The following is a 144,179-nucleotide window of genomic DNA, read 5'->3' on the forward strand; positions in this document are numbered from 1 at the left end:
CCTGACGTCATTAGCAAACCTTTTTTGCCTTGATAAATTGTTTAAATGGCATTTAATACTTATTTTGCAGTAGATTTGAAGATGCACTGCAGGATATAGTATTGCAAAAAGACGATTTTATTAGCCAGCAGCACCAAAGAACCTCTCCAGAAATTACATTAAAGCATCTGTCCTCATTGAGTCATCAGCATCATTGTCAACAGTACAGATGACATCAGGGACATTCCCAGTCAACACCGAGGTCCATTAGTCTTAAGCTCAGAGCTCCACCACTTTACGGGGCTTTTCACAGTAACCTGGTCTCATGGGCATCTGTCTAAAGTACACTTTAACGTCTAGACAGTGACCTCTATGTTGCTCTCATGTCCAAACAAGCAATTCCCCCCCATTGATCTTTTGGATGCTACAGTCTGAATTCTTTTCTAGAGGCTCGATACAAACCTTTTACTATTGTTGCCGTAAGTACTGGCTGACTGTTGCTTTACAGTGACATGTTGACTCCCCTGAGACTGCTGACAGATGGTTTTCCAGGTTATCCACGAGAAACACCTCAAATCAAGAATGTGTGTCCCAAACAGTGGCACACAGTTAATTAAATACATGGCAGGGAACTCTGTCTTTATTGTTCTCCCTCTGAAAACACAAGATGAAGCGGAAAACCTCCTGACTCTGTAGTATCTTGATTTAAGTTCCATACACTTTCTGTGACTGTACTGAAAATGTTCCTCTCTCTGGAAATGACATGAAAATGTATTAAAAGGCCAAGCAGTGAGTTGTGCTCACTCACTCACCACAAGAGCGCAACTAAAAAGAATAGAATAGGATAGAAGAGAAGAGAATCAACAGGAACTGAGCCATCATCTCTCTGTAGAAATAGTTTAAATGTGTTTCGGACAAGCCCATTTAGACCCAAAGAAAAAAAAAAAAAAAAAAAAAACCTAATCACTTCATTACACTCTGGTACTTTTGTTCTACTGTGTCATTGTCCTCTTGTTGGTGCATGCCTGCTCTCAGTTTCAGGGACAAAGGCTAGAGCCGAGGCTGTGCTGTGTTCCACAGCCAGCCTGATTAAATCTGGGTCCCTCGCTGGCTCTCTCCATGGTGCTGAAAGAGCCCTCTATCAGATTACAACCAGCCAGAATAGGACCTCAGCTAATCCATTACAATAATTGATTGACAATGCATTGAAGGTGGCCATGTAGTGAGCCCCAATTACAGTCATGTCCTCTTGCACTTTCAAATTGGCTTGGGTTGGCAAAGCAAATGGAGGCAATCATTCATCTGGGTAGTACAGGAGGTTTCTGTATATCTATGGCGAGATTGAGGGTAATCTAATTTTTGTGAAATAACCAAACTGCTCCACAGCTCCCAGGGTAACTCTGTTAATGTTTGACAGAAACAGCATGGTGAGATGCCTGCGATGAGATCTGAGTGCAATGCTTTGGATACTGGAGTAAACTTTTCTGTGTTCTCAGCAATAATTATTCCTCCTGTAGGTGGTGCAATGAAGTAAGAACTGACTCTGATGGCAGAACCTCAGAAACTGATGAGTCCTCTGGTTATACAGTTAATCAATGAACTATCAGGCCTACAACAGCTGAGGCATCTTTTTCAAAGTGACTTTTTGCAGAAAGCTGGACAAATGTAGGCCTGCTGTAAAGAAAATGATTTTACACCACATAAAAGCATTTAAAACATGACTTATTTATATTTTCTACTTTAATTGATCATATAATCTAACTAATTCGATTTACAGCATGGCCTACAGGCAGGAGGAACATGAGAGCAACATTTTAAATCCTACAGCATGCCATAAGGTTTAGAAGCTGAAGTTGAGCCTGCATTAAAGCAGCTGCAGCTGTATGCTAATTAGGCGCCTAGCTTCCCGTCTTCCAGGGCAGCACGCGCCACTGATCAAACACGCGCATGCGTCCTTATAGCCAAGACAAGCCCACGCGCCCCACAGAAATTATCACTGGGGAAAGAGGAACTCGTTAAAATGCCATCAAAGCGCGAGTCCCAACAAAGCACGACTAATAGATTTGCAGATTGAAAGAACAACAAGTAACAGAGCAGAGCGAGGCAAACACGAGACCCACTCAATAAAAAAAGTTTGGAACATATTTATATTTTAGAGCAAATATAAATGAGTATAGGCGAGTCGGAGAAGCCACGGGAAACTATAACAAGATAAAAACGTAGCAACAGTACACACGTACAGGAGAATATGATTTTAGTAGCCTGGTCGACACCAAGACCCTTGTCGGTTGTAACTGAGACTTGCAGAGAAAAGCTCAAATTTAGGAAGTTCGTCAGGGTTTTCCCAGGCTATGATTTTAGATGACTACTTCAAAAAATATGTTTAAACTTAGTCACTTAATTAAAACACTGAACCGTTTCTATCTAGTTATATATTTAGAACGATTTAAAACTTTAAACTTATTTTTTTAAACTTCAAAACATTTTTTTTTTTTTACAACTTCAACTTTTTTTTTACTTTAAACATCTTTTTTTTTAAAACTTTAAACATCTTTTTTGCTAGTTTTACCAAGCGTGTCATTTAACCCATGCAACCTAAATAACGGCGTGCTTTCGGGCAGGTGAGAAGGCACCGGCACACAGAGGCCTATTGAAAAAAAAAAGGCGCAGGCCTGCGGCTCAGCTCCGATTGTGTAATTATTTGACTTGGTCATACTGCAGCTTTATGCAAATGAAGGGAACAATGTACGACGATGGAGATTAATTCCTCCCTGGTCTGCCGACTGAAAGGAAAAATAATGTACTCTCTGCCAAGTGGCGCACTACAGCCTACATTTCGCTGTTGTAAAGTGAAAAAAAAGATAGATCCACAATATATGAGGTATGCACAGAAACCATAGGGGAGCTGATGAAGAAAATAAGGCACATGTATTTGTCGGGAAAAAAGTTGTCTTTGTTAGGGAGACAGGAGGCTGCACATAATAGGCCTACAACAGTGTTATTGTAACAGAGTGTTTTAAGAACCACGCATTATATTAACTTGTTTAACTATTGGATTCGATGCGAACTTAAATCTTGAACTTAAATCTTGAACTTTAGGATATACGCTTCTTTTAGCAGAATAAGCCAACCAATTAACAATTAACATTCTGAAAACACTTATTTGTACAAACAACAGTTCTCCACTGTATCCAGCAACAACAGCAGCTTCAGTTTAGCGTTTGGATATCTGTGCAGCATTTTGCAGCACAAGCCTCGACTGCGGCCTTCTTTTGTCAGGAGCACTGATTCCGCCCAGCACGCGTCTAGCTGTGGGCCAGATTGGTCATGAGTCCCGTTTCACAGTTAAGAGGTCAATTTGCCTTTCAAACGAAAAAAGAGAATAAAAAAAAAAACAGGGATATCCAAGCACGGGCAGACGTGGCTATTGTGCACAAAGACCAGAGGCTTACTTATTACTTATGTATGCAGCGAGATGTCTGATTTATATGTCGAGTTAAACTACCGAGACAGACACGTGCCCTAAAATAAAGAAACACTCCCTCTATAGTGCTTATTTAAGACATAATAAAATAAAGTCTATAAATTTGGGCTGCGTAATGTGCGCAAAGGTCTTGCGTAAAAGAGGAGCATGGATAGAGAAAATAAACAACTGTAAACCGTGTGGAGTAAAAACAACTGGTCTTACAATTGTGTCTATTATGTGAATTGCCTCTTTGAGCAACATCACAGCATAAATTGAAAGAAACACAGCTTTTGGTTTGTATTTAACCAAGTTTGTCTCATCCCCGTCTTAATTCTAAATTGCGATGATTGTGGCAGTGATGGACATTTCCTTTTGGCAGCTCCGGGGCCCCCAGAGGAGAGCCACAAAGCCGTGGCACGTGTGCATTTGTATAGGGGCCCATCAGACCGTAAAAAGAGGAGGGTCCTGGCGTGTGCCTCTGTCGGGGAGGGGCTGAGCGGACACATTAATGTAATAAACCGCCAGTACATCTGCTAAGCTATCTGCACATCCTCCAACGAAATCCACCAAACCCAGACTCTAAGCCCTCCCACAATCAAATCCACTGGGATCTTGGTTTCATCCGATTGGTCGGGGATGCTGCAACAGGGGGGGGCGAGAACAATAGCATCATTCCGGCATAAAAAGAGTGGAGCTATGCCTTGGAGACGAAAACATTTCAGCAACAGAAGAATCGATATACTGGGGAGATAAAGTCCCATAAGCTTCTAGAGTTGCCATATTTTTAACAAACCTGGATACTCGAGACTTCATCCGCCTCCCCAAAGTGCCTTTCCACTGTTACTCGCCAAGATGCCCAAAGGATTCCTGGTAAAAAGAAACAAGAAATCTGCACATGTTTCCTACAGGACTCGGTCAGACGAAGATGACCTCCAGGAGTCACACATCCCAGCTGCCTTGCCGAGTTATGTGGACCCCTCCCGGCCGATGTCCATGGCGTCCAGTCCGGACCGCGCCGCAGCATCGCCGGATTTCACAGCAGCTGACGCGCCGGTGCCAAGACTGGAGAAGCCGGTACAGTTCGGCAACCCAGAGGCGGTGTGCCAAGCCCTCTACAGCCCCACCCGGCCCATCAGCAAGGAGCACGACAGGAGATATTTTGAGCGAAGTTTCAATTTGGGCTCGCCTATTTCTGCCGAATCATTCCCGACACCTGCCTCCCTCTCCGGCCTGGACCACCTCCTCTACGCCCCGGTCGACCTGAAAATCGGCACCAGCAACAGCAGCCGCAGCGGCACCACCACCAGCAGCCTCCCGGGACCAAGCAACCGTGTCGCCACCAAAAGGCCCGCAGCTGACGGTACAGAGCGCAAATCTAAACCCGCCTCCAAGAAACCAAAAGCCATTAGAAAACTCAACTTTGAAGACGAGATGACGACTTCTCCCGTGCTTGGTCTCAAAATAAAAGAGGGGCCGGTGGAGATGAAGCCGAGGGCGCAGTCCTCCGGAGGAAACAAGCCTCTAGGGGAGTTTGTGTGTCAGCTGTGCAAGGAGGCGTATGCGGATCCCTTCTCTCTAGCTCAGCACAAGTGCTCCCGCATCGTCAGGGTCGAGTACCGGTGTCCTGAATGCGATAAGATGTTCAGCTGCCCAGCCAACCTCGCCTCTCATCGCCGCTGGCACAAACCCCGGACTACCGGGGCACCGGCGATGGCACAGGGCATCAAACCTGAAATGGCCAAAATGCCACCTCTAGGTGTCAAGTCCGTCTCCGACGAAGCCAAAGACATGAGTGACAGAGACACCCCGAGTCCAGGTCTGTCCGAGTCGGGCTCTGAAGATGGCTCATATGACTGCCAGTATTGTGGGAAGAGGTTTAAGCGACAGGCATACCTAAGAAAACACATCATGGCACACCAGGTCTTGCAAAAGAAAGTGCTTGAGGAGCAGGGGTTTCAAACCGGCGACCGCCCGGCAGAGCAGGCTCCGGTCTTACCCGCCTCCTCCTCATCAGCATCATCATCATCATCATCATCATCATCCTCATCCTCAGAGGAAGCCTCAAACCAAAGCCCTCTCAACCTGAGCCCGGTGGACTGCCTGCTGTGCCCGGTGTGCGGGGAGAGTTTCACCAGCAGGGCCGGCCAGGAGAGACACCTGCGCCTCATGCACTCCTCCCAGATTTACCCGTGCAAATACTGCCCCGCCACTCTCTACAGCTCGCCGGGGCTCACCAGGCACATAAACAAGTGCCACCCCTCGGAGAACAGGCAGGTGATCCTGCTCCAAATGCCGGTGCGCCCCGCCTGCTAAAGACAACACCTAACTCGTGCCTTTGGGGGGGTGGGGAGAAAAAAAATGAGAAACAAAAAAGTGGCTCTGGGGTTAAAAAAAGAAAAAGAAAAAAAGAAAGAGTTTGTGATGCTCGCTGCCATAACTTTAGGCCAATGAAAGGCAGGGCGGTTTGATGTTTAAGTGGTGTTTAATGAGGTGTCTTTTCCATGCCAATCAGTGATTGTTGAATGCTTCTCTCTATATTTGAATTACATATAGGCCTATTTTGAGTTTTTCTTTCTCAAATTAGTTTATCAAGAAAAAAAAGAATACAAAGCGTTAGTTTACTGTTAAAGGGTATTTTTCTAGGACAGCACATGTGTTCAATGATAGCTTCTAGACCTAAGAAATGTCTTAAAATTCTCAGAAATCCTTTTCCCCATCAAAGCCTTTTGACTTTTCACCGATCGTGATGGCTCCATCACTGTAGCTTTACGCTAGTTTGTGAATGACAGAACTGATCAACTTTGTATTGGTGGGAAAAAGAGAGTGACTGAAGCATTCCCTGTTTAGTAGAACCACAAATGCCTTTAGTATACAGATAAGCCTAGTCCGGCATACAGTAGCCTATACATACACATCCAAATCCCGCTGTATAACTGCCTTAAAAAAGTCAACATAGACTGTTTAATTTTGAATGCTGGCACATATTTTATTATTATTATTATTATTGAAGATTGTTGCAATATTTTTCATCATATGTTTATTTATTTATTTATTCTAATTATTTTATGTAAGTTATTGTTGTGTTTGTTGTGATTTCTCCTGTGAATCGTTCTGGCAGTTTACATGTCGTATAGCCAAAATGTTTTTGTTTTTTTCTTCTTTTGGGTCCAATTCACGAGTTGTGATCATTGTCATGGCTCGGGTTTTAATCTTTAATCTCCACAGCTCTTGTAAAAAGAAAAAAAAACGTAAAGCTCTTACCTTAGATGCAATCTTTTTTAAGAAGTTATTTTTCTTAAATGTTGGCTTTTATAGCGCTTTGATTGTATGTGTTTATCGTTGTTGTCTATCGAAATAAAAATATTTTCAAAAGGACAGCTACTCAAGGTGGTTATACTTGTTCAGATAGAGTGAAAAAAGTACACTACGGTAATTAACTTTATTCCTTAACGGAAATCCCCATATTTCTGGAATAAGTTTATACTGACATTAATGATTTTAGTGAACTTATTTGAGTGTTTCTTTATACACTCGTTAATCGTCACTGTCCATGATGTGTGTTTCTCTTCTGGGAAGTATTTGGCTGACAACAAATCATTTCCATTAGGCTTCATAAATGGCATACCAAGATGACATGGAAATTAATACATGTAGAAAAGATTTACTTAGGATATATATATCCTATATATATATATATATATATATATATATATATATATATATATATATATATATATGGCTCCTAAAAATAAGACAAAATAAAATAAATCAGAGGCGTTTCTCCAACATCTTAAGGTTTTTCATATCATATGAATAGGAGAAACGCCTCTGATTTTTGTAGTCTTATTTTTAGGACCCAAATTGAAACAATTCTCTATGCGTAAAACTGTGCGTAAATTTAATTTAATTACGTTTAACCCCCCCAAAAAAATCTTTACAATTCACTTATGAGTTTATTTTAAGTATTGTATGGATTATTAATTTCACATCAATTTATTTCATAAAAAATGTAGATATTTCTCTAACCCTGTCTGCAGCTCTTTCAAAAGAAAGGGAGGGGCAGTTATGATCCTGCTTCTGTGGCCGATCAGGTGGTTTAAAGTTGACACCCAAAGTGGGGTCCCCGAGCCCTGCCGAGGTCACCAAGCTAGATAAATAATAGTATAATTGACTTCCTAAAAGTTTTATTCAAAAGCCTTTAACTTCTCATTTCTCATCTGCTGCACCATGTCTCGGTCAGATCGGGTCACACTCCATAATGGTGCGAATCTGTTAAGTAGTCCTTAACAGGAAAAGAAACCTCAGGAGCCTCCCCCCTCGGCCAAACCTTTGCCTTCGATACCCCTTTATCAGACGGATTCGCAGTAAATCGTAGCTTTAGTGGCTCAATAGACGCCGTTTCGCTACCACAGAGAAGCACTTTGGGCCTAATCATAAATTCCCTTTCTTAATACCATGTCAGGACATGACAGGAGGACAAAGAGGTGGTGGATGAAACTCACCTCTGGAACAGTAAAACATCTGTCTGCTTTGGAAGACTCATGCAGCTCGATTTGTGCTGATTTAGGACACATGAGGGCTCAGTTGACTTCATATCCGACCTCCAGAACCTGTAAAGCATTAAGACAGTTGTAGGCTAATTTAGCAAGCAGTTTCCAACTGTGTCAGGATTAAAAAAAATCCCCCTTTTGATACTACAGAGTAAGTTGTTCTTGCTCATTTTACACCTGTCCAAGGCCAAAAAGAATTACGCAAACTTTAAATGAGTGTCAGTCCCTCTTAAGACATCAGCAACAATACATCAAGACAGAGATATTTGACGATAGACTCCAGGCAGCATGTGTTACATATTAATCAATACAATCTGGTAATCACAGAGAATATCAGACTGGGACACCTAGACCCTGCCTGTTCTGTTGTAAACTATCTCAGAGTCAATGATTGAGGCAAACTACTCTGAGCCGGGTGAAAATGAGGTAACATTATGCTTCTTTCTCACCCTCTCTCTCTCACACACAGTTTTAGGGCTCCAATTACAGTCAAGTGCTTTTCTTGCGTCTTTATGTGACCCAGGCAAGGCATGGCACCCGTAGTTGTTGCAACCATTGCACCTGTACCTCCTGGTGAGGTTCCATTGTGCTGGCCTCCTCTAAGCAAGGCTGAGCAGCAGGGGAGACAGATGGGAGGAGGGTCAGGTTACCCCTGCTGCTGCTGCTGCGAGCAAGGCTAGGCCAGGGTCAGAAAGCCCATGGTAACAGCACTATCATGTCAGCACACAAAGATAAAAACCCACACCCACTACTCCACAAAATCCAAGGTTACACAATTAGCTAATGTGTTGCCAAGAGGGAAAAAGGACAAAGATACTTAGAATTTCAAATTGATTTAATGAAATGTTTCAATTTTCACATTTCTAATAAAGATAGCAGGACTTCGGTCGTTAAAAACAGTTTGATATGTTGACAAGTAATGATGAAATCTTCAAGCTTTTTTTTTTTTTCTCTCTCTTATACAAAGATTATATTACAGGCATTAATATATTTATATTCAGAAGGCGCTCAAGCCCTCAAGTTTGACACAATGTACAAAGATTTCTAAAACAAGAAGAAAAGAAAAACATACTAGGTATAACCACTAGCTCATTTTCTTTACGTGTATAAGACACACAATCCTTTTCTTGGACCAAACTAACATCACCAAAGGGGGAGCACAGACCCCTTTCAATAGACATCATCTAAAGCCTACAATCTTTAAGATCAGCATCCTGGGCGGTTCCTTCAAGTGGCTTTGGGGGAAAAATAAAAACCATAGATGGTATCCAGGACTATATATAGATATACATTCTTCACACAAAAAAGGACACCAAAAATGGATGTTAATCCTTTTGCTGTTTGGATTGCCCATTTTCTGCACGGGGAATGAACAAACAAAAGGAGGAGACATGACAGTGGAGCATGGGGGAAAGTAAGGCATAGTAGTGCAACAGATGGGGATAGTGTTGCAGCTTGGGTGGAGCCCTCTGAGGGTGTGAGTATATAGTGTGTGTGTGTGGGGAACACCTGGCTACCATGACAACCTTGAGCGGGCAAGTTGGAGAAGTGAGAGCCTGGCTGTAGTTCAGCTCTGGCATGCCACCTAAACCCAGAACTACCCGCCCCCCTTCCTGTGGCCTCAGGAGGCGACATCGGGAAAGGATCATGGGAAATAGGAGGAGTTGGTGCCACTTGATTCCATTCCCAGATAAAGACAGAGCAGCAGACCACCTGTTATAAAGACTAAACGGAGAACCCCATAATTCCCAAATCCATCTGTTTTTGTGGAAAGCACAAGACACTGACCTTTAGAGACACACAGGAGGAAAAAACTTTGTTTTAGACAGCTAACAAGGGGATGTGATGCAGGGTGTCCATGGTTTGTCTCAGACTCTGAAGAGGAGAAACTAAAATCTGATTATCGGGAGTGGAGGTGGTGTTGGACAGCATCTTGGAGGATAGACATTACACAGGCACTGTCTGTGAGAAGCTCCCACGCACGCACGCCAGTGCATGTAGTTAAGATTCACCTGAGGCTCTGGCGGTACTTTTCCTCTAAACAGCACATGAATACATAACACAACAGCAAAATAACCCATCAAATAGTCCTTTCTATATACATCTAGGAAACAGACATATACAATTTAAAGCAATTTACATCCATGAACAAAGAGAAACATTCAATGCTAGTTAAATCAATGACAGTGAGTGCAAAAAGAAAATGTTGCTCGGGAACATTGGAATGTCAATGTCTTTAACTTCACAGCACAGGGAAACTGATAGCAGAGGAAAGAGACAGAAGGAACTTATTCAATTACTGGGACATGAGCCTATGTTAACGACATCAGAAAACAATTACAAACGCAGTCTTTCCTCATTCCAGCAGAGTTGCATAAATCAAATCATGACACAATCCATCGGAATTCATTTAAAAATGAAAAGTGATAAAGAAAACTCAAAACAAATTTCCATTCAGCTAAAGTTAGAAAGACGTCATTGATTGTCCACTCTGGGTTCAAAACAATTAAAAAGCCGCTGACTGCACATACTGCAGGGACTCTGTGCCCAGGAAGTCTGAGTAGTAGTGCATTAGTACAAATCATTCTGGGGAGGTATTCCCCATGAATCAGTCTCTTTTTCAGTGTAAGGGAGATGGTCCATGAACATGGTCCAAACTGGTGCTAACGAGCAGGACAATGACATCATCCTGTCACCAACTGAAGTGGTTATCTTTGACACGGAAAGGTTGTGGCAGGTGCAGGTGGAGGTAAAAAAGGCAGACACATTTATAAATGGATACCAATCTCTCGTGCAGTTTTAGCATGATGCCATTTACAGCTGTGTCATTCAGTGCTTTGTCACATTAAGTTTCGAAATAGATGATACAGAAACGGTGAAGCAGATCCATTCCGTACTATAGTAAGAAAGTTTTTTTTTTCTCTAGTGCATCGAGACTGCACTAGAAAATGAGAATAAAAATGACATTTTAATCACAGGTTGCATTAAGACTTCTGAGTCAAGTCTTCCTACACTTTGATTCTTAAGCTGAAACCACCAGGGTGAACATAAATAGCTCAGTCACAAGTCCATCTCGATTAGGCAGTTAAACACCACAACAAATGGAAATGTATCAATGAAATCAATGATTGCCACTTAAATAAAAAAATTGCAATATGCTCCAGTTGAATGTTTATATGACACAAAATAAAACACCAAAAAAAGAAATAAAGTCTTGCAGTCACAGCTGGGTGTGTGATGTTCTTCAAGAAAAGATTAAAGGCTGCACTTGGGGGTGTGTGTGTGTGTGTGTGTGTGTGTGTGTGGGGGGGGGGTTGAAGAGCTCAGTTGGAGGATTTGCTTATAGCGCTGGCTGATCGGCGGAGTTTTCCGGAAACTCGGTTCTTTGTGGCACGGGGCATTGTGGGAGAAACCTGGTCGACGTTGTCTGTCGTTCCTGCGGTGTTTCCGGCTTCGGTGCTCGCACTGCCGGTGAAGGAGCCTGGGAGAGAGATGGAGGGAGAGTTTGCAACAGAAAGAAAAAGAGACCGAGCCGGTTAGACATGGCAGTCAGGTTCATTGGGCTTTGTGTGATTGCGGTTTATTCCAGCATGCTTTGTCATGCACGTGGCTGCTCCCACAACCAAGATTACCCAGGATTTTCACCGACATTCACAACATTTACAATGCAAACTGTAAAAAAAGTGTTAAGATTTGAGTTTGTGCTACCCCTTAATCATTAGAATAAAGATGTGAAAAAGCAAATCAGATATTACATGCCTTTTTTCCCATGCTGTGGAAAAGCAAAAGGTTGTTTAAAGAGAAGCTGCCTTTCTTTCAAATAGTTTTTCCAGATGCTTATGAGATATAAAAATGACAAGTAACCTTTGGAGCTACGGGCAAAATAAAAAAACAGGTATTCAGTTCGCAGTGTGACAGCAGAATGCTTTGAATGAAAATAAAATTGCACATTATGGTTTTGTTGTGAACATGTGGAGCTTTGACATTTTCAAGTATTGTCCTTTTTCAAAAAAACTTCACATCCATGATTAGGGCATGGAAAACCGTAATAAGTCTTGAAGGTGGGAATGGAACAGTGTTGGGAACAATTACGTATTGTGAACGTCGCCCTGACTTCCTCAGAGTGCCCCTGACCAAACCCAGACTGCGGGCCCCCCACCCGCCTCAACACCATGCTTCGAGTTTAAACAACTTTTCTGCTTTGTCGAGATGGCATCTGGTTGCCTATTTTCTTTCCTATCCTTTTATTTCCTGCCATTTTTCGGAGGCATCTCAAGTTGCAGCGGCTAAAAGGAATGGCAGATGGCTGGAGTAACAGACACTCAGCAGCACAGTGGACACCCGCAGCATCCAGGGCCGTGGCTCACTGGGAGAGGAGGGCTGGGCTATGGATGAAACATTGGGTGTATTGAGAAGGGCTAGAGGGGAGGCCAGGGGGGTCCAAACTTGAATTCTCAAATCTGCATATCCATATTTAAAAAAAAAAAAAAAAAAAAAAGGGGATGGGCTTGGCTAAAAATGTGGGCTGGCCTGATGGACAGAACAAATCCTGCATTCCCGTATTCTTCTATTCATTCATCAAACACTTTGTTTTATAAACTAAACTCCAACTGCATGTGCTGTAAAGACATATGCTAGACAGGAGTAAGGCACACACCTATTACAGCTAATATACACAGACAATAGTTTGGTACAGTTCACCACCCACTCAACAGACTTCCCTTTTCGTTTAGCGGCCATTAAAACATGCTGCACTAAACAGTCATCACTCCCACTGTGGCACTTAATGACTGGGGTTGCATCAGTTTCTAAATGGCGTTCTTCTCTGTATGGCTTTATGCAAGAATTAATTTTCATAGCAAGTTACTAAGTGAAAAAATAACCCAGATCCAGAAGAGGCTAATGTATCATTATTATCGTCATTATAACCCCAGCATTTCCGCTCCTTACTCAGCCCAATCTGCCTTACGGTAAGGTTAATTTCAGATGGAAAGAAGAAGGGAGACGGAGAGAGAAAGAAAACAAAGAGGGTCTTTAAATGGCCCTGCTATCCCATTGGTCCCCTCTGCAGCAGTTCAAACAAGGCTTTAGTTGACAAAGACGTCTTCCAGTGCGGCAGGTGTTAGTCTCAGAGTCTGCCCCAGGCAAACAGGCACACTCCAACAGGAGGAAATGAGGGGGGTGGAGGGATTGGGGAGAAAAAAATAGAAAAAAAGAAAAGTGTTTGCTGGGGGAAGAGATAAAGGCGTGCCACATGCAGAAGCGAGGGCCAGAAGTGTAGCCGTATTGTTCATGCTGCTACTTAGTCAGGTGCTAATTGTACCCACTGTGCATCACTTTCAATTACCAGCCAGGCCTAAACAGTAGGACACCCCCAAATAAACAGCCTGGTTTCTCTGTCCATTTCCCTTTGTCAGAGCACTCAAAGCTTGGTTAGTGCTGAATGGAAAAAAAGGAGGAGTGGGAACAGCCAGGATGAGTGATTGAGCGAAGGGTAGGTAGGCCGCTGGACAGAAACAAGCTTCTGGTCTGACTCGGGGCTTACCTTCGCCATATACAGTATTTGGACCTTTAAGATATTTTTAATCTAAAAGGGAAAAACAGAGTAGAGTATCATGTGAGAGAGCAGTGGACACACACCATACCACACTGCAGCAGGACACAACACAACACTGCTGAAAAGTCGGTGATTCAGACAGCGTGTGGCGTTCGAGGTTAGTTGTCACTGAAAGGTTTAAAAGTCAGACAAGGTAAATTGATTTGGGTGATGAGTTAATAAACAACTGCCGGTTTTCTGAATATACCTTCAAGGCCATCATGTCTGATGGTACCTGATGCATCTGTCCAATTCACAAGTTTCAAAATCAAGACAATCTTGAAATACAAAGCATGAATGGTGGGCAGTTCACATGGCAACAACAGAAACATGTACCACCAGTGTTACTATTAGAGAGGGTTAGGATGAGGGGGAACCTAAGAGGGTCATGGAAGCTTTTAAGTTCTTTCATCCACTTCATGTGCAGTCATTCATTTAGAAAAGGTTAAGAGGATGAAAACACACAACATAACACAAAAAAAAACTGAGCAAAGCAGTGCAGGTGTAACACACAACAAGACCAGAGAACTGTGGATAAAGTCTGTATGACAGTTGAACTAGCTCATGCAGGAAGCCATGATGCTGGCCTGAAGTTGCTAAGTGAGAATGAGGTTGCATTCAGGATCATGGAGGACAAGGCTGTGGAGGATACTGACAAGCCAAACAGGTTGAAGAGATGATAGAAGAGGGCTGAGATTAAAAGCCTTACATGGGAACTGGTGAAACACTGCAGGAGTGCTTCATTTAGCAATTAACATGCAGAATCTGTACTTAAATTCGAGCCCTACTTTGGTTGTACAATAAGGGCTAAATCAAGCTAAATGAATGGATGGATGGATGTTGGTGGGCTGTGGCTGGGCGTCATGCCTAGTGTGGAGGAAGCAGGCAGTCTTACAGTCCAGTTTGGCCCAGGGGTACTCCATGTCCCAAACCATCCCCGGCCAACGCCTGCACGCTGTCATGAAGCATGGATGACATGTTAGTGGCAGCAATGGGAGCCAGAGCAGGATGGACAGACGCGCACGCACGCACGCACGCACGCACACACACACACACACACACACACACACACACACACACACACACACACACACACACACACACACACACACACACACACACACACACACACACACACACACACACACACACACACACACACACACACACACACACACACACACACACACACAAAGGAGGAGGGCGCAGCACATTTCAGAAGGGTGAGAATGAGGAGCAGTGTCAGCCAGCCATCACTGCTACATTGAAGTTATACGTTTGATGGGACACAGAGGCTCAGGACGATAGACTACAACAATAATGGATATGTATTTTTTATATGGTATGTGGCCTAAAGCATTAAATACATCATGCCTATGGTTTTGGAAAGCTACAGAGCAGCCTTCAGTTTATGAATACAGTTGATAAGAGTACATGAAAACACACACAAACAACTGTGATAGCTGGGAAGAGGGTGACCAGACGTCCCGAGAAATTAAGAGCAGTTGTCCCAAATCCTGTCTCATTTGTCCCGAAAATGAGACTAAACCAGAGTTTCATTGCTGCATTACTAGATCCAAACAAAGCGTTTTCCACAGCCTGCAGGAAATAATTTGGCAGATCGCAAGGAGGGGAAGCAGATGTCACACTTACATACAACATATTCATTGCCACAAGTGCTGCTAAGATATTTTATGCCTTGTTTATTGTGTTGTTGTTTTTTGTACCTCCAACTGCAAATCAAATTTCCCCTCGAGGGACAATAAAGAACTCTGAACTCTGTGTATCTTTTTCCTAATGACAGACAGTTGGCTTCATGTTCATGGACAAAAATAATAAACTTCTAGCCTGACAAGCCAGACCCACATCAAGATGTTGGGTCTGGGAACTCACCATTGACGGAGATCGATCCGAAGGGCGGGATAAACGGTTGTCTTTCAAATTCCCTCTGCACGTAATAGGATAGCGCTACAACCAGGCAGAGCAACAAAGAAGGTAGCGGAGCTAGTTGATAGATTAAACTTTTGCCGTATCCGGTTGGCAAAACTCCGAACACATCTTCACTTTTTAAGAATGATTTCTGTGCCGTTCTTTGTTCTTTTATCAAAGAAAAGCTTAACTCCAAGTCTTCCAGAAGTCCGCTGTTCCCGGCAGCAGCAGCCATAAGCCCCGCCCACCGACTCTATACACAATGTGATTGGCCTGACCAAAATTTGGTTTTTGCAGCTTGAAAGTCAACGGAGAGTGCCTAGACCCCCCCCTGGCTGCCAAATAAATTTACTGCTACTAGGGGGAGTCTAGATTTCTAGGCTAATAAACTTCAGTATTGAGTTATGATTTTCATGTGTTTAACAGTTACAGGTGCCACCATTTTGACAGTCAACTAATTGTGCTGGTTTTCTTAGTATTCTATGATTGTAAACTGAAAACCTTTGGGTTTTGGTCAGATTAATTGATAATATAAATAAATATTAGTTGCAGACTGGTATGCCTGTTTTCTTATAAACACCTTAGACTTACATTTTAGATTTTTCTGTTAACTTTCTTAAGGTTTCTTTAAGTTTAGAGAGAAAAACACTTCTTTTACATTATGCGACAGATTAACATACACAGGATATTATGTGCTTGTCCCAGCACTTCAGTAAAGCTATACGATGCTCATACTGAGCAGTGAAATAGTCATACCCAAGTTTCCCCCATTTTCATGGCTGCACCCTAACATAAAACAGATCTATTCTAGACGTATCTATTTTTGCTGAAATTCATTGTTAAAAATGTGTTAACTTTGGAAATTCCACTAGAACTGAAATACAGTTCTGTGGGTTTGAACAATTCTCATCCACATTTTATTAGGGTGGACTCACCAATGAACCTGGCAGTATTTAAAGGGGTGATAGAATGCAAAACCGATTTTACCTTGTCATAGTTGAATAATGACAGTTTAGTGGGTAACTAGGACATACATAGAACCTCAAAATTCCATTGACACTTCTTTCCTCTGCAAATCTCACAATTTGAAACTGCCTCTGAAAACGGGCAAATCTCAACGAGCCGCCTAGTTGACGTCAACTCAGCGGCTCCTCCTCATTTGGCTCTAGTCTCTCTCTTTGTCACGCCCCAACATTTGCATAGGCTACACAACTGACCTGAGATCAGGTAGTCTTCTGAACCTAGGTCGTGCAGATCTCAGAAATTGTATACATTGTTCATCTGCTATTTTACCATTAAATAAACTTCTGAGACTTTTTTATGCGAGAAATCAACTATGTAAAGGTCAAATATGGTCCGTTTTACGAAAATGTATGTCTAATTACAAATTTTGTCTGTGTCGGAGTTCAACGGCCGGTGCTGCCTGTGTTGCTGCCTCGCCGCCTGGCCTGCCTTCCTTCACATACCCCGGCCTTCTGTGAAGTAGATTGAGCTCCGTCACGGCTGGCAGCCCATGGCACTCAATTACCACGCAAAGTCACAGTTTTTTGGGTTAATGGACTACCAAACACCGCTGCTTGGACAGAGCTCCAGGGCCTGCAGCTCACATCTTCCTGCTAAATGGCTGATGTGTGTGAGTGAGAGCGCGGTCAGCGAGCTTGTTACCCCGGCAATCTCTTACCACAGGTTCCAGTTAATCTTACAATGTGTGTAATTATAATGTGTTGAGTTATTTAAACAAACGATCGGTGAAATAAATGCCTCTTGTCCACGAGTCTCATTGATAGAGCCTGCGTCTGGATGGAGCTCTATCAATGAGAGCTAGCTAGCCTCCTCTTAGAATTCCTCTGAAATTCACAAAAAATTATAAAATTGAAATCAGACACCATTGTTAGCTTTATAAGACCTTGGGGTAGAGGTTATATAAGTGGCGTGACAAATTCAAACTGTAGATATACTCTAATTACGCCGAAAATTAAGCTAACTAGCCGCAATCTGTACACATAGGATTGAAGGGACAGTCGCAGCTAACGAAACCCCTAGTGTTCACAAAAATTCATTAAATTTAAATCTGACACCATTGTTAGCTTTATAAGACCTTGGGGTCAGGCACGGCGTTATGGGTTATGGGGCCTAGGCCCACCCACTTTTCAACAGTCCCACCCAAAACATTTCCTCAAAAAACATTAATTAATTAATATATTATAATTTGGTGAAGAATTTGTGCTAAAATTGTCTAAATGTTTAGTTTTCAAAAACAATTTAAAAAAACTGGTCATGTCTATTTTTATGTTTCTGCACAAGTTCAGCAGACAGTGAGGTTCGGATCGGATGTAGCTTGTCTGTATGCTAGGCTAGCTCCCAGTGATCTGAGAGTGTGAAAATCATTTCCAGTAAAGGACAAGGTTGCAACAGCCGTTGTTTAGGTACCTTAAACGTGCACGAACGGTCTCAGAGTCATTGCTGCAACCAGGAGATGAAGGAGAGCTGAGATCCACAAAGCCTAGCACATCTTTGTCTCGGTCATCGCAGGATGGTAACGCGGCTAGCGGGGCTAGGGTGCTATAGCCTTTGCCTCTGCCTCGCGAGTGGATGATATAGCCCCTATGGATATAGCCCTGTGGATCGGTCTTCCGTGGATGAGCCCGCAACTCAACCAGTGCTAAAGTATCCGGTCACTTCTTCTGCTGAGTTTAATTGTGTAGGAGCGCCAGAGGATAACAGTAAGGTATGTGGCTAATCTGCCTACTGTATTATGTCGTTATATGAGATATATGGATTAAATTAATCAATAACCCGCTACAGAAGCTGCAGGCGCAGTTCTATTTCTATAACAGCTTGTTACTGTTGTCAAGTTGTTGTTCCCTCATGGTTTTCTCTCGTTATGGCCAATAATGCTTTAGGGCCATTAATGCGATTTATTTATTTTTGTTAAACATGTTTTTAACATGAATCATCACACTAAAGTAAGGAAATAACTTGAGTCTTGTTTTACATGACAGTTGACGTGTGTCAACGTGTTGTTGATCTGTATATTAAAACAGTTGAAAAGAATTGTGAAATATTCGGCCTCATGTTATACGAGCAGAACTAAACTATGTTTTGGGGAAATATTAGATTCCTGACCACTTTTACAGTCTATAGGCCTTAGGTTAGGAGAGATGCGCTATAGCACAGCCAGGTATGGTGCGTAATGGAGAGTCCAAAGCGCTCTTCTTTTGGGCAGAACCAAGGAGAGCGATCGCGGATAGGTCCGTCCTTTGCACCGAAACTTTTTACAATGCAACAACATATAAATAGCATCAAGCTATTACAATCTTTATTATGTAAGCACATATAATATATATAACAGTATATTAGCCAGTCATTTTTATTAGGTTAAACAGGGATTTGATAACGTTTTTAATTTAAGGCCCACCCACAATTGATCTGGCCCATCCAAAACTGGAATCCTGGCGCCGTGCCTGCTTGGGGTAGATGTTCTATAAGTGATGTGACAAAATTCAAACTGTAAATATACTATAGTTATGCCGAAAGTATAGCTAGCTAGCCGCGATAATTTTCCATTGTATTGAATGGGACACATAGCTAGCTAGCTGTTCCTCCTAACATGACCACTCACGTTCATAAAAATGCCTTAAATTCAAATCGGACGGTTAGCTTTTGTTAGCTTTGTAAGACCTTGGGGTAGCTGTGATATAAGTGTTGTGACGAAATTCAAACTGTAAATATATTATAGTTATGCCGGCAGCTGGCCGCGGAGCCCCGGTAGTGCAGTAATCCACAAAGGGTGACTTTGCCCTGGGTATGGAGCCCAGCAGGCTGCCGCTTTCTCGTCAGACTGTGTGGAGCTCCTAAAGTCCGACACGTCTTACCAAATTTGCAATTAGCCATCAATTTTTGTAAAACGGCCCATATTTGAGCTTTATATAGTTGATTTCTCGCATAAAAAAAGTCTCAGAAGTGAATTTGGTAACGAAACATTGCAGTGTCTGGAATATGAGATTCTGTTGCGTCTCTAATGTGTGTGTATGGGGATTTGCTCAACCAATCAGCACGCAGCTCATCTAAATATTCATGAGCATACCATATTTGGAAGAAAAACTCTTGTTACAAATAGGGCCAAAACACAGGGATGCATAAAAGGGCCAATAAAATATCAACCAGGCCATTTTCAGCCCAACCAATGTTACATACCCCATTAGGAGACCTTAAGGAACAGTGTGAAATACCCTATATAATCATTCTATCACCCCTTTAAAAAGGTCAAAAATCTGCAGCAAATTTGTGAAATCCCTCGACAGCCCTGTTATAATGGTTAACAAAAAAACAAAGTGAATGTGTTACAGTATTGTATAGAACAGGTGTGTCCTGGATAAAATATGAATGGACAGGCACATACACACTCTCACATTAATCTAGTAATCTATTTACACGCGTAGATTCCGAAGAAATACAAATTGCCACTCAGAACGAGTTTCCGCAGCAGCGAGGGTGACATAACAGCCTTACTGAACTCATTATGTTAAGGCCTCTCACATTAGCCACATCGTATGTCCCATCCTGTGAAAGATTATTCTCAAGCCTGGCTAACCTCTTTAACCTCTCTGACCAGCCACTCTTCCTCTCTCTTTTGAACTCACCAGTTCCTCCTCTATATTCCTCTGTATCTATTATTTCCCTCAGTCCTTCCCTTTAAGCTGGTTTTGTGGTGGGGATGGTCACGAGAGGTCAGTCTGGGGAGATTTTACACCTCGGTAGGAGAGATGGGAAAACAGTATGGTCATGTAGCTGACTACCTCTTGCCTGCCTTCAACAGCCTGAATATCACACCTGCCGTCTGAGAGTCACACACACACACACACACACACACACACACACACACACACACACACACACACACACACACACACACACACACACACACACACACACACACACACACACACACACACGAAAATCTTACATTTAATTCTCACATGCCAGCATACTGGCTAAAAATATTATATACACATTAAACGCCCCTCAAGCATATGAGCACCGACAGATTTGAAAATGACAAGGCATCTATGGTGTGGTATTGTGAAGTGCTTTCCTTGTCAAAACAGAACATGTGTCGGGATCCAATAGAGTGGAAAAGTGCAATCCCGTATTGATTTCAGTGCTGTTGCAGATCGATCAGAGCTGGTACAAGTAGGAAGAACAAGATAAGACACGTTTTTCCATTCTATTCATCATGGACTGATAAGAGTGCTGTGCTGACATCCGCGAGCTGCTGTTTGTCGGTTGGATCTCCTAAGTGTTGGGGAATGAGCTCATGAAGACACACACAAACACACACACACAAGGCTGCTTATATTCATAGGAAAGTAATTGCACAGAAAGATGCAGTTTGAAACAAGAAGAGATGAGCAAAGTAGCGTGAGTGGGGCTTGAGGAAGTGGAGAAAGCGGAGTGTTTGAAGTCAGTCGGATGGCGTGAAGAGCCGTTTGATATTCATCAGTGAGCGTAGGCGTGCAAGAAGAGTGGAGAGAATGAGGGCGGTGGAGGAGGCAACAGGGGAAAACAGGTGTGTTGTGGAGGAGGAGGAGAAACTAATACAGAAAAAGAGGCAAGAAAAGATATGACGAAGAAGGGAGGAAGAATGGAGCAATAGTGGGATGGAGAGACGGAAGGAAAGGGGCAAAGACATGGAATGGAAAGACAACATGGAGGACAGTGGTGCAGTGTGGTTTATTTCTCACCTGTCCCACTCATTGGATAGCCAGGAGAGGGGGAGAAGACCTGTGAGGCAAAGTCTTCGAAGCTCATGACCTCTCTGTGGTTCTGAACAATGGCCTCCAAGTAGAGAGCCCGCTCCTCATAGCTGGTTAGGTCTTGTTAAGGAACAAAACATAATGACATGATGGAGAAGAAAAGGGCAGCAAGGTATAGTTATCCTTTACCTGCCATTAAATCTAATACTCACAAAATAATCACATTTCAGACTGTCATCCATCAAAGCATCCATTTGTACATAACACCACTTGTAAGATAGAAATAAATCACAATGTTTCAGTGCTGCACTGCATATACATGTACTGTGAGGGTGAGAGGCAGGGCAGGGCAGCTCCACCATCAGCAACTCAGCCAGAAGCAAAGATGGAACAATCAGCCATGCCACACAGCCCCAAATGAGAAAGCAGTCTCCAAAATAATCATAAAAAAAGAAATAAAATAATACATCACTACTGGCGTGATGCTCCAAACCTCTTCTCTCCCCGCCTCTCGTCCCTCTCTTCTCTCTAATAGAACCCCTGCTGCAGACAGCACGTCTAGGACCACCCTCCCCGTTGTGCTGCCTGCCACTTCTCCGTGCCATCAGGGGGAAAATTGGAGCCATTTGAAATTCAGAGTGACAAGCAGTGACTGGAGCCTGGGCAGCCAGCATGCAGGATGGATGGCCGATTCGAAATGGGAAAGCTCAAATTAATAAATAAATAAGCCAGCAAAATGGCTGCCGGGTGAGCATGGAAAACATTCTGATGGCCATTATCATATCATTATCATAGATATATCGTGCTAAGTCTGTTGTGGAATGGAGGCAAGTGCTGGATAAAATATGGTGCAGGGAACTATTGGAGCAAAAAGGTCTATCTGATGGCATAATCATAGTAAGCACTTTTGAGATTTAACTGTGTGTGTGTGCGTGTTTGACAATGAATCTGATTATTCTCACGGCTGTCTGTTGTGGCCATGTTTCTTTGATAGCCGACACCTAACAAATTGCTCTACAAACATGCATTCTCACTCTCATACACACACACAAACAACTCTAGTCGCTCAGCACGGAGCCCCCCTCCCCCTCATCTCAATACGATTGCCAGGGTGGAGTGGCACTGGGCTATCGCTGACGCCAAAGCTGAACCAGGCTGAGCGGAGATAGGCTGGACTGGGCCGAGAGGCTCTGGTCTGGGTTGGGTAGATAGGATGAGACAGTGACTGGGCAGGGGGCCTGCTGTGGGCACATGCCGCCACAGCAGGGGCCAAGGCAGCCATGACCAATGGTTTTGAGAGAACCATGGCAAAGCGGGGGTGACGGGCACCTGAGCCGGGAGGTACCAGAGGGTACGATGGCCAAGCTGCTCACAGGGACAGAGACGGACAGAGGGCAGACTGAGACAAAGGATAAGGTAACAGAGGAAGATAGGGAGCAAGATGGGTTTGTATACTCATGTAAATGGTAGTGATGTTTGGTTCCAAACAACCTATGAACTAAATAATAAGTCTTGTAAGTCTAATTTACAGTCCATGTCTTTTAAACGGCAAAAAACATGAACAGCATTTTTTAACCATGGAAGGTAAAAATTAGAGACAAATACTAGTAAAGGTAGGTTAAAGAAATTACAGAAAAACTGACCTGCTCTATGTAAAAACATTGTTAAGTCTACTCTGTTCATTTTTGGGGCATTTTCTTGAAAAATTAGATTCTCAGATAAACATACAAGATTTGGATGGTTGTCGGAACAGAATGCCAAAAAAAGGCTCATATTTCCTACCTAATGTAGGAAAAAAAGAATGGAAGACAGGGCCAGAATTTTCATTTAAGAGATGCAGAGCAGCATGACTTTACGCATGTAAAAGCACTTCCCACTTAAGCTCTATATCTTTCCAGTCATAGTCAGACATGCAACGTCACCGTTTTCTGTCACTTGCTGGAAACAGTACTGGACAAAGAGTGTGCATCCCAGTCTCTGCTGCCATGGTAACTTGGGTCACAGCTCTGTGTGGTGGGTCATATCCAGGCTTTTATGGATGACAGACAGAGAGAAAGGATGTTTGTAAAAGAACAAAATGTGCCCAGATAGGTGATAAGTGGAAGACAAAATATAGTAGAAGGACAGACTTAATGAAAAGGAATGAGGGAAGTTAGAAGGAAGCTGACAAATGAAAGACAAGGGAGGTAGAAGAGAGAGAAAGAGAACCTTGGCACAGCGTGGGTCAACAGAGCCATATGGCTGTCCATTATCAGAGATGCAGATGACTGGAGGCCTGTTATTGAGATTCCTAAAGCAAATATTGACTCCAGCTGGAGCAGACGCTCTCTCTGACTCTGACACACACCTCTCCTCCACTACTTCCTTCCGCTGCCCTCTATCCAAGTTAGACAAATGAATTATAGTGGGTGAGAAAAAAAAAAAAAAAAAACTTCAAAAGAACATATTGAAGGGAGATAGTGTAAAATTATCAACAGACAAGAGAATATATATGACAGGCTGTCAGGGAGAGAGAGACTAATAAAAGGTATTTTGGAGATGAGTGAAAGCAAGAGCCATAATCAGCTCACTTAAGTAAATGTACAATGCTATCTGTGGGTAAAAAAATTGCTGCACAGAAATCAGACCTGATGCACAGTGAGGGGTAATCTTGCCTTCTCTCCCTCGCACTCCCTCACCTTTCCGATTGTCTCTAATTACTAAGCCATGGGCACAGCTTGTTCTCCTGCATATGCACAGATGAAGCTGCCTCCATGCAGTAACTTAATCAATGGACACGTCCGAACAGTGACGCAAAGACTATGTCCATGTCATGGACACCAAACCCGCTAACACGGACCTACTTTTGGGGAAAAATAAGCTGCGGCTACTGCTGATGATGAGAGCCTGGCTAAGCTTCATGTTTCTCTGAAAAGATGTATTACAAAATACAAAATGCTATACTTTATGAAGATGTTATGTATGTTATGAAAGCCTTTCTGGTTGACAATATTACTGTATCGCACAAACATCCACTTTATTCAGTACTGTAAAAAATTCTAATCAAGCTAGAGGATGAAATATATAAAGAGGAAAATGCAGACAGGTCTACATTTCCACAGATGGACTGCAACTCAAGTCACCCGTGACATAACTGTCATTTACAGCTGAATTGGGCGGGCAAGCAAGACAAGCCGATGTGAGGAAGGAGAGTGTTTTGCGCCACTTTGGGAATTTCCAAGGAACTCCTACGTTCCAAGCTGCTGCATTCTTATTAGGGAGAAGAGCAGGAAACCAATGTACGGTAATGCCTTTGGAGCGTGGCAACCATTGGGATAGTAACGACAAAAACGTTACTGGACAGATGTCTAGAGACGTGGAGGTTGTGGTTAGGGCGTTATGAGGGTGGGGAGGGAGTATTATAAATATAGTATAAAAGGAGTCTATTACCTATAACATTTCCACATTTGGGATAATATGTTTTAGTGGAGAATGGTCCTTTACCACCCTATCCCCTGCTTGCCCTCTCTTTCATGGTGACAAAGGCAGTGACATATGGTTGGCTGGTGGTGTCTAAGTGTACACAAAATGCATAGTACACAAACTTACAGGACAATTATACACAACCACGCAAAGCAGCTTACATGCAAAAAAAATAAATGGTGGTATGTGGTTTAACAAACACCACCAGAGACAGAATACAACAACATTAAACCTGGGAAAGCATTTTGTGCATGTGTATATGAGTCAGCCTGTGTGCACATGCATATGTATCTGTGGGTGTGTGCACATATGTATACATATGCATGCGTGCTGTCCAGATGGCAGGATGGTTCTTCTGGGGGGAATAGTGGGGGTCAAGTATCTTTGTGGATCAAAGCCAAGGTCAGGGCAGCTGTAGTGGCCCATGTTCAAGGTGAATGGAGGCCTCAGATGGCTCTTCATTAGCAGGCTGCTCCATCCCTGCTGGACCCCATCGGCCAACCGCCACTAACCTTCATCATCCTCTCTCTCCTTTTTTCTCTCTACGTCCACAGGGACCTGTCCTGAAAATGCCTGTCCACTGGGATCCATTTTGTGCTGTGTGTAACCCCACCCAGTGCATGCGGACACGTACACATGCTCACATATAGGCGTTTGTGCATAAGTAGGCACAACACACATTCATACCCTCTACCCACACACTGTTCCCCAAAAGAGCCTATGTTGACCTCTGAACTGGTGTCTCTCTCTCTCTCTCTCTCACAGACAGACAGACAGACAGACAGACAGACAGACAGACAGACAGAGAGAGAGAGAAGGATCCTGATCATCCACCACTCCGTCTTTGTGTTCCTCAGTCCCTCTGCTGACAAAAGGCCTCACGCCACCACTGGCCTCGGAAACACACTCAACATATTTTGAAAACACACAGCCAGCAGGGACATTCGCGGCTTCAGAAAGGACGCCTTAACCAAAAGGTACTCTGAATGTGCTTGTGGTAGCAGGGTATGAGATACAAAACAGAACAGCAAAACTCAATTCATATGGCAATAATGTTTTAAAGAAATACCTAATTTACTTATGTTTGCTAAAGGACTACATCATGATTCCTTCATTGTGAAATGCAATATGTTTCAAACCATCAAGATTCTTTCTAGAGCTGTGGCCAATCTCAGTAAATGCCATAAGAAGCTTGGTCAGGAGAAGACGAACCCAATGACTTCAATGATTCTGAGAGCATGATGGGACAACAAAATGATTTGGTCTGAATGCCAAGTGAACATCGGTGCTATTGTGTACTATCAGTGCTATAAAGATAAGGAATACCATCCCCACAGTGAATCGCATTGGTTGCAGCATCATGCTGTAGGCACGGCTGTCAGCAGCAGGGACTGGGAGACTGGTCAAGACTAGTGTGGGAGCAGGCCAAGTGTCCCTGAGTAGCGATGCCAAAATCCCAGTGTTGTGCTTTATTTGTACAAAACAATAAAAGATTGTGTGAAAAGATTTTTTGTTATAGTCTTAACTCTCATTTTGCAGTAATTGCACACATGAAGAGAATGAATGAGATAGACAGAGACTCTTTCACACACACAGTTAATCTGTTGATAAGACAGGGTAGGGGGTGAAGGTCCAGATTAGGCAAAGGAGCATTAGAAGGGGTCTTAAAACGCCACATACTGACATTTCACTACTTAAGCTCCATTTCTATCCACTTCTAAGTCGGGTGCATGCCCCCTCCCCTTTTGTCAAAGATACCCTTATCATGTTGAGTAACTAAGACTGAAAGCTCTTTGCTTCATGAGGAAGTTTTCATAGTCAAGTCAATTTTATTTATACAGCCCCATATTCCAAATCACAAATTTGACTTAAGGAGATTTACAATCTGTACAGCATACAACAATTTAAGGTTATGCAATTAAGCTCACTTTAATCTTGATTTCGATTTTGGCTCCTAACAATCCCACAAACAATGTAATTAAGAAAAAAAGATTATTTTGCATCAAATTTTAAACTAGTATAAAAAGTATTTAGGCAAATTTCACAGTTCAAAGCGTTTTCACTGTTGATCTGTTTAACTGTTCCACTATTTTTTAAATTCAATAAACGCAACATCCTTCCAAAAGTCAATAAGTAATCGTGTTAAATAATCGTCATTTCAATATTGACCAAAATAATTGTGATTATGATTTTTTTCCATAATCGAGCAGCCCTACGACACCCTAAAAAGCTCAACAGGGAAGAAAAATGTAAGAAAGAGACAAAATTATAGAAAGATTGTAAACATATATGAAGAATATGGATGTGGGAAAGAGAGAGAGAGGTCCCAGGATGGCCGATGGTCCAGCACAGAGAAGCATGAGTAAAAAGAGAGGACAGGGAGGATAAACTAGGTAAGATCCATCCATCCATCTTCGTCCGCTTATCCGGTGTCGGGTCGCGGGGGGAGCAGCTCCAGCAGGGGACCCCAAACTTCCCTTTCCCGAGCAACATTAACCAGCTCCGACTGGGGGATCCCGAGGCGTTCCCAGGCCAGGTTGGAGATATAATCCCTCCACCTAGTCCTGGGTCTTCCCCGAGGCCTCCTCCCAGCTGGACGTGCCTGGAACACCTCCCTAGGGAGGCGCCCAGGGGGCATCCTTACCAGATGCCCGAACCACCTCAACTGGCTCCTTTCGACGCAAAGGAGCAGCGGCTCTACTCTGAGCTCCTCACGGATGACTGAGCTTCTCACCCTATCTCTAAGAGAGACGCCAGCCACCCTCCTGAGGAAACCCATTTCAGCCGCTTGTACCCTGGATCTCGTTCTTTCGGTCATGACCCAGCCTTCATGACCATAGGTGAGGGTAGGAACAAAAACTGACCCGGTAGATCGAGAGCTTTGCCTTCTGGCTAAGCTCTCTTTTCGTCAACGGTGCGATAGATTGAATGCAATACCGCACCCGCTGCACCGATTCTCCGACCAATCTCCCGCTCCATTGTCCCCTCACTCGCGAACACAACCCCAAGGTACTTGAACTCCTTCACTTGGGGTAAGGACTCATTCCCTACCTGGAGAAGGCATTCCATCGGTTTCCTGCTGAGAACCATGGCCTCAGATTTAGAGGTGCTGATCCTCATCCCAACCGCTTCACACTCGGTTGCGAACCGATCCAGTGAGTGCTGAAGGTCGCAGGCCGATGATGCCATCAGGACCACATCATCTGCAAAGAGCAGCGATGAGATCCCCAGCCCACCCAACTGCAACCCCTCCCCACCCTGACTACGCCTCGATATCCTGTCCATAAATACTACAAACAGGATTGGTGACAAAGCGCAGCCCTGGCGGAGGCCAACCCTCACCTGAAACGAGTCCGACTTACTACCGAGAACCCGGACACAGCTCTCGCTTTGGTTGTACAGAGATTGGATGGCCCTGAGAAGAGACCCCCTCACCCCATACTCCCAAGCAGCACCTCCCACAGTATCTCCCGGGGACCCCGGTCATACGCCTTCTCCAAATCCAAAAACACATGTAGACCCGGTTGGGCATACTCCCAGGCTCCCTCCAGGATCCTTGCGAGCGAGTGAAGAGCTGGTCCGTTGTTCCACGACCAGGACGGAATCCGCATTGTTCCTCCTCAACCCGAGGTTCGACTATTGGCGAACCCTCCTTTCCAGCACCTTGGAGTAGACTTTACCAGGGAGGCTGAGAAGTGTGATACCCCTATAATTGGCACACACCCTCTGGTCCCCCTTTTTAAAAAGGGGAACCACCACCCCAGTCTGCCACTCCTTTGGCACCGTCCCAGACTTCCACGCAATGTTGAAAAGGCGTGTCAACCAGGACAGCCCCTCCACACCCAGAGCCTTGAGCATTTCTGGACGGATCTCATCAATCCCGGGGCTTTGCCACTGTGTAGTTGTTTGACTACATCAGTGACTTCCGCCTGGGAAATCGACGACAATCCCCCATTATCCTCCAGCTCTGCCTCTAACATAGAGGGCGTATTAGTCGGATTCAGGAGTTCCTCAAAGTGCTCCTTCCACCGCCCTATTACCTCCTCAGTTGAGGTCAACAGTGTCCCATCCTTACTGTACACAGCTTGGATGGTTCCCCGCTTCCCCCTCCTGAGGTGGCGAACAGTTTTCCAGAAGCACTTTGGTGCCGACCGAAAGTCCTTCTCCATGTCTTCTCCAAACTTCTCCCACACCCGCTGCTTTGCCTCTTTCACGGCAGAGGCTGCAGCCCTTCGGGCCCTTCGGTACCCTGCAACTGCCTCCGGAGTCCTCCGGGATAACATATCCCGGAAAGACTCCTTCTTCAGTCGGACGGCTTCCCTGACCACCGGTGTCCACCACGGTGTTCGTGGGTTACCGCCCCTTGAGGCACCTAAGACCCTAAGACCACAGCTCCTCGCCGCAGCTTCAGCAATGGAAACTTTGAACATTGTCCACTCGGGTTCAATGCCCCCAGCCTCCACAGGGATGCACGAAAAGCTCTAAAAAAAACTAGGTAAGATGTTCTTGATTAAATTTGGCTTGAGTGTCAAAGAGAAATCTAGGATAGTATATATTGTTACTGATTAAACAAGAGAAAAATGCTGCTTAAGCAGTGGATAGAGCATGTTTGTAATGCAATACACACTTGTGCCATGAGAGGTAGAACACTTTTCGTGTTCCAATCGCCTGCACTTCTGCTTAAGAGCAAGTCTTTCTATAATAAACCAGTGTTCACCTCTTTGACCACCTTATTTTGATAGGAAGAGGTGCAACTGAATCCAACATATAAAGACTATTAAGGGCTGTGTTTAAGTCACTGGTACAATTTTCAACAGGGCCTGTCACTGCAGTGAAAGGAGCCAAGACCACAGGCAATCGCTTACCAAGTGCAATTAAAGTTGACCAATGTGTCCATCAACTTTCACTGCACTTGAAATAAAGAGATGGAAGAAATACGGGTTCAGATCAATTGTAATTTGAAGATATTACTATAAACATGGCAAGTGAGAGAACTGCAGAACAGTTCAGAAGTCCTTTTCTGAGAATTATATCTTATCTCTGTTTGAAACATTGTCTGTGAGGTAATGTTAACGAACGCATAGTCAAACTTAACGGATGTTTATTGCTGGGATAAAGCCTGACCTGTTCCTCCCCTCTCGCTACCTCCGCTATCGAGGCCTAGCGCCTTAGATTGTGATTGGTTTGAAGAAAGACAGACAAGCCAGAGCACTGTGGTGATAGATCTGGCAATGCAAGACTAACTAAAGTATAACACAGACTTTCATTAAGCTAAAATAAAAAAACACCCTTTGCCATGCAAGGGGAGCAAACACTCCTACGCTCCTCGGGACTCCACGGCAGCAGCCAAGGTTAATCCTGTTTGTAGAAGCGCTGGTGGGAAAAGGGCCTCTTGTAGTGAAGAGGGACAGTTTTGAGATGAGGTGGAGGGTGCCTCTAGGTGCTTGACCCCCTCCTCTCTTAGCCCCACATCTGCCCATTAACCTGGGCCAATCAGCTTGACCTTGGTGAGGAGAGGAGCTCAGGAGTAGCTCACAGCGCCATTGACTCCCAGCAGTCACATAATTGGCCTGTTAAGAGGAAGGGATGGGGAGGGGGGGCTTGGTTGTGCTGGGGTGCCAGTACGAGCAGAGTAAAAAAGCAGATGTGGTCATTATTTGTTAGTTTTGTTGACAGGCATAGTGCCTCATGTCCTCATGCACACTCATAGCAGTATTGCTTGATATCACACACACATACTGTCCATCAAAATGAATACAATAAGGGTTTAAGTCTCCTGCTTAGGTCTTGAACTAAAAAAAAAAAAAAAAAAAAAAAGATTTGAAAAATGATTGGTGACAAAGACAGGCTAGACACACCTTTAAACAACGGGCATACGGGATCTTGTTGCCAGTCATTTACACTGGCTACCAAGGAAGGTAATGAAAGCAGAGTGGTGTCAGAAGAAGCTGTTTAAATCAACAGGGCATCACAGTGCCATCTCCAGGAGGAGAAATGGACTGGACTGCATATGGATGAACTCTTACTCTTTATAGAAAACCAGATATGAGGCAGAAAAATGGCAGAGGCTGGAGATGTTTCACCGGGAAAAGGATTGGTGGAGACACTAAAACAAGGGATAGAACTATGGAGAAAGAAGGTGGAGATGGAGAGGAGGGTGGGGTAACATGAAAAAGAAGAAGGCAAGAAAGAGGGATAAAGCAGAGCAGGTGTTGATTGGAGAGAGGCCAGGCGGAGGGTGCCAGTGGTACCTGTTGTCAAAGAGATGGCTGAGGTGTGAAGCTCGTCTCAGCAGAGGCCCTCAGAGGTGTGAGGTGATTATGGGAAAACGGGAAAGAAGACAGAGACATTTAGCCAGAGAGAAAGAAAGATCAGGACAGAGTGAGTGAATGTGGCAATAAAGCTGGCTGCTGGAATAATGGCAGAGTGGGAAGGAACAACAGATTGAGAGGGGTAGTGAAAACGTGTATGACAGAAACTAGCCAGTAGGGTGATTGTATAGTGTGTGTGTGTGTGGGTTTGTGTGTGTGTGTCCCAATCCCATTTTATATGGCAGCTACTCAAACCTTGGTTAAACGGGATATAAACCCCAGTCTCCTGGGTGAAAGTCATGTGTTTGTTTTACTCATTCACCACCCAAACCTTCAACTTTCTGGATTTTAAGTTATCAGAAAGACTGCATTAGCCCTAGCCAAGCAGAGCTAAACACTGCTAAGCTAGTGCTACATCCATGGATACATCCACACCTCCTAATGAGTCCCCATTCCCCCGCAAAATAACATTGCTGTTCAGGAATGCCAATACAGAAATTGCTGACCTTAGGGAAGATGTTTGTCGGATGTCTGAGGAATTAAAGACTAAAGACGCCCTGCTAACCGCCTGCTTGGATGTGGCCCATGATCAGTCCCGGCGGATTTCAACTCCCTATGCGGCTCTCCAGGATACGGCGCCCTGGGATCGGTCCACCTGCCCACGTCAGTCCTCCTAATCAACGCCAAGCCACCGTTCGTCCTGGACAGAGGAGGTGCCTTGTCGGAGCTGGGTGTGAACTCGTCTGACAGTCCTGGCTCACGATCGACATAATCTCCGTTGCCTTGACTGTTCAAATGATCGAATAGGATCAGCGCGGGCTGTGGATACAATCCCTATCAAATTTGCATTGTTGAATGTGCGATCACTTTCGAACAAAACATTCATTTTAAATTACTTCTTTCTATCACGTGATCTAGACTTTTTATTTGTCACGGAAACTTGGCTGCATGTTTGTGATCTAAGCCCTTTACTGATTTCTCCCCTGGTGATTGCGACTTTTTTAGTTCTCCCATATCCACTGGCAGGGGTGGGGGTTTAGCAACAAAATCGCTATAAATGCCATCAATTGCCAGTTGATAAGTACACTAGTTTTGAGGTGCAAGCATTTAAGGTTGATTTGTCCTGCCCACTGATTTGTGCACTGGTGTATAGACCCCCAAAGTACAATAAGTGAATCAGTGAATTTTCTGAGTTTCTATCCTTGATTGTGCCCAACTCGGATAACATTTTAATCCTTGGTGATTTTAATATCCATGTCTGTTGTCCATCAAAGTCTTTAGTTAGCCAGTTTCTACAACTTGTGGACTCATTCAGTCTGACTCAGTCTGTAACTGGTCCCACACACAAACCTGGTCATACACTGGATCTTGTTTTATCATTAAGTTTTCATGTTTTAAATATTAAGCTGGATGTTGCTAGTCTATCTGACCATAAACCTGTGACTTTTGCATTTATGCATCACTTTCTAATCCATTACCTAAACTTTGCTTGCCAGATCGCTACATCTGAGCACTAAACCTGTCCCGTTAGGAAGTTTTCTGATGTTTTCATAGATAGAGATAACCTCCACCTCTCTGTCTAAAGATGAGCTAGTTACTCGGTTTAATACCACTGTCACAGATGTTCTTGATATTGTTGCCCCTTTTAAACTGAAGCGACCCAAAGTCAAAGCCCAATCTTGGCTTAACAGTGAGACTCTTGCCCTTAGACAAAAGTGTAGAAAAGCAGAGAGGAAATGTAAAAAAGATAAACTGCAAGTGTCCTATGAGATACTGAGAGATCACAAGGTATCCTACCAACCCCCTGTCAAAGTATCTAAAGCAAAGCATTTTTCTGATATCATAGCTAAAAATGCACATAGCCCTACAATTTTGTTTAGTGCAATAAATAATGCACTAAATCATGCTATTGCACTCCCTGATGCTATGTTTGAAATCACAGAACAATTTTTGAGCTTTTTTATGAACAAGGTTGACATTATCAGATCTTGTATTTCACCTACTGATCATGACCCTTGTAAATCAATGCCCTGCTTCCCTGAATTGTTTTGTGCCTGTGGCCCTTTCAGCATTGATGGATATTCTATCACACATGAAACCTACCTATTAATCTTCAGATATTGTCCCCTTTCGTCTTTTGAAAGAGGTATTTGATACTATTGGTCCCAGCCTCTTGTCTGTAATAAATAGCTCTCTTATGAATGGCACAGTCCCATCTAGCTTTAAACATGCTGTGGTTCAGCCTCTAATTAAAAAACCCAACCTTGACCCTACTGATTGTAACAGCTTTAGGCCTATTTCTAAATTATCGTTTATATGTCAAAGATTTTGGAGAAGGTTGTTCTTGCTCAGCTCTCTTTATTTTTAAGTGAAAATAATGTCTTGGACAATTTTCAGTTTGGTTTCAGAGTACACCATAGCACAGAAACTGCACTTCTTAAAGTGCTAAACGATTGTTGCTGTTCGGTGACGGAGGAAATTGTGCTATCTTACTCTTGCTGGACCTTAGTGCTGCATTTGACACGGTTGATCATGCCATCTTGTTGGATCACCTTCAGCATAAGGCAGGCTATTGCTCTACAGTGGTTCAATTCTTATTTAAAAAATATAACCTTTTCTGTTGGAAATATCTCCTCTTCGGCAGTGATTACATGCAGTGTACCTCAAGGTTCAATTTTAGGGCCAATTTTATTCTCTTTGTACATGCTCCCATTGGGCTCCATTCATATCTTATCACTGTTTTGCTGATGACACACAGCTGTACCTGGCTCTAAAAACAGGTGATAGCAACTCTTTAAAGTCCCCTTTTCACTGCCTGCAAGACATTAAGTGCTGGATGGCTAACAACTTTCTCCAATTTAATGAGAGTAAGACGGAAGTCATGTTGTTTGGCCCCCCAAATTCAGTTGATGAACTTTAAAAAAATTTGGGGACTTTAGCCTCAAGTGTGAGCCCTTTTGCCAGAAATCTAGGTTTCATTTTTGACCCAGCATAAAAATTTGACAAACAAATTAGTTTTGTTGTCAAATGTAGCTTTTTTCATCTCAGGACTATTGCTAAAGTAAAATCCTAGTCGTAAGGACTTGGAGACGGTTATTCATGCTCTTATTTCGTCTCGTATTGACTACTGCAATTCCTTGTATTCTGGGATTTGCCAATTATCTTTATCACGCCTGCAGCTTGTCCAGAATGCGGCTGCTAGATAGTTGACTGGTACCAGAAGGAGGGATCACATCTCCCCGATATTAGCTTCTCTTCACTGGTTACCGGTCAAATATAGAATCGATTTTAAGGTAATGTTACTTGTTTTTAAGGCATTACATTTACATTTTACCCCTTTATATATTGCTGATCTCCTTACCCTACATCACTCCTCCAGGAACCTTGGATCGTCTAATCAGTTCCTTTTAGCTATTCCACAGTCTTGGACGAAAACAAAGGGTGGTCGTGCCTTCTCCGTTGTGGCCCTGAGACTCTGGAACAAACTTCCCATTCATATTAGGGCCTCCTCTACTGCCGAGATCTTTAAGTCTCGTCTTAAAACACATTTTTATTCTTTGGCGTATGATTTAGTTTAGGGACATTTGTATAGAAGTGTGTTGTTTGTATGATGCTCATTGTGTCTTCCTTTGTTTTTATAACATAATATAACTTTGTACAGCACTTTGTTCATCCTAGGTTGGTTTTAAATGTGCTCTATTAATAAATTGACTTGACTTGGTGTCTCATTAAACAGCTTTTTGCTGTAGACACAGCAGCAGGACAAAAAATGTCTGAATGTGTCACAGATGCATTATGATGAGTGGAGGTGTTATTGTGTCCATTTTCTGGGTGCGCGTAGACATACACAAGATCAGATCCTCTAGAGGAATAGCTGGTTTCAGAGAGTTTTAACAAGTAGCCTAATTAGGAGCAGATCCAGGAAACTGGAGCTCTTAAGCCCCAAAGGAGTTGGGTCAAACAATAAGCCCAGGTTAATGACACCTCCTGAGAGGTAAGTTTCCCACAGCAAGATCTTTCTAAGCTCCAACCTCCACACCTCTCTACCGTCCATCTGGCATTCTGACAGCGGGGTGGGAAGTTATGGCTGTGACATCACTCCTAACCTGTGACATCATCACTGCCCATCAGTGATTTCACACAGGTTTGCCACAGCTGCAGACAAAATCTGATGTCTGCTAGCTGGCATGACCAGGTTATTTATGTGCTGACTGGAGGAAGTAGTCACCCATTTTCTCAAGTCTCTAGCAGCCCACTATTCCTCTGGGGGACACTAAAAATCGATTTCTGCTCCACAACAAATCATAACACCAGCACCTAAACCAAAGTCAATGTTGACCCCTACACTATGTTAGGACAGATTGTTGGGTGGGTCACATAATATTAATGATAAAGCAACAAGTCACCCTCACACCACAGAAAAACAGGACAGACGCAAGATACCTGGTGACATCATAATTTGTTGTAGCGTGGTTTGTTCAACACAACATGACTGCCATCAAAGCCTACCGGGCTTGTGTATTCAGATGAGCTGAGCCTGTAACCAATCTCCTTTTCAAAGGACTCTGGTCTCCATTGATGAGTCCTAACGCAGCAGCCTCAGATGTGAAACACAATGGATCGACATGATTAATCAAACACAGGCCCATTATAGCCAGACAGTCACACAGGCCTCCAATGTGCATTAACAGAAAGTCATAATAAGATGAGCAAAGGCTCATAGGGATGAAGATTAACAGATACAGTTCTGTGACTGGCTGGGTGAGAGTTCTCTCTGAAGGTTTCCTTTGTCAGTGACGATGGCCAGAGTGACATGAATGCCTTCTGGAAACATTATTAGGTCAGGACAAAGGTGTGCATCTTATGAGTTATTTGAGTTGAAGATGCATGTTTTTTTCTTCAGTTCCTGATATTTGAATTGTTCAGAATCGAGACAGGGGACAACATCATCTATCTGATCTCAATTTGAACTTTTAATAAAAAGTCAAGGATGAAACAGGGTAGGGCACAGTGAACTGAGACTTTGATTGAAATCCATCAGATTACTTATGGGGCATTTCACCTCTTCTTTCTTCAACTTTCATGATGAAATTTATAGTGTGATAATCATCATCAGGCTACAGACTCAAACTCTGCCCACTTGTACCCACTGCAAAGCATGGCAGCAATCAAAGTAAGCTGATGTTCTATAATCTATTTGACACAGCTAGAAAACCAGCCTGACACTTAAATTGCACAAGGAGTGTGCCAACTCGGGTCCTGCCAAATGACTCTGATTTTAACCCTATAACACACTGTTCAGAAAAGCACTGATGAAATATTAAAAACAAAATCAACAGGCTTTTGCAATTTTAATGATGCTTGTGGCATGTGCAGCAGAATGACTATGATGCCTCAACACCAAGCATCTCTGTCTGCTTCCCCACGAAGATGTGCTGAAAATGAAGTTACTTCTTCCTCCATTGCCCCCTCTATGAAAGGTTCATCGGGCCAATTAGGCTGCTTGGCCTTATGCAAAATGCCAGGCATTTAGCGGGAATGATAATGATTAGCGCTGGATTACATTTGATCACAGCTGTGGTGAATGCACATAGCAGAGAGGGTTACTGGGGGCAAGAGTAATTTCATTTGTCTTCCATTTGTTGGAAATATTTCAATCAACTCTATTGTGATTACAATGAGATATGAACTCCTATCTAAAATATCATATGAAGACACCGGTCAGGACAGGCTCTTCATATCATTTTTGTCAAAATGATGTTGATAATGATGGATGAATATTTTGTTGTTGAGGAGCCAAGGATATATGATACAAATATTGTTGCAGCGAGGCAGTTCTGTTTTGTGTCAGTATATGCAGCTTGAAAAGCTGAACAATCTGAAAGCAACTTTGTAGGGGTGTACGTCTAAAATTAATGTGCTGTTTGGGTAAGAAGCTGGGTGACAGCCAAGAAAAGTGACCCAGCCTTCTACCTGCTATAATTGTAATGGATGAGGAGGATGGCAAAGGGAGATGTATACACACATACACATGCACACAGAGAGAAACCCACACACAAAACCTTGGGCAAAAAGAAAATGGACTTCTGTGTTGGCAACAGCTTTTTCCTAATCCTCGCCCCTGGGCTATATTGTGCAGTCAAGCAGGCTATTACATGGCAACAATTAGGGGGGCTGGAGCCCAACACCTGGTCGTCTCCTATTCTGGCCCTTCAGTGGCAGCTGACTGTACAGTCTCACAGCCAGGTGGCCCTCCTTCAATGACATTAGCTAGTCACTCCAGGGTTAATCAGGAGTCTGCCATCATCCAGTGGGCACGCATAGAGCCCCATTCAGACTGGAAGCTTTATAGGGGGAAAGGGATGATGGAGACAACGTTGTTATAAAAACTTGTTCAACTAAAGATCTTGGAAAGCCCAGATAATCAAAATGAACTTGGGGGAGGGGTTAGGGCCTCTTGGATTTGTGGCCTAAGTTCAGTGCACTGCCTTGCTTGGCTCAAGCGGAGCTCGCGGCACGTCAACTGTGCATCCTGCAGATTATAATGGACCTTTTCATGGTTGGACAAAAACAGATGGAGGAGCGGGAAGTGCTATACATCCATGCAGACGGGTGATGATGTGGGGGGAGGGAAACTGGATTTTGTCAAAGTCGGCAGATACAAAAACAAGTGGGTGTAGCAAGAGCGGCCCAAGCTATATCTGCCTGCACAAAGCCCCATTCCGAAGCCCCCTGGCTTGGAGATCTGAGGGTAAATAACACTCATTAGAATAACAAAAGCTATAGATTTGTACCCAAATCAGCTAGAGTCTCATCAATAGTAATTAGAGGCTATACATAACTAATGAAGATGTGTACACTACATTAAACAAAGGTACTGAGAGATGTTGTGTATCTAAACAGAGTGTGTTGGATAAGTGGATGTCTGCAGCACAAAGCTTGTCTTACATTTCATTACCATTATAATCATGTGTGGTATTATTCCTAATTCTAATGTTATAATGTATGACAAAGATGCATTTAGTTGTTAAGATAAGGCAATCTCAAGATTAGCAAGTGTTGTGCTTGCATCTGCAACCTACAATACCTTCTCTTTGTTTAACATAAAACTCAACTATTATCACAGCCTGTTGCAGTGGAGAGACACAGGAAGATCTGGGCAATATTTCTCAATGCTTCTCTATCAGCCACATCCACTACTTGACAACAAAACGCAGACTATCAGTATTAACACATCAAAGGCTGCTTTCTGTAAGAAGAGGCAGACAATGCACAGCGATGCATACTTAAGTATTTTGTTTTTGTTATTGCTTTGTTTGCCGTGCCTTGTCTGTCAATGCATAAAATTCCATTTAGTGCAAAAATGCAAATGCTGTGAGGCACAAGGACATCCTCTAAAAGAGAACAATGGCCACAGGCCAGCAGAGGAGCAGATACTGCCTTTGAACCATTTAAAGAGGCATTAATGTGCAACTTATAAATAATCAACTAATTCCTTCTTAAAACAGCCAATTAAGTCTGTGACAATAAAAGCAACACAGCCTTATGTAAAAAGAAAAGTGCAATCCAAGTCTCTGAACCTAAAAAAAGAATGTAAAAAATGTAATGGCCATTTAGGGACAAAGAAACCCAATAATGTCACAAGCTGTTCTCACAGGAGTCCCTAAAATCCCAGGTCCACATCAGAGACCAAGAGATTCCAGCGGAGAACGGTGAGTGACATTTCACTGACATTTCCCAGCAGCATTCAATGCAGGGCTGTCTCGAGACAGCTTCAGAAATATCTATGGATATGCTTGCATGTGACACACGCGTTAAGGGATGCAGGTTCTTTCAGGGGACGCCTCAGCTCTGGGGCCGGTGATGAGGAGCCTGGACCCTGGGAGATTGAATGGTAATCACTGGAGCACAGATAATGGATGATTGAAGGCTCTTTCTACGCCGCTGTTGGATTTCAATATCAGAGAGGCCCTAGAATTGGGATTCTTATCAGGGGCGGTGTGTCAAACAAAGGAGAGCTGAGCGTGAAATATGGGGTCCAACTCAGGCACACGACCATGGCGATTAGCACAAGGATAAAAAAGGCCGCACAAACAAAAGAGGGCAGCTTTAGCTGGACAAAGGGCTGTCCACTGCCTTATAACAAGAGACACGGAAGGAAGAAGGGACATAAAGGATGGGAGAGAGTACTTTGTGGTAAAAGGAGGACAGGACAAGAGTTGTGCTGAGGTGGCTGAAAGATAAATAGTGACAGACCCAACTGTAAAAGAGTGTTCCAGATTCCCTGCTTCTCAACAGGAATAATGGACCAGCGGGGATGAAATGCAATATACCCCGCCTCAAAGCCATTCATACACATTCAAACAAACACACATTATCATTCACGTTCACACTCATACACACAAACACACACAGTGGCACGAGGCTTCACATCTCTGCCAAGCTCATCACAAAAAACAAAACACAAAAACAACAAAATGATTCCCATTTATCCCCGGATTCCAAGTGCTACAGCTTGCCAAAAAAGCTCATTAACCCTCCCTTCAAGAACCCTGAGACAAAAGAGGGGAAAACAAAACATAACTAATCAATGAGAAGGCACCCATTGAGGAGGGGGGGACAAGAACACGCATCCATTTGGATAACCTGAGAGGGCTAACAGCTTTTGCTTTAGTTTTGCGCTGGCTGGCAACGGGGCGGAGAAAGAAAATTCATTAATTAAACAGGGCTAGGGGGAACAGATGGAATGGCTAACTGGATGCTTATCACTTAAAGCAGACAGACAGGTTTTTACACCAGTGCTAGAAGCAGCACCACCACACAGCATTCACAATGAACATCTTTTATTCTTAACGGCAATGCAGTCTGTACTAGTCCAGTGGTGACACTAGGGTCAGGGTAGGCTGGCTGATGGACAGAGACCACTGACCCATTAGCAGGAAAGTCATTATAGCAATTTCAATTGTTGATATTTTGCGAGGACATTTGTATTTTTTTTGGACGGGCTTTTCTTTCCAAGGGTATGGTCTTGAGGAGTGTTAACACCGAACCAACACAGCCAGTCATTCCTTTACATATTTGTAGCCAATTTGGGATGATTACTCACTGTTAGGCATACATGTTCAAGTGTATTAGTCTATGCATAATATAATAAATGCAATGAAAGTCTTGCTATCCTTTTTGCCTGTTCAATCCCTGGGGGTTTACTCTAAACTCTTAAATTAGGAGAACTAGGAGACTTTTCTTCAGCGGCAGCATGGCCAATTTGACAATTAGCACAAATAGGTTATAATATATTTAAATACAGAAAATACTGATGTCCCCTAAAATTGATAATGGCCAAGCAGCCGTCAAAAATACATTAAAACATTGACACAATTGTGATGGTCTTGTTTATGTTATTTTACCTGATACTCCAAAGCCTGAGTTGGGGATGGGGCAGAGAAGACGACCTGACACAAAACTGGCAGTCTTGCTGGCTTTCACTTTGCCGCTTACAAACACACAGATGTCACACATGAATGCATAACAGACGGAGAGAGAAGGGGAGGGGGGCGTGAAGGTGGGGGTTCAAGTTTAAAAATACACAGAGCATGACATTTTTGGGGTTACACTAGGCTATGCAGTTTCTATCAGTGTTAGTTAAAACTATTATCCATTGAAAACTGTGTTATTTTGGCAGCAGAAAGCTCCCTGACACCATAAAATGGTTCATTAATAGTACATAATCAAGTTATTGATAGAAAAATCTAACAAAATATGGAAAAAGTTGAATTAAACGGGTTGGACTCAAATTACACTTGAAAGGAGCACTTCTGTTATTTTGGCAAACAAATTATTATTTGTCAGAAATGTAGAAGTTAGACACACACAGAACACATGGTGCTCACAAATGTATTAACATACAAAGCATGATGGATGTATAATACCAGAGGCACTACAAAATAAAGGCAGATTCCGTATACATACACACACAAACACAAATGCACTAACAGGCACAACAGTTTGACACCAGCAATGTGTGTACGCTACCCCAGGCGGGGCTCTGGGTCCCTGCTGTTGGCCGTCTGGTTCCACGCCTGTTCTACCTGTGTTTAAAAGGGGCGGCCCCCATGAAGCTCAGACCTTAGAGTGCAGGCTAGGCTGGGCCCCCAGGGCTTTCAGGGTGTGGGTGCCATGCTGCGGACGCCTTTTGTTACAGGCTGGGTGGCAAGAGGAGGAGGAACTAATGTGGGTGGGTGGGTGGGGGGGACGGAAGAAAAAAAATGAGTAATGCTATGAGTCATTCTGCATTAGCAGCAGGGGAGGGAGACGGGGAGGGGTGAGGGGGGAGAATACTTTTGCATGTTGTATGAAGCTAGACGCCATATGCCATCCGAGCTGGACTGCCTCCTGAGTCAGGGCTCTTGGTTTGACAGGCTTGTGCTTGCCCCCTCCTCACACCCAAAGCTACCCCCATCTCCCCTAACTACCACCCTCCTCCCTGTAGGCCTGCCTAGGCTTCAGCAATGGGCTGGGCAATTGCTTTGCTTGTGCATGGACTCTATGTATTTGTGTGTGTTGGGGGGGGGGGGTACTCAGTGATCTGAACACATCGGACATTGTCGTGAGTCCCGGCAGGAACAGCTGGTCAGCTTGAGAGAAGGGTGGGAGGGGTAGGGATAAGGAGGGGGAAAGAGATGGGAGGCAGTGCGCTACACTGATAATGGGATTAGGTTAAAACATTCAGTGGGGGAGAGACCCCTCCTATCGGTGTAGCCCCCCAAATACTGCGTAAACTCTCAACCGCTATCAAAGCCAATGCCAGCCTCCACCAAAACCACCCTAGCCAACTCCAAGCAGGGGCATTTCAACTCAGGGATGGCCCCTAACCCAACCACCTACCCACATGACAGCAGCCAACTGCCTCCAACTAAAAGGCTTGTATCCTGATCGAGATCCTGATACACTACTAGATACTTAACATGTACATTGCACGACAGGTGAAGGTGATTTCTTAAGCTTCCCTTTAAGAATTTATCTGTATATTACAACTTACCTGTAACATTTTTATAAGACCTTTTGTCTTGAGAGTCTGAGAGTTGGCCAGTCCTGTTTTCCATAAACAGGAAGTTGGCTAGTTATATTTATAAAAGCTCAGACCATTACATGAAACCAACATAAAGTGACTAGCTTGGCGTCTCACTGTGCCCAGTCAAGCACTGTGTTCCACAGTGATATAGACTGCTGAGCATTATCTATGAGACTGCAGACAGTTATGGCACAACAGCTGGCAAATTAGACCTATCAACGATGCTAAATAATTCATGTGAGACAACACTAACATGGCAGACCCTATTCATGACATCCTATCATGCATACAGGCGCACTTTCATCTCCGCTAGGTGAGGAATCTTACCGTATACAAAAGAACCAACTGCTGTTAGACAAAGACAGTGAGAGTGGGACAATAACTTGCTCAGAAGGGGTGTGAGAATATGTCATTGCCAATGCAGTGACTGTAATAATTATGATGGCGCCTAAGGGGGTGACAGCAACAGCACACAAAGGAGTTCATAGAGGATATCAAATATATTATGTTTTCAGTATACATCCATTGAAATTATGTACATCTCGTTTTGGCATTCAGGGGAGCTGGGGGAGTGTAGATATGCTCACGCGAGCCTGTAAAGGAACAGGACAGACTTCAGCAAATTTTCTGGGTTCCACTGAAAGGATCAAGTCTCCCTCTCTTCTTTCTACTACCACACACACACACACACACACACACACACACACACACACACACACACACACACACACACACACACACACACACACACACACACACACACACACACACACACACACACACACACACACACACACACACACACACACACACACACCTAAAAGCCTGTCTCGCATGACTGGTGATGGGCAGAAACAGATTATGGTTATTGATCGCTGCCTGGAGATAGATGGATGTGTGTGTGTGTGTGTGTTTTATGTGTCAGAGCAGATGATGGGGACTAAAGGCAGTGTGCAAAAACTATCGATTCTGTCCAGTAGAAAGGCTATGTCTCTGAATCAGGGTCAGTTTTGCACTGTCTCACCTATTAGAAACTTGCCGTCTCCACAACACACACACGCAGACAGTTTTTACCCTTAACAATACCCCCATCACAAAGAGTGATGGACGGCAAATCAAACTCAAGTGCTTATTGAAGAGAGAAATTAATCCCTGCTTCTGGATGAAGAAATTATTCTACAGTGACAGTATGAAGGATCTACTTCATACAGTAAATGGCAGCAGACAGCAAAGCCATTCAGTAACAGGCTAAATTCAGGTGACACAAATAAACTCATTGTGTCTTCCAAAGCAATATGTCACACACTGTGTGCATGCAGCACGTGTCATTAATAGAGGAACATTTACTTATTTCTGTTTTGTTGCTGATGAATATATAAAAAAAAAAAGGAATGGTGGTTTTATAAAAACTTAAGTTGAGATATTGTTCTCAATTCTTCAAAAATGCCGCTGTGAAGGGTGGACTAGTTGCAGACAATACACTTAGACCACACAAAGCCAGACCAGCTGCATTTTCCATCACACATATAAATAATAGATGATACATTAGGAGTTGTCTGTGAGAGGATAGGATGTCTATGAGCCCATGGTGGTGTCTTGACAGAAGAAATTGACACAAATTCTAACTGACAACTAGAGCTGGACCCTGAACAGGAAAACAACTACACAGATTTCACAAATCCTTATAGTTCAGAGATGGAGAAAAAGGAGAGAGGAGGAGACAGAGGATGTGATGAGGAGAAAAATAAAGACAGCAAGGGGGGGTTATCTGAAAATGTTGCTGGTGGTAATTTTTCAATATCAAATCCTATTAGCCTGAGAGATCCTGTGAGCATTGCAGCAGACTGCTGGAGTCCTCTCGAGCCTTGTGACAGAGCGAGAGAGGGGGCCGCAGCGCCATACTGGCCTTTTATCTGGACACACAGGGGTCATATAGCTTCTCTTTGAAGAAATATTCAACTAATTACCTTGGAGAGTGGCCTCACAGGCAGTGAGCAGACTGTGGATTGTTAAAGCATTGTGAAGGGGTAAACTAAGGATGAGGATTTTCCATCTTGCACAAAAATAAAATACACATCCCCCAAAAAAAAAAAAAGTTGGGTCATTGTTCCAACCTGTGAAAGATAAAGAGCCGCATAACCTAAGAAGATGGAAGAATGATGACTGGAGAGGGAAAAGTGCAAAAGGTTGATATAATACAACAGCAAATCCAATGATGAAAGCATATAAAAGAGTAACTCCACTGGCCACTCAAGACTTTCATTTATGGTCTATGCCAGTGGTGGACGCTGTGTCACTTTTGTTAACATTGTGAGATATGGCATTTGTGCGGCATTCTTGTGGTGACGAAATTATCGTGAAAATGAGTTCCCGACTGGGAAAGTTCACACTGCATTAACATTGTATGCCTCGGCGGAGATCTGCACTGTCCGAGTGCCCTTCTAGTTAGTTCATACATTACCTCTGTCCTCACAAGCTCTCAAGCTAGCCAGACAAACAGCAGAAAAAAACAGACATGCAGACACTCATGCTGGCAGTGTGCTTTGCCTGGCACATTCATTCATCTCCTCTCTTGGAGTGTGTGAGGCCTGGCAGCCTATCAATGCCATAACTCCAGAGGCAGCGCTTATCTCCTCTCATAGATCATGCCTTTGTGCTGTCTGCTCCTCTGCTAAGGAATGCCAGGTAAGGCTTTTGTGGCCCGGCACAGGCCCAGTACTGTCCCACCCACCCCCTGAGGCTCACTGGCACTATGAGAGTCACACTGGGCTAATTCACTTGGCGTCGGGTAACAGACATCTGTCACTCAGGATTCCCCCGGGGACACACAGACAAGGCCTGATATAGGGGTGGGGGGCCAGTGGATGTGATGCACTGTGAAACGCATACGTACAGGCAGACACATACTTACACACACCCAACTGTAAACAACATACACAGGGCGTGTTGTAAGGTGATTACCGACCAAAATCCTTTTCTTGTAAATGTCTATGATACAAGGACTTCATAATTAATCAAAAATAACCCATCCATCCATCCATCCATCCATCCATCCAGGTTTCTATAGCAACCGCCGGAGGGGCAGCGTGGTTCTGGTGAGGCGGTGCTGTACATGCTGTCTGAGGAGGAGCGTTAAGGGAGATCAGGTTTCCCCCTCCAGGGGCCATCCCGACTCTGCCCCCCATCTCACCCCCCAACTCTATGCTGCTGGCATTCACATGCTAATTCATCTCCATTGGTGATTACACTCACTTTAAACCAACTGACAACTACAGCTGGAGTCAGGCTCTTAACGGCACACTGTTGGATGGATGGGTGGAGGGATGAGAGCAAGTATGTGCATGTGTACGCTTGTGTCTGTATGCCCTCGTATGCATTTGTTGAGGGTGCTCTTATTTTGCCTCTCCTTGTGCTCCATAAAACGATAGTGATGGATGATGACACTTATCTGTGCTACTACCCAAAACATCCCCACACAACCTCCCATGCTGCTCCAGGCTGTGAAACAGCCCCAGCCTAATAGCTGTATGTAAATCAGCCAGCCCATAAAGATCAGTGTCAGCATTCAGCTGTGTACGTTGGCTGACGTGACAAGCACGCCACATGTCTCAATGAATTTACCCAAATGGGCCACTGGTGGTGCTGAAAATGTAAGCTCACTGGTGTTATATATGTAATGAAATCATCATAAAAATGTATGCTCATGACCTTAATGGTCTCTCAGCTGGATGGGTAGTCAAAGGTTGATTTAAAAAAAAAAAAAAAAAAATTGCATTCCGCTGATGAGTCATGGCCGTATGGGATAGTGAACAGTAAATGAAGCAGAAGGCATGAGGAGTAAAGGATACAAGCTCTGGTAGAGAGTCAGCCGGGACTTAACAGCTCTGCTGGCGTTGATACAGGTGGCCCGCACCAAGCTTGGCAGCAGCATCCCAGTGATGATAGCGCCATTAAACAGAGGCCCGAAGAAAGGAACCTGGAGAAGTTAAGACAAAAAAAAAAAAAAAAAAAAAAAGAATAAGAAAAAAGGACAAAGAACATGAGGCATCAAAATTTCCACATTGATCCAAAGTTAATTTTGTCAGTCTCTTGTCATTGTATATGTCTCAAAAAAATTAAAAAGAGTTGATTAAAATTTTTTTAAAACAGTTTCACCATCTGTTTAGGGCAAGGGTTCAAGTTGAAATTGGATTTTTATCTAACTTTGCATGACAACCACACATATCTAATGTGAATCAATGTTAGGCAAACGCAATTAAAATGACAATCAATGCTAAACAATGCCCTCATATTGAGCTACTGAACAAATACAAAAGGAGCAATATGCATTTAAGCGGCAGCGTGTGAGTGTGTGTGGGTACACGCGTCTGTCCATGCATATTGGAAGGGGGCCCTTAATCACTGAGGCTCAATGGTCGTTGACCTGGAAGTTGACGTGAATGTCAAAGTCTCCAAAAGGTCCTGCTGTCTTCAACTTGGTAGTTCAGCTCATATAATAACCAGTCAAATTATACAATACATGGATTTAAACCAGAAATAAAACAGACCAATTATTCACATGCTAGAGAACTGGTGTGACACTGTGTAAACTAACATAAACCTAAGTAGATAGATGTACAGGTTGTTGGAGGTGGAGGCATTTAAAGCTGCAGAACTTTGAAAAAAAAAAAAGAAATTGCAGGCTTGCATGGGGTGGGGTTGGGGGACAGAACAACGGCAGCCTCTGCCATTCTCCCAACTGGGCTTAGGCTATTGAGACCCTCTTCTGGGTTGAGGCATACTACAATGTGCTGCAGTGACAAGTAGCTCAAGCTAATGCTTGGTAGCTAAACCGTACCATAACGTTATAAGGAGATAGGATATATAAAATAATTTTTTATCTGCAATGGTGGTTGTTTAACAATGAAGACAATAACTCCCATGATCCAATGCAACTTCACGAGAGACCCCTATGGAGACCCAGAGCGGCAGAAAATTACATATTGTACATTTAAAGGTACAATATGTCACTTTTCTGCATTAAAATGTCTAAAAACGACCATACCTATGTCATATATTTTTTTGGAGTTGTGTAGTTACACTATCCCAAATGTTTCCATCAAATGGTAAACCCAGAGAAATCTTTTATTTTATTTTGAGACAGCCCGTCAGTGGCGTCATATAACCTTTCACCATCTAGTTACTCGTAACTTCCGTCAAAAATATGGGCACCCAGATGCTACGTTCGAGAGTAATTGTAAATCATACAATGTCACAGAATAAAATATTGGTAACACTGCTTTTTCTGCCAAAAGGCATCATTTTGTGATTAATTACATGCCACTTTGCAACACAGTAATACAGCAGAAACCTTATTTATTGATACATATCAATATTAATCCAGCTTAATGTTACTACAATGTATGTGCTGGTTGACAAGTAGCTAATGTTAATGCTAGCTAATGCTTGGTGGATAACATTATAGGGTTACAACATTGTTCAACACGCTCATAAAGTTATTAGTAGTAGGATTGTTTTGACCATGGATAAAAGCAGCACTGCGCTAACCCACGAAAAAGTTCACTAGTAACGTTAATGTTAGCTGTATAGATAGACGATTAATCTAATGCTAATTTAGCCAACTAGCACACGCCGGTCTGCCTGCCTCACTCCCCCGGCACAAAGAGACTTCAATCGGGATGAAAGCTGACAACACATCCGGGACATGTAGCAATAGCTAGTTACCGTTAGCCCCTGCTGGTGCCGGGTGCTTATGACGCTAAAGGCATTTTAATAAAGCGTCAGGAAACAGAGAATATCAGACCCAGGTATCCTTGTCACAACATCAGCCATCCATAATGTTAGCTAGCTACGTCGCCGTTAGCGCTACCGGTGTTTGTACCGAAAATCTCCTCCCTGCCGAATTTCTCCCCCCTTCGCTTAGCTGTCTTTACGGTTAACCTGACAAAAAGTGGGTTAAGCACCAAAACGAATAGTTAGCTAAGATTACAGAAAAGTGAGGGGGAAATCGGGCAGCTGGGAGATGTTCTCCTGCTGCTGACAACGGCTATCGAATATCCTTGCCGTCCTGGAGATTCCCCCTGCAATCCCCACCCACACCCGTCTCTCAGCCTCGTTGAGTAGCTAGCTAGCTAGCGTTACAACAAACCCCGTCCGCCTGGTAAACAGCTAGCTACCAATACAGATTGAATCAAGAAAAACGTTATTATGTTGGGTAAACTGCAGCTATTTTATTAGCATACCAGAATAAACGTAACTTGAATAAACTTGAATGGGTAAACTCGTCCGTGAACAGATGCATTCTAATCAATAATAGTGTTTAGCAATAAAAACTCCCATAATTCCACGCAAATTCCCAACGTCATCAAACGTCTGTGTTTACAATCCATTGTTTTGGTTAAGAGACCCCTAGTGGCAGAAAGTTACATTTTGTACATTTAACAGTGAGGAATAAAAAAAACATTATATTATGGAGAAATAGTTTTTAGCTGAATAATGTTCATATAAAAATATATTGTGGCTATATCTGAACATCTGAATGCAGCCATTTTTAGAAATTTCACTATCCTCAGGAAGGCCACACATCTGAGTGCAGTTCTACAGAGTAGCAATGATGAAAGCTAGCCAGGAAAGTATAGTAACCATCTCTGGGGGCACAAACCCACAGTGTGGGTAATGCACAGCTGGAGTAGGGGAAACTGAGAGCCTTTAGACAGAAACCAGAACAGGAGAAAGGACCTATAAAACTCATGGCAAAAGTCTAAATAAGAAGCGAATACAAAGGACTGCTTTAACACGTGAACAAAGACTTGAAATTAGTTCAGTGCTGAAAATAGCCTGAGTGGTTTTCTTGCTTATTGTGCCTGGAAACGTTCACACTGCAAGTCTTAATGCATAATTCAGATTTTTTGCTCAGATCCAATTTTTTGTTTGGCTGTTCACATTACCTTTTAAAATGTGGCCTATATCAGATTCCAGTGTGAACTGTTTGTGGTTTCGAACTGACCCGCATGCGCAAAAGAACAATAACAATGACATCAGACGCAGCATGCTGTTGTACTAAAGTTAGGAAGGTTATGGAAGCATTTTTGCTTTTATTTCAAAATGTTTGTGTAATAGCAGCGTAACATTAATGACAAGGTGTTGAGGAGGAGAAGAATGAAGAGAAAGAGAGCCAAATTGGCTATTTTGGCCTTTTGCGGGGTTATGGCTGCAAATTCACTACAGAGCGATTTGCACGTCAGGACCGCTACGGGCCTTCACCAGAGTTTCCTGGCTTCACCCTGCCCAGGCATAGTTCACCATCTTTCGGGTCCTACTGCACGCGCTCACGCTCCACCTTCCCGATGGCGCGGGCGAGATGGGCCGGTGGTGCGCCCGACCCCGAGGGGCCGGGATCCCACCTCAGCCGGTGCACGCTGGCCCTCACTTTCACTGCGACACGGGGCGACACTGACTCGTGCGCAAGTTTTAGACTCCTTGGTCCGTGTTTCAAGACGGCCAGGTGGGTTGCCGACATCGCTGCCGAGCCCTGATGCCTTTTACGTGAGCCAATCCCCACCCTGGTGATGCGACGCGGTTGGGACGCACTGAGGACAGTCCGCCCCGGTTAGGGTTAGGGTTACCTGTGGTTTCTTCATGATCTGGATGAAATACATGTGGTTCTTCATTGGGTAGATGATAATCAGCACGTCTCCAAAGTCTGTTGGGATGATGCCACGTCTGTAGTCCCTGGTGTGCTCTGACCACACTATGTGCACCTCATCATTTCCCAGGTGACGCAACTGCCAAACAAACAAAATCAGTTTAATCAAGTGCCTGGTGAGTGCAGGTAATTTTCATCCCTATGGTGATGTTGACAAGAACACATATTTAGTGAAATAGGGCATGCCACTGGGTTTATCCAGCTAGTACCTTTGGCCCACACCTCTTGAAGGCTAAGGAGTGAACGGAGGTGTAAGAGGTATGTAGAAGGGGATAATACAACATCATTTACTGCTGACAGATCAGTGGAGGTTCCATAAATAAAGTGCCGTAACTGGCTTTTTCACTGCATACAGCAATATTTTATTTAATGTTTTATTCTGTTATAAGCATTGTTGTTGTATCGTTAAGATAAAACTTGCAGCAGGTGCAAGAGCATCGTAACTGCTTCTAACTAAATCACAAACATTTAAAACAAACAAACAATGGGCTCTGGTTTTGACTCTTTTTATAGCCTTTTCATTACAAATTCAAATTGCAAACACAAAATGAACTAAATTGAGCATTTCAAAACCAAATAATTCAAATCCAATTGACTTTTCCCATCAGAGATTAAATTGCTTCCCATTTCCACTCTATTCACGTACCCAAATTAAACTGGGCAGGACAAGAAGGTACGGTATACTTAAATGACAGGAAATTGGCTGATGCTAGTTTGAAATAGGTAAACAGCGTTCCTCCTTCCCAAAGTAAAAAAATAAAGGGACACAGCCCCATTATATTCCACAGTATAAATCACTTATTAGCTGGTAGCCCTGTGTTGTTTTCTGGGGTATCATGGACAATGAAAAGTGAGCCTCTACTCAGAAGAAAACATCTGCCAGTGTACTGTGGGCCTAATGAGCCATTAAGAAACATGCCCTCGCCACCAAAAATGCAAATAGCACATTCTATTATAAGCCCTTAATTATGGTAATACGGTAATCTTAAACAAATCCACGGCATGCTGATTACTGGAGCCTGCCAGTTCAGTCTGTCTGTCCAAGGATCAGCAGGTACCAACCAGGTCAGTCACTGGGACAATTTCAGAAAGAAATGTTGAATATGCATTTGCGGGAGACAATCAACACTCGGATGTTAATTTGGGTTAAGATATTAGCATTTGGATGAGCTTAATCACAAGTTTAATGAGTATGCTTATGCTCTAGTCAATCATCTTTTGCACCAATCTATTTACGCCCTTGTTAATCACATCCAAATGTTTGAGACTTCTTTTATGAAATGTGATTCAAGTCAAAGGCTCTTGTCCAATTAGCCCTTGTTGACTGCCCACAAAGCCTAGATGGAGATAGCAGACCAGAGGAACCCAGAACACAAGAGGCTTCTTATAAAACCAACCTGCAGCAGCAGCAGCACAGTTAAGCAGTGGACGGACACACACACACAGACAGACACACACACAGACACACACGGTCTACATGGCCTGACCCCAACCCTGCAGGTTGCTTCTATAACCACATTACTGAAGCAGCTGCTACTGCAGCAGCATGCACTGCCCTAAAAACCACAATTGGATTGAAGAATTCATGGTTTTCCCTCTTTTCTTTTTGGTTTAGTGGTTTGTTTTTTTCCCTCCATCGTCTTCAAACAGGCAATCTGCCCAGTGAGAGCTCCCCTATCCGTCGCTCCCCTACAGTATGCCTCTATGGCTACAGCCAGTAAAGTGGGTGACTGCTGGACTAAACGTGTTATTTTTAAATTGACAGGGAATGTCCTAGTTGGACACAGACGAAGCCCGTTTCTCAATCCAATTCTTCATACCACTTTCTCTCTGCCCTGCCATCATTTTCTGACGCATCTATGCATGCAGCCAGCCAGCCAGCCAATTTCTGTACAGCCTGTGGCTTGTGTGGAGGTCTGTGCAAGATGAGCATGAGCACTTACAGAAGTTTCCAATAAAATGGTAGGAAGAAGAGTGGCAGCACACTCCACTCTGGGTATAGCCACCCCTCCAGCGCCTCACTCTGGCCAACCAAAGTCAAAATCTTTACTCAGGCTAACTAATTTTTGCGGTCACTAAGCAGGTTCAGGATGGGTTTGGAATGAGTAGGGGGTTATTTGTGAGAGGGGGAAGGTCTGTGGAGGACTGGAGGGGGGTTGGATATGAGGAGAGCCTGATGAATTTCCCTTCTCAGCAGGGTACCGTATGAGAAGATTGGCAGCACGGGCAGGGGCCTTGTGGCTCATTTCTTCGTGCTAACTGCTACTGGTGCACTACAGCTCAGAATCCCACTGCAGAACACAATCGATCGCTCCTGTGGCGGCAGCAGGAATTGGATAAAAGGATCCTGCCGGCATCCGGCCGGCGCCTGCCCTAGCAGGGAGAGCTAATGGCTGAATCCAGGCCCTGGTCACAGCACACAGGGAGGGGGGCAGGGGCTAGCAGAATCATAGTCATTACTGCAGCGGCACATGCCCTCTCTTCACTCACACGCCTGCAACTCTCTACTCCTCAGGCCTGCCTGGCCAGGGTCACTAATCAATGCCCGCACTCTGGAGTCACACCTCCTGATCACAGCTTAACACAGAGCTGAAGGCTACAACAACATTATGCTATGGGCAGGAAGGAATGTATAGCCATTTCACGCATCAAACAGGAAAAGCAGTATTTTCTCCTTATTCCAGGCATACTTTGGATTTAAGCTGTGCAATTTATACATGTTACGATAATCCAAAAGTCACGGACAGGCAGGAACTGTCAAAAGTTATAACAGGCTAAAAACAGATACAGGACCTTTTTACCTTTTTGGTGAGGCAGTCATCAGAATCAGATGGCATACGAGTGGAGACGTGGAAGATGGCTTCCACGGTGGAGGTAGCATAGTAAGGAGCCGTTAGACCTGTGCTGCCATTCCTCTGGAGGCCACCCATAAAGCCGCAGTGTGTAGCCAGATCCACCTGAGGGATACATGGACAATTTTAGCGTGCATTGTGCAATGTGTGCATATTTCTGCTCTATCTGTGGACACAGAGGGTGTGTTGCTTTGAGGGTGTGGTTTTGGTACCTCCCATCCCAGTCCAGAAACAAAGTCTTCATAGGCCTGGCTGCCTGCGCTGTTCGACAAAATGGAGCACTTGTCCTCTTGGCCCTCTCCAATGTAGAACACAGCAATCTTGTGTGTCTCTCGACTACAGAACAAAACATATAGTAGCAATATTAAAAAGAACAACAACACAGCAGCCAATTTTATAAACGCAATGGAACTTGAAAAGCTTCTCACTATTCTACCCACTTCAGATGAAAATGCTTTGAAACGCGAATCCAATGAGTCAAAAACACTACAGTACACCTTTCTTATCAAGGTTAATTGTGTGTGTAAGTCTAATTAGGGTGTCAAATAACATCAGGAGATCAGAATGTGAAAAAAACACATTTGTCTGCAATTTCTTTCAAAACTCTCCAGCTCTAACATGATTTAAAAAAAGAATGGCAGCAAAGGCCCCCATCTACTTCCCTGTTGCCATGGCAGTAAATCATGCTGGGGTAGATTTAGGGCACTTTGCATGCTTGAGCACAGGTTGTTATTGCCCAACCAAGTCTGGCCATCTGGGAGAATGAAGTCCAGTCCTAAGGGAAATCTTTAATAAGCTCCTGTCATTAGCAATGTGTGATGTACTTATTGATTGGACTAAGAGAGACATGGTAAGAGAAAGACAGCAAGAGCGATAGTGGGAGACTTCCATGGCTGTGATCAACAGGAGATGGTACAAATTAGAAAGATCATTGGGAAGGGAGGGAGGGGGCAATATAATCTGTTTGGAGTAACTGTATGATTTATAACCAGTGCTAATTTCACTTATGTGGAAACAAGAAGCTGCAGTGACAGTTTGATGATTAGATATTTATACAATTCCACATGGAATTTATAAAGGTATTACCACTTCCTGGAATCCAAGTTCTTCAGTTCCCTTAAGAGTTTGAAGTTTTTCTTCAACAAATGGAAACTTTTCCTGTTTGACAAAAACAGTGTTGATTAAACGTCATACTTTCAACTCTGTATATAAAACACAATTCAGGAAACTGCCATGCTTTTGAAAAAGTGGTATAATCTACTAGCCAATTTTCAAAGAAAAACCTGTTTTTAACCAAAGTTTTGTTTTGAAGACAAGATTAACAACAGCAAAAAGGCACAGGTGCAAACAGCAATCTCCTAGCTGTGTGCACGTTGTACCATCACCATTAAGAGGTGTAAGCTTTTAATTTACGGGGTAGCACGACAAAGATATAGCTCTGCAAGGTAGACCTTAGTGAAAACAGCTGGGCACTCTTATCCTGTGGAGAGGAGATTAAGACCCTAGACTCCACAGTGCTTTTAACTTTGCTCTTTCTCTCTTTGAGTAACAAGCAAACATCAGTTACTTTGAGGATGAAGGAAGTAACTTGGGTTCAAAAATGGTATTAGACTGCAGAGGTTATTTTGTCCGTCATACTGGTTACATGTAAGATGTAGGTGTGCAGACTAAACGATAAAAGAAATACATTGAGAGACAAATAAGCAACAGATCCCTATATGACTTCTTACAACCCCACTTTCCTCTGTTTTTCTCTTTCTTCTTCTAGAACAGTGCAAACCTGACCAGTGATTGTAGCCAATTTCAGTTGGTAGAGTACCTGCGGTCCCAAGAGTTCATGCCAAGGTCATTAAGCAGCAGCCGGCAGAAGTAGAAAGGAGCTTTTGGTTCCTGGTGGGAAGGTTCCTTCTGGCAGGCTGCCCGAAAGCTTACATCAGCATCCCACCTCCTTACTTGCTCTTCCTCCTGCTGAGTCTGACGCAGAATGGCCTCCAGGATGGCGCTCTCTTGCTCTAGGTTCATGCCATGGGGTGAGGGGGCTGGCTGGTTGAGCCTGAGTTGTGGCTGGGGCAGGCATTCTGGGCTGCTTTGACCTAGGTCCTCCAAAAGTGTATTCAGAATATCTATCTCTTCCTCCTCACAGCAGTCAGAGAGGGAGTCCAAGACGGAGCAGTGATTTTTGTACGGTCCCTTTGTTGGAGAGTTGGGCTGGTTTCTGCTGTGAGCAACAGTAGTAGAAGTAGTAGAAAGAGGGCGATCAACTCCATTAAAAACTCCTGGATCAAGAGAGTCTTCCTGGGTTGTGCAATAGAGGATTGCGCCATCCCACGAGTATTTGCCCGAGATGTCCCGGACGATTACACGCACTTGGGAGGAAGGTTTGGGGGGCTGTCCGACAGTGGGGGTCTCTGCCGGGATCTGCAGATAGGACACTAGCGTGCTGTCATTGAAGACAAACAGCTGCAGGTTGGGGCTTTTGAAGACCTCGGAGGACAGCTCGGATGACTCCACATATGGGTTGTCGTGGTTCTCGCTCACAAGGCTATGCAGAAGGGCTGGGCCACCGCTCAGCGGATGATGGCCCAGATGGTTCACCAGGTGTGTCATGATCATTCGTGCTGTCAGGGGAATCAGCTCCATGTTCCGGCGTCGCTTTTCTGGTGGAAGCAAGAGGGCAGAGAGATAAAAATAATGAGACATCTCTGATGGAAAACACATTAGTAATTGTAAAACGTGCTCAATGGTTAAAGTTACCGATGGGTTTAGAATAAGCTGCACATGGGTCTATCTTTTATAATACATTCAATGCACACTTTGCTAACCATATTTCAAAACCCCCCACATTTGTGTTAGCTCTTTTTTATACAAAGCCAAATCTCATTTATGAATAATAATAGGGGTACTTTATTCATTTCTCACAATAGCTTGGCCAGCACACCTAAGTAGGTAGCATCTAGTCATGAGAGACAACTTTGAAAAGCCCATTGAGTCTTCTTACAATGGACATGTGTTGAGACTGGCTGAGTGCTAATGAGAACCACCATCTTTACAGGCTGCTTAATAGGACTCTACTTAGTGAATTGCATTTATGTAAATTCACAGGTTTGTACTCCCAAGTGAAAGGCATGCCATGCTTTATTCTGCAGTGATGTAGGAAAAACAAGAAGATGCACTCTTGCATTGTGACAGTACTATCAATACCATCACCCCCCATCAAAGTGGAGAAAGCTCTTTAGAAAGCAGGCCAAGCTGCATTAGAGATGCACTAGCCCTTTGATGTAACTTGATCAATATGAGGTGGGGACATGAATATAACTAGGTCGGCACTCTTTGGTTTGCCCTTTTGATAGTGTTTTGTTATTTCTAGTAAGAATCTGTGCAGCTGTGCCCCAGAAAGCAGAGGTGTGGTGAAATGTTTCCAGGCAAAAGCTACTGTTAAAGTTTCTTACATTGTTTCAGTAGACTGCACTTTGTATTTAGGCTCTAAGGACTTTTCAGAAGTTGAGGACATGAGAGAGAGAGAGAGAGAGAGAGAGAGAGAGAGAGAGAGAGAGAGAGAGAGAGAGAGAGAGAGAGAGAGAGAGAGAGAGAGAGAGAGAGAAATACATTGCCTAATGGAATCACAAGGTCACAAAAAAGAAGAAAGAAAAAAAAATAAATCACATTTTTATTCGAACCCCATAATGGGTCTTCTCTCTAGGGCTAAGTACTAATGCGAACATTCCATTCCCTGTGCTGGTTGATTTCCTTTTCATACTTTTAATAAGATGTTGACATTTAATGGAGAGGCTCCAAATGGATAGGCTACTCAGTTTGCTTTTCCCTGTAATCCTTTTTTGGATTTTTTTTTTTGGTGGGGGGGGGGGGGAATATGTGTCCCTGTGGTCTGTCAGAAGCACAGTAGGAGCTGAAATGAAGTAGTGTGTGAAAAAAGTGATCAGAGATAGTCATCTAGCGATAAGATATGATGCGACAGCTGACAGCCAACTGAGTTTTCACTCTCCCACACATAATGACATACACACATACTATGCATCCCATCATCGTCATTTTTTCTGCCAGCCCAGTGCAATCTTTCACACAGTGGACGGTAAAAAGGGTCATCAGGAAGGCTCAATGTCCTTACCCTCAGCTACAGTGAGCAGGTTGCCGAAGTCGTTGGTGGTTGTCTGGGAGTGTAGTGGCTCGAAGCTCTTAACCTGACCCAACATGAGGTCATAGTCAGTGGACAAGTCTGACAGGCTGAGGAGGTAGTGGCTCTGTTGGGTGTGCAGGTTGGAGCCGGACACACAGCAGTGCAGCACCTGAGGAACAGTAGAGAAAAGGTAGTACTTGGTGATTCAGATTTAGTGTGCCTAGGTAGTTTTTGTACAGAATGACAGTTACAGGCACTTTGATGTGTAAAGTCAACATCCTGTTACATATGGTGGTGTCTGGTGAGACAATGCACAGTGACACTCCTGCAGGCCTGCTCTAGCTTTACATTATCCAGAAGCATATGAAAAGAGGAATATATAGTCCATTTACATCATAAGGCCATGGAAGAATAGAGGGAGAGGAGCAAAAAGAGGGTCTTTATTGCCACTAATCCATTTCTCCTGTGATGTGTGAGTGTATCGATCTACATAACAGATGGCAGAGCCTCCGTTGGCAGGGCTAGATAAGGCGCGCTGGGGGCAGTTGATCACAACCATGGACAGGTTTACACGGTTTGATTTAATTAAGACTTTATTCTTATGCTCAGCTCCTACCACAAACATGCACACATAGCCACACACACAAACACACCTGCATACTGTATAATCTGAGTGGATGTAAGGTGCTGCATGTGAGCGTGCAAAACATATGTCTAATGTATGTATATGAGGGGGCCTCTCATTCAGAGTAGAGCAACTTGGGTAAAGCCATGCAAAGGCTAATCCCATTCAGTGCACACATACGCTCAAACTTGGCTGAGAGATGCTCTGAGAGGCAGGCTGGCCCTGCCATCTGAAACAGTATTGTGTGTGTGATGTAGACAGTATGTGGATGATTCTACCGAGCAGACCTCTGTGTGCATGGGGGAGGGACTGGAGGCTTGAAGCTGAAAAGACCTGAACCAAACAGCTGTTACACCAAAGCCCCAAAGAGCTTCCTCTGTGGAGAGGTGGAGAGATAGAAAGGGAGGGGGGAAACCCGCAGCTCTGCTTGACAACTAAGTGACTGCACTTTGCATAGCAACAGTTCCTGGAAGGTAACATACAGTCCAGTGCATACTGTAGTTAGGGCACATATTGGCCATACACAAATCCACTTATGTGTAGACATAAATCAAATAATTAAAACACAAACAGAGACATTAAGAGACACACACACACACAACACTCACACACACGGGTGGTGCAGCTGGTTACCGAGGCAGGCTGAGGGAGCAGATGGAGAAGCTTGAGCCGGACTCCAGTGAACCAATGACGTCTAATGCAATGTTGCTTCACATCGATCTGCATGCAGTTAGTCACCAATAACAACTTTCCTCACTTTTCTTTTTACCTCAGGACGAATAGCATGACAACCTTTTCATTAGCTGTATTGTGCTAGTGTTTGATGGCTTGGTATTTAATAAGCCTTTTTAAATATAAAAACTGTAATTAAAGGAAGGTGAAGCATGAAAAATAAATGGACACTCCCTGCTACCTTGTCAGTGACACAATGCCAGTGATGGAATAAAAGGGGAGATGTTTTATAATAGGGAAGCTATTCTCGGTTTGCTATAGAGAATAAATGGCAGCCAAGGTATCTGTTGAAATGTATAGATTTCACTCTTGATATTGCATTAATATTGTCACACCTTGTGATGCCTTGCTTAATATATTATTTCCAATTAAACCCAGAGGGGCCATGCCTTTGTGTGGTGATAGACAACCAATCATGCCAAATTGTCTTTGCTTTCATAGCAGCTGCAGTCGCTCTCATATTAAGACATATTCCATTCAAATCTCCAGGACAAGCGTTTATAGCCTGAGCTTATCAAGTGGACAAAGGGTCCTGTTTGAATAATTGGACCATTTCTTATCAGGGGTGACATCCTTACAAAGATCTGCTGTTGACCGCATCTGCCCAGACAGGAGGGAATGAATAATACCTCATTCATTTGTGCCTGAAGCTTGGCCCTCATCCTCAGGGTCAGACCATAAAATAAAAGGTTAGAGGGACAAATTCAGAGGACTACTATTGAATACTGCATATTTTGCTGTTTTGTTTTAAACAAATGTAGTATATGCTACTACAAAGCAAGTTGTAAGGGTTTCCTGCATATGATAAATGCCAATCGCATGCGTCAGCTATGGCGTGTGCCTCTATGCTGTTGTGCCACTATAATGTTAAATGAGGCATAGTCATGAGGTCACGGTGTAGGTGAGTCTAATTAAAGTGGCAATCCCATTTGGTGGGGTGGGGGTGGAGGAGTCAAAGCTGAAGTTGTTGTGTCTGCGGGTAAACACTATGTATGTTTCAGAAGATATTAGAAAGCAGTCGGTAGTAAAAGAGTGGCCATTCTTCATGTTTGTTTGTTGTAACTGAAACTTTCAGCTTTTCCCAACTCCCAGCTGCCAGTGAGTCTACACACCCTGTAGATGTAGTCCAGCAGCGGGGCCTTGTGGGATGTGCGGTCGTCCAGCGAAGGCATGGTGATGGGCTCCAGCAGCAGACTCAGGGGAACGGCCATGCACCAGTCCAACAGGCAGAGCAGCAGTGACACCATCAACTGAGAAAATAAGAACTATATTTGGTCAACAAACTACAAAGCAAAATTATATTAATACAGCAAAACAGAGCTAGGCAGTTCCTGAGAAACAACATGTAATAGAGGAGAACTGCAAGGACAGAAAATACAGAGGTAAAGAGAGGAAAAGAAAACCAATCACTTAAGCAGAAACATTCCTCTGCAAATGCACCATTCCTACATGATAGATCAAGGGCCTTTAGATCTCAGTCTAGTCTCCCCCTTTCCAACATGTACCTTTTTGTCTGCTTCCACTGTTGAGTGCTCTGCGCTAGGCAACAAAAAGGCTATTGTAGCCACAAAGATCTGTGTTGGGACAAAACAAGGAGAAAGATAATTGGATGACACACTCCTATTCATCAGCTGAGTTAGGGCTGTGTGCTAAAATGGATGTGATGCCATGAGATGTAGAGTATGCATATGCATGAGTAATGACTAATGTAAGACTTGCATTTAAAAGCTTAAGTGACATGATAGGAATCTTTCACTCAATTTCTTACTCATAATATGTTCTCACAGGCCCCTAATGGCTACTGGCAATTGAACTGTGTGTGTGTGTGTGTGTGTGTGTGTGTGTGTGTGTGTGTGTGTGTGTGTGTGTGTGTGTGTGTGTGTGTGTGTGTGTGTGTGTGTGTGTGTGTGTGTGTGTGTGTGTGCGCGCACGGGCACGCACGCACGCACAATAACACACACGCACACGTGTATGTAAGAGTGTGTTACCTCAATTATTTTCTTAGGCAGAGTGGGCTCCAACCTCTGGAGATGTTCCCAGTGAGAGATGAGCAGCTGAAACACGTCACAGGCCACTTGAGCCACTGCTTTGTTTCCAAACTGGACAAACAAACGAATAAGGGCAAGAACTAGTCAAGAATGCAAAGAATTTGGCTCCTTTTATATTAAGAAAGCATTAACATAGAGAACATTTTTGATGATTAACCAGTATTCTCCTGTTATACATGTACATTCTTGGAGCAGACTTTTATTTCAACTGCCTGGACATTGTTGCTGTGACACATTGTACATTCCCTCTGCTGGAAATCCAGACATGCTAGCAGGCTGAGTGAAGATACCCTTGGCTCAATGTTTTGCAGTTACTGGCCATCATCAGATTTTTTGCTTGCTTGTTTAACTAACAATGTGATTGTTATTGAGAGCAGTTCTTCCTTGTTCCAAGATTAAGAGAAAAGGTGCTTAGAGAAATCCTAATCTCTGAGGCAATTCTCAAAATTGGTGCTAGCTGGCCACCCATTTATAATCTAAGCAATTAAAAAAAATAAGCACAAAGTAAATAATACTGGAGTCTCCTAAATTGCTCACAATCTGTCAATACAGAATCAAATGATCTAAACAGAAACTCTAAATGGCTAGTTCATTAATTAGGATACAAACAATACCTAGCCACCTGATACATACACTACGCTATGCCTTTAAAGCTGACTCCACACTGTAACTTAAACATAATAATTAACTGTAAAAAAAAGGTTGATGTTGCTGCTGTTTTTACAGCCAGGACAAAACATATATGAACATATTTCAAAACCGGACACAACTTCATAGATACACATAAGCACAAAAATGATGTACATGTATATACAAAGTGTCTTGCCTGTGACGTGTGTTCTTGAGGCAGAACATTTATTATTTGCAAATTCCCAGGCTTCAATCTTATTAAATGTATCATCCCGAAAGTAACACTGATCATTTTGTTGATTACACATCCCCTTTTTGGATTTGTGTTACCAAAATACCAAAACTCCAAAAAAAGCAGAGGGACATTGCTGGTTGAAGAAGTTTAGGGACACACTGACTGTAACAAAATTCTTAGTAATTTCCCTTAAATTTAGTTTTTCACTTACTGTGCATGTACTCAGCGTAATTTCATTTCCACTTCAAACTATGGCTCATTTTCTCCAGACTCATTGCAGAAAAGAAATGAGCTGTTGACAATTTTCTTTCAAATGTGGATTTCTTTAGCAATTTAAAATTCTTTGTGGAGAAATAGAATTTCCCATTTCTTCTAGCTGAATGCCTCTCAACATGTAACAAGGGCAGACAATGTGGGGAGTGCAGAAATGGCCAAACACAAAAATGGGCCCTGAGAGTTCAGCACCTGCTTTTAGAAAAGAGACTCTCAGTGCCACTCTTCCCCCTAGATCCCCCACCCAGCCTGTACACTCTATTTTGGGGCTGGCTACGTCTGTGTGTCAAGTTGTACAGGGGAGTGATTACTGCTCCATTAGAGAAGGGGGGGGGGGTTGCGCGAGCAGGAAGCTGGGAGATGTAGCTGCTTAAATTGGTCCACATCTACTGAGAGCGAGCAGCCTGGAAATTACGCCACCGCCCCAAACCCTTTTCCATGAACCCCCCACCCCCCACACAAAAAACAGCCACCACTGGTTCTCTGCATCTCTTCACTCAGGGAGAAAAGAGGGCTCTTCCAAAATATGCCCATGAGTCACATCACTACACATTTTATTCTCACACTTTCTGTCCACTCACTATGTTGAAATTGTCCTGAAGTCCATTTATGTAATCAACTATGATTTCTGTTTGAGCTAAACACTATGGGGCTTGTGTGGTACAACAAGAAAAGACATACATTTGTTTAAAAACACTGGATAACAGTTATGTATTCTATTCAGAATGTTTGCCACAGTTACCATTGTCAACACTGCCCATGATGCAATTGTTTTCTATAAATCATATTGTACACATAATTTAGCAGATATCAAAGTGCAAATTCATTGATGATGCGATGAAGCTTCCAGAGGGTCACTGACCTTCAGTGTGACTCCCAGAACATTGATGGCATCTTTCACCTGGTGGTGGATGTTCTTCTGCATGAGCTCCTCACACACCCACAGACCAAGACTGCACACAGCAATGCATCTAAATGACAGAAGAAGTGAAAATATTTGTTTGGTAAATGGGCTTTAATAGCATTGCACAGAATTTCTTATATTAATAAATGCTCTGTATCAATTAGCTTTTAAATTGTAATTATACATGTAAAAACACATTCACATCAAACTAATAAAATAAATAGACAATGTCACCTAAGAAAAAAAAATAAGCATCACTAATATTGGCGATCATACCTGGCCCCTTCACAGTGCTCCTTTGTTGCAGTCTCTAGCAGGATGTTAACCAGACAATCCTGAAAAGAAAAAAAACATGCTAAATGTACTACATGTTCTCAAATGATAATCTAGGCCATTCCCATCATTTTATATTTGTAAAGATATGATACCATTAATTGTAACATAAGACATCATACTTAAGGCCAATTTATGCTTTTGAGGTAAATCGATGCCACGGGTACGTACGTAGGACCAGTCATGCGGGCCTGATGTGCACCTTTCAAAAAATGTAACTACAAGTTGTGGCAACACACGTCGCTTGGCCATGGCTTGGTAGCGTTGTATTTCCATCTACTCATTTCCGGGTTCTCGTTCTCCATAAATAACATGAAATCAAGGAGAGGGTTAACTTTGTCTGCTACAGATTTCCGACCGTGGTTAGAAAGCACAAGGGAGACACTTTGCACTATGCCTTCAGAGTCGATACTCGCTCTGAAGCTAATCCCCGTCACTCTCTTACTCGCTCTACCCTACGCTTCTCACGCACACACACTAAAGCTTAGATCGGGCCCAAAAAAAAAAGTCAAGCCCGACCCTACCCGAGCCCGTGCACGTTGTGTCCCAGCCTGACCCAACACATTAACTGTAATTATGAGCACGAGCCCGATTTAAACCCAACAATTTTTTAATACGTGGGCCGTTATAACTGACTCTCAACTACAATTCAGAGTTGTTTGAACTACAGAAATCTGTTTAGAATTATCTTAATGAATAATGCAACAAGGACAAAGCATGTAAACTGCGTTGTTTGTTTATTCAGAATGGAATGGATCGCACTTCGCATGAAGGATCCAAATGAAGAAACGTAAAAAAAAACCTCGACCCTAGCTCCCTCAGCCAAATAGTTTGGGTAACAGATCAAGGCAGCAACATAATCAAAGCCCTGGAACCCTATAGGAGACTTTCTTGTCTCACGCACTGGCCGACAACCCGCCAGATATAAGAGAGACCATATCTGCTGCTAAAGGACTCGTGAGATATCTGAAACAATCTGGCCTGGTTGCGCAATTATGGAAGACAGTGCTACAGATGGGGGAGACATGATTTAGCACAGTTTACCTCACACTCAAGTCAGTGCAGGACATCTACCCAGAGCCATTGGACAAGCTGGAGAGGCATAGCTTTCTCCTCACCCAATTATACTAATAAAGTTACGATTAAAAAAAACACAAATGCTTGATCAAGGGCCCGGCCCGAGGAGAGTGGCGGGAAATATCGGCCCGCAAATCTAAACTCTAACACACACATGCCGGTCCCTGCTATTCTCTTAAAGAGATCGACGCACGGACTCCTCAGAAGAGATACGTCTCTAAAGCCATTCCTACTCCCGATTGACGTTCTGCCAACCTGAACAAACTGGAATTTTTCTGCACATGGTCTGGGAGTGTGAACAGGTGCCTTTTATTCCTAAATTCTCATTACACAAACGGCAAATATCCTTTACCGACATGTTTGCATGCTGAGCTAACGAGCTATGCTTTGCCTGCAGCAGCAGGGGCGGGCTTGTGGTTGTATTTTCATACGCTTCGTGGATCTGATTGGTTGATTTGGCCCGTCTATCACCAACATAGGTGATAGACAGATGGTTCATCCAATCAGCTAACCAGTATTTCCGCCCCTTCCCAAAAGATCTCCAACGGAAAGTTCCCAGATGGATATGCCGAGCAAATGCAAAGCAATCCATCTGGCGGAGTCAGGTTACTGCGTGGAGCCTCCGCAGAAGCATAAATCCTGCTTTAAGATCCTATAATGTTTACATTTTCTGAGAAATGTGTAAAACTCTTTGTTGACTGCAGGTGACTAATCCACTTACAATATACAGGGAGCAGTTTTGCATTTAAATGTTATTACAGGATATATCCAATATGGCACATGTTGACCATTTACCTTGATATCCTCATTGCCTAAAATGATGTCATCAGAGCCAGGCACACGCTGCAGTACAGGAATCTGGAGGTAAAGGTTGGGGAAACACACAAGGGAGCCCAGTATTGTCTGAGCCTCCATCCTTGGAGCCTGGAAGAGATGAGAAAAGACATGCCATCATTCATTCCCTAAAGTTGCATGAAAACAACGGGAAGAGGGAAGGTCGCTTTCCGGGGAATAAGGATTGGAGGGATCCAGCAGAATTAATTGCGTCTTTATTCATGATTCTGCTGATGCACAACAGAATCTGACACATGGTACAACAAAATTACTGATAAAACATGCGATGGATACAGCTCTAAAGCAGATTGTACATCATGTTGAAATTACAGTATTTGGCAACCAATACAGTAAGAAAAAACACATAAAAAGGTCCTTGTTCTTGACATATAACAGTTTAGATAAGTAAGAGACAGTCAACACTAACTTGCCCATATTTAAATCTGTGCACTCTGGCAACCCGTTATCTTACTTGTCTGTCAACATAGTCTCTAGTAATTGTTCCAAATCTAGCCACAGTCGTGCAAAATGTTTGCATCATAAGCCTGTGTGTTCATGTGAACACGTTGATTTCCACAATGAATCAAATGTGACAGAGTTAATACTTCACACTTTGAATGTGATGCCCTTGTGCATTAATTGAAACATTTTCAGTTAAAAATGTCTGACTAATTACAGACATTTGTTTTAGGTGTAATTAATTGCTCTTTGCTTCTCAAAAAACAGCAGTTGTAGACCTTTGAGTTAAAGATGTGTACATTTAAATCAAGTTTTATATATAGGCAATAGGTATAGCCAGTAGGCGATTTGTCAATTTCTAACAAGTAGGACAGACTTGGTTTGTTTCATGCACCCGCAACTAGGGAACCGCCTCAACATAACTCTTTTGTAATATTTGTGTTATTTTGTCCCTCAGACTCTATTTTATAACTACTATTAACTACTGACAAAACAATTTGAACTTTTCAATGTCAAAAGGCTGCTAAAATGTATTAAAACTATTACAGGGGCATATGTTATTCATAGAACTATCAGTTATGAGAGTGAGTGAGTGAGTGAGTGAGTGAGTGAATGAGACACTGAAGATCAACCAGTATGAGGAGGAATTCTGTTTTTGCATTTTTTTGCATCTTTAAAAACGAGTTCTAAAACATTTTCATTATTATCCTGAAAACTTTTAATATGTGTGATATTTAACAACTTTTTCTAGTTTTTGAAACTTATATAGATTCCAGTTTGATTGATATGATAAAAGTGTGTGCGTACCTCTGAGGAGTCAGAGCTGAGAACACGGGCCGCAGCAGTGATGAAATCTCCAACAAGCATGGTGAAGCCCGGCAGACCGAGGAAGAAGAAACGAGGAGAGCAGGAACGAATTATGGTGTTCAAAACATCCTGATGATAAGCATGCACATACACAAATGTTAATAGTCAGTACACAAACCATCATTTTTATATTGATATTTATGTTATTAGCCATCAACAACTGACTTGATACCGGAATAAACCACTATCATCTATCAGAACTAAAACTGAGTATCTTAGCACTTCTTCACAGTTAGATGAAATTTTTGCATTTGGTATGAGCACATGGTCTTGTTAGTGTGGGTGGAGAGAAGCAGAAATATTTGGTAAATGGGCCACCATGTGAGAGATATGGCAGTGAGAAAGCTTTTTCCTAAGCATTTTAAGTGTGTTGAGAAAAGTAAGGCACTCAACAGTACATGTCACTAAAAGACATATATAAAGACAATCTCTTGAGAGAGAGAGAGAGAGAGAGAGAGAGAGAGAGAGAGAGAGAGAGAGAGAGAGAGAGCAGCAGATGGATTGTTCACAGAGGATAAGACAGAGAAAGAACTAAAGACCTCAACTTTCGTGAGTCCCATGTATATACACACAAGCAAACCTGTAATTAAAGCAAGAGACAAGGTATTGTTTTGGAGAGGTTCAGGCGGCTCAGTGGCAGATGGGTGCTCTTTCAACATTGACATATGCTGTACTGCAGAGGGCTCTGCACAAAGTGCTCAAGTATGTACAATATAATACCACGTGAGAAAAAAAAGCATAGAGAGCTCTTAACAGGTTTTCCATGCTATATTTAGAAGGTAAATGGTTTTATTTACTATTCATTGACAGAAGAAACAAAACAACCCAAAAACATATTGGTATAAGAATGCATTACCTCAGCAAGGCAGAAAGATTGATTCTCTCTTATCTGAGACATGCACGTGCATATTTGTGTACAAAGGCAAGGTCCAGGCTAGAAACACCTGCCGTCTTGGCCATAAACTTGTGTAAATCGGACAGTTCAAACATCAGGGCACCTTAGCAAACACGCATGCACACAGTTTCTCTCGCTCTGTCTCTCACACACACACACACACACACACACACACACACACACACACACACACACACACACACACACACACACACACACACACACACACACACACACACACACACACACACACACACACACACACACACACACACACACACACATCTAGGACATTAATCACCCGAAGCTTTGGTAAACAGGGAATGCAGGTGGACAAAAGAGGAATAGAATAAACATTCAGAGGCAATCCAACATGATGCACTGCATGTGGAAAATTGGTGGAAAGAGCTTTAGGATTGAGGGCCCATTTTACCCTCATTTTGTTGGTAATTGACCTCTGGAGCATAATGTGCAGTGCAGAAAGAGGTAATTAGCATGCAACAAACTGTTGCTTGATTGCCTGAAATGAGCATTTTAGAGGAAGCCACAAATGTAGAATGCAAAGTGTTTTCTATTGTATGTAGAGGAAACCTGATTTGAGGTGTGTGTATAGAAATGGGAAGTGAGCCCCACATGTGGCGCTGTGTTGGCAGTAGGAATGGCCCCCGCATCAACAAAAGGTGCATTAATGTAACTCTGAATAGAGCCACCTCAGGCCTTTTCATTTGGCCTCATCTCGAGGAAATCACGCTCTGTCCACCTGCTGGCACCTGGGGTGACAGGGTTCAGTCCAGTATTACTCAACGGAAAGTTTTTGTCTCATTTAATAAACATGGACATTTCCAGTTTAGTATGGGCCAGATTTCCTGTTGCAATTCAACACCACTATCATCACTATGCATATCTGGGGTTTTCCCTTCACAATCTGTTAAGAACGGATATAACCCACCTGCATAACTACGAGGTGAGAGGTTTAATCAACAGCCACGTTTTTGGTTTAGGGGTCAACTGTCACATTTTAATCTGGCAATATGTAAATTATACAAGACCTCTTTTTTTGCAGTGAGAAGATGAACTTAAGTTAAGGAGGACCTAGTTTTGGTCTGAAAGCACAGGTGTGGAAAACTGCCTGTCCCCTTGTACCTAGCATGTTATATGCAAGATTAACTGGTGTTTTAAGAGTATATGCATGGATGATAGCATATTTAACCTATGCTAAATTAATTGGTACACAAAAAGCTTTATTTGTGTACACCACTAAATATGCTGTTGACTATTGCAGTCCAGACAGTAGACCTAATGGCTAGATTTCTGCTAGTGTGCTATGGTCATGCCTTTGTGAGACCAGTGACCAGAGGATGACAACCAGGACAATAGCCCTGATCTTGGCACTCTGTCAGATGGGAGAATCCCTCAAAGGGAACTGTCATTTGTCTCTAAGCTGAGTTGAATTTACTGTTGATGATTTAGGGTCCCTCTGTTGTCGATGATGTTGGGTTTACACCAGCCGCGTAAATTCGCTTTGTTTTACATTGCTTACGTGAAATTGATAGCTCGAGTTGAAATATTTAAAATCACACACATATGAAATGACACGAATTTCGCGGTGCGGAATTTGTACCATTTTTAGATTTTTTAAGATACAAATGTACACTACATACCATTTGTAAAAACCAAAACTAACTAACTACTGTATGTTCAACTAACTAATTGCACAAGCACAATTATATTAGATGATTTGCAGACCAGCCTATATTGATGGCTACTTTAATCATGTAAGCTAATCGGAAAAAGAGTGCATGAAAAACAGATAGTAGAAATATATATGATGGATTTGAAAAAGTGTATGTTTTTTTTTCCTTTTTTTGGATGAGGTCGGGGTTGCGGGCGAAGGCAGAGAGGAAGGAGGAGGGGAAGAGTAAAAGCCACTTTCTTATGTTAAGCAGGCGTGCGGCTGTCGTCTATTGTGTGGCATGAGGACTCTTTTCTCTGGGCAATCTGAGCATGCTTCAGTGGCCAGCCTGGCTCTGGCCCCCCCGATGCATTATACAGAGCCACAACAAAAGCTAGAGAATGTTGCCTCGTCCCTCAATGTGCCCCCCTCATTGCTCTACTCTACACTACGTTCCCCAGGCTCCCCTCCCGCTCCTTCACATACTTGCATTCACACAGACAGGCAGGCAGGCAGGCAGGCAGGCCAGCCTACTCTGGGCCCCTCGCCGACGTGTCAGTCTAACGGAGCGCGACAGACGTCAATCCTTAATTAATCACGTATACGCGGCAGGGGCTCAAAACATTATTTAACGACATGGAAAACATTCTAATAAGCTTGTCGCACTGCCAAGGCGCAATAGAAACCAAGCCAGAAGGGCATATATATATACACACACACACACACACTTTTATCCCCGTCCTTTGTTTTTTTTTTTTTTGGGAGACGGACTCCATTCATCTTCACTCAGCATCGTCTGGAAGGCATGGAGCTAGGCCAGATTTAACTACAAGGAAGGGTGTGGGTAAAATAGGTGGAAGATGCCAAAACACAGAGGCATTCTTCATCACCACTAGTTGGCACGCTGTGTTCAAAATAACAAGCACAAAAGAAGCCTCAACAATCTTAAACTGCAGTGCACCTACATGACCCCTATCCTAAATACTGTCAGTTACAGTCCTCATGTTGAGGCTCAACTGGCACTGGACACATATTAGATGATAAGCCAAGGGCTACCTGATTTAGATCAAGAACTAACAGGTGAATAGGAATCACTGAGTCAGATCACACAGGAAAATGGAGATGGCAAATTGGGAACTACAAACCATAGTTTTCCAGTTTTTTAACAGGGCCAATGCATGTACATCACATGAGTTTGACTTGTTGCACCATCTAGTGGTGAATAAAAGCACAACTTGCAGCCATACTGCAGGTACCACCTGCTAGCTGTACCTGGTCTTCGCTAGTGATGCCCTTGTGCATGATGTGGTAGAGGTGCACCAAGAAATCACTGTTGGGGAACACATCCTGGTGCCTGGTCATCATCTCACAGATCAGCTTGTAGGCCTGCAGCTTGCCAGCTTTGTACTCAGATGGAAGCATGGTGGCCTGTAGAGGGTGGGGTGGGGGTGGGGGGGGGGAAAGATATGCTGAGGTCAGTATCATTATGAGGAGCTGAAGACTTTGACATCTATTATGCTGCAGAGGTGGTAAGAGAGGTTAATCAGTGCATGATTAAATACTGCTAATTTAATTTGTGTGTTTAGCTACATACCTACTAAACTATAACACACTTTCAATCTAACCCTCAGTTCCCTGGTTGTTGTCTTTTTGCACATTTTGTTTTATGCCTCAAAGTATTTCATTATTGTGACTGTTGTTTTCTGGATGTTGTCTGCTGTGCCTATGTGTTGTTGGTACCCTAAAGAGCCAGGAGGCCAGCATTCGAAGAGGAGGGATGAAGGTGGGCTGGGGAGGAGAAGACTGGTTGTCCACACTGATCCCGAGATTGTCCCGGATCTGTAAGCACATGTTCACTTACGGTAAACAAACGTAACCACCATGCATTATCTTTGAGTGAAAAAGTACAGGATAAAGTTTAAGTGAAGGCCTCTGTTTAAAATGCTATATACATTTACATTGATACTTAATGATACTATGTTACTTGTTGATTAAATTAAAATAATAATTTATAATATATTAATCCCACAAGGGAAATTACAATGTTTTCACTCTGTTGTTAGAACACACATTACACACAGGCCTGAAATACACACAACACTTAAATCTCATCTTTTTATAGTAAGTCATTGTGTTACTTACATTTCATGCCAACTATATAGGATGAAGTAGAGTACAGGATAAAGTTTATATGAAGGCCTCTGTTTAAAATGCTATATCCATAAACATAGATACAGTTGATTAAAATAAAACACAAGTACTATAGTAAGCCATTGCGTACATTTCATGCCAACTATCTCTTTGTAAGAGTGGGTATATCTTTTTTCTCTTTTGGGATAAAATGCTTTGTATTTAGGTGGTTTTTGCCTCTCCACCTTACCTTGGCCAGCTTGTGCCAGAGCTCGTAAAGACAGAAGAGGACCTTGGCATGGATTTTTGGGCAGCGAATGCTGTTGACATCTCCCAGGATACCCAAAATTCTCCTCCACAGGACGAAGGCCGAATCAGCATGCCAGCCAGTCAGGGTCCCACCAGCAATTATGCTGACATCATCAGCCAGACACTCACTACTGTCTGCATGGTCAGAGAGAGAGAGAGTTTGGGGTGGTTTGGGTTAGAGAATAAATTGTTTGGTAACACCTATATTTGTAGCTGCCGGTACCTAATACAAAGTAAATGAAATTACATTTTAAAGAGGGTTTTAGATTCAGTCAACAAACACCTTTTATAAAAGCATTTTACATTTAGAGACTTGTCTCCAATACATAAAAGATAAATAAACCAGTTAAAGCCATCCTGTTATTATTTAACCCTTGTGTTGTCTTCCTGTCCACCATGCACGTTTTTCTGGGTCAAAATGTAAAATTAAAAATTTATTTATTTTTCTTTCGCTTTTTTCCAAGTCCTTTGTAAGTTATTCTTTTTTGATGTTTTTGTTGTTCTTTTCCACTTTGTGAACCTTTTTTTTTTACCCAAATTCATGATGTAGAAACTTTTTGAAAATTGGTCAAATTTGACCCGAAGATAATAGGAGGGTTAAGCAGTTGTTGACCAAATCCTTAGTTTCTCTGTGCATTTTCCCAAATGCATCCAAACACTCAGTTCTTGGCCCACTGAAACTAATCAAAGCATTGAAATACTTTTGAGAAACAGACACAAGTCACACGAATCATCCAAATGAACTCAGGTTGGATTGTGGGAGGATAGTGCCATCTAGTGGGCAGCAGAAGAACGATGGGGAGTTAAGGGGAGCAAAGGCCAGGAAAAGACACAAAAATGGAAAGTGTGTATAGAAGATCTGAGGTGATTACTAAATTAATGATTTTTCAGCTCTTTAAAGAAGAGATATATAATAGATATATAAGAATGCACATTTGGTTTTAAGGAGAACAAAAAAAAAAGAAAGAAATGTAATGTATTTTATCGAGTAATTGAAAGGGAACAAAACAAACATGTACTATAAGTGTAATGTAGGCAAAGGAAGAGTGGGAAGGCTGAAAAATATAGAGCATGGAGAGTCGGTGGTAAATGAGGGCTTAATGGTCTACATGATGAGTAGCAGCTAGGGAGCAGTACCCAAGTGGTGTGGCATGTGTAAGACAGACTGATGCATGGTGTCATCCAGGGGGCAGTCCCGCGGGCACTCTGTGTGCACCAGCAGGGCTGGTGAGGCGGGCGGGTTCTGGGGGTAGTGGTTGTGGTTGTGGTGGTGGTAAGACGGGGGTGCAGAGTGGGGAAGGAGGGCACACTCGGGACCTAAAAACGACAAGGGGAAGGGGTAAAATTGGGTTTGAGGAAGGGAGCACAGGGACAAAGGAAAAGTAACAACTACATGATGATCACAATGTAGGACAACACAGACAGAAGTTCACGTGCAAGGGTGGGAGGGGTAGAGGGGCCATTACATTCTCTCCATCAATAATGATGGGGGCACTCAAAGCTGAAGCATTTAAAGCACAGAGAAATCTTGATATTATTTTCCTATGAAAATAAAAAATAACTGTGACTAACAAATATTACAGTTCTGTTTAAATCACTGTAGACCACAGGTCACTTTCCAGTCACAGAAGTTCACAATGCACAAGCAAAAATACTGTCAGCACTTTGATATCATATCAAAGATTAGAGGTATTGCAACAGATAATGACAAGCTGATCAAGTTTCCTTACCGGTTACTCTACCTGGCTATGAAGGCACCACAACCCAAGCTAGATGGGACACACCTCAAATAAACCTGCAGAACTGCTGAACTTTTCAACTCATTTTTGCTTATCGACCATGCAATAGCTTACCTAGGGTTATTTTCTTTTAATTCACAGCAGTGCTAAAATATACAGGTCTATGGCTTACCCTGTATTTAACCTGCTCCTGATCACAACACAATGGTCCTGTTTTAAAGTTAGGGTCAGCTTATGTGTACCCTGAAGGGTGCCTGTATTTACTTTTTTCAAAAAGATTGCAGTTAGGGCACCCAGATAGCTCAAATGGTAGAGTGGGCGCCCATGTATAGAGGTTTACTCCCAGACGCAGCGGGCCAGGGTTCGACTCCAACCTGTGGCCCTTTGCTGCATGTCATTCCCCCCTCTCTCTCCCCTTTCACATCTTCAGCTGTCCTGTCAATTAAAGTCCTAAAATGCCCCAAAAAAATAATCTTTTAAAAAAAAAGAAAAAAGATTGCAGTTGATTGTAAATTACATTAACATCTGGTATAAACAGAGGGTCAAAATCGTTTTTATGTGCTATGGGTGAGTTCTTTTCAGTTCCAATACCTGCTAGAGCCTCATTATGGCTGAGCAGCAGACTCCCCTGGCTCTGGGGGTCGGTAGTCACGTCCATGTGGGCTGACTGTGTGGACTGAGTGTCAGCTTCCTCATCAAAGGCTTGCCAGGTAACCTCAGCTTCATTGAGGTAGCCGTTGGACGTCTCACTACTTATACTCTCACCTAGGTAGGGTGTACGAATGAGGTGGATAAAGGACATTAAAAGTGTAAGAAGGTAAATACAGAATGATGGAATGTACTGGCTGTGTAAGGAAAACAATTAATCCATGCAAAGAGTGGTCTTTGTTTGATACTTCAATGTTTGATTTAACTGATGAATTTTGAATTCAAAAACTGTAATTCTTTATGTGAAAAATACAAATACACATTAATGACAGCGATTATCACTTCAAAGACATAATTAGTGATGTAATCTCTAACTTTTCTCTCTGAGCTTGGGTCTTGTGTAGTTTGTGTGTCCTTCAGCATTGCACTCCGTCTCCACTGGACTGCTGCTCCGCCGGATGAGGATCTAGGAATACAGAAACAAACATTGAAGAAGAGACACTTCTACGGTCAAATCTTATTTCATTACTTTGACATAATACTATAGTACAAGATGATTCTTCTCACCACTGGTGGCTCGTTGCTCTCTCTCCTTCCCTCAGACATCCTGCTATCAGAGCCACAGGAAGTAGGGGAGTACTCTCTCTTCTGGGCTGAAGTGCAAATGGGGATATTATAAATAGGCAGAGAAACCAAAATTAACTTATCTTAAAAAGGTTTTATCGCTTTACTACTATCTTCATGTCTTTGAGTTTAATTGGTCAAAAAGTAGTTTCTTTTTAACATCCGGCCAAGGATAATAGATGAAAATTAGTCTTCAAGGCTAATGCTGGCTCATTTAAAATTCTTTTTTTTTTTTTAAATCTGTTCATTAATGAGCGTAGTCCCTGTCAAATTAACTAGATCAATAAAATAAAAATGCATCAAAATGTATATGAGAATACACTCTAAATGTCTGATTTTCCCAATGCCCTCTCCATAGATGGTACAAATGAATGAAAACTGTCTCCAGTCACCCTAATAAAAAGATGCAGACATGCATATTAAATGTGCATGGTATTACAATACTACACCACCACTAACTATAGCCTACAGATCTCTGATATCTGACGAACATAAAAGGCTTAACAAATATTGACTTAGGTTATTGTATTGTATTGCATTAAATTGTAAAGGGTGTAATTAACAAAATGACAACTCAACAGATTTTTTCCCTTTTCAGTTAACCAATGGCTTGCATGTAGCTCAGCTAAATCTCTTCTTAATAAATAACCAATGTGAGGCCAATGGTGTAATTTCAGTGAAGATCAGAGGTAAAACATATAGTTCAAAATCAAGTTTGTGTTTGTATATACCTGGTAAAGTGTCAGACAGTTGTTGGGTGATGTCAGAGGTGCTGCTGCTACGTGGCAGAGGGCTATCCCCGCCTCCCAGCTCCTCCTCTCCCCCACATTCTGACAGCTGACACTCCTCCACATCTGACAGAACGGAGAAAGGAAGACACATAGTTAGGCAGAACCACAAGAACCAAACAGAAACCATAACACAACCCTTCACATGTAAACACACTGAGTACAGATGAAGATTCAACACATTCATGAGAACATTGGAGAGAAATTAGGACATGCACACATGCAGCGGAGATGCAAACATACTCTTGAAGTTGTTATAGACTGTATTCCTATACATTGCAGTGCTGCCCTAGAGATTTGGACATTTTTCAAAAAGTGAGCACAAGACAACCTTAAATTCCTGTTAAAACATAAACCTCTCTTATCCAGATACTGTCACAACAGATACAGAAACTGACAGCATATAACAGTGACAGATGGACGGAAAGGCAGGGCGGAGGTCACAAACACACAAACACATGCAGCTCTCAGAACACACTTTACCTGAGAGTCTGTGAGAGCAAGCAGAGTTACCAGAAGAGATACCAGGCAAGAAAGAGCTCACAGTGTGGAGCAGCATAGGAACGCTTTTAGCAGCGGGCAAAGCCTCGTATAGATGAACACAGTTGCTGATGGACTGGCTTCGCTTAGCTTCCATCAGGGAAAAAGAAAAAAGAGGAATAAGAAAGACAGTGGAAACAAACAAAAAAAGTAAAGGGAAGAAGACAGAATTCAGTAACAGCAAAGTACATAGTGCTCCAAAAGTGCTTCAATTAATAAAAAAAACATTCCTAATCAGGAAATAAAGCACAGCAGAACCAGAGTTTGACCTTCATACGGCCAAATTCAGTGTTCGTTGAAATGAATGAGAAATGCTGCAACAACTGTGGCTCTCAGAAAGAATTTTAAATACGATTCATATCAGAAGAAAGAAATAGATAAAAAACAAACTCCGTTATCACGTCACTGAAACTGTAAATAAAACAGTGTAAGATGCAGCATCACTGTCATTTGTTTAGACTAAAGCCTGACCGATACTGAACATAGATATTGATATTTGAGAGTTTAAAAATAAAAATTATAGTACCTTTTTTTTCTTTTTAAAAGTCCCATGGCATGAACATTTCACTTTATGAGGTTTTTTAACATTAATAAGTGCTCCCCCAGCCTGCCTATGGTCCCCCAGTGGCTAGAAATGGTGATAGGTGTAAACCGAGCCCTGGGTATCCTGCTCTGCCTTTGAGAAAATGAAAGCTCAGATGGGCCGATCTGGAATCTGCTCCTTATGAGGTCTTAAGGAGCAAGGTTACCTCCCCTTTCTCTGCTTTGCCCGTCCAGAGAATTTGGCCCACCCATGAGAGAGAGACATCATGGCTTTCAAACGAGCAAAGTGGCAGTTGCTCAAGGCCACACCCTCACCCTCCACCTTGCCCCCACCCCCCTCCTCTCTCCTCCTCAATAGCTACAGACACAGAAATGACACATCCTAAGGAAAGCTCATTGTGGGACTGGCTCTAGTGGCTGTAATTCTGCACCAAGGCTGAATTTCGGGAAAGAGACTTCAGATATAGTATGAGGGGACCACTAAGGTCTATATAAAAGCATCCAAAGAGCACCATGTCATGGGACCTTTAAACAAAAAAAAGTACATATTGTTTCACAGGGGGATAAACAAAATTCAGAAAAATAAATTAATAAAGCAAATCAAATGACAGAATAGAATAAAATACCCCAAATAAAACAAACTAAAATAAAAAAACAGTAAGAGAAAAAAGAAATAGGCTAACATTAATAAAAGGCTTTAGGAAAAGATGCGTTTAATGTTTGAACACTTGGCAATACTGCTCTGCCAAATCTGATATAACTTAAAAAGTATCACATTCTTTAAAATTAATTAATTAATTAACCAAAAACCTTGTGCTATAAAACATATGCTGTGTATTGCTTTCGTTTACTAGACTAGTTTATTCAGTTCTTATGTTTTTATTTAGTTAGGACAAAAAAGAATGGGATGATTTCTTTTAACTAGAATGCTTTATCTAAATGGTACACCAAAACAAAAATATAATTAACCGTGTACAGGCCAAATGTTTTAATTATATATATATATATATATACACACACACACACACGTTATTTATGTTTCTGTCTACATTATATTATCTTATGATATCACAATTTAGACAAAGGTATACCCGACAACCGTCCCAGCAACAGCAGACTGAAAGAACTGATTGAACGGAGTCTCTTTAGTTGTAGAAGCTTAAGGAGTACCATAATGAAATATCCAGCCTTTTCTCCATTATCAAAACAACATCTCTGAACAATATTAGTTTATATTTACATGCAGAAGTGCAGCCAAGTTTTGACAGTTTTTCAATGCTGAGGCATTGGCTATTGTATCTGGATAGCACTTCAGGCTTAATCTCAAAGAGAGCAATGAAAGAGGACAGTTCTATTCTTGCTTTCAGCACACTTTAATTACGCCTTTCTGTAAGAGAGATACATCGTCCCTGCTACAGCCCACCACTGCTTCCCATTTATGCATATTAATGAGCATTAATTACACTCTTAATGAAACTATCAAAAACTGCGGTGCAATTGATGTGTGGGCCCTCTCTTGAGAAGTAGGGAGGAGGGCTGCCGGGCCTTTGAAGATCAATGTGGGAGAAATCCAATTAGGCCAAAGAAAGGGAAGGGAATTTGAAGCAGCAGTGTTTAATGTCCATCTTTGCTTGCATGTAGATACAAATAAACAGACTAACAGAATAGGTGCATGCGCATGAGACATAATAGAATAGTGTCCGAGCGAACACACACACACACACACACACACACACACACACACACACACACACACACACACACACACACACACACACACACACACACACACACACACACACACACACACACACACACACACCATCCTTCAGGCACAAATACATCTGCTCCTAGCTTAACAAGCTCGTCATTTTAGTATGTTGGTGGTAATTGGGGAGGCGGAAGGCCAGGACCTCGACATTAAGATTCTGTCTAGGCAAAATAAAGACAAGTAGGACAGGCACTGCAGCTAGTTACTACTACTATACTGCCTCCCAGCTCACCTTATAATTAGGCTGCCACGTTCCCATCAGATAAGGGATGTTTGCAGTGTCTGATGTAATGACAATGAGTGTCCAAAGCTGGCCTTTGACATGCTGTCGGGTGGAATTGTGCTTGTGTGCCTGCAATCGAGCTGACATTGAAACATGTTGACATTGGCCGGGGACATGTGAGGGGAACGATGGGGGCCATCTGCTGGCCTTTTTGTCTTTGGTGCTGGTCCTTTCAACGACACCTGGGCTAGCGTACACATAGACCTGTCTGAAGGTTTTTGCACTCAGTCAATACGTCTGATAAACCTGATAAAGCCTGACGCTGTGCTCCCTAAGCTTATCAGTGCTGTGTTGTTGCCCCACACAAAGCCAGAGGATTAATACAGCATGGATATAGATACATTCATATGCAGGGTCTTAAAAAAGCCACACATTTGTATCGTATTTTGTGCCTGCTTTGATAGCATAGTAAGCTAACCCAGCAATAATGCTATCGTTAATATCACAAGTACTTACCAGAGGCCTTCTGTCGGACGTTGTTACGGGCTGTCTCTACACCAGGAGCTCCTGAAGTAGTAGCGGATCGAATCCTCATGGGCTCCTGAACTCCTGGCCCGCCCTGCTCCCCTTGGTTCCTCCAACTCAGTGAGAAGGAACGCGCCACTGCTGCCGCTTTCTGGGAGTCCTGGATCACACCTGACATGCAGAGAAAAACACTTGCTGAGTACTAAAGTGTATATTTCTTATTAACAACCAGCTTTATAATTGGATTTAGCACCACCAACCTCTACTGACATGCAAGACAATTCACTGCGGCTTTCAGCAATACCGATTGCCTTAGATATAGGATATAGGATAATTGTGGTTATGGTATTTTTGACCTTAAGAAAACATGTTCTTCGAATATTAACACCCCACTGCTGTAGTGGCTGTCAACATAAATGACTGATTGCCCCTAAACTAAATTTCCTTAAACTTGTATTGCATGCAGTGTGCATATTATCTGAACTAGCATGAGCTCATTTGTCAAGTACACACTCTAAGCTCCAATGTGAAGGATTTGAACATTTATGACTTTGGCGACCACCAGTGGTACTATCAAAAAATACACTCTGGCAGTCAGCAAGGCACACTGATGATGAAAGTTGTGTAGTTTATATGTCACAGTTGTTTTGTGTAGTCAACAGTCAAAAATCCCAAAGGTATTCAAAAATCAAAGCCAAAAACGTGAGGCAAATCTTTACAAGTGAGATTCAGTGCAGTTATGTCAACCCACTGCATATGAAAAATATTCATTTCCTTTTTTTCATTAGCCACTTTCACACATATTGTTCAAAGTGTGAATGTTGCATCGTTATTCCGCCTCACGGTCTGTATAAAAGATACAAACATGGAATGTTGGAATCTGGGGCGGCCAGCGTAATGGCGGATCTTCCTTACGGCAGTATCGCGGAATCTCTGTGTAAAAGAGGCTAATATTTTAGAACATTGAGTCGACAGAAATTACTTTTCTTGTAAAAGTGAAAGAAACCTTAATCCACAATAACCATCATGAAGTCAAATGTAGGCCAAAATAAGGCTCAACTGTAAAGTAACCAGTATTATCTTCCAAAAAGTCAATTTCAAAAACATTTCACCCAAATTCTAGCCATCCCAATTCCCAGTTTTCCCCCCCATTTCTCCCCCTCACCACGTCCTCTCTGCTTTTTCTCCTTCTGTTCGCTGAGTTTGTCCAGAGGCAGGTTGGCCATGTCCAGGCCATAAACCGAGCGTGCCAGCACAGCCGTCAGCGAGTCCATGATGCTGGCCCACTCTGTCACCAGCTCCTCCCAGCAGGTAAGAGAGGACAGCACTGCCAGCAGCTCGTCCCATAGCTCCCGGGAGATAAATACGCACAGGTTGGCTCGCACCCACGCCACAATGATGGTCTGAATGTGAGGCGAGACAAGGAAAGATGAATTAGCATTGACAGGCAGAGTTGCAGCTCTGAATTCCAGCTATCGATAAGATGTGAAAGCAGAAATTGCACACTGATACATCTAATTTGGTTTAGTGTCTCTTTGGCTTTTTGTCAACTACCAATCCATCCAAGACACACCCACCAACAGTAATAATAGGTTCCCGAGCAACAAATCATGGTGGTTACTTGGGAAGTGTACTGTAGTGTACTATAATGACAGAAAACAGAGAGCAGGTATGATGACATATCCACACTCACTCCCTATTAATCCTGATATGAAAAATATAAAAAACCTTGTATATCAGTACATGTAAAAGAAAGCACCTGTAGACATACCCTAAAAAGTATTGATGCTAAGCTTTCAGCAAAGTTGTCTTTTCTTTGGTTTTCCAGTGGCCTCTTCATCACTGCCTCTGTGATCCTCAGCAGTACCTGCAGCATCTGCTCCCTGCAGAACACAGAGATTAATTCAAAACAGTGTCAACCAAAGAAAAAACTTCAGGTGACTTTCAAGAGTGATGAAGGAATAACTGTTTCATGTGTATTAGAATATCTCACTGACCATGTCTGTGTATTCATTGTGTGCTCCATGATCATGTGCCGGTAGATGCTGAGAACGCCCTTGCACACCTCAACCTGGTTTTCCATGAGTTTAGCTACATCCTGGCATGGCTCCAGCAGGAAAACATTGGATGAGTTGGTCAGGAACACCTAGACACATAGGTGCAGGAAGACCGCAAAGAGCAAGACACAGAGTGCATACAGTAAGTATTTCTGATTCTAATCACCAAATGCTGTGATCTCAGGATTACACAAAACACACTGAACATAGAGACAGACCTGTAGTGTGGGCTGGATACCAGCCTTGACGTCCCTGTTCTGCCCCTCTGCGAGAAACCCCCGATTGATGGCGCTGCTAAACGAGTAAGTCCTCCCCCAGCTGGACGACCGTCTGTGGCCGTGACTCTCGACCGCCTGGTAGAAGAAAAGGCAGGTCACTCAATTGGTCAGTAGACTTAAGCTAAGATATTAAGACAGATACAATACTCATATTGCTCAAATAGAACCAACACCTGCACCTAAAATGTGTTCTTTTGCAATTTGTAATAAATGCACTGCTGATGTGCACTGATCAGATAACCTATCCCATAGCTTACAAGATATTTCCAATTGTATACTATACTGTATGCACATTATTATTAACATCCAAACTATTAATCTTCATAGGTGTGCACGTAACAGTCTTCTTTAAAAAAATTGTCTAAGCTACACTACCAATCCTTTTGGAGCCTTTTACTATAATTCAAATTCAAATTTATTTGTCATATAAACAATCATATACAGTACAATGTGCAGTGAAATGCTTTGTGTACCTGTTACGGCTCAATAAAAACAATACCAACAATAAAATTAAATAATAATAATATACAACACAATAGAGTAAGATAAAAGGAGGTCAGGGTGGGTGTGTAGCAGGGGGTGGGGCTTGTCGCAGTTGTCATTGAGCAGACGGACAGTCTGAGGGAAGAAGCTCCTTCTCTCCCTCTCTGAGTCTGTTCTCAGGCAGTGATAACGACTCCCTGATGGCAGCAGAGAGAACAGTGAGTTGCTGGGGTGAATGGGCTCCCTGAGAATCTTTGTGGCCTTAGCCTTGCAGCGCCTGATGTAAATGTCCTGCAGGTTGGGGAGAGTAGCTCTAATGATCTGTCAGCCGAGCAGACCACCCTCCTAAGGGCCAGGTAGTCTTTTTTAGTGCTACTGCCCATCCAGATGGTGATGCAACTAAGACAGGATGCTCTCTATGGTGCAAGTATAAAAGTTCCTGAGCACCCTGACGGGAAGCTTCAAGTCTCTCAGGCGTCTGAGATGGTAGACGCTGACGAGCCTTCTTCACTAGGGAGGTGATGTGGAGCGACCATGTTAGGTCCTGTGTGATATGAACCCCAAGATGTTTAAACCTGTCCACCTGAGCCTCACTCATCCAGAGTGGATGGTAAATCCTCTGCCGTTTCCTGCCGAAGTCCACAATCAGTTCTTTAGTTTTTGTGATGTTCAGCGTGATATTGTTTTCCTGGCGCCAATTCTCAAGGTGGCTGATTTCCATCAGGCAAGCCTTCTCATCATTATGGGTGATCAGGCCAACCACAGCAGTATTGTCAGCAAACTTTACAATGATTTTGGAGTCTGACAAGGCCATACAGTCGTCGGTGTATAATGAGTAAAGCAAGCGGCTCAGTACACAGCCTTGGGGGGGGGCTCTTGTGTGGAGGGTGAGGGGGGATGAGACATGGTGGCCCAATGGCAATACCTGGGGTCTGCTGGTCAGAAAGTCGAGGACCCAACTGCACAGGGAGGAGTGCATACCTAGGAGCTAGCACTTTGTGGAGCATGTAGGCTACGGCGTCATCTGTAATCATTTAAACAGCTAGGCTGGGCTTTTTTTGGAACAGGGACTATGATTGACTGTTTAAAGCAGGTGGGTATAATAGACTGTCAGAGGGGGAGGTTGAATATTACCATGAACACAGGTACTAGTTGGTCAGCACAGGCTTTAAGGACATGGCCGGTAATACCGTCTGGTCCAGCTGCCTTCCTGATGTTTCCACTTCTGAATGCCCTCCTCACGTCATGCTCAGTCACGGTTAACGCCCCCTCCTCTGCCGAGAGATATACTGGCTTGTCGGCTGTCAGTCTCAAAGCACGCATGAAAGTAGTTCAGTTCATCGTCTAGAGAGATGTCATGGTTCACCATAGATTTACAATTTTACAATTTCATTTTATAGTCCGTGATGGTCTGTGGTCCCTACCATAGGCCTCTGGTGTCAGATTATTGATTACTAATGTAGCGCTGTTTTGCCTCCTTTACTGCTATGGTGGCCTCTGATTGGTCAGTCCAGCGTGTCACTTTGCACCAGGGCTTCCTGGTTCAGCCATTGTTTATATTTTGGTATGAGAAAAATTGCAGCATGGTTAGATTTACCGAACTGATGGAGAGACTTTGCTTTGTAGCCGTGATCCAGGATTCTCTCTCCTCAGGTGGGGTATATGATGTGCTGCTGAAGGTCCGGTCTTACTCTCTTGAGGTTAGAACTGTTAAAATCCCAGGCTACGATGATGGCTGTATCCCAATGGTTAGCCTGGTGGCTAACGAGAGCCTGGTGGAGTTCAGTCAGAGCAGTGTCAGTGTTTGCTTGTGGTGGGATATAAACGGTACTGATGATAACGGAAGTGAACTCCCAAGGAAGGTAAAAATGTTCCTCTGACTGTTTCTAATGACCGCTTGTTTACCTCTAGGCCTTCTCCATGACCTGTTGCTAGCGTGTCCATTGTTATCGTTATTGTCGGCTCTCCACACAATCTCGCTGGGCCAGGTTGGATCGGGAGTGAAACTTGCCCGTATATTTAAAAGTGTCTTTTTTCATATGTAAGTGACTTAGCACAGGTGAGATTAGTAGGTTTAGTAAAAAAAAAAAAATTATAATAACCAATCACAAGAATAGTATACATGTATGCTATGCAAAAATGTATTTTAATTGGCTGTCTGTATCAGAGGTTTTACCTGTACGTGCATGCTGTCAGTCTCTGTGCTGAGTATCTGCTCAGAGCGGTCATCCACCTCATCTTCCTGGGTAGTTGTCTCGGGCTCCGTCATGAAGCCAGGATTGTCCTGCAGGATCCACTTCCTGTACACTTTGATGACCTTCCTGGTTGCTGATGCCTCGCAAGATGGCAGCAGGAAGGCCTTAGGAGGGAGAACATGGACTTTTAATTTGAACTAATAAAGTGTTATGAATGGTTTTAAAAAGGTAGCCTGGTAATTGGGAGAAGGAGGGGAGGGGGGAATCTTTAAGTTATGTTAACAAACGGCCAGCAGAGGGCAACATAGTACATGTTATCACGGTGTCGCCATCCAGTCTGCATTCTCGTGACTCAAAATTTAAACTATAAAATACCTGCAATGTAATTAATTTTTACAACATAAAATAAAGAAATATTGCTTGGTGACCGCACTGTACCTGGTGGAAGACCTCGTTGACAAAATTTACATTGTCTCTGGTGGACAGCAGGATGGCATGCACCATATCATAAACATAGCGGTGCTCCTCCTCAATGCTACACAAACTGGAATCGCTGTGCCGTCGATCTGACAGCGTGCTGCTGTTGGAGTGGCTCTTCTCAGGCTCCCCCGCTGGCCCGTTCATATCCCCATCTGATGTCTTATCCTTCTCCTTCTCCTGGCTGCTACTGCCTGCAGTGACAGTCTGGGCACCACAGAGACAGTGAAAAATGAGAGTCCCTTAGTATGCTGTACAGTTTAATAATTGGACACTAGTCTCGTTGACTAGAAATTCCTTAGTCAATTAGTTGTGTTTTATGGTCAGTTCTGTGGGGAATGAACTACTGTATTGGTCATTGCTCTAAAATGTTTCTCACCTCCATGCAACCATAAAAATATTATATAAATGCCCAAAAAGACTGTAAGAAGAAATCCACAGTACTGTATATAAATCCCACTATATTATTTTAATACCTATGTATATATTATGATAAATATTAAATATAAAACACTGAGGGACTTTCATTCGTTCTCAAAAACATCTTATCAGTCTTTTGTGCTCAGCTGTTTTTCTGCAACAATACCTTGATAACAGCCTCCCTCTTCCATCCTCAGTGACAGCATGAAAAATCAATAGAATGGTACTCTCATGCTCACCTGGATAAGTTTGGGGAGGACCTCAGTGCCGTTCTTGGCGCTCTGCGCCACAGCAGCACTGCTGACATACTTCTTCTCCAGGAAGAAGGTGACCAACCAGGTGATGAAGGCCACACGGGGTGCCAGGTACTGGTCCCTGGTGCAGAAGGTGCTCTCATTGTTCCGCGTCACTGGAACATACAAGGGTTTTGGTCTGTGGTGGGGGAGGTCTAATTAAGCAATATAGTGGGATGAAGAGTGGACGATGGTGAGGGAGGGTAAAAAAAAAAGAAGAAAAAAAAAAGAAGAGAAAAGCGGGAGAGAAAGACAAAGAGATTAAACGTCAACTCCAGACGTGTGGCTGTGAAGGTGTTCAGAGTTTTTCCAGCTGAATCCAAATGTGTTCACTTAATCATAATGTCATGGGAACTGAACAAGCAGCATATTATTTATTACATTAATATTACTATATTGCTCACGTTATATCTTTCTGTTTTAGAATCTGTTGTTTTGGAGTCCCATATAACAACAGCACATATCATTCGTTCTTGTAAACAAAACAAATGTTTTTGTGTAGTTTAATGTAAATCTTCCCTCAGCATTGAATTCAAGCAACACAAGGGTATACCATAAATTACTAGAGGTTTAACTTGTGGTTTCATAAATCAAAAGAGATCCAAAGCTCCAACCTGTACAATATAAAGCTTATTAACATTGGCCTCCCCCTTTTGCAACTGCACTATTCATTTACTTATTTTGCTCACAGTCAAAGCTACAGTATATTCATCAATATTGTAAAATAGAGTTTCTAAAATATTGTAGCAGTGTTTCTGCATGTAATGATCTAATAACAAATTGGTACAAATATACAATAACAATAAACTAAATATATCTGTAATTAGAGATGTTCCGATACTGCCTAAAACGCTGGTATCGGTATCGAGAAGTACTGGAGTTTATGCACCGATCTTACACCACGTAATAAAGCCCTAAAGAAAATCTACTTTAAAAGTAGTTTATTTATGTTCTTTTTCCGTTATAACTGACTGGATAATAAAACAAAGTTCTGTGGCATTCATTGTTTTTATTTGTTCATGTTTCACAAAGAGTTTAACCTGAGCCAGACAGAAAACAAAGATAGAAATAATATCACATCCATACAGGGATGGTAGTATACAGTTGTTAAAACATAATAAAATATATGACACACTGGTATTGGATCAGTACTCGGTATTGGCCGATACACAAGTTCAGGTATCGGAATCGGGAAGCAAAAAATGGTATCTGACCATCTCTATCTGTAATCTAAAGCTTATTGTTTCCATGTGCTACGGTTTCTTCACTCCTTTTACTGCCCTTTTTCATTGAACTTGTCATTTTCTTTCCGTATGACCTTAAGTGCTTGACGATGTCAAGAATGAGAGTTTGCAGTATGAATTGTATCATATATGGAGTACGCCAGTTACGCTAGACATTACAAACTGAGATTTTACTTCCCGAATTGCAGCTCTTGAGTTTAAGTACAGTGCATGTACATCTGCAGTAATGTAATATTCACTTTGAAGAGGCTCTAGCACAAAAACAAACATATATATTTATATATATATTTATATATATATATATATTTATATATATATATATATATATATATATATATATATATATATATATATATATAAAAACACTGTATGCCATCTTACCTAATAAAGGCTTGTAGAGATTGGTAAGCTTGGTGAAGGAAGGGAATAGATGTGGAAGATAGTACTTCTTGAACAGGCTGAAGAGAAACCTGAAACCTGTGTCCTGGTTTTCTTTGTTCCTCCATTCTAAGCTGGATGCCTGGCAGACAGAGCACAAAGGCAGACAAGGTTATGCTATAGAAAGATGAGATGGTTCCAGTATCACTCAGAAAGCATTAGTACAATGTTTGCAACACAATACTTTGAAGGTTCCTCTACCAAACAGTACACAAAAGGGAAACTGGTTTAGGCTAGGTACACGTAAGATTAACAGACTCAAACTTTACACACTTAACAATTGATATATTGTATTTAGGAGATCATCTTATTGTTGTACAAGACAGGGACTACCTGAGTACTCACGTCAACACCATGCCCATGACAACACATACACTGTGTAACCAAAATATACATTGTGGTGGAATATTTTCCATATACAGGTGGTGTAGTTTTGCCTTCAATGTCTTGCAGAGGATTGTTTTTGGAGAGCCCTCCAAACAGAGTACAGTTTGAAGAGTAATTTAAACTGTTAAAAAGGATGGATACAATCATTTCAATTGTGCCAACTGCCAATAAAGTCTGTAAAAGTATTTCAAACTAAAATTGGCAAAAAAGATAAATCAGGGTCACGTAGGCCCAATATACATCATGACTACACCTGAAACCTAACCACTGATCTGTTAGAATCATGTACAACAAAATTGTCCCTTTGTCTTATAGGCAGCCATTCCCTACAATATAACCTGTGCCACTGCAGTCACCCCATACTGACAAGAGATTCAGTTCAAACTTGAGATCTAAGTTATGATAACCACATCGTAGACGCTAAATAGTCTTGCAATGTGTTGTGTAGTCTTTTCCGAGCATAATTAGTGATTACCTGGATGACCATGTACTTGAGCAGGGTTTCGAGGATGTAACAGGTCTGGTCATCTGCAACCTTTTCTCCTACCACAGCCGGAAGCAGGGGGGTAATCTCCTCAGGCACCACCTTGGCTGCTCAGATCGACAGATACAAAGACCTGAGTTAAGTTTAGGGAAGCGAGAGTCCCCCCTACTAAAAAAAGAACCTACACAATCCAATATCAGTTTAGTATGTTTTAGATGACCCAAATGAGCACCCTCATCACAACATATGCTCTATCAATGTCTCAGAATCAATGTCATTATAAATTCAAACATTAGGAAACATTCACATTCACCATCTGGTGGGTTGGAGAAGGGGTTGTAAATGATGGTGTCCAGGGTGCAGGGCCCTCTGGAGGAGGGCACAACAGGGAATCCTGGCACCAGACAGGCAAAGATAAGGAACTGCTCCTCAGCACAGTTGTCCCTTAGTGCCTGCAGCCACAGCAGGAAGAGACGGATCCCCTCACAGCGGATCTAGACAGGAGGAGGTTGGGACATAATAACGGATAGACAAAAGATTAGTGTTGTAGTGCATCATGTGGCTGAAAGATGGTGATTTGTCATATCTTGTGGCAATGAAAACAGCAATAACCTTGAATGAATTTCCAGTGTGTAGAAGCTTTTTCAGAATAGAACCTGGAAGAAAGAAAAAAAAAAAAATCCAAATATTAAACAGAATTCTGCTAGACAGAGACACAACAAGCAGAGACAATACACAGCACAAAGCTGACAGGGAGGGGCCCGCTTGTCATCTCCACTGAGTCAAATTGACCTTGATTGCTGGTCCTGACAAACTAGTGGGGAGAGTGGCAAATTTTCCTGATGAAAATTAAAATCAGTTGGCAGCGACACGCATTTATGAAGGCAATATGGTTCTGCTGTAATCAAATGAGACATTGCTCTGATTGCTAAATACCTTGGGCGGAAGAGGTCTGTGTGTGTGTGTTAGGAAATACTCCTGACAGCCTGCAGACAGCACTGTTCTTATGAGGTCCCTGTGGGCTGTAGCTAATACAAAGCTAAACTAATAGATAAGACACTTTATTGTCATCTATCTATATACGTACATAGATGAACGAGTTATAATAGTAATAATGTAGTCCAGTTTATTATCCTGTGAAAACAGTCGGTGAAGATTGGTCAGCTGGGGTTAGCCTTAAGCCTAGGACAAATACAGGCTTGTTTGCCATGTTTACGTTTCCTGTCACACAGCCACCGGCATGTCCTTGTTCAGATGGCAGCGTTAGTCTGCTACAAGGACCAGAGGACGACACCATGGCACCGCTTACTGCTGCCTTTTCAACGACGAGACGCCGTGTGAGAGAAAAAGGAAATTCTGCAGACGAGCCCATAGTTTACCCTTCTGCTAACCGTAGCTCACGGCTGCGGCTTATTCAAGTTCATGTTTCATGAATGGCTGGTCATGGTTGGACAGAAAGAGAAGATGGAAAGCTGCAGGAGAAGGTCTCACTCTACTTCAAATTCTGGCATTTTCTTTCAACACACTGCAGCCTTAAGTCTTGACCAAGAATGTCCTTAACTGAGTGATTTGACCCAGACATATTTAAGTGGCAGCCATGAAGAAGTGGCTGAGGTATTTCAAAAGTATAGCAAAGCTGATGTGTTTGCATGTGAGTGTGCGAGTTCTTAAGGGTGTTTGTCTGGTGCTTTTAATGTTCTCCATTCATCAGGTTTGATCAATAACATGTCTCTGTTGGGCACACACATACCTTTTCCTTTCAAAAGGTCTTAGGCTCAGCACAGAAGGAATTAGAAGTAAGCAGACAGAGGATGGTCAAAAGGTGTGAGGATTTTCTTCAGCTTCTAATGGTCTGTATATAAATGTCTGTAACCTTGCAATTCTCAGCTAGAAAGGACAAACCCACTACAAGTCATTAATGTCATTCCTGACCTACTGTTAAGGAACATCTCAGGAGCAGCACAAATCATTTCACATTCGTGAAGAAGGTTTGGAAGACTTTTATGAATTACACAGGAGCCAAATGAACACTCAATTGAGAAGAATTTAGGATCACACAGGACAGAGAGGGTGCCATCCCAACTTCCGAAGTTCCTGTCTTACTGAAGGTTTATTTGAGATTATGCCGGAGGCGTTAAGTTTAGCTGAACCTTTAAGATAATCAAAGATATTGCGGGTGCCCAAATGTCTCAGCACAGACAAAATGTGTTATGCGTTTACTTTCGTTATGGCCTTGGCAGGGTGAGCAGCACTGTCCTATCATACAGCTCCTACGTCTCCCGTCATCTATGGAGGCACAAAGTGTAACAACTCTTCTGCTTGGAAAGGTTATGAGGTTTTGTTGTACACTGACCTGAATGAGACCTGGGGTACTATTGTCTCAACACACACAGCATGAGTTCATAAGCTGGAAATTCCACCACACCTACCACAACAAATTTGTCCCAGGGCACTGAAATGCTTTCAGCAAATGCGACTGGATGTAGAGTGTGATAAAAACAAAATTATGTGAAAGAAAAAGTTTAACTCAATTAAAATTCAGGTATGGGGAGAAGCTATCCCAGCCACCACCACACATTCTTCAAAGCAGAAGTACATAGTGAAAGCACAGCATCCTGACCAGTGACACGTGAACTGGTAAAGGAAATTCTATGCGGAGTCAAGAAAAAGCCAAAAAGCAGCCTTAAGCCTGTGATAATTTATGAATTTGCCTGGGGCATCCAGCCCCAGATGAGTCTTTATATTTGGAATTACAAGCCTGAGGGTAATGCCAATCTATAACAGTGATCTAGACCCTAGACTGTTTAGCTGCCAAACAAACGATATAATTGGGGTTATCACTTCTTGCAATGGTTTTCCTATTTTTGTGTGGCACTGAAATCATGGCAGCATAATTCAATTACTTATTTGCATTTCAAATGAAGTGCTCATTTGCATTTCCCATTTACGTACATCCCCCTCTAAGACTAATTATTTTCTCGTCTTTATGAAAGGCTGAGGCATGGTTGTGGTGATGATTTTTTGCTTAAAGTGTATCTTAGAAGTTACATAAGTATGAGGAGGACAGACACACACATGCACAGTACTACCTGTCAGGTGTAACAGAGAGAGACAAAATTAGCATTCAAGTATTTCATATGGTGAAAAAAAGCCAGTAATACATACCTATACTGTGAAACTGCCATCGGTTGTAGATTTTCTCAGGCAGGTGTTGGAGAATTTTCTGATGAAAAATTTGAAAAGGTTATGATTAGGTTTAGCAAGAGATTAGTTATTGGAGTCCATGATAGCATAAGGCCTGCAGTCGGGCCTTTTTCTGAAGAAATATTTTCTTTTAAAGCTACTTCTTTTACAACTATTAGTTGATTAATTCAATCTACAGAAAATGTATTCATTTTATGCAAAAATTGAAAACATCCAATAGTATTAGGCTCTTAAATGTACATATTTTCTTGGTCTTATGTGATAGTAAATTGAATAACTTTGGGTTTTGGTCTGTTGGTTGGAAAAACAAGACATTTGAGGACGTGACATTGGGCTCTGGGAAATTGTGATGGACATTTCCATAAAGCAGGCAGGAAAGATTGTGGTTGATCTCTCTCACCCCAGACAGAAACTCTTTGAACCCCTCCCCTCTGGCAGGAGGGGTTTGTGTCCAGGGAACACTACACAAACATTTAAAAAAACGTTTCAGAGTGAGTCCCATTCTTCTGACGGCGCTTTGCTATACAGTGGCTTTACTAATGTGCTCCGCATCACCAATGTTGTAAAGAATGTTTGCAAAAAAAATGTAATGTGACACAAAGAATCTGCTGGGATGTACTGTATCTCACAAAAGTGAGTACACCCCTCACATTTTTGTAAATATTTCATTATATCTTTTAATGGGACAACACTGAAGAAATTACACTTTGCTACAATGTAAAGTATTAAATGTACAGCTTGTATAACAGTGTAAATGTGCTGTCCCCTCAAAATAACTCAACACACAGCCATTAATGTCTAAACCGCTGGCAACAAAAGTGAGTACACGCCTATGTTAAATTCCCATAGAGGCAGGCAGATTTTTATTTTTAAAAGGCCAGTTATTTCATGGATCCAGGATACTATGCATCCTGATAAAGTTCCCTTTGCCTTTGGAATTAAAATAGCCCCACATCATCACATACCCTTCACCATACCTAGAGACTGGCATGGGGTACTTTCCATAAAATCATCTCTCAATGCAAATCAAACCAGCTATTAGGCTAACTGACATAAAACCATGCCAGTCTCTAGGTATGGTGAAGGGTATGTGATGATGTGGGGCTATTTTAATTCCAAAGGCCAAGGGAACTTTATCAGGATGCATAGTATCCTGGATCCATGAAATAACTGGCCTGCCTCTATGCCAATTTAACATAGTGGTGTACTCACTTTTGTTGTCAGCGGTTTATACATTAATGGCTGTGTGTTGAGTTATTTTGAGGGGACAGCACATTTACACTGTTATACAAGCTGTACACTTAATACTTTACATTGTAGCAAAGTGTAATTTCTTTAGTGTTGTCCCATTAAAAGATATAATGAAATATTTACTAAAATGTGAGGGGTGTACTCACTTTTGTGAGATACTGTAAGAGCATGTCCACGATGGGTCACATTAGTGATATGAGGACGGATAAGGTTATGTAGGCTACATAATTGATAGACTGGGAAGAAAATGGATGCCGCTCAAATAGGTAGGCTAGTATCTGGAAATAAAAAAATACATCTATAGTCGTGGGCCTCAATATCATCTCCCGACGTATGTTTAACCCCCTGCGAAGTAATACAGCTTCTTCATCAATGGGATCGTCAACAAAATTAAATGCCATGTTAAATGCCAACATTTTATAGTCTGCCTAACACAGTTAATAAACCAACCCTGTTTTTTTATTCATGCAGATAACAAACTGTGCTAAAATGCGCCTGATACAGACTGAATGAGGAAATGAAAGAGTACTGTATCACAGGGAGGAGACTGACAGAAACTCGAGGTTTATTGAATGGAAAAACCTGCTCCCGACCAGGTTAGGTTCACAGACTCAGTTACCATAGTAACTGACCCTGAGGTTAAGTTACCTCTCTTTCTGAGACAGGCCGGAGTTACCCCCTCTCTCTCAGGTTTAAATAACCTCCCTTTCTGAAACAGAAAACCCAGTTTCCCTCATCTCAGGGTTAACAAACTCAGAGTTTTCACTAAACCTGCTTTCTGAAACGGACCCCCTAACCCGGACATAGACTCATAAACCACTGCCCCCCCCACCCTTCTCTGATTTTTTACTATTTGCTGTCATAGACCAAACAATGAATCGATTAATCAAGAAAATTATCTGTAAATTAAGCAATAATGGAAAGAATCGCTAAATTGCAGCCGTTTTCTTTATCTGATCCTAAAATAGAAGAGGGAGGAAATAATAAGTGGCACTGTTTTGACAAAGCAGAATACACTTAAGGAATGCAGTGTCCTTGCCCTTTCCCTCCACTTGGCCTAGCATGTCTGCAGATCCCTGACACAGGGCAGCACTGAGAAATGTCATCACTTCACCAACAACCGCTTTACAACTCAATTAGAGCGCCCTAACCTTTCAGCAGCCTATCATTATTCTTGAATGCTGCGGCAGGTTAACTGGGTCCCTCAGGAGAGGAGAAATAAAAGTGTGTGTGTGTGTGTGTGTGTGTGTGTGTGTGTGTGTGTGTGTGTGTGTGTGTGTGTGTGTGTGTGTGTGTGTGTGTGTGTGTGCGCACGTGTGGCTAGTTAATAGTCAGTACACTGTGTGAGCAACTGATGCCCCCAATGGCTCACTTCTTATCAAATCCTAATCACTGACCCAATAAGACTTCATGATTGCAATGGGGAGGTCAAGCCTATCCTTTACTGTGTTACGTTGACCCACTCAACCAGACAACCAACTCTGGCCGGCATGATAAAAAGCTCATCTGCCCTGGAGTGTGAGAAACACAGGCAAGCGAGGGATACAGATCATGACAAAAAATGTGCAGGAAAGAGCTACAAAGATTAGGTCCTCTCCAGCCACAGATGCAAAGTGCTGCAGAAGCATCTGAGTGAGGAATAGAAAAGACAAAAAGAAAGATGACAGAGCATGAGACTATAGAGCATCATTGTTTGGCATGGGAGACAAATGAAAAAGCTTTTATACCAAGGATTTTTTTTTTTTACTTTCTTCAAATAATGTATTTCAAATTATTTAAGTACATAAACTGAAGTGAATATGTTTTGCAAACATTCGGTTGCTCATAAAATAAAGCTAAAATTCTATTCCGAAAAATGTATTTCACATATTTTTACATAATAAAATGTAAGCATTAAGTTTGCTTTTTTCTATTGTTTTGTTGTAAACCACAAAAGAATTGCTCTGAAAGACGGCATATGATAACATTTTTTTTGCCCTGTGCTACGTTACATTATGCTGAGAGCTGTGGTGGTCTAGAAGTCATCTCATGTTATGAGTGTCTCAGTTTGTCAACAACGTCCTACTTCCTTTGTCATCCTCCATCTTTAACTTTCCCTTCTTGTCCTCTGAGACTAAATCCCTCTCATTATCAGTGACAGCGGAGATGTTGAAAGACATACATCACTTAAAGGGGGCACTGGATGATTATCTCTGCTGTTCAATTTCTCACTGATCCACAGACGTGATGGTATGCGTGTACAGGCGTGTGGCTGCACCTTGCTATTGATCCCACATGGGATTACCACATCTCTGCACAGGCTTCGTACTAGCCTCTTTTACGCTATCTCCTTGGGGCAGCAGTTACATTATGCTAGGTGGCAACACAGCAGGGTAGCCTGCTTAAGCCTCTCCCTGTGTGTGTGTGTGTGTGTGTGTGTGTGTGTGTGTGTGTGTGTGTGTGTGTGTGTGTGTGTGAGAGCAGACACAATAACATCTTCTTTCTTACAGAGAACCAGGATAGGAGAGTGGGAATGAGATGGAGAAGCTAGCTCAGAAAGACTCCCTGTGGAGCTGGAATGGTGGCCGCAACAATGAGGAATTTACTGGCTGATATGAGGCGAATGGAGAGTCTGCCGGACTGAAGGTTGGTGGAGTTACTCTAATCTGCAGCCATACTCCAGCATAAAGATGGGGGCATTACTGTGGTACGACTACAGCCTTAACACATTTACATGATCCGAACTTAGGTTTCCAGACGCAGAGCCTGAACATGACACAGAATACACTTCTCCAAGAGGTGGTCTACAAGGGCTTTCTGATGGCATAAACAGACATGCAGTACTCCCAAGAGAAATATAGACATCTACATATTGTTTAGGGTTTTGATACAACGCAGAGATGAATATCCATTCTAAAGACAATGAAATCTCCTGAGACATACAAAGCACTGACCTACTAACATACAGCAAACCTATTAACACAATATGTACTGTACATGCAGTGATCAGAAAATAACCAATGTGTCAATCACATAAAAGAACTTAGGCAAACTAAGATTGTAAAACAAAGCACTAATAAAGTGAAATTCTGTCAAGTATTATCTTTGCATTACAGCATACTGTACAACAACATATTTTGGCTTACAAAGGTAATGATAGCTTGATTTTAAAAACACTGTAGACAAACCAGGCTGCTTATTTACATGCTAACCAACTTGACCTTCATTATTTATTTGTTTATTGCTGTTGGTTTGTTTGTTATGACCCTAAAATAAAATTAAGTTCAACTTTTTTTATTTAGTTGTATTTTAGAACAGTTTAACAAAATACACTGAATTATGACCAAATTACTAAGATGTTTTCATTCTCCTCTGTAGCCAATAGGTGGCAGCAGCAGAGTGCAATCAAACTCCTCCTCAAGCCTCAAATTTCCAGTTAGCTCAGCCATGAGGTTTTCCTCTTTGCTCTGTAAAAGCCAAGCTGCAGCAGGCTTTGTCCAGGACCATTGTAAAAAAATAAAAAATAAAATCATGATTAGATATAAACAAAGCCAAACATACATACATACATACATTACATACTCAAAATTAGTGCCCTTGCATGCAACAAAAATGGTTATCTATTAATGTGCGGCAGAACTTTAAATCAGTTCATGTTTGAAGGGTAAACATAAGCACAGGTTAAAGCGTAGCTTCACACATCATGATTCATTTACTCAGCCAGCTCCAAGTGTAGACCCGAGAAACACTTAGAACATTAGCATTTATGCATTAACCAATAACCCCCTGCTGGTGAAATGTCAGTCACAACTAGGACTGTATAAGGAGGAAACGGGAAGGAAAAGAAATCACTTAGCTAAGTAGCCCTGGGTTAATTTTTTTAAAGAAATATGTTAATCAACATGTAGAGGAGAGTTTCAGTGATTCTAGCTAAGATCTGCATCAAGAGGAATATGATGTCATTACACCAGAAGACGGTTGATGGGAGTTCATGACACAGAGTGACACTGTATTTTAATAACCTACTTACTAATTAAATGGTGCATGTGGTGTGGCATTTAAATAAACACGAATAACAATCAATCATCGGTTTGCAATGAGCTATATCGGGAAGGACAATATAGGAAATAGCAATATTTTGGTTTAGGTTTTTGTTATTCCCTTTTCTGTATTCCTCTTCTTACTTTGTATGCTGGTTCTGTTTTATGAAGATAGTTGTGCTGTCATTTTGGCCAGGACACCCCTTAGATTTTGATCTCAAGACACCATCTTGGTTAAATAAAGGTTAATCAGACAAAAGCCTTAGATGTTCTGCAGTTTTCTATAAGACAACAGTTTTTGCAGTACCCCTAAGCTGATTTAAATTCAGTTATCCATCACAAAAAGGTTAACTCGCTATAATAAAATTAGAAATACCCGTATAAGGCAACTGAGTAAGTCAAGTATCAAATTGAGATAAGGGACTTTTACAGAGGATGACAAGGGGAATTCAGAATGCTGAGTTGAGTCCGGATGACAGACGGCAGGTCATGGTGAGGTCATATCCTGGATAGAAAATGGATATGAATTGACTTCCCTCTGAGTTTTGTTGGTCCCACAGCTGTCCCTTAACCTGTCCCACAACCTCAGTGGCACCAGGATCAAACTGCTTTTAGACAGTGAGAGGTCATTTACAGTCATATAGCAGTGTAAACAAACTGGAGTCCCTCAAACCCAGAGAAGCTCAATCTGGTGTTGTGACAGCAAAAACTGGCCTTGTTGTTAAATTTGTTTAAATGTTGTCTTCATAAGGTAGCTATTAGAAGGGAACTGACTAACAGTTCCATGTACAAGTGTATCTAACATACAGTCACACCTTGATTAAACACAGGTCTCCACTGAACTTGTTATGCGACTTCATATAACAATTAGCAGCACCAGGGATGATTTAGGTGTGTCGTAGTAAAGTGAAATACAGTATTTTCACATGTGGAGGCCAAACTTCTTATTTAAAAAAAGACCATGGAAGACCTCTTCCCTGTGGTAATACAACATATACTGTGGTCAATGTTTAATGAATTTGTTGGTCAACTGTGTTAAAAAGCCTAAGCCTACAGTACAGCAATATTAAAATCAAATTGTGATGTAAATGATTAGGAGGGACTTTTCTATCAAGCATTTTCAGCACTGTTGTTGTGTCCTCACAAAGATCAGGTTGCTCATCTCGGTCAGTTCTGGTGCAGCATCACAAGCTGCCATGGTGGATGTCTTCGTGGCAGCAGACACAAAGGAATCCTGGAAGGGAATAGCGGCAAATGCTGCTGGTGGCGGTGGGGGTGGGGTGTTCCAGCAAGGTTTAAGGGGGAGGGACAAAAGATTACCCCCTCTAGATATTACTCTACTACCATTGCTCAAACAGGCTCAGCATGGGGGAAACATTCTCCCCCACAGCAACCCACAAAATCATGACAGCAAAGTAATGCCCACATAGCTAGCTCAAAGCAGACACACGCACTGGCAACATGAACTGTATAGGTCAGCCAGATTTAAATGCAAGAAGTGACTCAGGTGATGGCGAGTGTGCGCGGGACAACGACAACGACTATATTTTCCATGCGCCTAGAAAGATGAGGATTGCACAGAAGATGAGGGACAATAATAATCTTGAGCTGTGTTGTTCTTATTAACCTGTCTTACAGCACTAACGTGTGTTGCAAAGCACAAAGCCGCAAAATGGCTTTTGTCTGAAGCGTTAACCATTTATAGCCGATACACCGCTCTGAGGCTTTTTGGACAGAGGGTGCAAGGGTTTATGTTTTGGTTGGTTGACCTCTGTGACTAAAACAAATGACACACATTTACAAAAAGAACTATCCTGAGAAATTGGGTTTATGACATAAATGCCACATTTAAATTCAACAAAAGGCTATACATGACTATACATGCTTGTTGCAGAGAAGATCAGGATGCACAATCCACTTGCCACAAAATATTGTATTAGTTAATCTTTTACCGCATTTGTCATGTCCCTGTGTTACCTAATACAACCTCTGGGACAACATGATACATATTAGTACTGCATGTTTGCGAGTACAAATGTGTCCATTGATATATTTACGACCACATATGATCCAACATGCCTACTATAATGTGGCATAAGAAGAAAGTCCGCAGAGTGTAGCAGAGCACAGGATCAAAGCAACCCTGTATCTGTCCTGTACACACCACTCAAAGCAAGCTTATCTTCTCAGTGCACGGGTAAAAGCACACGTCGCCACAGGCAGGGGCTAAAAGGGGACAAATGAGGGTTAAGCTGCCTTCAATATTAGTTTTCTTTTTAAAGATGACTTCATACATATGTAAAAGGCATGAATCCAGACTTTATTTACAGGTTAGATGACTGGATGTTTGCTGACAGGCAGTCTTGGTGAGCAGTGGAGAAAACTGGAGGGACATATAGTGAGTCAGTTTTCTTTTCTTTAAAACAGATGGGGAACACCAATCTTAATAAAATATTTTCCAAACAGAAAGCTAAGAGGCAATAGATTACAAATCTGAACATTTGAGTCTAGCATCAGCAGATGCACTAAAACGCACTAAGTACATAATGCATCACCCAGACAGAAGATCAGAACAGTAATGTGATAACATGAAAATAGAGTTATACTAGATATGCCTGACTTGCAAATTAGGAATCCATAGCTAAAGACAGATAACAGCAGTGTCTGGCCTGATGCTACTTTAACAAACATGAATTGGTCAGTGGGCCTGAATCCAAAGTAAAGGATCCTCTTCTGTGTTGTCTAAGCTGGAATGACTTACTCTATGCCAGACATAATGCAATGAACACTCCCACACAGTGCTCCCAGGTGATCAGGAAAACTAGGACAAGACATACTGTACAGAGGGACAAACAGACCGCCCATTTTTTTCCTGCTACCATCCTTACAGCCCTGCCCTAAGCAAATGTAACTGGAGAGCTGGCCGTTTGTATTGGAAACTGGAGCTGCCTTTGCAGTCAGGTGGGAAAACGAGGTAGGGGACTTTAACCTGCATTTGCAACATAAGAGTGTTCAGAAAAACAGAGGGAGGGGCCACAGCGCCAACACACAGACACAAAACATACTTCCTCTGATTTGCATACACACCTAGGTTTAAAAAAATAAGAAATTAACTAAAAGCTCCCCCACAACTTGCTGAAGGCTGGAAAATGATTGAGCAAAGGCTTATTTTTTTCATCTGCACAATCTCCAAATGATTTATGGGATATTTAAGGCAAATTCAGGAAGTAGCCAGAGTTACATGCAGTATGGCACCATGGAAACTATGGTCACGCCCCAGAGTTCAGCAGTAAACAGGTTGAGGCTGTAGCAGCTATCAGTGGAAATCAGAGATGGAGAAAAAGACAGATGACTTACTTCAAAAATAAAGAGGATAGAGTCCAGCTCCTCCCTTTGAGATTTGTTCCCTGAAACACAAGGAAAGTAGTTCAGTTTTTAAACACAAAACTGGGAGCTAGACTGCATTAGCCTCATCAATAATGTAACAGTAATACAGGCCATTTAGTGAACACTTATTCAAAGGAACTTGTGTTACCATTAGAGCATACTCCCACTTTTATTAACCATTTTTTCCAATTAACCATCTAACCCCAAGGGCTGCTCGATTATGGAAAACATAATAATCACGACTATTTAACACGATTACTCATTAACCTTTGGATATAATGGATAGTGTCCAGGGTATAATGTTAGTGTATTTTATCTCACAGAAAGAGTCTTTGGATCGAAATAAAATCTGTTACTACTGTGAGTTGGTTCAGCTTTACAGATATCACACATAACATTACACAGCAAATGAACAATTCCAGATACACAACAGAATGTACATCTCACATCACATTTTCACTCACTATGACCACTACTACTGTCATTACTAAACATTATACCAAAATATAAACAATAATGTCTACGTCAGTGGGCTCATTTGCTAGCTAACCTAAGGAAAAATCCAGCACATAGACGGTACCTTAGAATAACGTTACGTGAAACCGGTGATTTAACGTCAGTTTAACAACAAAACAAAATGCTGAGGGAACGTAACAATTTTTTTGTTGAGCGGTATGCTCCCCCACTAAGCTGGAAAAAGCTTTAAACAGTAAGTGAATACAACATCTACTACAGCGGGGAGGCAAAGGCAGAGGGACCACAGGGTTAGCTAACTTTAGCTTCTTGTCTCATCTGGGGTCTGTAACTAAATTCTTGAGTAAATTCATCAAAGTCAGTGCCAACAGAGACAGTTAAGAACCGAGACGCCCCCAACTCAGAGTAGTTTCCTGCATCTGTGTCATGTGGGCTCCGCTGCCACGCCTCTTTATGAAACTAGCGGCAGTTCCTGAGTATATTGATTCCAATGTGAGAAGTGAACAGAGATTATGAGCGATTCTTTCGTCTCATAGTCACGAAAGTAGATATTGGAGCCATTTTTCACAAGCCACATATCTCCAGAACATTCTGACACTAAAATGGCATTTTTCAGACACATATCAGGAGAAAATTAACTTTGTTTGAGACCGTTTTTTTTTCTCAGGAACCAAATTCTCGCGAGATCTGGCAACACTAACGTTCAACTAACGTTTGTGAACGATCTAACAGAACTAATCTCCGTGATGCTAAATATGTCTTTCAGCTGTGTAAATATCTAACGTTGGCAAAAGCGAATATTAATAAATTATACAAATATAACTTTTCATCTATCCATACAGCGTTCACTACACTTTGAAACAAGGCCAGGCCCCTTTAGCAGACAGGAAGTGTTTATTGTTTCATACCATAGACCTTTTTCACAGCAGACATGTTGACATGTCATAGTAGGAAAAGCACAGGTGTATATTCAAAACCATTAATGATGGCTGCATTCCACTTAGGAGAGGCCCTGGTACTGAAACAGCTTACTGGGACACTTGATGGAATTGAATTGATCGTTAAGGTTATCAATTTCAGCTATGCTTTTCCTACTATGACAAGTCATAATGTCTGCCGTGAAAAAGGTCCATTGGCGCTGCTTGAAATGCGCTCTCTTTAGTATAGAGGATCTTTAATGCCAATAACACTATTAGAGGCTATAGAGGCTTTTGTTGCCGTTTGTCATTCTGAAGGATAAACTGCTTTAAACGCGCTGTTGTTTATTCTGTCACTGTTCCAGTTGCACAGCCTCAAAAGGGGAGAGAGCGGATGACTGTTCACTTGAGGTCAGTGGAACAGACAGCTCTCCAGAGTCGCGTAGTTACGACTTCATGACATTTTTTTAAATACTGAAGGAGCGGTGGCAACTGCGGACTGAATGTATATAGCTGAAACACTGCATGATGTGCAAAATAATAATTTTTCTCGATTGCTCTGTTTTTGTAATCGTTAGGAGCCAAAATCGTAACCAGGATTAAACATTTGATTAATTGCACAGCCCTACTAACCCCCAATAGTTTTGGAGTCAGCTCACCACAGATATAAACAGAAATGGCTTCTCTTATGGACTCTATGCTTATTGCTCTGTAAATGTGGGGCAGAGGGAAATAAACGTCCTCCAGTAACACATACCATAGAGAACAGGCAGAGGGTTAATTATTGAACCACCATCTAGGTTGGTAGTCAACTACTGAGTGTGCAGTTCACAAAAAAAAAATAAAAAAAAAGGTTTACACTCACCTTTTTGTTTTAAGTTGCTTTCCAGTGTAATGAAGTTTTCATAGAAGATGAAATAAATCTGAGAACAGTTGCTTTCAAAGAACGTCTTCAGTTCACTCTTGTCAATGATATCTGTGAAAAAAAAAAAAAAAAAAACGTTTCCTACATGAATATAGGAGCATTATACCATCTGGATCTGGGCAATAACTTTATATAGATATGTCTTCAGATGAGAATAGATTTTGTCTAGAATTATGGTAACCATAATATTGTGGTAAAGCTTTCATTTGGTGTTGATTTATAGGCTATTATTTGATTTTGTCAGTATTTCTCAGCTGTAATTGGTATGCGACACGTTAGTTGTGTGTGTCCATGTGTCAAGGTTCGTCACTGAAAGTAGAACAAAACTGCCACTACTCATCTTTTACCAACCTATTTGAGATACCTGAATTTTTCTGAGCAGTTCTGTGAGTGTATTTCTTTAATTTCAAGCTGCTACGTGATTTGCTGTTTCTTTAACTTAAAAAGGGACACTGTTTAACATCACTGTTGCAACTTTCCACTTGTTTCCCATTTTGCAGACTACATCTGTTTTACATCAAGGCAAATTGCTTCACTTCCTTATCCTGCGTAACTTCACTATCTCTCACCTGTTATTAGTGAAATGATAACAGGCTTTTTGGAGGTGTTGAGAAACAACTTTGCCTCCCAAACTGATCATTTCACAATCCCTGAATAAGGGCAGAGATTTCTAAAACATCCCTTTTCTGTTGATGATGTGATACAGTATAAAGGATTCCTCTTAAATTTATACAGGTGAGGTGAAAAAAGAAGCATAATTTTCGACATGATTAAGTGTGAGGGTGCTACTGAATTTATGTTCAACTCTCATATTGGGATTATTCCGCTCTCTGCTGCAGACCTACACGCTGCTCCACATTATGTTGACTAAAGAAGTGTGTTACATTCCTTGGATTTTCTACACTTTGAGCAAAAGCCAAAACATGACTGAATATCCACTCACTCAGTAAATATATGCTGGTGTTCCAGCCTGCAGGACCATTCACATTTTCCTCAAACTTTGACATCATAATTTAGAATGTTAAGTTTTTCATCTCAGTTTGGATGAGTTTGGGGATTATTTCTTGTGGTTGTGTGGTGTTACTGAAATGGAGAGGGGTGGTCTGGATCCACACACTGAGGTTGATGGCCATACAAACTCAAGATGCAACACTTAATGAGGGAAATAGGTGGTACATGTGTACAGTCACAAACAGACTGGCACTAACAAAATCCCAAATTCTCCATGTAATGAACCCCTATTATTTGCCATACTTATACAACTGTGGTAATGAGACAGGCCTGGTCTGAATAATCAAATATAGGCCAGGAGGAGTCTTGGCACAATAACAGCAATTAAGGTTCACCTTCTGCTGTGATTCTGTCTCTACCACATGGCAAACTGGAAGACTTCCAGAAGCAGTCCAGCTTGTGGAGAGTGCTGGAATTATGTTGTGTGTGACAAAGACTCAAGATGACTTATTTTTGCCCTGAGATTAAAGCTAAGATAATGAAGATGCATGACGGGAAGATCAAGTCAAATTAAAAGGCATGATACTTTTCCAACTTGATGTAGGAAAAACTAGCAAGGCATCATCTGAAGATGTCAAGTGGCTCTTCGACTAGTTAAGATATCTCATGCAAAAGTAGGAGCTGGATGTGCATAAAAGCAATCAATATAATCTTATTTGTAATTTTATAATATTAACTGTTTACACATTGTAACACTCACATTTAGCCAAAGAATAATTCTACATTGAAAAATGTAAGAATCAAATCTCTACATTTTTCAATTGCATTTTTCCCCACTGTGTCTTGCACACCAAAGAACACATCCAATGCTTGAGCTCCCTCCCTCAAAGAAGGCAACACTTCATTAAATGCTCCTTGCTCCAGGCATTAAGCTAATCACATCTGCTCAATTCACATTTAAGTACAAACACTGAAACACACGAGCGCACACCCTCACACACATTGGGAAACTTCAGGAAAACTTTAATCGTAGGAGTAATGATTGTCCATGCAGCGATTTAGTCTTTATTTAGCTAGTGAAAAGTGCATACAGCAATTCTCCACTTTGGCATAAGCTGCAACAGCCAACACCAGAGGCTGTGGATGTAGGCAAAGTCTGACCATCAGTGGTGAAGCAACACCCCAGCTGTGGCTAATATTTTATCTGATGTTTGCTTGCCTGACAAATATGCAAAGCATACACCATTAATAGTATATGGTGTTTTGTTCCAGAAACACTGAATATAACTGGTTTCTTCCCATTGATTCTTTGCATTTATCTCAGAGCTGGCAGCATCAGCTAACCTAGATGACGGTGTTCAGTATAGGTAGTTGGAATGATAAACTGCTCTGCTGTACCAAAAAAGTGTTAACTGCGAAGATTGACTAGAGCTTACAGTATACCCACACATCACCTTTTAGAGACAAAATAAAAAATACTTGATTGCTAAATGTGGATAACAACATTGCCCAAATGTCACTTTAAGTGTACAAGTAGATTGTTTTTGTTTAGAAAATCCACTGTCCATTTAATATCCTACACATTAATTCACAACTGTTGCAAATATAAACATGATATTAAGTCATGCATGTGACTCTGCAATAAAGTTTATAGTTAAACTTTCCTCCATCTTACCAGTGTCCAGATCTCCCTACTCAAAGGCCAACTAAAACACTGGGAGATTTGTTTTTTGCTGCAAAAGTAAATATTAGTCTTTTTTCTCTGGTCACGTAGCACTAATTTAAAAAATGTTTGTGCCATTCTACTGCATAGACAGACAGCCCAGTTTTATGAAAAGAACCTCTTTCCAGCAGTAAAATACTTCTTTAAGTAGGCTGCTGTTGAGATAAAAACAGGGTTGAGCCCAATTACAGCTGACTTGCTTAAAAACTGAACCATTCCACAAAATCTCTCAGACAATAGACAAAAAGTAGATTTGACCTGTGTTCTATAATTAGACCAGTCTCTCTCTCTTTAAGATAAGTTCCAAGGAAAACAATGTAACGCCTAATATCCATCAAGATTTAAACATGTCTAATTAGGCAATCAAAAAATACAATTTCTTCATATCAAACAGGTCTGAACAGTGCAAATGGTGTACCTGTGTGCATGAAAGAGATAGAAAAAGAACAGAGGAAGTCTGTATAATAATTATGCAGCAGTTATTTGAATATTTTTGTGTGTCTGAGGAGTTGATGTGCTCTCCAGCCTTCACTCACTGCTCTCCATCTGCTCAAATACCCCTAACCAGCCACTGGAGCATGACGGGAGGAGTGAAAGGCCTTAAGAGAAAAGAAAGATTGCATGCTTTCTGACACTGGGCTAGAATCAGGTGGGAGCTAATAATCTTGGAAAAGGCTGACAAGACACTAATCAGAAGGAAAATGTCAAATGTCAAAGGGTCAAGGGTAAGTATTTATGCATAAGCAAAGCGGTCGGTTCACCAAATGTTTATAAAACAATATGTACAGAATCTTTAAACTATTAACCAAAATCCAATTTAAATTACAAATATTTCAGAATTCTTGTTCGCCTTGTGTGTGCTGGATAAAAAATAATAAAATACATTGTCCTTGCTATCAAAATAAAATTTTTAGGGCGCCTGGGTAGCTCACCTGGTAGAGAGGGCACCCATATGCAGAGGCTCATTCCTTGATGCAGCAGCTCAGGGTTTGAGTCCAACCTGCAGCCATTTGCTGCATGTCTTCCCCCTCTCTCCCCCCTTTCCTGTCTATTAAAGGCTAAAATGGCCAAATATACATCTTAAATAAAATAAAAACAGAGCCAAGAGGAGCTGCAGAAGTCTAGTTTTCTCTCAGACCATTGCAATGGTTGCAATATGCTGAAAGATTATTATGGAATTGTTACCCAACAACGGCAAAAATATACCGTGTACCACAGCTTTAAAGCCAGTAAGAATTAAATCATTCCACATGACATTATTTGTTCCTGCTCTCTGGTTTAAGTCTTACCTTTTGTAAAAGAAGTGTTTGGCTGAAAGGATGAAGTAGTACAATGGTTGTCAGTATTGTGAACTGCAATATCCAGCCTTCGCTCAATGGGCTTCACTGACTTCTCAGGTAACAACATGGGCCTGGGAATGCAGGGGATGACATAGTATCCTCTAAGCCCAACAAGACAACAGTGTCCTACAATTGACACCCCTTTGTTTGCAAGACTCTAATGTCAAAGACAGGAAAAGAGTGCTGGACGAGCAGCAGCTGTGGATTGCTGTGATCACACAGGACTATTATGGTGGGAAGAAACCATGCGTCTTAACACTGGTGACTGCAGCTGAATAAGCTGATAGCTTGGCACCCTTGTTTTCGGAACCTCTCTGTTTAAGGAAGCACAGTTAATGCCAACACTCAGTGATGTGATTCACACATAACAGCACTTATTGTAGAAGAGAGAGTGCTGCAGAACTAATAGAAGGGAAACGAGAATGGATAGAGGGGTGCTAAGAAAACCCAGCCAAGTTCAATAACAAAACAAACCAAACGTCAATTGTTGCCCCAAATTCTATCGACTGAAGCTAAAAACTCAACTATTGACCATCAGCTACCTCAATTACATTAAACTGATTATTCTGCAAGGGGATCATTAAGTCAGCCTTATTGTAAACCAACAAAGAACTATGAACAATGGTCTAGATACTGCTGACAGTGATAACTTAATGATGCAGAGACCTGCAATCTTCTCTAGTGGAATTAAACATATGCCAAACAGTGTGTGATGTTTCCTGTCAGGGAAGGGCAGATGTGCAAACCCCATGTGACAGGACCAGCTGGAAAATAATAACGTGCAGCCAGAGCTGAGGGCCAAAATTTAATACTTTGAAGGGCAGAAAAACACAGCACATTCACAAAATGTTCTATGGAGGCAGATCATTTCCACAATGTCAGTGCAAAGATTATGCCATTATTTTTCAACCTCTGGCTGGATAAATTGAATTCTGATATTTCAAATGTCATTACAGCACTAAAAGTTTCCCTGTGACTTCAGGGGCCAAGAGTGAAAGGGTGGATTAAACTGCTGGGTCCCACACAGTATTAGGCTATATAACTCTATGGCATACCTTTGGTGTAGTGCTGGGCGATATGATGATATATATTGTCAAAATTATATAAAAATGCCTATATCTATATATATTTTTTTATATCGCTTCTATCGCAATGTTGAAAAAACAGCGACCAAACTGTATTACGGTAATATTAACATGGACAACGAGTTACATTCTGATCCTTGCAAGTTATGTTTATTTTGCACTAAAGTTCATAATAAAATATACCTTTAAATCGCCCAGCCCTATGGTGCATAACAACTTTACATTAGGTAACCAGAGAAAGAAGGATAATATCCATCTGCTGGAAAAAGCAGCATAATTTTAAGCTTCAACTGAATAATTAGAGTCTCTTTTAGTTGCTTGCTATTCTAATGAACTGATGTTAAACTGGGTTTGCCTAGCGAGCAAAAACAGAGTGCACACAGCAGTGCACACATAGGGCTTGTTAGCCAAGAAGGTGAAGGTCATCTAGTCAGCTAAAGCCTTTGGTATATTTACACAATCAAAACCAAACTGGCTACTCCGCCTACAGCTCCCTGTTCAAACTTAATAAGCAAACAACACTTGCAATAAGTTCTCACATTTAATGTTCAAAGGTTGTGTTAAACCATATTTAACCCTTTGGGCAACTTACAATGTATGCCACTTATGCCACCTAAAGCAGAATCATTAATATGCCACGTCATACTCAAAAAGCAGTCTAATCAGGCCTTTGATCAGACTCATTTGCATTAGCTCTGGGGTAGCTTACACTGCAGGTGCACTATATTCTTGCCAGAAAGGAGATGAGGACAGAGAAAAGACTGATATGTTTCTTTGGCAGTACGCTCAGATCAGACACAGAGGACTCTTTAAGAGCTCCGACAGAGGGATGCCTAGAGGGTGTCAACACATAGTAGAAGAGATACGGGGGTGGTAGCTAATGTGGATGTTGATGGATGCACCATAGATGGCGCTTCCCTCCCTAAATGGTTGTCTACAAACAAAGAAGGACCAACTTAAAGAGACTGCACAAGATTGATCAATTAAAAAATTAGAGAGGAGTTTTCCTTTGGAATTTTTCTTTTGGCAATCATCTGGAGATTTGCACAAGGGAGGTACACTGACCAATCCCTCCAGGAATTTGCGATGTTACAATCACAAAAATTCACGCAAATTCAACCAATCATCGTGAATTCGGTGTGACTAGATATTTAGACCAATCACCGCAACTTTACCGCAAATTTGACCAACAATAACCAGAGTTTCCCGCAACTTCAGCCAACCACAGCAGTCCCACGTGCCAGATTTTGCATCAGTATGTGATGCTGAGAGCCATAACAACAGGTTGACGTAACACACGTACGTCGCCAAATTAATTTCCTTGTTTGTTCTCTTAAGTGCTCATATTATGCTTTTTGGCTTTTTCCCCTTTCCTTTATTGTGTTATATATCTTTTTTGTGCACGTTACAGGTATACAAAGTGGAAAAAACCAAAGTCCACCCCAAAGGGACTTTTTTTTCAAGGACAAATGTTATTGTTTGTACAGAGGGCCCTGGCAGATTTGTTCAAATTTGATTAATAAATACATTTTAAATCCTGGAGGGACTGATTGACAGAAGCACTATTTTAACCGGTTCCAAAATTATACTTTTCATCAATTGAAGGTTTTAGATTTTAATCTCACCTATTTTCTCTTTGTTCAAATACAATACTAAATGGTATGTTATGGACATTTAAATGCTATATTGTATTTTATGTGCTTTCTGTTACCACAGAGAAGACAATAAAAAAGAAACAGATAAGCTGCTGACAGCACTTCACCAATGGCTGCGTGAGGAGGTTGATATTTGACTACAGTAAAAGGAGTTTAATCATAAATGGAGTTGAGAAGGAAAAGTCGGTCATATGATGCACTTTACAGAGTTACAACAGGTAGCAGGCTGTATCAGCTTCATTTGAAGTAGAGCTGTGCAATATGGAGAAAATCAAACATGATATTTTTGACCTAATCACACATCAATATCGATTTTGTGGCGATATTGTGGGTTGACAATTGGTGCTTTCACAAAATATTTACACAATATCTTTAATAAACACTCATCAGTAATGCAGATATAAAGACAAAGTGGGTAAAGGCAAATAATAGAACAGCTAGATCAGTCTGGTGAGTTTAGAAAATGGCATCAGTTTACTGTAATGCAGCCTTTAAAACAAGGAACAGACAACACGTGTCATATTTAGGGATGCAACGATTAGAGATTTTGTTGGTACGATTATAGTCTGAAGAATAATCACAGTTTCATGATTATTATGCATAATTTCACTACTAATGTATGAAATCACATGAACATTCATTTTAATGTGTTATTCATTGCTGCCTTTTAAAACAGAAATAACAGTAACAGTTTTTTAGGTTTTGAAAATGATATACGATATATATGATCAATCATCAACCTTTTTATTTAAATTAATCTGCAAAGATTAGAGACTAGAGGTGAATCAGTCACACCACAAACAAAAACAGTGTTGTCCTTCTTAAGAAGAAGTTGGCCCTTTTTGGGCTAGAAACAACCCTGCTAGCTGGTGTGTCTAAAGTTGGAGGAGCTGCTAGCCAAGATGCACCTGTCACAGGGAGATTCGCCGCATGTTGCCAACGACGAACTGCAATGCACAGATCTCTTTGCAGCCTTCTGTCCCATATTATAGGGGATGAAAAGGAGTAAGTAACGTTAAGTGGTAGCGTCAGTGACATGATTCAGGTGTTGCAGAGTTTCGACTCACACCAACGTAACGTTATCATCAGCTCACCTCACTGTAAATGAAAACGTCGGCTTATGACTCGTTCGATGTTAACTGTAACGTCACCGTTAACATTAAAACAGGCTAACGTTAGATAACTGGTCAAGTTACCAAGCTAATAAACACTTAACAACAACGTTAAACAATAAAGTTGCTAGCAAGCTTACCAACTTGGGTTGAATTCCCAGTTGCAGCTGCAGCTGTCCTGAGGTCAGGGGCTGGTTTTGCGCTGGGTTTTACTGCTGTTTGCTAACTTTATGTAACCAAACATTGCAGGAGTAAGTTATCCCACCACGGGACGCCGTTGTACATCACTCTGAGTCAATACTCGCAGTGACAGGCGTCTGATTTCATGTGTGTAGCGCGTGTGCGCACACTAGCATGTATGTTGTCAAGGAGGTTTAATAAGAACTGCACACGCTGCTACACATAACGTGCAGTCAGTTAACACTGTGTAGTGGAGCTTTGACGATAATTAACTGTGACATTTTAAAGCGTGGTTAATAGGGAAACCGGTTAATTGCTACATCCCTAGTCATATTGCAATAAATAAAAATTTAAGACGATATCTAGCCTCATATAGCGATATAATATCGATATAGTGCCCAGCACTAATTGTAAGCCTTGAGAACACACTGCTGCTTCTAACACTGTTAAATGTGCTCCAAGCTGTGCCAGTCTGGAGATGTCAATCATAATTCAGCAGTCACTGGGCCAAACTGACATTTCTTATCAGTGGGTCGATTGGAGCCAATTCACTTCATTTTCACTTCATCAGTAATGACAAGAGACTCATATTCCATGGATTGGTTTAGCTTATAAAGCTTTCAGTTTGCAGCATAGCACAATTGTGGACTCTGACTAACTGACATGTACGCCTGTAGTGGGCTCGCCCCTTTCGAAGTTGCCATAGCTCTGAGTTGACAAAGACACAGCATGAGTACAGACAACTTAGACAGCAAAGTATTGAACAAAACTGCTGAATATATTGCTGCTCCGTTGTGTTATATATTTAATCAGTGTATAGCAAGTGGGATTTATCCATCTTTGTGGAAGAAAGGAAAAATTATTCCATTAATAAAAAACAATCGATTACCTTATAATGGGCATAACTGTAGACCTATAAGTATTCTGCCTGCACTCAGTAAAATATTGGAAAAGATCATTCATACACAAATTTGTAATTATTTCCAGAATAATAATTTGATGACTAATTTTCAGCACGCATATAGAAAGGCACATTCGACTAGTACAGCTCTCACACAAATGACTGATGGATGGCTTAGAAGTATGGATAATTCTGAAATAGTTGGTGTGGTTATGTTGGACTTCAGTGCTGCTTTTGATGTAATTGATCATCATATTTTAATTGAGAAATTAAAGAGCTATGGATTTTCTCCCTCTTTTGTTACATTAATGAAAAGTTATCTTTCATAGAACTCAGCGGGTTTTTTATAATGGTTCTTTATCTAATTACAAAAGTTTGTGGTTTACCACAAGGAAGTTGCTTGGGTCCTCTTTTGTTTTCATTTTTTATTAACGATTTGCCCTTAACTGTTAAAAAAGCATCAATGACAATGTTTGCAGATGACTCAACTGTTTACTACGCTTCAGATTCATGTGATAAAATTAATCATGTTCTGTCTAGAGAATTAGATTCTGTGTATAAGTGGGTTAGTGGAAACAAATTAGCATTAAATATATCCAAAACAAATAGTATGATCATCGGATCAAAACAAAAATTGATGCTAGGATCGGAATTAAAGTTACAAATAGCCGGACAAAGAATACAACAAGTAGAAAAGGCTAAATTGTTAGGTTTTGTTATTGATAGTAGTCTCTCATGGACAGAACACATAAATACGATTTTAACAGAATAGGATGTGGCATTGCAATAACAAAAAAATGTCGTCAATATGTAAATCAGGAAAACTTAAAAAATAGTAACAGAGTCATTAATATTATGTCATTTGTCATATTGCACCGAGGTGTGGTCCTCTGCAACTAAAAAGGACTTAACTAAAATTCAGGTGAAATGAAAAATGAAACAGCGAGACTTGTACTGGGCTGCTCAATTAAAACAAGTAGAGATCAGATGTATTCCACTCTTTCTTGGCTCACTTTACACCAAAGACTAACAGTTACTTTAGGTACTATGATATATAACACATTGACAATGAAAATGCCTATTTCTCAGTTTAATCAATTAGTGTATTGCAACTCCGTGCATAATCATAACACCAGAAAGGCAAATACTGGTCATATAACAATCCCCTATCCAAAAACTAATTTTATGAAGGAAACTGTCCTGTATAGAGCTATTGTCATCTGGAATAACATTCCTATTGAAGTGCGTCAGCTTTGTAATAAGCAGTCATTTAAAAGAAATCTTAGAGGTTTTGTGTTGATGTAGGTTTTTATATGTTTTGATTAAAGTTATTATATTAATATTGTATTAACATTTAGTCCTACTATGAATGGAAATTAGATTGTATGTATGTATGTATGTATGTATGTGTATGTATGTATAGATATGAAATGTGTAGCGATTTTGTTATGGTTGAAATGTGTATATTGTTGTTGTAATGTAATGTAATTTTTTTTAGAATGGACCCCAGGGAGACTAGCTGATTGCACAGACTTTCAGCTAATGGGATCCTCAATAAAAATAAATAAATAAATAAATGGGTTACAATTCATAAGGTATGCCAGTCTGTAATAACTAAACCTAATTTAAAATGTCAACAGGTGTAATGGCTCTGAAGAAGTAATAGGAAGCTCAGGGTGAATGCTCATATTATTTATGATTCAGGGTTTAGCACAAACTGCACCTGCATTAAAACAAATCCAAGAAATGGAATTATTATGAAAAGGGCCTTTCCTGCAATGACAACACTTATGGTGCATATAATTTCATTAAGACGCCACTGTGCCAAACACTCCATGAATGCCTCCCAACTTGCAGTCTGTCTAGCTGTGTAACAGATTGGGGACTATGGGTCTACATAGAGCACAGTGTGAAAGAGTCATGGTAGACCTGGCAAAGCCTGACCTTATCCCAGTCTGAGCTCACACAGCAGAGAGTGGCTTATCTCTGCAGCTTAGGACTGAAGAGCTGCTAAACTTGCAACTTTCACTCTTCTTAAGGTACTGTACAACTAAAATCCTTATCTTTATCAACACAGGGGTTACATTTTGTTTACCTGTGGTCAAATGAGTCCTTCTGGGCATTACCTTTCCTTAAACAAAGGGCAGTAAAAATCCCAAATTAAAAGATGGAAACTAAACAATCTGGTTTCAACCTACAAATTACTATGTTTAATTCTGAACAGTTATACTTTAGTTTAATGTTGTGCTTCTTGTCTGTTCATTTATAATTCTAAAATGCAAACAGGTAAAACTTTAAAAGAAAGGGAGGCCTGAAGCATGCTATTAGAGACCGAAGATAAAACATCAACCCTTATTAATGTACTAATTCCTATTTTTCAGGAAAACTAAATAACTGACATTATTCACTCTCCACTCCACTCTAGAGAAAACAGTTAAAACATGGAAGTCCATATTTTTATCCACTTAATTATTAAAACTAAATGTGATAGCAACACTTTATTGGTTTTTCAACTTTAGCTAATCCCTCACTTTTTCTACATGCCAAATGTAATCATTCAGGGGTTCACAGAAGGGAATACATAAAGACAAAGGTACTACATGAAAAAAGAAGTGTAGATATCTTTTACATCACCCAGTATTTTTTACTAAACCTAAAAATTGCTCTCTAACGACTCTCTGTAGCAATCGGTAAGCCTGTACTGTAAGCCAAAACTAAGTGTTTATTTTCTTTTGGCTTTAAACCTGGAAATCCATAGCAGATTACAGCAGGAGCTTGGAAATTCAGAAAGGCAACATAAAATATAAATCCACTTTGAGATCAAATCTTGATAACAAGTAGTGTCATATTAAACTGCAGGTCTTGGGCTAGGTCTGGCTATTATAAAAGCAGGACAGGTAAACTGTTGAACTAGACAAACTGGTTTTTTTCATCATATCTGAAAAGTGTGTTTCAAGGAAGCTCTGTAACACAACAGTAATACCACAGACTGAAAACAGAAAACTTTCTGTACAGTATAGAAAAATAAAAATAAAAAATGAGGAAAGACACAAGACATTGAAATAGAGACATTGAAATAGATTCAAGTAGCCTATTTCATGCAAGCGCCAGACCATTACAGAAACCAATGACATCCCTGCAAATAACTACCCGTGATTTGACAAATGGCCAATATTTGATGTGAACACACTGCAGCATCAACACACCATTAAGATCTCACCAGACACTATGAGGTGTGGTGAGCCAGCACCAGTAATAAATAAATATAATGTGCAATAGCTAACTGCTGTTTTATCATAGCATAGTTTGCAATTCTAATGGCCCAGGGAGTGCAGCACAGGACTTATTTATACCGCCAACTGCTTATCTTGACACTGGCACCAGTGGAGATGAAGACTCACATATGCTACTTAAAATTCAAGAATAACAAAGGAGAGGAGAGTAATTAAAATGTATAAATAATAAGAGTTAATGTGCACCTTTTATTTTTAACACTAACAGGTCTATTAATCTGATTTAAAAATCAAAAGTGGAAAACATGGCCAAAATGCAGATTTACATTACACCAACTTCCAAACTCGGTTAAGTCCTACTCTCTCTGACCCAAAAAACTGTTATCAATTACCCCTAGTGACTATATCTTAGCACTCTTAACTACAGCTGCTTCACAATACTAGTCTCAGCACGCACCTGCTTTAGGAGGTGCCTGGCTCCTTAAGCTAGCCTCTGTTCCGCTATCTGTATCACCATTACTTTTCTCATAGAGGTTTTTTTCATTGATCTCTATAAAAAGCTGAACCTGAGCTAATTTGACATTAACAACAACATATTCCAAGCATTTGCCATTTGCACACTGGGAAAAAGCCTCACGAGCTGTAGTTGTGGATAATGACAAAATAAACACGTGTTGTTTTGTGTTTTATCTCTGTTAAAATGATGAGGTCATCATATTTTACTATCCAACGTCTCCTGTAAGGCTGGGTATGACAGAGGACAGAACTTAGGCTATGTATTTAGCAGCACTGTCTCTAATGTACTTTGTTCAGGTTTTTTTTTCCCCAACTAATTTTAGGCCGTCAAAACAAAAAATAGGCAGCCTGCCTTTGATTTTGAGATGGAGGCAAAACCAGATTCCCTATCTCAAGAAGCACTTGACTGATATTGACAGTCAGATATTAACAGTTTATCACAGCTTGGGACTGGGTGGTGAATTTGGTCAGGGAAAGTAAATCACACTGCAACATTTACTAAAGTCATCTGAATTTTCTGTAGTTCTATCTAGCTAATCTAAGTTAAAATCGTGCAACATTACATTCCCCCATAACTTAAATGTTTACCAGCTGACTCTGTGGCTCATTCCTTCTTTTAAATCTTCTTCTCAAGCAGCTCTGCTCTGCTAAATAACCAGACCATAATAACAGAAGCCGTTATCATAATAGGCAACACCACCAGACAGAGACCTGTTAATGGCCGTCTAGTGTCGCCTAACAGCAACAGCAGACAATCGTGTCTTCATAGCTTTCAACAGTGTTACTAACAAATGTCCAAATAATAATGTTTTTTTCCCCTCAACTTACGCAAGGAAGCCTCATACTGCTTCAAATGATGTGCGTTTGTCATATAATCAGGGTTGTCTTATATTTTGGCCAATGATGTAATTGAAATCAATTTGTACAGATTTATTTTCACTTTGACATAAAAGAGTCTATTGTGTTTGTGCTTATCAGTGCAAAAAGCTTCATTAATCCACTACAATGTATAGGCCCTGTATTTATTTTCATAATGAAACTTTAAACTAGTTTCATAAGAGAAAAAGCCTCAAGACCCTTAATAGTTAATAAAAGTAAGTTAACAAACATTTGTTATTGCTTACTCTGGTAGTTATACCACTTAGGAAAAAAAAAAAAAAAACCTAAGTGTCGACATCATGCCTTCATAGCGTGGGATAAAAGATGATAAGAGGCTGACATTATTCACAAGTCTAACCTGAGTGTTTTACAAAATGGGAAGTATCAGAAGTTGAGTGATCGCGGCCTTTACTTCAGCCCCACAGAGGAGCTTGTTGAGAGCCCTTCCAGTGTTGTGCAACCTGTGCTCATTGTTTCCTCTGGTGCTTCACCTTGTGATTTCATCTAAAAGCGCTTTCAGTTAACCCTGACCTCAGCCACACTTAGCGCACGCACATGGAGAAAAATAAGGTGTAGCCTAATGACAGACACTTTATTTAATTTCTTCTCAAGATGAGTGCAGGGTTTCCTTTGAAATCATTTGGCTACAAACTCACACACAGACACTCATAAACACACCCGGCCGTTATCACTAACAATTAGAGATGTTCCGATACCAGTATCGGCTCCAATACTGCCTAAAACGCTGGTATCGGTATCGGGAAGTACTGGAGTTTATGCTCCGATCCGATACCACGTAATAAAGAAAATCTACATTAAAGTAGTTTATTTATGTTCTTTTTCCGTTATAACTGACTGTCAAACTGGAGAATAAAAGAAAGTTCTGGGGCATTCATTGTTTGTGTTTGTTCATGTTTCACAAAGAGTTTAACCTGAGCCAGACAGACAACAAAGATAGAATTTATATCACATCCATACAGGGATAGTAGTATACAGCTGTTAAAACATAATAAAATATATGACATAATGGTATCGGATCGGTACTCGGTATCGGCCGATACACAAGTTCAGGTATCGGAATCGGTATCGGGCCATCTCTACTAACAACACACATTCACTGTTACTCGCATGCAGTTCACCACCAGGTTTAAGTTTAGATTGATTACAGCAGTTGAAGAGAACAAAAGGAAACAAACAAAACCTCCTTAGGATATAGCTTGTGCTGTTACTTGTGCTTCAACCATAGGGCCCATGTTCAAGCCATCATGATAGCAAAGCCTACAGAATGACTACTAGCTCCAGCAGCACTGACTGTAGCTCCAGCAGCACTGACTGGTCTACAGCTGTCCTGGCACAAACATCTCCTTCTGGAATCAATGGATATTCAATACAATCAAATTAGTGAGATATTTTATTTAAGCATTTTGACCATCTACTTCTAGCTTATTTTTGGAGGAATTGGGGAAGTTGCATAGAACAACAAATGCAGAATGAGTTGAGCCTGAGCTTGAAAATGACTTTAAACACGAAACAGTCGTTTGTGCCTCAGTTGAGAGAAACAGTGCATGATCAGGTGGTTTGCTGGCCTCCTGTAATTAACAACCTCAGCCAAATCCAGCCAGGCATGACCAGCAAATTAACATGCAGCAGCTTTCACACTCTATCCCACAGATCTGCTCAGTGAGCAGAAAACCAATACAGGGCCACTCTGAAAATAGCCCAGACCACAGATTGTCCTTTCAACTCCAATACCACTGATACTACGACTAGTTTCAACAAGCTGGTTATAGCAGATTTCTGTTCCTGGTACTACAAAGTCACAGAGACAATGAGACATAACTTACAACATATTTGACTATTTTAGCTTTTTTCGGACAATAAAGTTGAAGGGGGTCTACGACAAGGTCAACAAGCTGCTAATAACTCAAGTTTTGTACTAAATATTGGTGTGACACTTGAACTTTGAATTTCAGAGCCCCCTAGAAATTTTGGCTGACATATAAAGCAAATTCTCTGCCATCACACATTATGACAGTTTTGTTTAAATACACCACAGCTGTTGACATTTTACCATAACCATATGAGGGAATTAATCCTGACAGCCTTACTTTTCATCTGAGGTGAAATGCTTCTGATTTCCAAAAATACTGCTGTCAGCAATTAAATGAGGCCAGCTATATTCCCTCGTCCCTGTCCTGTCCTCCACAGCAGCACATCTCTCATCACTGCTTCCTGTCCACACAGGAAGCAGCAGCACCAGGAGGAAGTCCTTCCTTAGCTGAAAGCACGGTGGAATCAGGGAGGCTGGGGGGACATCAACATGTTGGCCTTTCTATCAGCTGCTGGACAAACAGACCAGCCTTATCTTTAACTGCAGATGAGGGAAAGAAAAACACAAAGGGCACGCAGCCTCCACTTTGGTTGTACTAGTCTTGACATTGAAGGTGTGCTATGATAGCAAAAAAGATCTAACCATGTTAACTTCCAACAGTTTTTTGCTCAAGCTTCTGGAAACTATTTAGCTGATAATGGCTTTCACAGTTGTGACACTGTGCAAGAAATCAATAAAACAGCAAACATACCACTGTGACTGATGCGTGCTTGTCTGATGCAAGCATGCATTAGACACTTTCCACTGACTTCTACTGCAGACATACAATCACTGGGAAGTTGTCTCCGAAAGTGCCTAATTTTCCATCATCTGGGCGATATTAATGTGGTATACAGTTCTCATGTCTTGATGTATTCAAGTTAAATTTGATCAAAATCAGTCACAGCAAGAGGTCTTAAAGGTTCAGGAATCAAGTTATATTACTTTTTTTTTAATACTGTAAACAATGTTATTTTGGCAAATATCAAAACATAGATAAAGCTGTAATAATTATCAGAATATCAACTTCACCTATATTACTTTATTGTGTAATGGCGAGTTGATTAGATTATTAAACTGCAATACTTAGAGACCTTCATCCTTACCAGAGACAAACTCTACGTACAGAGCAATACCTGAGCATAAGTGACCTACTTTGACTGAAATTCTGTAGAGAAAGAACATCATACAGTACGTTGCACTTATAATGAATCCAATGCAGTTTTCCTCCATAACTCACAATTCCCTCCTGACGGCTTTCTTCCTCTCCACACTTTCCTAAAGTATTCACTGATCCCGTTTTATGTGGAGTCCCCAGTACTATGAAGGTCGTCTTGGTTGTAACAGAAGGAGTACTCAGGTGATATGCAATGAAAAACATATATCTGCATACCTGCCATACACTTGCTGTATTGTTTAGATGTGTTTTTGAGACAAGCAGACTTAGCAAAACAGAATGGACATAAACTATTTAACTTGCATGTCATTTGCCTTCAACTTAAGCCACATGTTTTGCAAAGTGGATTTGGACTCTTTAGCCATCGTGATTGTTGATCAATGAATGAAACCATAAGAGTGGATTGGAAATAGGTTCCATTATATGTAATACAAAACTCTGATGTGCAGCACAAGTCAGGCTTCTACAGTACAGAGCAATTTCATTTATTTTCGAGTATCATAGTGAAGGGAGACAGGGCTGGAACAACAGCCACACAACAGATAAATACTGCACTTCCTTGTCTAATGAAAGAAACAAAGGACTTCACCAGTTTACTTTCTTAAGGTTTACATTTTTCATAATTTTCAAATGAAATATCTCTAGGAGGATAGAGTAACTTGATAGTAGCTCACAATGCAACCAGCTAGAGGAAAGCTATATTCTCACTTCAGCCTATTAAGTATTACAACTGTGGCTTATGTTTGTGATGTGTCGAGACACAGAGTTGCAATTACTAGGTTTTTAAAACAGCCAGGATGACACAGGGCTAAAAGACAACAAAGGTTGTGGTAATGTTAGGCAACTGCTTCTTTACGACTGATGCCCTGACAAGGCAGCATCGGTTAGCATTGGCTGGCAAGTTAGCCGCAAGAGGAGTTAGCTCATTTTAGCTAGCCTTTTCACAGTGCGACTTGTCTGATATTAGTACGTAAAAAAAAAAATCAATAAAAACGTGTGGTGGTTGGCAAACACTTCAAATTGCAAAGGTGGTTTTTAGAGGGATTTTTTAGTACCTGTCAGCTAGCTTGCATTTGTCAGGGCAGTGACAATCAGCCAGCTAACCTGACGCCTTGTCTGACGTTAGCTGTCGGCTGGTGCCAGCTAGCTAGCTCGGCTAGCTAAGCCTCGGCGATGCAGCATCAAAAGCCCGGTGACATTTAACTCACCTAACAGTGACCGGAGGTGTTTGAGCCGGGTCAGTACATCCTTCTTTGGGTCCAGAACTTTCTGTGTAGATTTCTTGACGTCTCCATGCCCCCTTCGAGTGAACATTCCGCTGTAAAATGCAACCGTGGAAGCTGAAATCACCTGTGTTTCACCATACACCAAGCCTCCAGTGTAACTGTCACTTTCCTCACCACCACTCTATGTCTGCTCGGTAAACATTCGTCTGACGGCCACTAGTGTCCTGTTTTTTTTTTTTTGGGTGTGTAAACACGGAAGCTCAGCCTGACAGAGAGGAGTGGTCACATTATATGAATACGCCTCCTTGTTTATAACCGTTTCACCTTGCACTTCCAGTTGGTTTTAATCAATTTTCATTGCACGTTACAATTTTCTGTTTTCATGCATTTTATGCATAATGAATCATTTCAACTTTCAATTTACTTTACTTAGGCCTATATATTTTTTAGTTTAAGGCCAAGCTATGCATCGTGACAACAGGGGGTTTGTCTCGTTCAAGTCCCACACTCTTGCATCTTGAAACAAGAGAGAAAGCCAAGCTTACTTACTTGCAGTAAACTTTAGGTTAAAGACTAGCACTTATCTTCAGGGACTTATCGATTTCACTTTAGCTCCTACAGTGGAGGTTTTATAAATGGAGGCTGGGGTCTGGTTGTTGCAATAGCTCCCAAACGCCCTCTGGTGTTTAAAATAGTTAAACACAATTCACTGGGAACAACAATATATAAATGCATGGAAAGGAGACGAAAGAGACTTGCAAAGGTGGGTCTCTTTAATGGAAATAGCCAACATGTTTTAGATTAGATTGTTTGTATGTTTGGGATAACTCTGCAACTAAAGAGTATATTTTTAATGCCTATTTAATCTGCAATTATTTTCTTGATTATTTTTTGATATAGCCTAAAACATCAGAAACAAACAACAACAAAGTTATCATATCCAAACTTGTTTTGTCTGACCAACAGTCAAAAAAACAAAATAAATAATAACCGGTGACTTTGGGGCATTTTTTGTTCTTAAAATGGCTTAAAGATTTATCATTATTAAAGTAATTAAATTATAGCAGTAGTCAATTATACATTTTCTGTCAATTCACTTATTGATTAATTAACTAACATTTACAATGTAGACTTTTTCACCTTCTCCAAGGGCTTCAAGAAAAGGTAAATTATAATGCATGTTTTAACACACTTCAAGAGTAGAACAGTGTTTTGTATTTAAATGTATGCACTGCAGCAAGGACGCATTTAGCATAGGCTACATGTCTGATATTGAAAAAAAATTGGATAACCACAGTGTAGTGGCTTCAATGTTTGTCATTAATACATTATCATTACAAATAAAAATGTGTGCAATTTTATTCATAGACTAGACAGTTTTCCCTGCAGACATATGGACTTGTCATAACATGATAAGCACAGGTGTATTTAATAACATTAACTATAGCTACATTCCATTTGAGGGTTTTAGTTCCAGGGCTCTGGTATTGTGCATGTAGGTACATGTTGGCTCTAAATGAGTCATCGTAAATGTTATTGATTACACGCAAATGTGTCTGCTGTAAAAAAGGTCTATTAAGGTGTAGGTGTTTTTTTTCTGAAACAAGTTTATGCACATCAATGCATATGCCTTGACTGTATCTTACTGTATTTAACTCCAACTCAGAATTTTTTTTTAGGTCACTTTATAGACAAAGCCTGTATTAAAAATACTGTGTGTCTCTCTACTAATATCCATAGCTAACCAATTGTTACAATGCAGTTATGAATGAACCAAGGAACCTACTGTAAGTTCCAGATGAAAGACACCTGTATTTTTTTTATATTCACGCTATGGTGAAACTTACAAAGAGAAAAACGGTAGAACAGCTTCACTGCTCATTCAAGTCGCTGCCACTTGACACTTTTTGAAGAATTAATATCAGAATACAAGGGATTTTTCTTAAATAGCAGAGCTCTCCTGCAGTTAAAGTAAACTCATGGTTATGCTAAATTGAACAGAGTTCAGTGTGCTCATGACTTTAATGGATTTTCAAAATAATTTGTTCTACATGGTTGTGCAGACATCAAATTCCATCTTGGAAATGAAAAAAAAGTGTTTATGTTCTGAGATGAATCTTAAGTTTGAAGAAAATTGGATGAATCCGTTAATCAACTCCAACAAACCGACATTCCGTGCAATCTCACACTTCTGCTTGTCTGAATCTATCTGTCTTATTTGGAAGGCAATTAATTTTGAGGCTAAGCTGGGGAAATTATTTTATTTGCACATTTTAGACACATCTCACTAAAGACAGAACTTAGACTGTAGAGCTCAACTTGGTGACTGAGAAAACTTTTCAGATTTATGATTAGTCTATTAATAAAAAAGAAATAAACATATAATGACTGTGCCACTGTCCCCACTATCAAATTACATGTTATGCGATACTGCAGTTTTTGTTCAGGCTGTATATTGTAAGATAAAGTATTATAATATAAAAGAATAGATATATTTTTTTGAATTTATTGTACTCACAAAAAATTCAAGTGAGACTCACTGTGAGATTCGGGGATGCCTGAATTTACCAGGAGGTGGCGCCTAAACCATTGGGGATTTAAGGCAAATACACATACCAACACAAGCTACACATTTCATTGAGTTTCTGTATATTTTCATGAATACAAAGTACACTCCCAGCAATTATAGGATTTTAATTGTATAAACAAAAGTGAGAAAAGTATTTCATATGACAATAGGGAGAGAAACTAATCAAAGAACATGTAACAAAGTATCATGAAGGATAGGTTTTGTTTGAATAACTCAACTCTGAAAGTAAAATAAAAGCATTGACAAAAATCTCAACGCTTAGAAGTTAACTGTGAAAGATCTTATACTCCATAAAGGAGACAAGTCTATTTTTTTTCCATCTACCACCCTCACATATTGAGCATTGAAAATGTTTTGAGTGTTTGTTTCTCTTTTTCAAGGTTCTGCACAATGGATGTCTTGAATGATAGGAGAGGGAACAGAGGGTGGCGAGAGCAGAGGCCGAAGAGGAGGAGTAAAAAGAGGAGTAAAATCAGCCTTTGCCCTGCAGTTTGGTATGACACTCATTATCTGAAGTGGGCCATTCTGAGAAAGGAGGAGGTTGCCTGTCACAACAGATGTTGATTACACAAAACAGGGTAGTTTGGAAGGATGCGTGAATAAAACACAAGCTTGCTCGCTCACACACACACACACACACACACACACACACACACACACACACACACACACACACACACACACACAGGGTTATTGTTGGTGCTTTGTCACCAGTCTTAATTGATTGTAATCACCATTCCTTCTTGGCAAACCTCCCCTGTTCTTGAAGTACAGGTTATTGCTCATTATCTAAGATGGCATGGACCTACGATAACCTATCAACAATAACAATGGGACTGCATGTTTTCTTCCCTCTTTAATCTTGCACCTGGAAGTATTTTTGGGTCCAGCTCATTTCTGAAATTATATACCATAGACTGGGACAATTCAACTTTTACAGTTTGCTGTAGAGCCCTACACTTCTTTCTCAAAGATAGTTCAGTGCCGAATTAGACAATTAGGGTGCCAACTGTGACATTACTTTTGAATGAGATCATTTGTTCTCATTTATTCAAAATGGGATTTCCAGAGCATAAACCAGCATAATTTATTCTTTTTCATACAGGCCTAGAATTGCCAATTGCCAGTGCCTGGCAGAGAAATGAAGGCCTCATCATGACCAAATGGTGGCACTGTAGCCTTACAAATGTAGACCTGCCTTCTCATGGCCATGCTGTCGGACTAATTCCAATCCAAGGTTTGAAAAGCACTTGTCTGCTCTAAATTGTTCTTATAAAGAGCTTGGAAATACTTGACTTTTCTCCTTATGTGGTTATGGATTTCCTTTTTGTACAATTAAGTGCCATTAAAAGCTAATGTATCCTGTTAGGTTAGATAGGTGTTGGGGTGGACAGTGGCACAGTTATCCATCCGCATATTGTGAATAGGAGCCCATTCTCTGGGCATTTTTTGAAATCTATATTGGACCATTCAGAAACTTCAGGATCAAAAGGATCAAAAGGGAAATGTCCACAGGGCTGCCGAATTTTCTGGCTGTGAGACCACCCAAAGCCGCTAAACATAGATGAGCTATGGAGCAATGAAATGATGAAACAAAGCCAATCTGTTTGACTCAACCAGGCCCACAAACGTGTAGTATCTAATACAAAAACCTTTCTTAGTTTTCTGTTCACAAATTTTTGTTAGCCCTTAGAGTAATCATGAAAATAATTTTTTGATCAATTGCATTAAATACATGTCATTAATTAAATACATTTTAGTATTATATTAGAAACCCCTTATTGAGTCATTTGGTAACAGCCGTTTCTACAAATACGGCAAAAACAAGAGCCTGCAATTTGACATGCTAGCTCCCACCAGGGGTCGTCATGGTGCCCTTAACCACCAAGGTTATCTCACAATTAACAAGTTCAAAGCACAATGTTTATAATTGTAGAGCCTCTTCCTTTTATTTTTGAATGCTGAAAATGTGTGCCTTTTTTTCTAAATAACAAAATGAGGAAACACATTGCGTTTCCATACTAAATTCTTTACGTCTTATTTTTCAGACACAAATATGAAGCTCTGCATATGGATATAAGCAATTCCCGAACCTGGTGTTTGTAATGCACACTGTAGTTTGGAGCACATCTCCATAGAGGTTAATGAGGGGGCACTCTGAAGTAATTAAAGCAAGAGCATTATAAGGCAGCAGTTTCACATAAGGCACTCATAGCAGCATAACCCATACTTAATTAAAACTCATTGCTGACAGCATTCTGTATCTTCTCAGGTAATCTGCTGTGAAATTAATAAGTAAGGAGAATTGAATGACTAATGTTGGCAAAGAAAGGCAATTTTTTTTTCACGCAGTATGCATGACAGTGGTCTCTATCAGGAATGTGTGATCCTTATTGTGCTGAAAAATACTTCTTCAGGTTTTCACCGTAATCTGATTCCAATTTCACTTATGGTGTGACACCTTAGCAACAAGCAAGGTGGACGTTTAATTGAAATGTCCATGCTTTTAATTGGATTCTGTTAAGATGTGAAATTACCTCCTGAATTACAGTCTTGTACCTTTAAATGCTGATACAGAATGGTTTCCAGCGGTGATCAGTTAAGGAGATGAAATAATGCCTCTGTACAGCGCTTGAGAAACATTGTGGCATGCTCCTAGTAGCATGCATGGGATTCTATCTTCTTTTCTTCTGGTGATATTTCTTTATCAAACTCCAATATTTTACAATCACAGTATACACTGCTCTTTGTCATGATACTGTATTTAGACCCACAAAGGCCTATTACCAATCATACTGTGGCTGCCAGATATCCATTGCAAGGCAAGTGAACCAGGCAGTCATGATATCAAAGTTAAGCTGAAGGTGTTAGCATTCAGCTCTGACATGTTCCGGTAAAGTGTGGGTGGTAGGCAGCGAAGCTTCCTTAACCTCCTTGAGGGTTGTGCTCTTCCAACCTCCTATATTGAGATTTGTCAATTTTTCCCATTCTTGGACCCGTGTCACCCTGCAGTGGCTGCGCAAAACATCCCTGCCTCCTCCACCAACATCCATGACCCCCTCTGATAAGCTTGGAGTTCATCCCTTTCACTGATTAGTTTGCTGGCAGATTGAATGTCCATGTCTACAGCCCTGTGTCACCCCGGCTGGCTCTACCTGTGTGTGGTTGGATCAGCAGGTGGCTGGCACACTGTACAGCATGATACTGAAACCATTATTTATACATAACAGTTCGCTGTGTGCTCAGCAAAGCCACGTTTCCTGCTTTGGGGAAATAACCACCATGGTTATTTCATAATTCAGAAAAAAAAGTAGATTATGCCTTGATTTATTCTAGGGATGCACAGTTTGGGAATAGCTTGCAAAAATGTTCTGTGTGATTCTAGGATTCATATTCAGTGTAAGAATGAGGATCCGAAAAATGTGAGGTCATTAGTATCTTCTCTGTCCAAATCCCCTCTTTTCAGTATACTGTGTGCGTATGTGTGTGTTTGTTTGTTTACCGTGCCACGGCTGGCCCAAGTTGGAGCCACAGGAGTGTGAAATAACAAGCACAAGAGGGATTTCACGCCTTGACAGAGCTGAAAAGGTATGTTTTTGTCAGACAACTAAGTCCATTTCCATCCCGACAAACTTTGTTTACTTCCCACTAGTCACTGCCTACCTATTTTCAAAAAACAAAAACAAAAACATACAATTAAACGGAAAAATTATATATGGGTTCCCACGGGTATAGTGTGTCCAGGTTTGCTTATGCCCCAACTCTGGCCTGTTTTATCGCTGTTATCAGTGGCACACAGTGCATCATTAGAAGAAGACAAACAGTTCAGTTTCTTTTTGGGGGGGCAGACCCGCTGACAGAAAATCAATGCGCGGTTTCCCATGAGCACCTAATTAGCTGGACACTTGTGCACTGTTGAAACACGGACCAGATCTCTTTGTCTGCTGAGTCGATCAGGTGAAATGCATTAGAGACACCTTCAGAGCTGATAAAGTGTCAGAGAGGTGAGGAGTAAACACACAAGTGACACTTATGGTCTAGCACGTCTCACAACCACTATATTCTTTGGCAGACTTGATTTGAACTTCGTCCACGCCACCGAAGCATTTCACACTGAGGGCAATATATGTTTATCAAGTAAGCTTTCTTATCTCACAAACACCTCCAGTGATATTTGTAAAAGTTAGTTGGCTATAATAACACAGGGTCAGGAAACAAGTGCTGAGTATATAGAATAAAAATAGAAAAGTTGAGTGCCGGTGCCAGTGCAGAAGGCAGTTTTTCTGCATAGATCTGACTCAATTGGTCTCTCACTAGAAATTGTAAACATTCAATAAAAAGGAAAAAGCTGGGTAAAAAAAAAAAGAAAAAAAAAAAATCTAAAATGTCCAATCCTATTCTATAACCTGTTAGAGTGACACTTGCGCATTTCCACTATGGACAAGGTGGCAGTACAAACGCAGATAAACGAAGGGGAATAAAAGGGACTTCTCATGACAAACTTTCTGGAAATGTCAGCCTTTCATGCTTTTGAGAAGACCTATTTCATATCTATTACAGCAGGCATTCTGTGTCCGATATTTCAGATTTGAGTCCTCCCCGCACTGCAAATCCTCTGCCAATCTTCTGCCCTTAAGAATCTCTGCCAGCCCCGATGCATTATTCCCCCTACCTCCTCTCTCCCCCTTTTGATGTGACAGAACAAACCGCGACCTATTAGGATTAAGGCTTTGAAAAGATCTTTGAAGCCGCTCAAGGTTCCTTTAAACTGGGGAATGACAATATGAGCTGTGTGGCAGCAGATGCTGAATGGAGTGATTGCTAGTCCTCCACAGCAAGGTCTGCTGTCACACAACACATAGGCATACAAACACTCACACATGCGCGTGCGTTCGTGAGTGCACGTACACACAAACAACTCGCAGCATCCGTCCTTTACCCAAAGCACTGCAGTTGTCTTTTGCAATACATGTATTGTGCTCACAAATGCAGATTTGGTTCCAGCATTTTCATTTTTTTTTGCAATGTTTTGCTGTCAATTGTCAGAGCTGAGTTTGGCTCCAAGCCTTTGCTGTATCTGATCTGTTGCCCAGGATGAAAACAAACAAAAATGAAAATTCCTTGTATTTTTTCCTATAATGATCTGTTTCTATTTAGGACACAGTCATGTCATGCATCATCGGAGGCAGGATGCTGAAATGTTAAGGACAGGGTAAACACGGAAAGACGTGGGCTGCTGGAAACAGACATGAAAGAGAGAAGTCGTAACCCACTTGTATGTGCTAACGTAGTCTGTATGAGTGCGTGCGAATGAGAGTTTTGTGTCTACTTAAAAACATAATGGCATGCTGTGGGAGCAGTTTATCTGGCAGCATATTAAAGGAGTTCAAGGTCCCACTTTTCAGCGCAAAGATTCTAAAAAGCACAGAAGAATTTTCATTTTATCATTTTCTTTTTTTTTACGATACCTCAACACTGACAGAGTATCTGATGATACTGAAATGCCGCACTGATGCAAAGGAGAGCAAATTAAGTAAAAATGACATCCTGAATGCTACCTATACACTTTACTTCAGTCGCACAGACATGGCAGAGTGCAAGTACCATTGCTAGGCATCTCCTACAATCAAAAAAGAATTTAGCTTTCTTTTATCTAATCACTTCTCTGAATATCCCTTATCATACCTGCCTCGCCCCCCGAGGTAGCCAAGGACAGATATATCAAATATTCAAACTGGGTGATTCCTAGAGAGATTTATCGTGGACAATTTCACAGGCGATCCTATTTAGATATTCACTGTCTGTTTTACATTGGTGTCTGGGGTTAAACATGCCCCGGTGTGAGATGTCACTGAGAGACAGTCAATGTACAGATAGCTGGTCTGTGGAGAAATGAAGCCATGGGACACAGAGGGTAAAGGCTTCTCAGTGCACAGTCAGAGAGACAAGTTCTCAGGGAGCTGCCACCATAGAGCACATATTGATCTGCCATTGCATCTTATCTGTGTGACTCTAGATTAAAATGCTCAACATTGGCTCTCCCTCTCTCTCTCTGCCAGGCTGAAGGCCTTTTCTATATCCCTGAGTGGAGGAGCTCTAATCTCCCCATGAAGTATTGGGAGCCTATCACTGGCAGAAAAACGCACAGTTCTCACTGCAGAAAAAAGGGGAGCTCAGAAATTAAACTGCTTAAAAATGCTTCCCATCTACAAATTAACTGGAATGATAATCGGGTTTGATCTGCACTCTGGGTCTTTTGAATCTGGTGGTTTCTTTTCCTTTAAAGAATGTTTTGCTCTGCCCCCCCCCCCCCCTCCTTTCCGACTCCTGCTTCTTCAGACGCTGTTATCATAATCCAAACAATTGGCTGTTGTAACTGTATGTATTCCTCTTGTGGGAAATGGCTGTGAATCAGATCCTCTCGGGTCTTGTTTAATGTCCTTTCCAAATGAGCGGGGGAAGAGTTGAAGCTCTGACAAAAAAACAGGCAGGAATAAAGGGGAGAAAGCCTGGGCAGACAGACGGATGAGCCTCAGGCTCCAGGGCTTTGACTTTGGCCAAACAAACGTTTGTTTTTCAAAGTGTTTTTATAGTGGGGACGATTAAGGCGGATGTGGACCAAAGTCCCCCACCTCCCCTGCCCATCCGTGGTCTTGTCAAACGGTGCATTGAGAAGAGGGGTCGCACCTGTTAGGGCAGCCCAGAGGAGCAGGACCAGGATGATATTGAGCAGGGCTTTGTGGGTATCAGAGTCAAAACAAAGCTGTCAGCCAGGGCTCATTCATCTTTGATGTTCATTGATGAGGAAACTGGTGGGCCTCAACAGGGCATTGTTTCCTCTAAGTGGTGCCCATTGATAGCCAGAAAGCCACGTTTGTTTTTAGTCTCTGACGGGTGGAGCTCATTTTAAAAGGCTTAATGGTGCATTTAACCAGTCCAAAACACTGTGCTTTGGAGCCCTCCTTACACCATTGGCTCGGGGTTGTCTTCCTGCTTCCTAAATGGCTTATAAACAATAATAAAATGCTAATCATGTTTGAATGGCCAGCACCGGTGGGCATGCATGTATCTTCAAGCCCGGGGCTCTTCTAAATGCCTGCTGCGACAAATCAAGATCCAGAAACGAGGGCATTTGACTTCCATGGTGTCTGCTTCCTGGCCCATTCTCCACCTCTTCACTCTGTTTGTCATAAAAAAACCTGGATAGCCTTCATAAAGTGCATTTCTCATGCTATTGTTCAGCTAATAATATCCTCTCCAACAATTTCAGGATGTGACAAGATAAGATAGGGAATATTAATGCCATATCGCCTCATCTCAAATTATGAAAATGTGTGGATGGGGGCTTCGCGGTAGGAAATAGAAATCAATTTGTAGCGCTTCCATTTTGTATGTTGCCTTGAAAAGAAAACAGTAATTTTCCATGTTATCTACCTCAAATCCTATTAGAATCAGGTTAATTTAATGCCAACGATTTCTAAACGTTATCATTTCATTCTATCAGCTGATGTCTTTGAGTGCTCTCTGTTTGTAAGGTGTAACTGTTCGAATTTAATATCATGTCAGATACCATATCTGACTGAAGCGCGATCTTGGTTATCACTGGCTGAATGGTGAATGCAGGAACACCACATTAATTAAATACTCAATTGTAATAAGCTTACAATGCGGTCCACCTTTGAATAAAGTGAATGTAACTGTACTGCTGATTAAAATCCTTCCTTCCTTCCGCTGTGGTAACATGCCAAGTTCAACTCTTAGCTTAACCTTATGTGCCTTGTTTTTATCTTTCTTAGTAACATTTCCCTATTCTATATCTGCACTGAATCACTGAATTGAATTGAGAAATATCACCTTGCCTATAGTGTACACTCCAGTAATGTACAATATAACATACATTCTTATCGCACACTCTATGGTCTGCAAGTTTTAAACGTTCTGAGCGGCAAGCTCATAATTTACCACTATAGATCTTGAATTCATGAATATGAATGTGTCTTCCTCAAGAGCTGGCCCCTCTTGTCTTGTTTCAGTGCAGCGGTGTATCAAGGATGCACAGCCACATCTTACCTTAAATAAGAGTCTCTGTTTACACCTTCAAAGCACTGAAAGAAGAAGCTCTCACAGAGTTTCTTTTCCTCTCCCTCCTGATTGTTTGCAAGCTTGATTCGCTTGGATTCTTAAATGATAGGCTCATATAGAGTCCCAGACTTTATTTATGTGGGCGCGTATTGGTTGGCTGCCTCCTTAAGCGTGAGGAGATATGCAAGAGCAATCAAATATTTCTATGGCTTGTATAAATGATGGTGGATGGGAGAGGAAGTTTGAATTTTTCACTCCTCATTTGTGGTTCAATTGCCAGAGTGTGTATTGCCTGTTTTTCCGGAAAGAAAATAGATGGCTTTGTCACTCAGTATGCATAAACTGTTGGGTCTGTTTGTTGTACGCTGTCAACGGAAATGATAGCAATTCTATTTGTCTTATGAGAAAGACATTGGTACAAAGTCTGAATAGCAGTTTTCATGAAAGGGATTGTTTGTCCATTCTGAAGTTATTTTCGTCAGACATTATATGACATGTCTTCATGGACCCTTTCAAATGCTGAACTCCCTGTCACAATATGATATGTTAAGAGGAAAGCAGAAAAGAAACTTGATTTTTTTTGCATACACCTCAGAAACCACAGTTTGACATGCTGTGCTCTTATTTCTGCATATACTGTAGTGTTTAGAATTACAAGGTAGAAAAACTTGATAAAAGTGCTGGTAATTATGAGCTACTCATCCAACACAAATACATCGCATAGATTACACTTTTTCTCTTTATCTAGAATAACAGACTGTCTTACATACAGCCCCTCCACATCTACCTTGCAGTCTCATATCATTCAGCACTTGAACCAAACATATATTTCTATCAAGGCGCGGGAGAATAGCATCCTCCGTTTGGCGCAGAGGAGGTGTGTCCCCTTCTATAGCTTCACGAGAGAGGGAGAGAGATAGACGGTAGTGTTAACTGGTAGTGTTTGACTTCCCCCAGCCAGGAGTGGGTAATTCTGGAGCCCTGTGTGAGGTTGTTAGATCACTGAGGCCCAAGACAGCACCATTCTTTGCAGACCCTTGACAGCAAATATGTGGTAATGATATTGTCTCCTGCTGGGTAATAACACACAATTCAGACTGCCACATACTGCAGTCGCCGGGGAAAAAAATGGAGGGGAGAGAGAAAAAAAAAGAATTACACTGAAGTACTGGAGGAAAATGACAGGAGAAATGTCTTCAACCTGAAGTGCTATATTGAAAAAATTCACTCCTGCAGGACACTGCAGTGGGAACAACTGTTTTATTCCCCTCTTCTCAATATGATGTGGCCACTGCTATCTGTAATAGGAACAAGGTGATTCCCTCATGCAAATATCCATTTGTGAGTTTATCTTTCATTTAAAATGGGACTATTTAATGATAATTATGTTTGCACTTTTAAGCAGTCCAGTCCCTGAATGCCAAATACTGTTAGCTGGCTGTTGACAAAACCCATGGCTTCAAATGACTAAAGCTCTTTGTGTCCATGTCACACACTGCCATAGTTAGTGTTTAGTACAAACAGAATGTTCCTACTATGGAGACCTTCCATTGTTAACCAGACCACACTGGCAGCTTCAACCTTGACCTTTGTGTTGCTCCACTTGGTACTCGGCTTGTAATTGTCAACACCATCCATCACCGGCCAATCTGGGGCTGGGATGGGGGCCGGTCCCCCTGCTGTAGTGTGAAATTGTGGCATGTGATCCTTAATGTGCGTGAAGTACACAAGGCCTTGACACAATGCATCAAGCTTCAGGGGGGCTCCTCTATTAGCCTCCCGCTGTGCCCCTGGCTGCCTGGACTTATTCCTAGGGATACGTTGGAATAATAGTGTTATGTCTGCATGCCTCCAAGACACCTTTAGCCTTCCTTAGGCCCAGGGCTGTCTGTCAATCACAAGACGGCAGGTAGCAAGCATATCTGCCAAGTCCAACACACCTCTTGTATATTAACAGTTAAAAAAACATATTTTTCATTCTTTTTTACTAGTAAAAAAAATGCCAGTGAGGATATTTGGGCAATCCTCAGCTCCAAATGAACCCTCTTCTCATGTTTTTCAAAATGATCTTCTCTGGTCTTCTCTGCTAATGTCCATGATCTTAAAGACATCGCCTCTCTGTAGCATGAGAGAGGAGAGGGAGAGAGAGAGAGAGAGAGAGAGAGAGAGAGAGAGAGAGAGAGAGAGAGAGAGAGAGAGAGAGGGGGTGACTCCCTCTCCTTATTCATACATTTGACTGCCAGAGCAGCATTGTGCAATGGGCTAAAATAAATGAGAGCACCATGTAAAGGTAGCCTTGATACCGCGCGGCTGGGTGAAAAAGGGAGACACATTGAAACGGAAGAATTCATCTTTTCTATCAGCCCATCCGCTCACGAGTTGAACCAGGTATTCAAATGGGTTCAATCTTAGCCGCTCAGATTTGCATAACACAGACAGATGAACTCAAGTGATTGAATTGGGCTAGGTGGAGTGAAAAAAAGAGAAAAGAAAATGAATTTCCAAGCGAATTAGGAAATGATGGAAACGGCAAAGGGTACATTATTTATTTTTCACACTGAAATAATTACGGAGTTAACCTTTCCTTTCAATATGACAGCCCTCTAAACCCTCTTTATCACAGGGAATTTGATGCACTGGACTCTCTTGGAAAAAAGTTGACTCTTTTGACGAATAAAAGAACAGCATCACCTATTATCTCACCGCCATAGCTGGTCAGCTGATTTGCATTGGTCTGCTAAGCTCCACCCGAATGTCATGTTTTGTTGTCTATCAGTGATGTAACACTAATGTCTGTGCAACTTTGCCGTAACTGTCAGTGACCACTATAGAGTCACAACACTGCAGGAGGGGAAAAAGCAATTTCATGGTTCACTCTGTGGTTAATGTGCTGCTGTAATCTTTAGAGAGGCCTGTCCTTTTTGTTTAAGTTTCACAGAATAAAGGGTTGGACTATCGTAAGCTCAGCCCAATTAATCACTGGGCTAAAAGGTGGCGGGAAGCCATCCACTGGGAATGGGCCATGGTCAAAGTGTGTGTCTATGTGTGTGTGTTTGGTTGAGCGAATAGGTTCTTTCAAAAGGATCAGCTGGTGTGTATGTATTTACCTGAGTGTGCAGTATGTGCTTTTTTGAGAGGAGGGGGGGGTGGGTGTACTTTACGGAGTGTACCTTTTGTGTGTGTGTTTGCGTGCTGTGCTCACGCCGTCAGGTAAGCCTCTCTAATTGCTGCGAGGTGCATTAGCACTCAGCCACCTCTCTCTCTCTCTCTCTCTCTCTCTCTCCCTCCCCCGTGTCTTTGTTTTTCCTGTCAGTGCCAGTCTGCAGGCCAGAAGACAATCAGACCAAAAGGGTCATTTTCTGCAAGAGCTCACCTCCCTTCTCCAAGCCTCGCCACTGACAGGCTCCCGCTCGGCAGGAACCCTAAATTAACACTTGACGTCTGCGAGGCTCAGCCCTGATGAGGCAGCAGGGAGACAAAATGTCAGAAAACAAACACTCGATCATTTTTGCTTCATTTCCTTCCACTGCTGGAGAAACACACTCACCTGGAGGGCTGCGGTGACATTCACTCCCATATCTGTTGCCGTGGATCAACCTTGGAGCCTATGGGCCGAGGTGAAAGGTTGAGACCAAATAAGAATAGAGGGATGCTGAGTAGGAATTGGTAATTAAGTAATTGTTATCAAGAAGCAAACTGAAGGGAGAAATTAGTCATTTTGACACCTGTTGGGTTTAGATCAATTAGGTAAACTCCACTCTTTATTTCAACACATCAAGACAGAAATTGGATTATTTTGTCAAGTCAACATGTACAAAATACAAACACGTTTTTGATTTTCTTTTGCAAAAAATAAATAAAATTATTTCCCTGTATTGGGATTGCATTCATCTCCGTTCTGATATTACAAAGTAAATTATTTAGTTTTCCTGAGCGCATCAACAACAACCCTTGTAATTATTCCTCACTGGGGATGTGCACAACACTGTAGGACTCAACACTGTAGAGTAGTATGATACTATTTGAAGCCTACTTCAAACACAGTGCCCCCAGCGAGTTCCGATAGCGCCAGTGTCTATTTTATTATTTGCTTTATCTCTTTGTTGCGTGAGAGTTTATTTGTTTACATGAGAGGGATTGGAGGTTTGGTGATCTGAGCAAATTGCAGCAAAAAGTACTTCAGATGGGAATGACTGTAATTAGCATGCTCTTAAATGTGGAACGCTCTTCTAATGTTTTTGTTTACGTGCGGCAGCTGATCTGTGACTCGGTGCGGGGGCGGCCCACAGGCAGGTTAAAATCACTTGTCATGCCAGAGATCATCATTATGAGCTTACAATTGGTCAGTGTTGAGGAACAATCAATGCAGCGCCAGGTAGACACTCTACAACCAGCATATGCGGTGAGATTTTGTGTGTAATTTTGTATTTATAGTTGTGTTTTCCAGAGTGGATAATTTGAACATATGAGTGCGTTTATGTGTGAATGTCTGGTCATGCTCATGTTTTGGCTAGTTTTTTTTTTCCTTCTTTTTTCTAAGCTAAACAAGCTGTCTTTCCCTAATCTCTGCAAGAATATGTTCCATGACACTCATTAAGAGTCAATTAAGAATTTGCTGGTGTGCCCAGTTATTCAGTCAGTGATTATATTTCACTGGAGGATAATATCCAGGTAAATTAAGATTTCGATTTAATTCAGCCCTGGTTGTCGCTGCATCTCCATTTCACATCATGAAACAATTGAGATCTTATCATGGATTAAAGTGGGGGGATATTACACCTAATTTAAAATATGCACATCTACGACTGCACGCACAGCTTAAGCATCCGCCATGATATTGTGGAAAAAAAGAAAGAGCGAAACAATTAAGTGCCTTCCGTGCAAAACTCAAAAGGCTGTGAGATACAATTCATTAAAATGGCAGAGGAACTCAGGGCGGAAACGCTGCCTTAAAGAGATCTTGAGAAAGATAAAGGGAGGCATCAAAAGAGAAGGAGACACGAAAGGAGCAAAGAGGAGACAGGAAGTTGGGAAACATTGAAAAGAGGGTGCCATAGTAGCCAGGTGACAGTGTGACAAAGTTGTGCTTGTTACAAATGTTCCCAGACTTCCTCCCTGTTGCTCTCTCCCTCGCTCAACCCCCTTAGAGCCCATTGCAAACGCTAAGCTCTGGCATCTGAAGTGGCAACACTTGAGATGGTGGAAGTGACAACATCTTAACATAAGCTGAGGGGCTAAAGTGAAAGTCAGTGCGAACCCCCCAACCAACTTCTCTTTCCACCCACATCCTTCACCCCTGCTCTGTCATCCCTCTTAACCTCCCACACACCCCATGCATGGGCCACACAGTAACCATGATGTGGCTGTTTGGACATCCAACCTGCCTTCAACAAGAAGGAAAGTTACAGGTAGAGAGCAGGGATGAGACTTCCCATGATTCAAGAAGTGGAAATAAAAGGTGAAGGGTTGAGAAGAAGGAAGGAATCCCTCTCCGTCTCCTCTCTTTCTATGTTTCACTGTCATCGTTGGTCCTTCCTTCCACTTCCAGTCACAGGTGACTCCAAACAGAACTGGAAGCATGTAATCCGCCCAAATCCAGCCTCTTCCGAGGAGTGTAAAACCAGGAATGTTCTGTGGGGGTCACTGGATTAGACAGAATTCATGGTGGTAGCTTGGCTTGAGAGGCGGAATTAGCGGAGTAGGAAAAAAAGGGAGAGGAGACTGAACTGGTTTTGTATTAAAATGAGCTTACCAGGTGGTCTCCCTCCCAAAAGTGGACACAGTGTGTCAAGTAATCTGAAAAGCCCCCGGGTGTTTGTTGCTCATTGGCCAGAGGCCTGGTAAAAAGAGAGAGCGAGGGACTGAGAGAAAGCGAGAGGGGGGGGGGGGGGGGACTGGCTAGGGAGGTGGCACTGATGTGGCCATTGAGGCCTCAGTGAAATGTCTGTCAGGCTTGGTTTACCACAACCACAGCAGTGATTAGGGCCCTTTTGATGACAGGTTTAGTTTTCTGTGCATTGGCAAGAAAGTGAGAATGGACAAGAGGGAGGGGTTGGGAAAGAGGGTTGGGTTGCATTGGGAGACTTTGGGGGTGAACGTTTACGCACTGTTGCAGGAAAACGGGAGGGGTGGCAATGGAAGGGGGTGTATATTAATGTCTTGCACCAGGGAGCTCCTACGTAATTTCCCAGCGGGTCATGGGGTCAGGTTTGTATTTAGTTAGTGGTAATGATCTCGTTAGGGATCTGAATGGACCACCGTCTAAGCCCATTGAGGACAGCGAGTGTGCCTCCCCATCCCCCACCTCTGCCTGCCTTGTGTGGGCTTACACAGCCCGTGAACTGTGATTAATGGACTTCCAGGGCTTAATAACTTGCAAAACAGTATTAAACAAGGGAGGCCCCGGGACAATCGGAGAGGCTACCCAGGCGGAGTAGGAGGTGGCTGTAAACAGTGCCCGGCAACAATTGCAATGCATGGAATTAATTGAGATGGGCCACTCACAATGCTACAGCTGGCTAGTGGCAGGGAGCCAGGCCTGGGAGAAAGCTTCATTGGTGCTTCCAGGTGGCCCAGACCAGGCAAGGCCTTTTCAGTTTTGTAAGTGTTAAAAAATAGAAGAGGAGAAAGGCTACATTTGTGATGGGGAGACAGTGAGAGGAAGCCATTGAGTAGAGACAAGAAAGAGATTAAAGAGCACAGAGAGTGGTAAGCAGATAACGGGGGGACACATTCAATAGAACAAGTAATCCTTGACATGCAAGCACAAATATGAAGCCTTTTGTCTCTTGCGTCTAATTCAAGCCAGAATGCGTTAAGTGGCAAAGCAAGAATGGTGATCCACATTAACACAGTACACACAGACAGATAAAACACACTCATGTGTCCAAGTGCACACACATAGACAAACATTTCATCACAAACTCCCTCCCCACCCTTCCCACATCCCCCGGCCGTCTTATATTCTTTTTTTTTCCCACACTTGTGCCCTCTTGTCTGGAAACAAATGATCCCAGCATGGAGTCATGAGTACTGATGTGTTCAGACCACCCTCCACTCTGTCATGGAGCTTGTCTTTTCTCCTAAGCATTGGTGTGCATTTTATGCCGGTATAATGCATCTCAAATTTGTAAATATAAGCAATGGGGACCACTTGTGCCGACGGAAAGCACTTTTTAATGGACATGGGAACTACATTGGTCTACTTTGTGAAAAGGCTTCTGTTGAATGAAATTGACTGGTTTGTGGTCAGAGAAACAACAGAGAGCATTTTTGACAAATACATGTCAAATGTTTTGTTTCATTTGCAATCTTGTCTAGAGATCTAGAAATCTAGAGATTTCAGTTATTGCCATTGTTGAGACAAACAATGCCAGCATGCAGAAAGTAGATACTGGGACAAAACAGCAAAATTGCACAGCTTGTGTTCAATTATAGGTAATTATGAAACAATTTGGAAAGCATTTGATTAAAACATGAACAGGTAGTTTCTCCCATCATGAGGCATGTGAGATAAATGTTTTCATTGTATGCAATGTAACCAATGTTTTTATCCCTTAGATTTAATGACAATATTTTCCTACAAAAAAAATATAGGAAAAAATGTCAGAATTATATATATAATGAAATATATATATATATATATATATATATATATATATATATATATATATATATATATATATATATATATATATATATATATATATATATATATATATATATATATATATATATATATATAATTCTGACATTTTTTCTTATATTTTGTTTTGCTTCAATTAGAAAAATCTAAATTATCCACATCAAGAATAAAAAATATAGTTGTAACACGCTTGTCTTTGGCCATATAAGAGAAAAAACATTGAATAAATGCATGCAGCTGCAAATAGAGGAGGCTTAGCTGTTACTGCTGTTTGACATTCTCTCCAGTGGGTTTGGCTTTTCTCGACAGTGTCTCATCTCCAAATGAGTGACACTGGGGTCATCCTAATCTGCTTTTCTTGCAGATCAGAGACGAGTTGGACAAAAGCTAATTTTCCCATTCACTCTAGTGTAGAAGTCCAATATGTCTCCAAAGTATTTGCCCAAACCCTTTACTTAATCAGCAGCTGAGAGGTTATTCAGAACCACAGTCTGATGCTCCTTCCAAGTTTCTGATGTGTGTGTGTGTGTGTGTATGTGTGTGTGTGTGTACATGAGTTAAAACACTTCTACAAATTAATCAGATTTTAGATATTAATAAAAAAAAAAGATTATGCCATAACATATCCATACTGTATGTAGTTGCTACAAATTTGAATTAAACACAGTTGTTACATTTGTTTTTTACAATCACATGAAATAATGACATTTGATATGTGTGTGTAGGAATACATACTGTTGCATTATCTCTCTATCTCCCTCTCACCCCACAGCTGTCGCCAGAACTCCCCCACCCCCCCACTCACCCTCTCTTGCATCAGGGTGTGGGTGCAGCGGGTGCAGTGGGGGCCTTGGCCCTGATGAGGCCGAGAAGGGATCCACTGCTGTGCTAAGCCTCTGGTTCCCTGCTCCCTCCCCACCTCCTCACATCATGAATAATGGAACAGAGAAATACATTTATCTTTTAATAGCCCCGGCCCCCTGGCTGAGACTGTTCAGTCTGGCCCAAACCGCCACAGCGCAGGGCTGAGGTTTCTGAACACACCCCCTCGCCCCCATGCCACACCACCCCACCCGTGATTGTCTCTGCTCCTTTTGAAGTTGGGTGCTTCTTAGTGTCCTAGAGATGGGTAATCAGGCTTGATTTTTGAAGGTTCAGGCCATCTTTTGAAGGGGCGGTCATCCCCAAGTTCGACCAAGGAGGGCTGCGCTCATGGTCTGTGTAAGAATTACTGTAATTTCATCAGACATATTCACTGCCCAGTTTTAAGTTTAATAGACTCAAAAAAAGTAGATGAAGAGAGCATTTTGATCGTGGTACGAATATAGTAGCAGGATTGTGTAAAAGGATTGTGTAATGCAAATTGCCAGCTGTGAAATAACTGTATGGTAGATATAGGAGGGCTTCTGTTATTGATTCAAATGTGAAGCCTTAAAAGAAACGTTTAAAGAAAAAAACTGAATCTGGATTATTGAGACAATGTGGGCTGTGTAGTTCATCCTGTTTTACATGACGTGCTAAATATTTGTCTTTTGAAACTCCTGCCTCAATGATGAATACCTCTATTTTTGAAGAAATTAAAAATAAAATATGCCTTTGTATATATTTCCTATTAAATTATATTCTTTTATTATAATGGTGAGTTTTTAGAATGAGAAAACACACACACACACACACACACACACACACACACACACACACACACACACACACACACACACACACACACACACACACAGGGACAGATTGATGCACCTCAAACAAATCTAATACAGTTTGCATAATTACCATCAATACTAAAACTAGATATGTGCATCAAATAAAGACATTGTCCATCTCGGTTGCCACGCTATTTCTAATGAGATACTATGATTTCAAATCAGGCAGCCTCTTAATGCGCTACGTATCGGTGCACCATAATGTGGGAATAACACTGTCTTTCTCTATTTAACTAGGCTCAGGAGGATTTCAGTGCAGCCTCCTCATCCTTATTGCTTACACATCTGTATGTGAGGGCTCTGGGGAAAGTGTAGCTGGATACCTTAACCCTCTGTTTGTCTACGCTGATTTAAGACTCAAACAGCCCTCGCTGTGTCAGAAAGAAGAAAGGGACTGAATCAGCCTGCAGTGGCTCTGATAGTCATCCGAGTAGGTCATTTATAAAACAATTATTTACACAATTTTTTTTCATCCCAGTGAGGGATTTGACTAGTAATATTTTTTATGACGGAACTTTTTTATTTAAATACATGCATAAAGTTACAAATGACACTTTTGTATAGGATCCTTTTATTTGAATTTTTAATATTTTTTAATTTTATGTCAAACAAAACACAATTTTCTAGATTTCATATTATTATTATTATTTTTTAAATAATAAAAAAGGTCTTTTTGTGACAGTTTCTAACGAAATTTTAGGGAGCGCTAATGTTAATGTATATGTTAGTGCACATATTTTTAATACAAAAACAATTGTACTGTATTTCCCCATTAGCTAGCAGGCAATATTTACTTTCATCATGTTTTTTTCTTTTTAATTTACTTTCAGGTTTGTTGGTGCAAAATACATACATAGAATGTAGGAGTCAACAATACCAAGGTACAATATGAGAGACTTTTATGTCAGATATTTTATGTCACTAACTTGTGATCAGATTATCACATTACTGAAAATACAGAGAACAAAACACACTCGAGAAACACTGAAGCTGACATCACTTTTTCAGCCAACAATAACAAGTTCAAGCACACACTTCTTCACAACATGCCCTCTCCTCCCCCTCTCCCCACACACACACACACACACACACACACACACACACACACACACACACACACACAGCACAACCTAAATCTCTTTTCTCCATATCTGCACACACAACCCATCCGGCACCAAACCCCTCTTACCGACCACTCCCCTGCACCCAAAGCCTTCAAGCTGCCCTGGGCTTGTGTAGTCATGCGTCAGTTGCCCGGTGTTGAGGATGAGGCCTTGCTAGCCGTAGCTGTAGCTGGGTCCTAGCCAGCAACTCCTCAGCTCCCTGCTCTGCTCTATGGAAGGCAGAGAAGCTGAAAGCACCATTTATCATCACTTGTGTGGGCAGCATCACCACGGCAACGCTCAGGCTGGCAAATGCCACTGCTGTGAATACTAATGAGGCTCTTGGCAGGCCTGCGTTGGCGTCAATGGGGCCAGGGTTGTACTCTGTGTGTGTGTGTGTGTGTGTGTGTGTGTCTGTGTGTGTGTGTGTGTGTGTGTGTGTGTGTGTGTGCATGCGTGCGAGCCAGTGCTAGGCTCTGGGAGGGCTACAGTAGAGGTAAACAGTCCAAAGGAAATCAATTAAGTGTTTCCACAGTGTTTGGCAAGCGCTCTAATCTTCGGCAGCACATTTTAAAATAAGGGCAGAATCTGCCTTTAATACCTCCTCTGTTTTCTGCATGACAATAAACAAGCAGGCAACAACAAACAGCCAAGCACACCCGAGCTTGGCTAAGTCCTACAGTCTGTACTTTGAGAAAACACACAAGTGAAGTCATTATTCCAGAGTTCTTTAGCTTTCTTCCCCATGCAGAATGTATGTTTCTTAGAACTGGACATTAAATAACAGCAATTATTTCCTCAAGGTTTCACATTCTAGGAACATAATGTTTATAAGTGAAACAATCTCAGATGATTTAAAGTTGTGTTGTGAATCCCGGAATAGAGGCTGCAAGGCATTTGTAATGAGCAGCAGTGTTCTGACATTCGGGCACATCTGCCTTTTTGCTATTGACACTAGCTTTTAGTTCCAGCAGGGCCTTCACATTGTCACCTGTCAGAGATGCTCTCCCTCTCTCTGTTTCTCTGTGACTCTTATGTGAGAGTGATGCTGTGAATAAATTGGGCTGGAGCATGCCTGCTCCGCTCTTTATTGATTCAGGCACTTTGATTGAACAGGGATCTAATCAATTCTTCAGTGGTAGTGAGACGCCAGAGTAAAATTATTCTTAGCCAAACCCTTCAAACGACTTGTCATTAATTTGCCTCTTTACTGGCACTTGTTTGCAGGGAACGAGATGCGTTTCGGGCTTCCTCTGTCTATTAGCAGGGTTGTGCTCCTGGGATTTTCATGGGCTGTTAAGCTTGGGGAAGATGTGTGTGTTTGTGTTTTGTGTACAAATCTGTGTTTATGTGTATGTGAACTGGGGGGTGATTGGGCACACTATGCTTGCTCATCCTTACAGAGTGACTTATTAGTGCTAATTGGGAAGGACAGTTCAAACAAGCACAGAGGAGTGGTTGTCACACAAGCGTGACATGAGTGTAGAGAGGCAGGCAGTGCCGGGTGCTCTTTCCAGCTTCAGCCCTCCCTTTTCCCAAACCCAGCCCTCCCTGTGTCTCCTCCTCCCTGGACCCCACACCCCACACCCCCCTCCCCACTCCCCACCCCCTCCCCTCCTGGCTGTCCCTGGCCCCTGGCCTGGACCCGCAGAGTGGCCACAGAGTGGGCTCTTTGTCTGGACACGGCCATTAGCAGTCAGCGGACTTCAGAAATGTGAGCGGGACAAGGCAGTGGACAGAGGCGCAGACAGAAACACGGCTGTCTGAGACACTTAGGAAGTCAACAGCTGACGGAAGGGCCAACACAAAGGAGGAGCTACTGAAGCATGGGGAGCGTGATCTGCATAGAATATAGACCTCCCTCCATTCGCTTGTGCACTTTGTGGCGAGCACACGCTAACAGCTACATGAATCCACGCACACACATTATGCACATAAACATGCCTGAAGAAGGCGCGCACACACACACACACACACACACACACACACACACACACACACACACACACACACACACAGACTGCACACAGATGTGAATGTGCAACATCAGTGCCTCCATTAGCTGGTGCAGAAGATGCACTGACACCACAATATGATTGGAAAGGCATTCCTTCTGCCCTGAACCCTCTAGTTAATGATGAATCAACCGGTGGTGCATCGACACTAAGACCTCTTCCTGGAAAACGCTCCGTACTTCTATTTAGCACGTTTTTTGCTAAAAGATGCTAATTCCAATGATTATTTAGTACCATAATAGCTGCAATTATATTCTGCACAAACTGATATAAGGTGTAAGCACCAATTAGTAACTGGTCATTATCTTAAGCATTTGGTGCAGGGAGAGTGAAGTAATAGGCAACCATTCAGTAACCCTTGCTCAGAAAAATGACTGCATAGTGCCTCAGTAATTAGTGGAGCCTGTTTGCCTTTAGTTTTGAAAGTGGGTTGTATATTCACTAACCTGCATTACTGCGTATTGCTTGCAGTCACATTTTGCTATTATAGAGACAGCCTTGCTATTAATGGGTAGCATGAGGACTGTGATGTATTTTAATTATTCTCTATTTGGTTATGACAAGAGGACACTTTCAATGAAGTGGCCCTTTTTCTGGAAATACATTTTCATGTACCTGCATAGTAGCAGTGTAATACATTTTTTAGTTATTTCAGAAATGGACACGAGAGATGAAGACAAATATTGGTATGGAGATGGCAACAAAGGACGCCAAATAAGCCACATTTTCATACAAACGTGCGTTTAATGCCCAGCTAAAAGGGGGGTGGTTTCATGACAATAATAATGGAAAATTCTGGAATGTATAAAAAGCACTGTGTTCAAATAGTATTTAATGGCGATGGCCTGGGCTCTGTGCTGTGTGTGTGTTTGCTTTCTCAAAGCCATGCCAGCAAGGATCACAAGAGCTGTATCAAAGCACTCGGCCACCATGCGAAATGTCTTCTCGCAGCAGGAGGTTGTGGGATTGTTGTCGGCATCCCAATTCTCTTTGAATGCCAGCCTCACTAACAGGGCAGTTGGCCTACACTGCACTGCTGACAACACAGCTACTTTCAACTTTTATTCTTTAATTCCCTCCCCCCCTTTTTTTGCCCGGCGCAGCGCCTCTCAATGGCAAAGAAGATGACAGACACATGAACTATTCTGTATTCACACTATCCTTGTGGAAGACACATCGTAATTGTAGGAACATGTGTTGAGTTAAATGTTGGGTCAATGTGTATTATTTAAAGCGACGTATGCCGTGGGATTTTTTTGTTCACACTGACACATACAGGACTTGCGGAACATACAGCCCGATATTCTGCAGAGTATCCGGACAGCTGAGCACAACAGCTTTGCACATAAATCAAGCGAACCCCAACACACTGGGCCTGCCTAATAGATGTTTAACTAAACCCCCTCTTTTCAAACAGTTTGACCCTGGTTCGCTAAAACACAATGTGAGAACTCCCTGAGGATTAGGCCCTGAACTCGCAGCGAATGGAGGGAATGGCCCACACCGGCTATAAAGGGGCCTGCCATTGTGCTGTCCAGGCATGGGGGAGGACAGTCCGAGGCAGATACATGCCAGTGGGTGGAGATAGCCTTGTTGTAACGACATCTTGATGGAGCATCTTTCCCACCCACCGGAGCAGCACCGGCTCTGTATGTATTTTAATGAGGCTTTGTGTCTGCCCACATATAGCCCCTCTACTGACAGGGAACGTGTTAGCAACATGCTCACCCTTTGTCACAGCACCCAGTCACATAATCGACTGGTTGGCTAGATTTATTCTCTTGACTCTACGTGTGTGTGTGTGTGTGTGTGTGTGTGTGTGTGTGTGTGTGTGTGTGTCCATATGTGCAGGGATGTAAAGAGTAAGAGTGACCTTTTACAGACACTGAACTGCATAGTTGGCATGGGTTGTAAAGCTGCTGGGGTGAACCACAAAACCCCTGGAGCTTTTGCAAGTGTCATTACAGACCCCTGTATGTGCATGTGTGTGTGCACGGGGATGGCAGAGC

At 41.8% G+C, this 144,179-nt stretch overlaps 2 protein-coding genes across 4 annotated transcripts; one reads left to right on the forward strand and one right to left on the reverse strand.

Annotated features, from left to right (window-relative positions):
- The first annotated feature begins 4,297 nt into the window (after positions 1-4,297).
- insm1b (insulinoma-associated 1b) lies at positions 4,298-5,758 on the forward strand. The gene has a single exon (XM_028566826.1). The coding sequence runs from the start codon at positions 4,298-4,300 to the stop codon at positions 5,756-5,758; it is 1,461 nt and encodes a 486-aa protein (XP_028422627.1).
- A 3,054-nt stretch (positions 5,759-8,812) lies between these two features.
- ralgapa2 (Ral GTPase activating protein catalytic subunit alpha 2) lies at positions 8,813-119,281 on the reverse strand. Of its 3 annotated transcripts, none has more exons than XM_028565090.1 (41): positions 119,000-119,281; positions 101,110-101,220; positions 98,824-98,873; positions 90,158-90,215; positions 87,605-87,648; positions 87,306-87,486; positions 86,984-87,099; positions 86,065-86,203; positions 84,386-84,594; positions 83,688-83,933; positions 83,231-83,413; positions 80,512-80,646; positions 80,234-80,382; positions 80,008-80,119; positions 79,402-79,639; positions 78,228-78,407; positions 74,578-74,700; positions 73,790-73,875; positions 73,598-73,688; positions 73,166-73,339; positions 71,973-72,152; positions 70,777-70,970; positions 70,137-70,235; positions 69,669-69,824; positions 65,770-65,898; positions 64,465-64,593; positions 62,536-62,594; positions 62,218-62,326; positions 60,158-60,268; positions 59,675-59,743; positions 59,282-59,419; positions 56,804-56,981; positions 54,497-55,334; positions 53,764-53,835; positions 52,890-53,013; positions 52,627-52,782; positions 49,746-49,904; positions 45,969-46,096; positions 21,265-21,386; positions 13,541-13,582; positions 11,390-11,476 (listed from the first exon to the last, which is right to left on the reverse strand). In XM_028565090.1, the coding sequence occupies exons 1-40, from the start codon at positions 119,103-119,105 to the stop codon at positions 13,578-13,580; spliced, it is 5,886 nt and encodes a 1,961-aa protein (XP_028420891.1). In that variant the 5' UTR covers positions 119,106-119,281; the 3' UTR covers positions 11,390-11,476; positions 13,541-13,577. The 3 variants fall into 3 exon arrangements, 2 of the variants coding, with proteins under 2 accessions (XP_028420890.1, XP_028420891.1); XR_003691049.1 differs by lacking the exon at positions 13,541-13,582 and adding an exon at positions 20,164-20,360 and having other exon boundaries at positions 11,391-11,476; XM_028565089.1 differs by lacking the exon at positions 13,541-13,582 and having other exon boundaries at positions 8,813-11,476.
- Between the last annotated feature and the right edge of the window lie 24,898 nt (positions 119,282-144,179).

The sequence above is a fragment of the Perca flavescens genome, chromosome 20 (assembly GCF_004354835.1).
Source record: "Perca flavescens isolate YP-PL-M2 chromosome 20, PFLA_1.0, whole genome shotgun sequence".
NCBI lineage: Eukaryota > Metazoa > Chordata > Actinopteri > Perciformes > Percidae > Perca > Perca flavescens.

Bases quoted from the DNA above. Each gene is read 5' to 3' on its own strand.
- insm1b (XM_028566826.1), top strand. From the start codon at position 4,298: ATGCCCAAAGGATTCCTGGTAAAAAGAAACAAGAAATCTGCACATGTT.
- ralgapa2 (XM_028565089.1), bottom strand. From the start codon at position 119,105: ATGTTCACTCGAAGGGGGCATGGAGACGTCAAGAAATCTACACAGAAA. The intron at 101,221-118,999 runs GTGAGTTAAATG...TTTTTTTCACAG, and splicing joins ACACCTCCGGTCACTGTTAG to ATATCATTGACAAGAGTGAA. The intron at 70,236-70,776 runs GTAAGGTGGAGA...ATGTGCTTACAG, and splicing joins TCTGGCACAAGCTGGCCAAG to ATCCGGGACAATCTCGGGAT.